We start from the raw sequence: 144,179 nt of genomic DNA on the forward strand, positions 1-144,179 counted from the left end.
TCTGAACGATTCATTTAACGCATTTCTTCATCCCTCATTGCCTTAACAATTTGCGTCCGAATGTATTCCTTAGGATAATTCAATATTCTGTCAATTTTAAGTGAATTCATTTCCGCTTTAGGTTCTTCCTCCAATATTGACAGACACATTCAGCAAATTTTAGCATCAAATTCTTTAAGCAAAGTTCACACACAACTCAAATGACTTCATATTTATTTTCACTCATCATTTTTCATTTCGCTTGATAGTTTCCAAAATGTAAGCCATTTGAAATATGCTTTTTTTTTTTTGGAGAGGGGGTGTTTGTTTTGTCTTTCGGTTTATTTTTCAGTGAAAGTAATAAGGCAATTTATCATAACCATGGTGTGATCTGGATATGTACCACAAATTTTGTAGACCAATTATCGAAATGTTTAGTTTGTCAAATCTTACTGGAATTTATTCAAATTAATTTTTTTCCTCACTTAAATACATTTATTTTTAGTAAATTTTACTTTTTTGTGTTTCTGTTATTTAACAGAAATGAAAATTACTTTGTACATTCGGAGTTTTTTACTTTATAATTCAAGCGGATTCATTCTGTTTTACACGAAGAAGTGTAGCTTACATTTTTTTTTTTCTGAATAAATGTATTAAATTTGTAATCAATGAGATTAGTGTATTGACAAGGAAAATATCCTAAGAACTAACAAAAGAATTTATAGGTTCAATCTTCAAAAAAATGTCTAACTGTTTCACGTGCTTAAGTTTAAACTTTTTTCGATTTGACTATTCTTTTATTCCATATGCATGTAGGTGCGTAATAAAGTTGCTATTACTACATCGACTTCAACAATAAGTCAACCTTTTTTGCTGACATTTTACGAAATATTTACAAACTAAGATCTCAAGCGATTAACCCTTAACATGGTGCGGTGGGGAGTCTTGTACCCTAGAATTGGACTTTTGCATTCAAAGGTTTTCTTAATGCTTACATGGCTTTACAAGTAATTGGGCAAAGTCACCCAATCCATGTTCCCCATCCCATGGAGCATCTCTATTTTTAACACGCTTTTATTAGCTTCACCTGTATGTATGTATGTATGTATGTATGTATGTATCTTGTAACGGAATCTTGCAGCTCAAACTTCGTCCACTTCCTGCGATCGGATTCTTTTGAAATTTGGCACGCGACCTCAGACCCGATGACAATGCAACATTCTATAATCAAAATAATTAATTAAATCTTTTAACTGTTAGTTTCCTCCAGTTTTAATCAATATTTTGGCATAAATCCAACAATGTGAAAAAGGAAAAAAATTTAAAAATACATTAAAAAATGCTCGCAAAAATTATTTAAAAATATCTACAAAAACTTTTAATTTTTCTGCATCAGACAAAATTTGTTCCAATGTTCCAAGGTGATTAGAACACGAAACATAATTGTTTTTAATTAATTTCATGCCAAAATTTAGGTGAGCCTTCAATTGGAAATTCATTGCTGATCAAACCATTGTTGAACAAAACTTTTATTCAAATGCATCTCAAATTTTCAAAGTAATATAAATATGATTTCCGCAAACACAACTCACAGTAGTTGCAATTTTACCTGATAATTCTCCAACATAAGACTAAAAAACAGAAAAATAAAATAATAGTTTAAAAAACTAAAAACACACGCTTTCGTAGCAAAATGAACTAAAAAGTGAAAAATAATCTTTGGATGATAGTAGTTGACCAATCACTTAATTTTAATGTAATACAAAAAAGCGTTTGGGGCTTCTTATCAGTTGTCTTGAATTTCTTCCATTCGTTGTCCAAGCAAAAATGTAAATAGACAGCACCCCACGCTTTTTGTATAACATTAAAATTAAGTGATTGGTCAACTACTATCATCCAAAGATTACTTTTCACTTTTTAGTTCATTTTGCTACGAAAGCGTGTTTTTTTAGTTTTTTAAACTATTATTTTATTTTCAGTACATTCATCCGACTTTTACGAAGATTATCAGAACTATTTGTATAAGAGTTGGTGTTTTGTGTTGTGATTGATCAGAAATAGTGGTCTTATGGAGATTGTAGTTATATGGTGGATGCATTTATGGAAATTGTAGTTATATGATGGATGCAGTTATGGGGAGATTATAGTTATATGGTGGATGCAGTTATGGAGAGATTGTAGTTATATGGTGGATGCAGTTATGGGGAGATTGTAGTTCTATGGTGGATGCAGTTATGGGGAGATTGTAGGTGTTTACTTCTTTAATAGTTTGGAAATTTTTTAATGGCTTCAGTAATCAGGGCGCACTGCTCTCTTGCTTTGAAAATTATAACTTTATAAGTCATAAATTTTCGATATTAAATAAGTACTATTTAAGTATATTCAGTAAATTACCGCCCATTAGCCAGGGCTAAAGCAGACGGTCACTCGTCTGGTCTGCTAATTCTATATTAGCTACCAGTTTGTTTCGCACTCTTGGCTTCCTTAAGAGGTTTTCCATCTCCAGCTCAGTCACTTTCCTATGCCGGGCTGGTGAGTGCTAATAAGCACGAAACTGCAGTCCTCGGCTGGAAATGACTGAGCTGGCGGTGTATTTCACGTTTTTTACTATTTAAGTATTTGTTCTTTTTCAAGAAGAGTTAACGCATATGATTAAGAATGAAAAAGAGGGAGGAGAAGCGTTTAGAGTCAAACGATCTTAGTCCGAGAATCCTGAATTTTATTGCACACTCAATACCATTATTATTTTTCTTTCTTAATCATGTTAGGTATAAGTGACAAAAAAGAAAAAAAAAGGATACCCATATCCGGTTTTTTCACTCTACGTGTGTCATTTACGGTAATGTTTCAGTTGAATTTATACAAGCAATGCAAAAAACATGGCATATTTTCTTACTTGCACTAGAACTATAGTGTAGGGGGTTACATACACTTGATTTCACTTCTAACGAAACAAAAAGAATAACATTACCAGTTAAGATTTAAGTTCAGCTCAAAACGGTAACTAATTTTATAGATTTAGTTTCCTACTTTTAATTTACTAAACTTTATGGACTGCACCAGAACTATGGTGTGGGGGGCTAGATATATCTCATTTTAATTGCATAATAAAAAGAACCACCTTAGCAGTTACGGATTAAGCTTAGCTCATAACGGTAACTAATGTTGTAGCTTTAGTTTCCTACTTTTACGTTGCTAAATTTTGTGGACTGCCTAGAAATATAGTGTGTGTATGTGTGTGTGCGGGGGTGGGGGGTGTTACATGCACCTCATTTCACTGTTTAAGTAACAAAAAGAATCACCTCAGCAGTTACGGCTTAAATTCATCTCAAAACGGTAATTGATTTTATAGCTTTGGTTTATCATATAACAAGAAAACTGTCATCCTTTGGAATCAATATCAAATCTAATGAAGATAAATGAACAAACATTAACAGTAGAATAAACGAGCTGATGTGTGCATCACATGACTTCCTTTTACTCCAATTTAATGTCATTTTCCCATTATTGGCAATTTTAATGTGATTCAATAGTTTACTCTCTAAATATCACCAACAGTGGCCAAATCGAAACCAGATTGAAAAAAAAAATCGCCAAATTTGTCACCAAGTTGGTGATATAACTTGGCGTCCAAAAGACTGGCGATATATTGCCAAGTGTCCGACAAATTATAACACCACTTGAGTTTAAATCGAAATTAACAATGATTTCCCCCCAAAAAGGTGTAAAAGACCCCCTTTGGAACATCCGAATGCAACCAAAAAATAAGGTGCGCAACTGGACCCCACTTGGAGTCTATGTGCCAAATTTCAATTTTCTAGGACATACTGTTCTTGAGTTATGCGAGATACATACACACATGCGCACATACATACGTACATATAGACGTCACGAGAAAACTCGTTGTAATTAACTCGGGGATCGTCAAAATGGATATTTCAGGTGTCTGTACGTTCCTAGGCATATATCCACGTGTGGTCGAGTCGAAAAAAAAACAACATTCATTCGGGGTTGAGCAAAATAGAATTAAGGCCGATTTTTGAGTGAAAGTTTTTTGCGAATACAATACTTCCTTTTTTGTAAAAGGAAGTAAAAACGTGTCTTTCAGCACTGGTTTTCATCAAAAATAAAATTGTTCGTTACCGTTTTACGTCAACATGAAATTAAAAATATTAATATAAGTCGACTCCCAATAACTCGAAACCCCAAGGAACTGGCTAAAGCCTACGAACTACTGGCAACTCGAGTTCTGGAAATTTTCCGCAATCTTCTGATAAGTTTGAGACCCAATGAAAACTTCGAAATAAAGAAATTATCGAGGGTTGAAAAAGATGTTTATGAGAAAAACTTAAAAATTTAAGGCATTTTAAGGTTCTAAAATTAAGATTCGATTTTTTTTTTAAATTTTAAAACCACCTACGGACTTTTCAGGGGAGCGAAATGCCTTGGAGCCAAATTTTGTAAAGACCTGACGTAATCTGTTGACTTGTGCAAGAAATAAACAAGCAAACATACATATACATCTTCCTTATTCATATAGATTACTAGCAGTACCTGCACAGAGATGCCTGTGCTAAAAATTAAAAAAAAATCCGTTGAATTAAAAAAAAAAAATTACATTTGCAGTAACTTTCAAATGTAAAAAACTCCATAATTCATCATCGCCAAATTCGTCAAGCGACTTTCTAATTAAAAAGAAAATCAATTAACATACGCACAATGAATTTAAAATAACGTAATAACAGTAAAATATTCATAAGCAACAAAGACAACTTCCTCCAAAATGTTTAAAAAGAAAGTGAAAAATTGTCTGGAAAATGGACCTAGTGTTATAGTTGAAAATTGTCTAAAAAGTGGACCTAGTGTTATAGTAATTTCTCGAAAGAGAAACCTTGAAAATTGGCTCAATTAGAATCGCTTATATCTCCTGTTCTAATTAATTGAGAAAAATGGAACAAACATCATCTTGTTTGGGAAGGAAAACCCTTTTCAACGATACATAATGTTTGGGGGTGGGGGGATTTTTTACCCCTAATTATTCAAAATTTAGCATTTTTAGTTAATTAGAAAAAAACTAATTCGAAATTTAGAATTTCGGCTTCGAGGTGCACGGGCCCGGAGTGCGTTCGAATTTTTGTGCCAAGTTTCAGGGCTGTAGGTGCTATGGGGTCTTCTGGCCATCGGGTACAAACAAAGAAACAAAGAAACACCGTCACCTTTATATATATATATAGATTGAATTTTGCTTTTCCTTTTTTCTTTTTCCTTCAATTATAATCCAAGAAAATGGGCTAAAAAGGATCTTGCATTATTCAGGTTTTCGTCTATGAAGTGCAACTTCTTTTATTTCTGTGAATCTAACGATATTTTGTACGATGAAACTTTAACGTAGCGAAACAAATTTACGCAAAAAACTTCAAAACGCGAATACAAGAAGCCTACAAAAATACATCGTTCATTTCTGCTTTCTGAGCATAAGCTTCTGCGCATAATACTTTCATCAAAGAGTTATTTTTAGGCTGCAATAAACAATCTGTGCGGCATAAAATATTTTCACCCCAAAAAAAATCTTGTTGCGCTGCAGATAAATACGGTGCTAGCATTCGATGCGTTTAAACTGAAAAATATTATTTTCTGAATTTCTTCTTATCCTTATCGCTTTTGAGCAAAAAATGTGGTGTTGCTTCTTAATGAATGCTTACAGGTTTCTTTAAAGAACTTGTTTTCTTAAGTTTGGTTGTTCTTTTATAAACACAGATTGAGGTTTGAAAAGAATATATTGCCCTTTTTAAAATTTTTAAATCAGTATTTTAGATAGTAACATACATTGTTGGGGTTTAAATGATGACAATGATGATTATAATATTTCTACATTAACTGCAACGGGATTTTTATGATGAAGCTAACGCTTTCAATATAGTAAAAAAGAGATAATTTTCATAATTTTGTAGTGTTTTATGTACAGCAAGTTACATAATACGAAGTAGCTCCAATGTAAGCGTTAAAAAGAAACTGAGGAGTTTTTCGCAAACGCAACCCAAGCGAATAACTTCCCGATAAGTTAATGGGTCAGAAAAGCGTATTTATTAATACAACGCGCTTTATAGCAATGTTCAAACCTTCCGAGCTAGATGAAAATAGCCGATTTCTAATTTCTTGTTCCTTTATCGTCATTCATTTAATGTAATTATTATTTTTATTTATATATTTGTTTATTTATTAAAAATATTGCACACGACAGAGAAAATATAATTACAGTGGCAAATAACATAAAAATAGCATTTAAAACAAATTATAAATTTAAAATATTAAAACATCTAGACTTAAAATTATAAAATAACATGCTGAAAATATCTACATCACAACGATAAATGTTAAAAAATTTGTAAAATTTTTAAAGCCAAAAATTATTAACATAGTTAAATTTAATGAACATATTTTTAAAACATAAAGGACTCCTAAGAGTCCTATCTGGGACAGCAAATTGCATCGAATAAACAATACCAGAGCAGTTAATTAAATTATTTAGTCCCTTATCGAAAAAAAGAAGAGACAAAAGTTCACGGCGTGATTTAAGACTGGGAACATTATAAAAATTGCACAAATAAGAGTAAGAATAAATAAAAAAATCGGGATCATCAGTTCTATACCACAAATAATAAATAAATCTGGATTGAATCTGCTCAAGAGTTTCAGCTTTATTATTATACTAAACATCCCAATAAGAATACAGTACTTAAGTTTGGAGCGCACAAGACAAAAATTAAGCGTTTTAAGCACTTGCCTATCAGAAAAACCCTTAGTCTTACATTTAAGAAAACCTAGAACTTTATATACCCTTAAAACGATGTTGTGAATATTTTCCGTAAAATCGAGCTTAGTACTAAAAGTGATAACCAAATCTTAAACAAAGCCAGAAAGCGATAAACACTGTTTGTCAATTTTATAAGGATGAAATTGAATGAATGGTTCAGATCTATAATTTATTTTGCATATCATTTTTGACGTAGTCCAAAGTTACTCTAAATACTAAGATAGCTAAAAATCAGACTAATACTAATTAATTTTTAACGGATTTAATAATTATTAGTTCTCAACTATGATAACTATACACTGGTTGAGGAGTGTTTCTTCCTTTTCATGCAAAAAAAAAAAAAAAAACTGTTATAATATGAATGGAGCAATTTAAAATACAGAAAGTGTGTCTAAACGGTATACTAAATGACTGTAGTAAAATTAAACTCATTTATGTTCACGAAATAGTTTGTCATTAAGATATGTGGAAATCTTAGAAGCAGTATTTATCAATTCTAAAGCAACTTACTATTTTTGACTTTTTTTTTTTGGTTGAAAACAGAAAATTATTTATCACTAAAAGTTGCGCAGTGTTATAAAGATGAATTAATGCGGTTTATTCGCAGTTTCGCCGACATCCGACATTTCAAATTTCCTCCTCCCTTTATATATTAAAAGATATGATTGAAACTGAAAAACAGGGGGAGGAGGGCGAAATTCGTGTCGGCGAAACTGGGGGGGGGGGGGAGCATCATTAATACAGACCAATTAAAAAAGGATCGGTAACAGCATTGAAGAAATGTTAATACCTTATGTTCTTTTGCGACCAATTATAGTAATGAGAGAAACGACATCGTCTCAAAAAGCGTACTTTTTGAAAAGAGGTATTACCGGGATGTAGCAGGGAGAAAAGAATCATTCTTTTATTGTTTGTTTCAAAAAGTTTTTTGATGATTTAGGCTTAAAAATTTATGAAGCAAATTTTTGTCTTATTGATTGAAACTTTTTGGAATGATTTGCCAAAACTCACTTGAGGTGCTTGATTCTTCAGGTATATGGTAAAACAACACGTGAGAAGTTCTCATTGTTATTTTCCAGGTAATTAAATCATAGACCTCGACATGAATATGTAAAAATCACACGTGAGAGGAGCTTGGCGTATTTCAAGTATTTCCTGCCAAATAGATTTTTCTGACTACTTGAGGTTCATAAAAACACTCTAAATTAGTAAAGTAAGAGCCGTGAACTGCAGTGATACCGCACTTCACGACATAATACAGGGTGTTTCAAAATGAATGGCGGGGTTTTAACATGTTATAATATTTATTATACCAAACTTACAGCCACAAGTGATATATCAAATGAAAGAGAAACTCAAACAGTTTTACATAATAGCCCACAAGTGTTCAATGTGAGCACCATTCGTCACTCGGCACACGTCAAGACGATATGCGAGTTCTTCCCAAACTTTGATGAGTGTGTCACACGGTCTTTAATAAACCCTCAAAGATAGAAATCACACGACGTTAGGTCGGGTGACCATGGAGGCCATGGGAAACAAGACCTGTCATTAGGCCCCTTACGGCCAATCCAGCTGTCGGGAACAGTTAGGTTAAGCCAATCGCGTACCTCATTATGCCAGTGAGGCGGCGCACCATCTTGCTGAAAGATGAAGTTTTCTGTAAAACACAAAACGCTTTCTGTTCCTTAGTCGCCGTCTTTGCTACAAGCGCTTTCTAGCGGATTGCAGCAGAAACATTCCACGCGTATGCACACTGATGCCAACAAACAAAACTGTTTGAGTTTCTCTTTCATTTGATATATCACTTGTGGCTGTAAGTTTGGTGTAATAAATATTATAATATGTTAAAACCCCCGCTATTCATTTTGAAACACCCTGTAGTATTCTTACTCTTTCCCTCACGTTTTCTTGAAATAAATTGCTTCAAAATTTAAATTTAGTATAAAAAGTGTATTGAACTAAAATAAGAAATTTCACCTTTATACTTGATCGTAAATCTGTCTTGTGTTCTTTTATCAGACAAATCAGGTAACATATGAAATACGCCTATCGATCTCTGAGTGACCGACAGCAAAGTGGGCTCCGAACCCGTATGCTGCTGCCCTAACCTAAAAGGCAATGTCTCCAATTTTTTGCATTTGTAATTAACTCAATTTCTAGGTTTAGTATGAAAATATATGTTATCCTACAACTCTAGAAAGCCAGTTAGAGTATCAAAACAACAAGAAACTACGTAGGTACCCAGTACGGTGGTTCGAAAAAAATCGATTTTTTTTAAATTTCGGAATCACGTTACCTCTCAAAAGTTGTAGTTTAGTATCCTCAATTGGGAGAAAATTAAGAAAAATTCTAAGTTGGCGTCTTCAGTTCGCGCATGAGGCTGAAAGTTTGAAAAAATACGTTAAAAAATGAAATTTTCAGGAAATAATAAAATGAGTTTTTTTTTGGATTTTTTCATAACGCATCAGCCATAAATTGTCAGTACATAGCGTAGTTCGAACTAAAAAAATATTTTATAGCTTCTACATAAGATCTTTAGCTCGCGCATACGCTTTAAATTGGGCTTCAAATTACGGGAGATTTTAGTCGAACATAAGCATTAAGGCTTATGTGCAAACGAAAGATCTTATGTAAAAGCCATAAAATATTTTTTTAGGTTCAAACTTCACCATATACTGACAATTTATGGCTGTTGCCTTACAAAAATATAAAAAAAACTAATTTTATTATTTTTTGAAAAATTCAATTTTAGCATATTTTTTCGAACTTTCAGCCTCATGCGCGAACTGAAGATGTCAGCTCAGATTTTTTTTCCAATTGAGGATACTAAACTACAACTTTTAAGAGGTAATTCGTTTCCGAAATAAAAAAAATCGATTTTTTTCGAACCACCCTAGTACCCAGTCTTTCTACGTGGTAGTGGCTCAGCTAACTCAAATGCTCTTTTTTTTTTTCGAAAATAACAATCAGGCAACAACTGCTTTCTTAATTTGAACGGCAGTATGATGTGTTCGGAAGTAGTGTGATACCGATCCATGCACTGAAAAGGATTCGAGCCAATGGCCCTCTACCTCCTATTATACATGGCACCTTGTGCTTCACTGCCTATGCTAATCTTAGATTACTGAGACATAGATGAAGCAAGTGGGAGTGGTTGTTGATAAAGCCCTGGATCCGTCGGACGGACTGGAGAGACGGATCGAGGGCTTTAGTTGTTGAGGCAGGAATCTTCGCGGGGGAAAGTGAGGAGAAACCACGTGACTGCGACCTTTCACGGAAGACGTTTCTCCAGAGCTACACTAATTCTCGTAGGGATTTGAATAGTCGTCAATTTTAATTTTTTACCTTCTGCTGTAAATGTTTTGGCACATTTTTTTCTGTCACACGCAAGCGCATAGTTTACTGATTCATGGATAAGTTGTTTTTTTTTTTCAATTTCTACAGTAAGTTTTTGAGTTATGCCGATTTAAAAATGGCTCTAAAAGTTGCGCTCATTGAGAAATAGAGTTTGTATTTCACACACGTTTTCGAAACAAAGTAAAAGCAGCGAAGTAGAGTTCTTTAGGATGAATGGAAATTTATTTATTCTTTTTCTCTTTCCTTAAAAAATGCAAGATATTTTTTTTTACTAATTCATTTACTATTTCATGCCTACTGGAAATAAATAAAATATTAAATTTGTGAAAATGATGGTAAACATTTTAAATGGTAATGTATTTCAAACTATTTTTTAGCCTATCTTCCCCGTAAAAGGTTTTTTTTTCTTTAAGAAAATTAATGAAATGAATAAAGATTTCATCTGTTGCAAACCCCCCCCCCCCCAAAAAAAAAAAACACAAAGAAAATTTTCGAAAATAAATAAATTGAATGATGAAAAAAAAAAAAAAATCTTTCAAAAGAGAACTGCAATTTTTCCTCCCAAATTTGGTGTTTGAACCTTGTTTATAGTTTTACTTTTCAGCAAAGGTTTTTTTTTCCTTTTTTTTTTAATTTGATCGCTGAATAATAGAGAAAATTTTAGAAAATCTAAACATTTTTTAATACTTTGTTTTCAGAATTCGAAAAAAGTTCTTTGAAATCCGAAATGCAATTTTCCATAGACTTCACAAGTTAGAAATTGGCTGATTTTAGAGAAGTGCTTTCATTGCGCACATGATTTTATTGCGTGTAAAAGTGGTTGGTGCAATGAAAAAAGTGTTAATATTGTTTTATAGGACAGAGAGAGAGAGAGAGAGAAAAGGTTTTGATAAAATAATTCTCATTATTTTATCAAATAATAAAATTGTTAGTATTTGATAAAATAATTCTCATTTTTTTACCTCGCCCATATTAATGAAATTTTAGTTTAAGAAAACAGAATATTTTTCAGGAACTTTGTAGCCTGATATTCTTTTTTACCTTTACCCCTTGTGAGTGAATGCTATGAACAGGAAAAACACGCATACTGAAACAACAATAGTGGCCTGCGAAAATTTTGACTCAATTAGTTCTTAATAACGTAAAATCTTACATTAATATTCTGAAATAACTTAACAGAAGTTTCTGAAGTTTGATCTTATAACTATTAAAAGGTCTCACCGAGAAACTTCCACGCGTTGCGTGACAAATTATGGTAATAAAAAGAATTGCATAACTTCAAAAATTAACATCAGAGTGAAGAGGGAAAATCGCGTCATAATATTTCCGACAAAGCATCAGAAGTTATTAGAGTCACTTTTAGGGAGAGCTAAGAGATTAGTTGTTACCGTTGCCCAATTTATGAAAGAAAAATTCCAAATGTGTCGTAATTTAGAAGAAGGAATCTTTGCCATTTTCAGCGCAGTACGATAAATTCAATGCGGAGTACTGAATTGCTCCTGCTTCATGTTGTTCTTAGTGGTAAAGAGTAATTAAAGGAATATATTGATGCATTATAGCCCCTCCATTTAAGCAATAATAATGTTTATAGTTCGAGTATTTCTTTTTTTGACGTTTTGATGGAATGTCAAGGCACAAAAGCAATATATCAAAGATCTTAAAAATTATCCTTATCTTTACTAATAATAAAGCTGAAAGTCTCTCTGTCTGGATGTCCGGAGGATGTCTGTAGGATCTCTGTGACGCGCATAGCGCCTAGTCCGTTCGGCCTATTTTCATGAAATTTGGCACAAAGTTAGTTTGTAGCATGGGGGTGTTGTGCACCTCAAAGCGATTTTTCGAAAATTCGATGTGGTTCTTTTTCTATTCCAATTTTAAGAACAAAATTATCATAAGATATACGAGTAAATTACGAAATTATCATATCGTGGAACCGTAACATGGGCACAAGCCAATTGGCGAGATACGAAATTATCATAACGTGGAACCGTAACATGGGTACAAGCCAATTGGCGAGAAAATTCACCATACATTATTTGTAAATATACAGGCGAACCAAAGACCTTTTAATTTTTCTATTACGGGCAAAGCCGTGCGGGTACCACTAGTGAAACATAAAAGTATAAACGCATTTGCTGTTTGGAGTTCAAAGAGTTTGCATAAGAATATCAGGGCTCCTTCGTGACGCATACTTAAACATCGAATTACAAGCTCAAGATCATAGTAGGAAATTTCTAAAGCCGTTAAGTAATAAGAGTTAAGATTTTAAGCTTCATTGTAGTTTTGTTTTCCAAAGGCATCATCTGCCACTGCACCATATTATTAACCGTAGCATTTAACTACCAATTTGTTTATTTTACTTTGTGAAGTTGAATTAGTTTCAATATGCATCTGAACACAAAGTGTACATTCAAGGGAGGATACAAGGGTGAGGTTATGAGGGTCATGCTCTCCCCCACAACCAAACCTCTGGTAATTTGTATGGGGGAAAAAATTCTGTAGTGTAAGTGACATCACATTTGAGCTGCTAATTGGATTATAAACGATTATTTAAAAAACAAAACTTATGGAAACTAGTAAAGAAATATTTTTTCTCAAACTATATATTCTGCATGGCTATCCTTTTTTTTTTTTTTTGATGCAGATTGCCAAGCAGAAACTTTTTTTTTTTTTTAATTACAGTGATCTCTCACTTATACGCGACCAAACGGGACAACGAAGTTTTCGCGCACAAGTGAAATTCGCGTATGAGTGAAAACCCCCAAAAATTAGCTCAAATGCAATAAGTTAACATCAGTTATAGTAATACTAATAGTATACTACTAATACTAATGAATAAATTCGCACATAACTTCCATTTATACATTGTGATTTAATAAAAAAGCCAAATTTGAAGTTGTACGTTTTGTCATTTTTTATGCACTGTACAGTACGTAAGCGATTTCCCCAAAACCTAAAAAAAATGTCGCGTGATCAGTGCTATAGTCTACGAGGATGCAAAAGATTTTCGATAGGCTATGTCAACGTGTACCACTTGAGCACGATTTTTAGTCACGTCAACCTTTTTGTATGTAACCTGTTCTCCCCTCTCGAAGTCAATCACAAGACTAATTCCACCCCCTATTGCACACTTGTGCAAAAAAAAATAAAATAAAACACGTTTTTTAAAGAATCCGAACAATGGAATAACGTCGTGTGAATGTATTTCAAGAGAAAGAACAAGAAGGGTACAATTCCTCCGATAAGCAAAGCGTGAATTAGGCGATTTAACTAAAATTTAAAAAAAATTATCGCGCATAAGTGAAAAGTACATTTTAGGTTTCGCGTATAAATGAACAAGAGTTAACATTGTTTTCCTATATCGCTGGCCGGGCCCGTGAGAAAAATGCGCATAAGTGAAAAACGCGTATAACAGAGGTCGCGTATAAGCGAGAGATCACTGTACGTTTAAAAAAATTAATTTGATTGTGGCTTCAAAGCAGAAAGTAAGAATCGCTTCTTGACAGCTGACCTATTAATTGATTTTTTGAATTTCGATATCGCAAGTTTCCATTGCGGAAAAATAAGTTTTAAAACATTGTTTTGCTAGAAGTGAAGCGAAAGAAAACCAAGTGTTGGGCATCTGTCCAACATATGATGTGGGATTTAAGTCCTATCTCCACCACTCAGAGCAGTTTAGAACTTTACTTGTTGGAGTGGATGTCGGTGAAGCCCCCAGGTGTTCATTGTTATTTTTATTTGTTTGTTTAAGTTACTTAGGGTTTTTATTATTACCAAGCAATATTTTTAAAAAAAAAGAGACACGAAAATTCGACAAGTATTTATTTTGATAGTGCAGATATTTTTATCCATTTAATTTAGGTACATTTTTACCTGATATTTCTTGCTGAATGAGGCGAAAAAGGCCTGTAGCTGGGAGGAAAGTTTAAAAAAAAAGTATAAAAAAATTAATTTGAATTTTGACCTCTTGAATTCAAATTATGTTTTTCGCAATCACGAGTGTGTGAGTGTATGTAGGCGTGTGTGTGGGGGTATGTGTGTTTGAGTGTGGGGGGTATGTATGTGTGTGTAGGCTTGTGTGTTTGTGTCTGTGTGCAGTTATGAGTGTGTGGGTAGTTGTGTGTATGAGTGTTTGTGTGTGGGGGGATGTGTATGTGTGTAGGCATATGTGTTTGGGTCTGTGTGCAGGCATGAGTGTGTGTAGGTGTGTGTATGTGTATGTGTTTGTGTATGTGTGTGTATGTGTTTGTGTGTATGCGCGCGTGTGTAGGATATGGACGCAACCTGGAGACGGTTTTCGCTAAAGGAGCAGCATCGTGAGGCGGCCAGTCGACGGTGGTGCTGCAGGGTGGTGCTGGTGGGAAAATAAAATGATAGCACGCCAAAAACAGTCAAATAAAAGCAATAAGCAATCGTGATTGCTCAAAAAAAAAAAAAAAGTTTTGCTAGGAAGACCGATGCATAGGATGGGGTCGGAGTATATAAAATAACAGCAGTCGGAGTTAATTACTACTCATCATAAAAATGCCATAATTGTTTTAAAAATGCAACAAATAATGTAACTTTTTTTGTAGATTAAAAAAAATGATTTGACTTCCGTAAGTATGGAAAGTTTAATACATATAGAGTAAAAATATGTATGCTTTGAAGTTTTCGTTAATTTTTAGTTTGTGGGTTAAGCTTTACATGTGTGAATAAGCTGTTTTTAAACGATGATATTAAAAGTACCACAGAAATGTCATTTCCAGAAATTTGAAAAAAAAAACGGAAAAGCGAGGGAAAAAAAATCTCCTGAGCTAGTTATCATTCCAAAGATCCTTCTTAAGATGTATGAGAGCGCATTTTACGAAATTTCTTATACAAGCTAGAGCTTGGATGCTACAAACGCGATAAAATATGGCCTAGACATCCTTCTCAACATTCCCTCACTGCTGCCACATCCTGCTCTGAAAATAAAACTCGTCATTCGTCACATTGCTCCACCCAAGAGACATCTCGCTACAGAAATGAAGATTTTTATCAGTACTTTCGAAGGGAATGGAAAATTTCGTAGTAGTACATCGTAAATTTAGTTTTCGTTTTGTCTCTGTGTGACAACATAGTTGGCCCGGATTTTTTAAATAAAGAGAAACCTTTCCAACGCAGCTGACAGTAGTTTGGAGACAAACAACGGCTTTAAGCCCCAAATTAACTTAGTTGACAAAAAAAAAAAAAAAAACAGACATTTTGCGATGAATTGTAAACGATTGCGCTTTAAAGTTGTAATTCTCGGTGGAAAACTACATCAAAGCTTTCAAACTAAATATGTACTCGAGTTTTGGAGTTCTAATGAGCTCTTTCTTCACCTCACTGAAATGGATGGAATGAAGTACTACTAAAATTCTAAAATTGAACTGCTTTTGTTGAAATTTTAGATGTTTTTTTTTTATAATTATTTTTTTTTCATCATTTTCTCTGATATGAGAGGGGGGGGGGACCTTACGGGCTTTCCACAAATGATGACACGATTTGGGGGGGGGGGATGTGAAATTTCGAGTTTGTGACAAGGGGTAGGAGGAGGTTACAAGAAGTATGCCATCACTCAATTTTAATATGAATATGTTTATGAAAATAACTTGACATGTGACAAGGGGGGAAGGGGGGAAGGTGAAGTGTGACCACAGGGAGAGAGGTGGAGAGACGTCAAAACGTTGAAAAAACACGTCAACATTTATAGACAGTTACTAATTCAATGAGTAATGCAAGGTTCTAGAAAGAAGAGGGACGGGTCACATACGAGCGTCAAAGAAATAAAATAAATTTAAAAAAATCTAAGTGAAAATAACTGTGTAGGCAGTCGAATCAGATAAAAGAAACACAGGTCTTTGAACAGAAAGTAAATATTTGCATTAATCATTTACAAAAGCTGGTGGGCTAAGTTTATATATCATCAGTTTTTTGCACATCTACTGCTGTATTAAACTGAAACTTGTTGTAAATTGAATTTGTAGTTAATTCCTAATGCTGATAATGTATTAGTTCTGTGAACAAAAGACCTTACGTTCGTCCTTGTTTCCTGAATTTTTAAAACAATGCGCCAAAATCGACTGAAACATCTATTATACTATTCGAAAAATCTATCTAAAAATTTGACAGAGCACACATCGTTACTAATACTTCGATTGAACCGGATTTCTTACCTACAAAATTGATGAAATCTGAAATTAATTAAGAAAGTTTTGGAGGCTACGTGTAACTATTTACCACGAACTAGACTGCTATATTGCCATGGCAATCTGTTTTTTGTTTTCTTTTATATCCAAATAAAAATTCATAATTAAAATTTTTATACCTAGAATTAAACTGGCCGCATACGTTGTATTCTTTGAAGATCATTGAATAAAGGAGAACTGCCTTTGCATCGATAAATTTTCGAAACCACACGTAACGCTTTGCACAGTTTATACATGCCGTTTTTCCAGTCTCTTTTGGACCGGTGGGATAAGAGTTTTTAAGCACCGTTAGATTAAACATTAAATAGTTCTACCTATGAAAATAATTCAAAACAAGCGCTAAGTCCTACTATCACATCTCTACATAGTATAGAATGAAGTCTCCAAAAAGCATCTGTGTGTTTGAACTCGCAAAGTTCGAGAACTACCCGGTCGATTTTGCTGAAATTTTTACAGTTTGTTCCTTTAAGTCCTGAGAAGGTTTGCAGACCAGTTCGAAAACAATTCGATAAATAGTTCGTTTTTTTATTCCAATTTAGGCTCAATTTTCAGATAAATTCCCGAATGTGGGGGTGAAAAATTACTCGCAAATAGTAATATTATATATCGTTGGAAAGGGTAGAACTTTCCGCGTTCTACGCGATTTGTTCCAATGCTCTAACTTAATTGCGGCGGGATTTTTTTACATTTTTAGCTCGATTTTTTTTAGGCTTAGCTGAAATTTAGGCACTACTTTCTTCATTAAATCCATCAATAAAAAGTGAAGGAATTGTCCCACAGTTTTCTTTTTGACAGCATTGGAAAGAGCTGCTTTTTTTACTTCAGATCTAACTCGACCTAGGGTCGAAAGTTTAACCCTCTATCTCCATTAGAAAAAAAAGTTACAAGAGAATTAAATGAAGTTTAAAAATCTGTTCTCTATTCAAGTTTTTAACCATTTTATTTTGCGTTTCCACGGTAACGCTTTTTAAATCCATTGTTTATTTCCATCTTTCTCATTTTCAATTCTTAAGTTTATTTTCTTTTGTGTTTCATGGTTACGTTTTTAAATGCATCTTTCTCATTTTTATTTTAATTTCTTAAAAGTATTTTAGTATCTGTCATCATTGTTTGGCGAGAAAATTTTGAATGATGTTTTTTTTTCTTTTATTTAAGCCTGATTGTTGAATAAATGTCACTTGACACAATTTTTATTTTCAATGAAGACCGGGCAAAGCCGGGCAACGCAGCTAGTCCTCATTAAACCATCCATTTTTACTTTCCGTTTGCGAAGAGTAAACAAAGTTAAATTACCTCTTTTCCATTCTTCATGAAAAGTATTTCCTGGAGTATTTTCATTCTTTATGATACATCCATAGATAATACAAAAATGCACATAGAATGGTAGCCGATTGGCTAAATACTCACTCTTATGTAAACGACATTGGTAAAACTTAAAAGAGCAGCGGAGGTAGGAATGACGATAAAATAAAAATAATAAATGAAATTATAGTTAAGTAACGTATTTTAGTGTCTAAGAAGCAACGTTAATGAACAAGCAAAGAGAAAAACATAATATTTGATGCGACATTTAACATTATGGGACCCATACTCCAAGGTACGTCCTTGATGTTGGATTTGCCGCAGTTACGTGATTAATCGCCTAATTTGTATATTTCGTGAGCTAATTCATAAGCATAAGTAAAAATTTATTTTTACTTTTTATGTTATTAACATACATAATTACAACATTGAACATAAATCAAACTTAAAAAGCTATCATCTTTTTTGAGATTAATATCCAAGATTAATTTTTAAGCTAGACGAGTAGAGCAAAAAAGATATGAAGCTGACGAAAAAAAATGGCATAGAAATATAATGACAAATTTAAATTGAAAGGTTTTTGAAAACATGAAAAGCTTTCTAAAAGCCCAATATCAGTCGTAATTGGATTAGTTTTGTTATTTTTTTCCATTGTCTATTTCTATGATAATAAATTAGGGTGTCCATCCACCCTAAAAGTGGACCAATAGCTAATTCCTAAACCGTTCGAGATAAGTGCATAGTTCCATTTAGAAGAAATCTTTAAATTGCGCAAGGACTCAAAATTCATGAAATTTCTGTCAAAAAAAAAAAAAAAAAAAAAAAAAATCAAAATTTGGAGATGTTACAAAATTTAACTTTTTAAACAGTCCCCCGGCCCAGATCCTAGCAACGATGTTTAGTAAAACGTTCTGGACACACAAACATTTACAACTAAAAAAAAATCCCATTTCTACAACCAAAATTGACCGAGTTATGAAGTTTGAAAAATCACCATTTTTGAAGATATATGACGTCTCTCTCTTAAGGACACGTATGAGAATTGACAAATATGTTTATCGGTTTAAACCTATTTTGGGCCTTGTTATCGGGGGCAATATTAACAGTTGAAAAGACTTAGCAAGTGCTATTTATAAGCTCAAAGTCTATTAATGGTTAAAAGGGCGGGGGGGGGGGGGGTATCGAAATGGTTTGTCGTTTTGTTTTAAGAACCTCTAATTTCCATCCCCCGAGTATCATTAAGTAAATGGACATTTTTTTCAAAATTTCAAACCAAATATTATTTTTTAAACAATTATATTATCTACGTTTGTTTTTAATATTTATTTAGGGAGTAAAATTTTCCTTGTCATAGTTACAAATCATCTGTGGTTAACTTTATTCGGAACTCCAGCGCTCGAATACGCTACCTTGCGGTGATTTACAAAACTGCAAATGAAACTAAAACATTGCCACGTTGCGTTCCACGTGTGTCTGTTGACGTAAACACAGGCAGTTTGTTCTGAGTATTTATTAACGCATTCGATGTGTCTTAGTTTGCTTTCAGCTACAGAAATTAATTCGTCCCTTAGTAGTATTCTCGAGCTTCTCAAAATAATGTTAGTTTTCATTATTTCCTTAATAATTGGTGAAAGCGAAAATTGTGGATTAACAAACTTGGATAACGTTATACAAGGTAAACATTTTTATTGTTTTGTATGAATTTGTAAGAATATGGGGTTTTTTTTTAATCTTAAATGAATTAAACTTACCATATTTTACAGCAGCATTTAGTTGGAATGGACAGTATGCAAAATATTTTCTTGAATATATTTCGTAGAACAAAATGAATAACCGAGAAAGAATTTACTTTATTCCTTTTATTCTCAGCTGAAAGGTTTCGCCAAATTTGTTTAGGGTTATAGTTTTAGTATAGTGCGAGCAAAGTAGCCTTGGCGAGATTTCGCGTTTTTAGTTAAACCATTTTTAATTTTTATCATGAGTGGAATAAAATGGTAGTAAGATTACAGAATTCGATAAGTGAAAAGAAATAATGGTCAATCAACGGAAAAGAAAACTACCACCATATATCCGTGAGAATTTTGTTGATGATTTGCATAACATGACACAATTAAATCGTAACTCAGAAATTAGAAAAATCGAAACAGAAAATTTTTAAATTAACCGATTCGGGAATTCGAGAGAAATAACTCAGCTACAAATGGAAAACAATAAGCGCTTGCCAAGCAAGGCAAAAAAGTATCATCTTCTTTCGATAACAATTTGTAATGTCATATTGAATTTTCTAGCATTAATTGTTGTTCTTGTCAGGCCACAATTATTATTTAGTTTTATCAAGAATTGATAAATATCGAATTCAACATCGTGGAAATAGCTCCTTAGAACTACGAACTACGTAGTTTGCATTAATCTTTGACGTTTAGTAATGCTTCTTGAATTCTCATTTCTTTCTACGTGGGCCAGAATATCCACAAGACTTTGAAAATTAATTTAAAAAGAATAAAGAGAAAAAATCATACGTACGAACAAAAATCACAACACTTTTAGCATTTTCTTCGTTACCATGTGCGTTTGTTTTAGTTTTTAAGTCCGCCGTTAGGCAGTGACTTCAGTGCCCCCTATAGTTCGTTGGAGTTGCGAATTCATTTTTTTCAGATCTTAACTTAAGCAGACGTTATTAAAAATAATAATAAATAAATAAATAAATAAATAAATAAAAGTTTCTGTGTGTGAAATTACGCTTTTTCAGAAGAAACACCTGTATAGATGAATATAAACAGAAAAACTTCATCTTCATACAAAATTTCGAGATTACTAATTCTCATCATTTAAGATTGATCAGAAATCAAAATACATGACGGTATACTCTGGAAATAATCTTTATGATAAGTGTGCTTTTCTCCGCACACACCCCATCACTTAGCTGTAAGCCTTAGGTTCCACCGTCTGGGGGGTCCGCGTTGTGGTGGATATCGGCAATAAAATTTTTATCTTTACTACGGCATCCTAATCACCATTTCTTTTTTTCTTTATGGATAAGCCTCGTATTACCTATTCTAGAAAATGAAATCATAATATTATGACAAGTGCAAATTTCTTAGTCATTTCTATTCTATTCTATTTGTGGAAACAAATAGACTTTCGCAATTCGTGACTGCAAAAATTTAAATTCAAGATTATTTAAATTCAATTGTTTTTAAAATCTTAAATTCAAATTATATTCATCGTCACCACGAATTGCGACAGGACCCTACTCGTTGAGTTTTTGTTCTACAAATGAAATGGTTCGGAAACGAGAAACAAATTCGTATCCATCAATTGATTTATGAAACATGGCAAGCAATCAAATCAATTTTATAAGATGATAAGGAAAATAAACCTAACGAGAATATTTAACTTAAAGAGCATCTAAAGTCTAGCATTGTTTCAGAAAAAGAATTGATGTTGTTACGAAAGATTCAAGCCACCTCTTATATCGTCTGCACAATATATATTTTTTTCTTTTTTGGCCGGATACTTTCATTACAACCATAAAATGAAATGCGTAGATAGAAAAATAACATTTTATAAACATTTTTTCAGCATTACAAAATTATCGTCTGTCCTCGGAAATACCTTGACAAAAGTTCCAAATAATTCAAACCTTTACGGTTTTCCTTTTCTTTTAAATATAATATTTTTCCCTTTATCAGTACTCTGTAAATTTAAATACAGTGATAACCTTTTACATAAATTGTAATACAAAATATGTTTTCCAATCAAATTCACGTATGGAAGTTAGATATTCTTGAAACAAATAAGATTTAAAAAAAACTTTTAATAAAAAAAAAACCTTTGAGTTTATAAATAGTACTTGCAGAGTCTTTTCCACCATTAATATTGCCTCCTGATGACAAGAACCCAAAATAAATTTAAACCTTTTAAACACACTTTGTCAATTCGCATACGTGCCCTTAAGAGCTATCTCGCTGACGTCATAAAATTTTCGAGAATAGTGATTTTTCAAAACTTCATAACTCGGTCAATTTTGGTCGTAGAAAAGTGATTTTTTTTCAGTTGTGAATGTTAGTGTGCCCGGAATGTTTTACTAAATATCATTGCTAAGACTAGGAAACTATATAAAAAAGTTAAATTTTGTAACTTTTTCAAAATATGAGTTTTTGACAAAAATTTCATGAATTTCGAGCCCTTGCGCAATTTAAAGATTTTTTTTCAAAATGGAACTATACGCTTATCTCTAACGGTTTAGGAATTAGCTATTGGTCCACTTTTAGGGTGGACACCCTGTATAGACTCAAATCTGTCGGTATATTGCAATAGACTCATTATTTGAAGGAAAAAAAAGCCGTTGATATTAACAGTTTTTTCCTATACGGTGCACGCCGGTTGATTGACTCAGTGGTTACTTGAATAATCACTTTAGTGAATCAAATTGTCAAAAACAGAATAAAATCCAGCATTATTGAATTATCCGCTTTATTAAATCAGCCGTTTTATGGAACCAAAGCTGTTTAGAACAAACTTGATTCATATAAGCGGCAGCCACTGTAGTTTGAATATTAGCTAAAAGTTTCAAACAGACAACTAGGTCTGTTTTCAAATAAAATTAAGTAGAAAATCTTGCTTTGTTTAAGGTTCCCTCTCAATCGTTTGGTTTCTGAGTTTTGTACAGAACTCTGATAAACAAAGAATGGAAAACGCTGATACGTACTTTAGAATTAGCTGAAACTTTTTGTTCAGTGCAGAGAAAGGGATCCGTATTGAAAGGAATCTTCAAAAAACAAAGTCTTTTTTATTAATCCTTATGTACATTCGATGATGAATAAAAATTAGAGCTCAAATGTATTGACCTGGCACTTAGCTCAGATTGTTTATTTGAACAGCTGGTATTTATGACAATGGAAATAACATAGACACAGCTAACCCAAGCTTTGTTTTCAATTTACTAGTTGAACCGAACCATGTCTGCAGACCCTCGCTGGTGAGATAAATTTACTTTTTCTACCAGTTCGTTGGCATTCTCAGCTTTAATGAGATTACATCTGCCTCCCAGTTAGGTTATTCCCTATTTCAGACTGATGAGTCAATAACAAGGACGAAACTGCTGTCTCTGGATGCCTGGGCCAACCGGGCAGCCTGTATATTGCAGGTATTTGGCACATAAATACGTAGAGTTTCGTGTAGTAATTTAACTAATTTCTGAGCAGCAGTTTAGGGTAACTTTGAGTTATGTCAGTGAACTTTGCTTTTGCGCTACTTCATTTTTTTTAGAATATCTGTCTTAAGGAAGAATAAGAAGGCTCAGTGCTGCAGTCTCCTGGCAAGGTTATGAAATAAGTTTTCTCACTCTTTATTCTACAAAAAAAAAAAAAAGAGAGAGAGAGAGAGAAAAGAGAAAAGAAAAGAAAATCATTGGCAATATTGTACACAGCTCGTTGAATCCTCCAATAATTCCGAAGTCCCTAATTAAAAGCTATTTTTGAAGTTACAGAAAGTGCTTTTTCTGAATTTTAATATTCCATGCAATATTATCAATGATAAAAATCTTGTGATATTTTGAAATAGAAAAGGGGAGTTTTAAAGCATTTGTAAATTTTATTTTTTGGCTCTAAAGTTGCACAACTTTTATTAAAATAATTGTCCGATATGACTCAAAGTTACCCCAAATCGCATGATGAGTTCGAACCAGGCTAAAAATTCGTTCATTAGATGGATTTAAGAAATTTTAGTATTTAATTTTTGATAACTATAATACTTTAGGAGTGTTTCTTCCGTTTTATACCAGAAAATCCAATCTTACATAATCATAGCGTATCTATATATGTACTTACCTATGTATCTATGTCCGAGTTACTTCTCCCGAACGCCAGTGAACTGACCATCGAACCAGGTATCAACACATTCGTAATTTTCCCGTCTTTATGTTTGGCTATTTAACATAATCCACCGATAATAATTAGTGGAGATATTAATTAAAAACTATTAATTATGATACTTAAAGTTTGGCATAAAATCCCTATTCTTCGACGGCTTTCCTGCATTCAAATTATTATTTAGTGCTTCATCTAAACTTGCCGCAACAAAGCTTTTATTAAAATAAGTAGCGTGAAGAAAATCATTGAAAAGAAAGATCTGTTGCCTTTTTTTTTTCTCGAACATGAACAAATAAAATTCTGGCTTTTGTTTTAAGGCCTTTCCTGTGTGTGTTAAGGTCCCTTTTGTAATGGGGGATTCAAAATGTTTCCTTTTTGGCTATTTTTCCGCAATCTGCCGCAAACTTTTACTTTTTTTTTGTTCAAGCCTCATTGTTGAACACGTGTTCCTTGACATAACTTTTATTTTCGAGGTACACCGTGCAAGGTCGGGCGACGCAGCTAGTAAAACTATTAAAATATGAGTTGGGCAGTTAAAAATAGAGAAATTTTGGCATAAAGCTACCTTGAATGATTGTACTGATTTGATGGATATTCTTGAATGTGATTTTTATGTCTAAAACATTCGTTTGATTCTCAACATGCACATTTTAAGGGTTAGAGAAAGGTATTTATGAAAAGATGGGGATAGTTCCTGGATCCGGAATGAGTCACTCGTCAAGCACCTTCCCTCCTCTTCAGCAGAATTCGTTGCTGGAGTGCTTGGAAACCTTCACATTCCAATCTCTCTCTCTCTCTGCAGTGCGGGTTGTCACTTTGCGGTATTTCTAAAATGCTGCTCTTACTTTACAGGGGCCTGAGTGTCATGGAACAGGGAGGCAAGCGGCCCTGCCTCCGCTTGGCCAACGGACGCGTCAACAGCGGGACGGAAGAGCAAGGGGCGGAGGTGATGGTTCCGCCCCTGTGTCGCCACGACTCTATAAAGATATCCATCGACAACACCAACACATGCACAGACTCGGTGGTGACGGCGCTCGGCGACCCTGTCAACGACTACATCACTCCGGAGATCAACTTCAGGAAGGTGAGTGCACCTCACAGGTGCTGTCTTGAGTTATTTCCTTTCCACTCTCTCGCAAGGGAGTCAGTGCCAAAGAGGAGAGAGGACTCCGACGTTTCTCTTTGAGTGTCGCTTCCGACTTTCTATCAAACGTGTCACCCCCTAGCAATAGATGTGACGCATCTCAAAAATTAGAAAGAACATGCTGATTATTAATTTGAATTTAATGCTCTTTTGTGCCACAAAACTCGCACAGAGTTTAAAATACCAGTACTGGCCACTTCAAGGTTTAAAACACACTAGTAGTAGCCACAGTGAAGTATATTTTTAAACTGGGGGTCTACAATATTAATTACTTCTCTTGAAACTCAATGAGCGTATTAAGGCCAACTCTTTCTTAATCGTCCCATTTTTTAAAAACGCCAGAATTACATTTGTTCATTTTTTTATCATTTTTTTCTCCAGACTCCAAAATTGATGCAGTAGTGGCCACTCCAAAATCTGAACATTTCAGTGGAAGCCATCTGACAGTCTCCCATCCGAAGAATTGAAATTTCTTAATTTAAGTTCAAATAACTGAAGAATAAAATTCATTTAATATGATAGTTACATTAAGTACCAACAAAAAAAAAAAAAAAAAAAAAAACATTATTATTGTTGATTTTTTTCCTCAAAGTATATGAGTAAACTTGAAGTGGCCACTACTGATGCACTGGCCACTACTAGTGTTTTATCTTAGTGTGGTGGCGTTTGACGTATATGCAATATAATCAATTGTGTCACATCATGGAAATTTCATCGAACTTTACGTGGACACTATTAATTCAGACTATAAAACATAGTAATATAAATGTTTTTCACGTGTTGTAGAAGTTGGGAATAAATCAGTAAAGAGTAGTATTGGTTAAAACTTCTTTTTCTCCAGAGCTGTTTGTTGAGTGGTGTTAGTTCAGTTGCCGGGGTGCGATTTAATAACTTCAAAAGGTATTATCAGTTTTGTGTGCGATTGATAAAAAAGGAAAGAGTCTTTAAAAGAGCATCGAATTAAAAAAAAACTATCATTCATTCAACTATAAATTGTTTTAAAAAGAAAAGATTTAAATTCACTCTTCAAACAGCATAAATACAACTTCATAACATTTTTTTTTGATGTCAAAGTAAACTGAAATTAATAAAATCATTTGTAACTGTGAATCAATTACAAATATAAATTCAAATAGATCCAGGCTCAGTTGAGAACAGTATTAACACACATTACTTTCTGACAAGACATGAGTAACAGTTATTGAGTACATATTATATCATATTTCTAAAAAAATAGAAAAAAAGTATAGGTAATTAAGGAATTGCTGCTAACTTCGGTTAAATTTAAATTTATATTTGTAATTAATTCATAGTAACCGTTTTTGCGCCAACTTCAAGAATTATATGTTTCAATGTCATCGACGTTATTTAAAGAGTAAATCGATTTTTATTTTAGTGAAATTATCAATGGCAGTTTGATTCAAAGATGTCGGTTCCAGGGTTTTTTTTTTATATTTTGCTTATTTTATTTTATTTCAATTTTTCGTTGTACATTAGTAAAGGGGTAAGTTTTCTGATAGAACTATCAGAAAACTTACTTTTGTATTTTTTATGTACAAATATTAAAAAATAGTTAATGTCAAAGCTTCCAATCTCTTTCAGTGAATCGCACTAAAATTACATCATCACCTTCTTCTTTTTGCAATTCCAATATACTATAGGAAGCAGTGTAGTCTCTAGATAATGACGGTTGAAAAAGGTAAAGAAAGCAAATGCCGTAACTTATCTTGTTTTCAGCTTAGTGAATGACAATAATTTTCACCGTGTTTATAGGGCTTTTTCTTTTCTATTCTTTTGAAATTATATTGCACCATAAAATGTCTGAAGCCTACATTTTACTATAAGGGGTCATTCTACAAAAAACGCGGTTTTTAAAGTCCAGTGTAGTTAGTTTCAAAAATATTTATTTTTAAGCACTTTTTTATGAGATTTAGAAAAGTATAACAAATTTTGAAAATGATCAATACAAATTAAAGATGTTATAAAAATTTTTAAGTGTTTTTTTTTCACTGAACGGAGGGATACTTGTATGCCTCCGTTACATGTCCCAACACATTTCTTCCCATGTACTTTTTCATTTATTCACTCAATACAAAAAAATATAACAGATTTAATAGTGAAATTTAAATCATTTAATGCTTTTTTAATAAGTTAAAAGAATAATGTTGTAAAATAAAAAATATATAGCATTCATAATCTTTTGAATCACTGTCACAGTATTTCTTGTATCCTCCTATCAGGATTTAATTATGTAATAGAATTTCTTATAGACGGCAGTACTGGCAGCTCATTACAGAGGTTTAGAATCACAAGTTAGCCCTTTTCAACTCTGGGTCTTCATAGTGAAGATAAAGAACTTAGTGTGAAAGAATTTCAGGATTATTCTCTTTGAATTCAAATAGATCCTTAACTTTGTATATCCTCCGTTCTTGAGTTAAAACGGAAAGAATTGTTTGTGCACAAAAACATTTTTCATAGTTAAAATTGAATCACTTTTTTAAAAGTAATTTCTTAATAACATGTAGCGTTAACCCTAAATCAACACAATGATCATTGCAAAACATAAGTATTTGTATCCTCCGTTTCTGTATCTTTCGTTACAGTACAGATGTAAATGGAGGATATACAATCAGAAATGGAGCATACAACTTTCTTTAAAAATCCATTTTATGAAATATGTGTACATTTTAATCAGTTCAAATCGTGTTCCTCATACAAGATGCAATGTTTATTTAAATGAAAAGTTTAAAAATAACATTTAAAATATATATTTACTCTCTATCTGTTACCCTCCGTTCACATCCAAAATTTTAACTACAAAAGAAAGTTACAAAATAACCAATAAAGAATGTGACTAACTATGTGAGAGTAAAAAGGTGCCTAAAAGGAACAATATAAAATAACTTTTGAAAAAATTGAAGATTTTTTTTTTTCATGACTTCCAACTTCAACTTTTCATGAATTCCAAATTTTTGTATAATGATCTATAAAGGTAAACCTGTTTAACCTTTTTCGATAGTTTTTTTAATTGCTGCAAGGTGGCGTATTCAAGTTCTTATTGTGAATGCAAGATTTGTTTGATGCGAGCTTAAATGACACCTATCGTTTAAATAGTACTTAATATCTTCAAAACATAATTAAATAGTGCCAACCACTATTGGTCGTCTGCTTATAGTCAATTATTGTTTTATTTATTGCCTTCTATTTTGCTTCAATTTATTTTGCGCTTAAATATTTTGAGTGGCAGCAGCTCTATTTCAATTTATCGTTTGGAACACTGATTGAACGTAGATGACGTTTACTTTAGACAGAAAAACAAAGCTGCTGCCTGCTTCTACACACAGTGCCTTGTTGTTTTGTTCCAAATAATTTGTTTCTTAGTGTTATTCTCAAGCTAATATGTTTTTCATAACAATACAAGCTTTTCGGGATAAAAAATCTTATGTTTCCATTCTTAACCCCGTAAGTAGATCATAGGTTTTCAGCAACTCTTTTTATGATTGACCTAGATTTATTGCAATTAATTGCTTGTTTATGAATTTTATGAAACATTACTTTCTCTAAATATTCTTCTTTAGTTACGCTTAGTCCAGTAAGTTAAAATTAAAATTAATTTTATTTTTTCTAGATAAATTTCTAATTTTTGAAGCATGCATTTTACTTTTGGTTTCTCTTAATTTTATATGTTTTAAAATGTAATTTATAATGGAATAAAAAATAGGTTTTTATTTACATTTTGGAAAACAATTAAATACCTGCAATTTACACCCGAACATTCAATAATGATTTTAACGAAAAAAAACTTAGCGTCACTTAAGAGTTTTTCCGATATTCTACTTTCAAAATCGGTGCCAGAATACCTTCGTAACTTTCGACACCGATACCATTAGTGTCAAATCAAAAGTATGAATACTTAACTGGTATCGATGGTATAAAAATTTCGTGATTGAATCATTTTTAACTACATCTTAATCTTCTAGTCAAGCTGTTGTGAAAAGCCTAAAATGTTTTACTTAAAACCTAATTAGGGCAGTGTCTGTTCAGCACTTTTAGAATAGTAGTAATATTTAGAATAGTCTGTTTAGTACTGTTATATCTAGTAAAAAGTCAAAAATTTTAAACATGGTTTTATATTATCATTTGTTAATTGGCTCTTCATCTTCGTCTTTATTTGTTATAATGAAATTTTTTTCTCTCATTAATATGTTGAGTGATAACAGAAAGTGCAAGCGTTTTAAATTTTTAAGTTTACACTATTTTATTTCATATCCCGCTACACATTTAAAACTAACTATTCTATTTTTAACGTATCGATTCTATGCAGTTGTTTCACATAACTGCTCACATCTGTGAATTAAGTTGGATTTTCTCTTTCAAGTTATTTAAACGGATTTTCTGGTACATGAATTTGTTGCTCTACAGTTTCTAGTTTTTAAAATTTATTAACTACCCTGAAGTGAAGCAGCAACTGTGTCAAACGGTGCCAAGATGAGTTTGTTCATTTTTATTTTCAGAGGACGTACGATGAATGTTGCTATATTTCTTGTGAGTTCTTGAAAGAATTACCCAACTTATTTTCCATTTTTTAGAAAACCGAACTAAAAAGAAATCGCATTAAAACAAGCCCTTTTCTTTTTATTACTGCTTTAAATACTTGAAGTAACGTTTTTCTCCCTTTTTTAAAGCTAGTGCGGCCTTTCCTGGAGCATTCTACTTCTTCTAATGATGTATATGCAATACTTCATTTTGTTTGAAACAATACAAAAAAGGCATTGAAAAGCGAAGCCATGTCGACATTAAACATAGCTTCTATAAACGCTTTTCTCTTGGTAATTCTGAATGTTTAGTGCATTTTTCGCTTTATTAAAAGTGTCTTATTTTTCTAAACACGAAGGAAAAAGTTCTTCGGAACGTTGCTTCTAGATCGCTAGCGAATCTTATCTTATAAGAGTACGTGAAACTGGCAATGAGAAGAAGCTGTTAGTTACCCCGACGAAAATGTTCATTCTGGCAACTTAGCCTTTTAATCTACCAAAAGATGGAGATCCAGTTTCTGGTTTTGGAGGGGGGTCATTATCAAAAAAGAGGGTTTAAGGTACAATTTTCGGGCACAAAGGCGGAGGGGGGGGGGATGGGCCTGGAGTGATTTTTTTAAAATTATGTCTAAAATGCAGTTTTGGGCTATATTTGGTCACTCGAGGGGGTCAAATCCCCCTCCGTCTTCTTCCGTGCTTGAATTTACCACTGTTATTACTTTTAACACCTGTAATTGCAATGGAAGTGATTTTTCAAGGTCGATTCCGATGCGTTTAAGATATGTTTCTACAAATTCGTAATATATTGCTTTCTCCACTACGTAGTTCTCCCCCAGACAGGCAACTATGTGAGAAGTTCTCTTTTGCGACCACGTGCAAAATATAGGGCAAATAATGATGTTCGTGCTTTATCACGATCATACGACATTATAAAACCAGCTGAATATCTTGGACTTAAAGACTCTGTTTCATTCAATTTCGTAGATTTTTATGCAATTCTTCAGTCTTACTGTTTTTGCAGTTTTTCTTTTTTCTCTCTCTTGGATGCTGCTTTATTATTAACTAGCAGTACATGCACTGCCTTGCGCGTGGTAGAAGATTAAAAAGCCATTTGGTTCGCCTTTATGTTTACAAGTAACATCTGTTATAAGTTAAGTAATAATGTTTCTCCAAATCTCTACTTATATTCGGCAGATTTGAAAATTTGTCACCCACGACTACCAGATGATTAAGCTTCTATTTCTTCAACAATTGTAATTTTTGCACGAAAAATGCAAAAGCAAAATCATGATTGCATATACGCAAGTACGCTTGTCACTAAATTTTGAGGCATTATTTTATATTTCAAATTTTTAGAGATATCTCTTAGTTGTCATCAAATGCTCAACATTTACGATGTCACCTCCCATTACTTCCGAGAATTAAATACTAATGAAAATAGAAGATTTACTTCGTTGGGCCAAAGTTAATATAACTTTTGGATTCGTATGTTTAAAAAACGTTTTTTTTTGCGTAGTGAATTTAAATACATTAGAACAACTCGGTTATAAAGAAATGTAATGTTTGATATTAATTCATTTCAATTAACATTAAATCAAGCAGCAAACCATAAACTATAAGAAATATTAACATTTTAAATCAGAAACAGCAGTAATAATCCGATTCCACGCAATTGAAGAATTTTCAAAAAAATTCAGCTATTATATTTAATTAAATGTATAAAAGTAAGTAAAAAGAAAAAAAACAAAACAAATTTTTTTGCTTACAGAACTCAGCAGAAATTTCGCAGAAGTTTTCATTCTTCTATAGTTTAAAAAGCAAAATAATACATTATTCCAAAATTTAACATTTTAGAATGAACATTGCAAATTCATACGATATACTATATTTTAATGATTTACTAAACATAACTAAACCATTAAAATTGATGATGAAAAAAAGCAGATGACTTTTTTTTCCGTAAAAATATTTCATTCATTTTAATTTTTAATTTTATTCTTGAGCTAAATAATTTAAAATCGTTTGGCTAGCTTGAAGTAAGCCTCGGATTCCGGTTTTCTACGAACAATTCTCGTAGCTCTCCTAATGATCGTAGAAACTTTAAGTCAACTTCAACTTAAGCACAAAATTCCAAGCTTTCGATTGACCTAAAACTAAAAAAAAAAAAAAAAAAAATGTACATAAAATATTTCTTCCCCGTGTTATCAAATTTATCTGAAAAATGAGCTTAAAATTGGAATAGAAAAAGAACAAAATCGAATATTTGAAAAACGCTTGGAGGTGCACACGCTAATTTTGTGCCAACTTTCATGAAAATCGACTCAACGGTCTTGGCCCTATACGCGTAACAGACCGAAAGATAGACATATTTTCAGCTTTATTAATAGTAGAGAAGTCCAAAAGCGTTCTTTGGACACTTATGCATGACTTTGCCAAGCAGATAGCAAGCTACACGCGAGGTTGCGATAAAACTTGCTCGAAGAGCAGAAGCGACTTACATTAAGAAACGGTAAACAATTAAGTAAAAGTCGCTATATTATGCTGTTTGTTGTAGTGAGAACTTGGCAATGTTTTACTCAGATAAGTGTAACAAAATGAAAATAGATTTTTTTAGCATTGTTTTCTCTACAATTATATTGTCATAACTATCACAATCAGAACTTTTGCAAATTCTTTGAAAACGGATGTTGCTGTCTAAGATTTTATTGTATCATAGCATAGGGTAACGGCACCGGTAACAGACATGCTTAAGACATCGCTCTCAGGTTAACTCAATTTTCTGAGCTTTTTAATGCATTTAGGCTTTTAAAACTATTTTTCTCTCAAGCGACTACTTCTCATCTAAGGCGTGACTGCTTCTGGATCCTCTGAATGAGTTAATTCTATTTTTATTGGCTCAATTTCGAAAAAAGTTCCGACCCCCAGTAACAGACACCGACAATTCTGATGATACGCAGCAACAGATAGGACGAGGAAAGGATGAGTAATGGACAATACTCCCCTGCTCTCTTCCAAATGTGCAAAATTTTTTATTTTTAGATCTAAAACCTTATTAAATTCAAATGAACATGAAACACCGGCAGACCTCGTGGTGGCTGTTAAAAATCTTCCACTACTGCCTTGTAAATACCAACTGGCTCATAAAATTCACTCTAACACTAAATGGTTGCACCGTATTCATGGGTCGCAGCGCCATCAATTTTACCAGCGCAAAATTCTTATTATTTAAATCCAAACTTACGACCGTTAGTTACTGGATCCCTGTCTGTTGCTGGTGCCGTTACCCTATATTGATAATTTTCTGTTCTGCAATTCATCTATGATTCGCATAATTACAGTGCAAAACAGAACTCTGTGATTCACGTAAAACATACACGAAGTAACATGGGAGAACATTTATTTCAAATGTTAAATTAAAATACTTTTTCTATAAATTCATAAAGTCGTTACGGTACACATTATTCTATAATATTTCCTATTGTATTAATTTTAACATTAGTATTTATCTCCGAGTTTAACAAAATCTAAGCTGAATTCGTTAATAAGAATTGTCTTCAATCTTAAAAACTTGAGTGAATCTAACTTAAAAATAGAAACTCATTCATTCTCAAAAAAGTTTATTTGAATTGTCTGATTTAACAAAAAAGTTTTTCAAGTTTCTCCATTCCATTATACACCGAATGCATTTATTTTCAATAAAACATTTTTATGCTATTAGAAAAGGCAAAACAAGTGGAAGAATTTGTTTACAAAGCGATGTTTATGTCTCGTGTCACATCTATTTTAATCTCATAACATGGAATAATTCATTTTATGTTCAACAAGTTGGCTTCTATCCAGATGCTTTTATGGGCCAGGATACAACACGACTAACAAATCCGTATCAAATAGTGAAAAGGATTTAGAATAGCTGCTCGTGCCAAAACTTGTGTAAAGTACGATTTTTCAAAAATAAATGACATTTATTTTTTAAACAGTGGTCTGTTTCAAATGAGTTACGTTTTTGGGAATAAAATATGTGTTAAAAATATTTTTATAACACATATTGCTTGTAATTGAAGACTTCTTTTTTCCAAAAAAAATTACCTTTACTTTTCGACTAATTGAGGGAAACGAGCTGTTACAACAATAATGCAAGGCAAATTTCAAAAATCGAGAGGACAGTGCTGTTTTTTTAGAAACCTTGCGAAAATGATGCAAATCGTGTCCGAGATTTTTGTAAGTCAATTTTTATAATTACCATCAATTGAAATCATTTATTCAATTGATTCTCTGTTTAAGTGTGTGTAATCAAGTATCAATTGCTTGTACACGAAGGGTTAAGAAATATTTTTCTCTAGAATAAGAATGAGAATACTATTTGTCCCAGTTTCAATCCATTAGGAGTTAAAATGTGATTTAAGATTGTGCTAAAATGCAAGAACAATATAAATTATCGTTTATATTGTGTCTATTAAGTAAAAAATAAATAACCATGACTTCCTTTTTTCCCTGATTTTTTTAAAAATTAATATCCTTTTTTTTCTTTCTGTGTTTCGAATTTTCCACTCATTTCAAAAATAAAATAAACAATTACATTGAGTCTGGTAATATTTTTGAGAAGAGAAAACAGGTTAAATTTCGTGTTTAGTTAAGTAATTCTACAATCAACAAACAAAATGAGTCTAATTCTCTCTCTCTCTCTCTTTGACAGTTTATTTGAGCTGCTGAATGTCCACTTTATTATATCTGTATTGATAATGAAAAAGTCTTTTTCTCTAATGCAGAGAGAAAAAGTTTAGGATATTTTTTTTTATTTTATGCTTTTTCTGCAACCATAAGTTTTCTTTTTGATTGGAACTATTTTTAAAAGGATTATTTTTCCACTCCAGTTATAATATTCCAAAATACTTCATTAATTACTCTTAATAATTCTTAAAGATTTGAACTATTTGTTTCACTGCTTATGAGATTAATTTGCAACGTTTATCCCCAAATAGGTACCTTATTTCTGGCCGATTTGGTACTTTTTATTGACCCCCCCCAAGCAGTTTTAGAAATATTTCGTATCCAAAACCATAGATTCGTTCATTAGGAGGGGTCATTCTTCAGCATGACCCTTAAAATGATTTCTTTTGTATCCGCCCCTGCAATCAGTTGTATTCAGGTTGTTGTGCAAAATATCGTAGTGGCCTGATGAGTAAGGCATTACCTCGTGACTGGAGAGTCGCGGATTCGATACCTGACGATCGAAGATCCTCCGTGTATGCTAATGGTGACTGGTGCAAGTTAAATATGTAATGGTCACAAAGTATTCTAAGTTCCTAGGTCAAACCAATTTCTGTGAGCGTGCTGGATCAGTGGTTGCTCGACTCTTGGTGTGGATTGAAAAAAGAGTTGTCTTCAGGGCCCCATCCAACCGGTTATGGCACGCGTATCGGTGGGTAAGGGGATCCCTGGTGTTAAGTGTTCCAAAAAGGGCATTGAGATAGTATCAGTTATTTAAAAATGTCTATTAAGTTTTATGACGTTAAAAATTTTTGTTTTAAAAAGCTTTACGAGGTTTTTAGCAATATTCTTGGACATTTTCAACGCATCTTTATTGGTATAAAAACTTGATGTTTGTACTTGTGAAACTTAAAAAAAAAAATCTTGTTACTTTGACTTTTATTTTATCTCAGTCTTCTGCCACTGAGACTGGTTTTTCCTGTAATGGGCAGTTTTTCTTTAAAGATAAATATAACAAACTGAACCTGTTGTGTGTTTGTGCGCAGGAGGAAGCGGAAGGTGATTCCTTGTACGGGACCCCGAAAGAGGAATTGGGCCCCGTGATCGGCGAGGCGAAGGCCTCCTTCATGCGGAGTCAGCTGGAGGCCCTCTTTCAACCCTCCGACAACAAGTTGGCCATGAAACTGTTCGGCAGCAAGAAGGCCCTTATGAAGGAGAGGATACGACAGAAGGCGGCCGGCCACTTCGTCATACATCCCTGCAGCAAGTTCAGGTGAGCCATAATCCCAATGCAGAACACCCTCGATTTAACGATTGTCAAGGGTCTGATAGAAGCAATCGTTAAATCAAGGATATTGTTAAATCGAGGAGTATAGGCGGTTAATACAGTCAGTACCGGACCAGTCAAATGTATCAGTTGAGGAAATCATATGTTGAGGAATTCGTTAAATCGGGTATCGTTAAATCGAAGTTATACTGTATGTCTGTTTCAATTTTGATGTCTCTGACACGCTAAAAAAATCCGAAACGTCATCGATTACTTCCGGGTAACGTTTCCTCATTTCAACAGTTTACACCAGTTTCCTGAGGAAAACAATTTTTTTTGACAAAAAGGTTTCCTGAATCGCAAAAAGTTCTTGAATGCTGATTTTATACTATGGTGAAAAATATAGTTAGCTACAAGTGTAAAAATATATTATGCTTCTTTATTAGCTGTTTCTCCTTCAGTTTAGTTACAGCTCCTCTGGATTGACTGTGCCCTAATCAAGGGCGAAGAGCAGACTCCGGATATTGCAGCTTTGAAGGAATTGCTTGCAATTCCGTCTTAGCTTAGGCTATTTGCGTTAGGAGCTTTCCTGACAAATCAGGAAGGTGTCGAGCTATAACTACATACATATATAAGTTTTCACTGAAGGTTCCTGAGTTAATCCAGAAATATGACCGGCTTTGATTGGAATTGTTTCTGAAATTTTCAGATAGATTCCAGGTTAACTTCAGGAAGGTTACAGACTTTTAGCGGGTAACTTTCCTGGTCTTTTCCAGACATGTTATTGGCAGATTTTAGGCACATAAGCCCCCCATTATTTTCCAGGAGCGTTTTGAAATTTTTTTACAGGGTAGAACAAAATTTACAAGCACTACTTCCGATGGCTAGTTCACGGAAAATCAGTTGAATAAGAAATAAAATATTTTACCTTTGGGGCTGTTCACAAATGATGTTACGCTTTGAGGGGAGGGGGGGGGTCTTCATGAAATTGTGACAGTTTGTGACAAGAGGGAGGGAGGGCGTAACAAGAAGCGTGGCATAAATTTCATTACAAGAATATACTTATGAAAAACAGCGTGAGATGTGACAAAAGAGGGGGGAGGGGAAAAATGAAGTGTGACACTTTGTGGCAAAGGGAAGAGTGGTATTGAAAATACCGGGAAAAAATGCGACGTCACTTACGGACAGCCTCTTTGTATGTACCAATGGGACAATTGTGACATTGAGAGACTGCAGTTTGAACCTTTTTGGGGATGATGTGTTTGGAACAGCCATAATCAAGCTGGAGGCAGATGTTCTCTCATTATAACGGAGATTGGGTTTCAACCCAATTAGGTCTCTGGATGTCGTAATAGGGTGAAAGTACTTGCATATAGTTTTGCCTGGCTTGGGGTGGTAACTTCAGTATTAAAAATTGAGGAAACTTTTACGGTAAATATTACTGTAAAATGGAGTATTTACAGTACAGAAAAAAAAGTACAGTTAATTGTGCTGAAAAAAATATACTATTGCAGCGCCAATTGATCCACCACGGGACTTACAGTGAGAAGCAGTAACAACCGTATTTCCTCTCACTAGATGTGTCCCAGGGGCCTGTTCACATATCGGCCGTCCGTTCCGTCCATCACGTTTGTTTCCTCCCGAAACAGGTTTTCTTTGCTGGTTGCCATGACAGCACGCCGTCTTGGACGGGACCGGTTTCGATCAGAAGAACTTTGATATCTGACTGCCGTCGAAAGTAGAACAGAATTTCATTGGTTCCCGCCAAGCAGTGCGCTATTTTCTCTGGTGGGTGAGTTCAGCCACGTGATTGATGTGCGGGGACCGTATGTGAATGCTACTCTGCTCCGTCGGCAGTCCGTCACGTCAAAAAACGGGATGGACGGGACGGATGGCCGATAAGTGAACTGCCCTGGCGGTCAGCGAAAAGGCCAGCTGAAACGAAGGTCTCGAGATCGAATGTCCACGTTTTTGGTGATTTTTACTCTCTTTTATTGTACTGTAAAATAGGATTTTGCGGTACTAGTTCCTGGCAAAATTTATAGTAGTAACTTTTGCCTTAAATTTTCAGGATTTTTTTAAACAGTGTTATCGCTCAGTACCCTACTAATAATTTTCAGTTATGGCAAAAAGCGGATTGGCTGGCCAAATCGCGAACTGGTTTAAAATCTGATTTTGGCCTTAAGATGTTTGGGTACAACCCAGAACCAGCCTAAAACTAATTATTATTCACACTAGAACAACCAGAATTATTTCCTGCCAAGAGGTTGCTCGTAACAAGACCAGAATGTTCTCTTGGATACTGAGGGGGGTGGGATGTGGTCCTTATTGTCATCATCTCCCTACCTTTTAGCATGATACAAGATTGCCATTAATTCTCCCTCCCCGAGAGAACAGGTGGGTTCCTCCCATGACCCACATGAGGGATCGGGCAGAAGGATCTGAAATGAGTTTAAAAAAAATAGTAATAATTTGAATTTTGACATCTGGAATTCAAATTATGTTTTTCGCAATCACGAGTGTGTGTGTGAGAGAGTGTTTGTGTCTGTGTGCAGGCATGAGTGTGTGTATGTGTATTTGTGTGTGTGTGTAGGTAGGAGTGTGTGTATTTGTGTGTGTAGGTGTGTGTGTAGGTGTGCGTATGTAGGAGTGTGTGTGTATAGTTGTGTGTGTAGGTGTATGTGTGCGTGTGTGTATGTATGCGCGTGTGTGTAGGATATTAACGCAACCTGGAGATGACTTTCGCTAGAGGAGCAGCATCGGGAGGGGCCGGTCGACGGTGGTGCTGCAGAGGAAGGCGGGGGGAAAATAAAATCATAGGAATTCAAAACAGTCAAATGAGAACAATAAGCAATGTGATTGCTCAAACAAAAAAAAGCAGGAAAAATTGAAAGGATGATAAATCCTGGGAATTTTGGGTGGAAAGGCAGGAACTTCGGAGAAATAAGAAATTTTATTGGAAACGAACTATTACTTAGTTTTAAGCACGATTGCTATACTTAAACCACAGAAAAGTTTTTTATGTTGGGGAAAAATTAATTTCGAATTTAATGGTAGATGCCGAAAGGAATTTTGCCCCATTAAGGGCCTGAAATTCCTAACTCTTTATCAAGAATCACTAATAATTTATGAGAATTATGTGCGGTTAAGTTTGCATTTTGCTAAATGCATTACATTTAAGTAAAAACTGTAGTAAACGATTCGAAATTAAGTACCAAGATAACGCTAATCACAATCAATGTAAAGATATTTCTATCTTTCTCTACTATTAAAGCTAAAAAAAATCATAAACACTAAAATAAAACTAATATTAAAAATTTTCGTTCCGCTTAAAATATTTTCAAACCAAATACATAAGGAATACGATGCCTGGAAAACATTTTTAATGTTTTTTTTTTTGGTTAAGTCAGTGTAAAAAGGAAAAAGTACAGGTTGAGACAGAAATGGCTTCTATGTTTCAAATTCAAATGTGAACAACAAAGTACTAAAAAAAAACTAAGATTTTTTTTTACAATTTCAAGCAATAATGTTTACATATTATGCTGCATACCCTAAATTATTTTGTTTTTAAAATGATATCATCTAAATGCTGACCTTCATATCCTTTTCACTTATGAGCCTATCCTACGCATTATGCTGTTTCCAGTGCATCGAATATATCAAAAAGTCATTTTAATTTGTAGGATTTAAAATAAAAGTGATTGTGGAGATGACGATTAACTGAGTATAATGTCTATGATAACTAAATTTATTTGTTATCATCGATATCAAACTTAAGAGTTTTAATCACTTAGCATATGAGGGAAAAGAATTGATGTAACAAGAAGGGAAGAGGAGGGGAATAAAAGCCCCAAAAGCGTTCATTTTGAGAAATATTTAGCCTAGTAATATTTATAAATGTAAGACCTCACCTTACCCCAAGGAAAGAATCCTATCAAACCATGAGCACCCCTCCCCCTGAGAAAATTCTAGCCGAGATCGTGGTAAAAAGCGTTATTTTTGAAAATAATATGTAAGAAATTATGTATTTTCTTGTTGATAAATTTAAATTTACCTTGTAAATTTCCAAAAAATAATAAGGAGTGTATTTAACATTATTTTTAATGCCTAACATATTGTGTCCATTACATTTTGTGACCATATTTATATACCTTTTCAAATACACTAGAAAAAATATGGCATGTTTTTCTCCCATTTATGACTACGAAAAAACTCATAAAACAAAAATAAATTCCCCGAGATCGATAATATGAGAACGAAATAAATAAAACCTCTTAAAATGGCTCATTTGATACATATAATGTTCCGTAACTTGCATTACACACATTATACATCGTAAAAAATGATCGGAAAGGAAGATTGTCTGAGTGGGAAAAAGAGTAATCTTTTTTTTTTTTTTTTTTGAAATGAAGCTATAACTCTGAATTTTGAAGCCGGGAACGTAAGAATGGACAAGCGAAAAAGGAACTTAAAAATCCGAAAAATCTACCCTTTCTCTATATAATATTCCAACCGTGCTATTACAAACGTGTCAAAAGTTTTGAAAAACTTTACATTTTAGTCAATAGCTGTGTGGAATACATAATACTTGAAGCTATTGTTATTACTACTGATACAATTTATGAAGTACAGTTATGTACATACGTGTTTTGTTGATTACGAGTAATTTTGCTCACTGTCAGAAATAAAGGTTCATTAAGTAGTTGAATATTTAAGTCGTTGTAGAGCGCAAATGGGAGACGCAGTATTCGCCGCATAATGTTATTTCGTCTAACGTCTTGCAGGAATTCTACTTCATAGCTTTTTTTTTTCTTATATGGAAAATTTGATTAATATCGGCCTTTCGTGCTGAGATAAACCCCGGAAAGAAGGATTATTCTTGAGCTACGTTTTAAAGAAACGTGGTTTATCCTTTCACCATGAAATTACCAAAAACTTTCACTAAATATCATGGTATTTGTAAAAGCACCACTAAATTGCTGAAACTGATCACTAATAGGATGATTGTAACTAAAGGTTTGCTAGGTTTAACCGATTTCTTGGTGCTGAATTTTCGTTTGGAAAAAGAAAAGTTCTTGAGAAAACCATCGTTTTACTGAACTGTAAAACTGTACAGATCAATGTTACGTTGAAGTGCGATTCTCATTGTACTGTGCGCAAATTCGATGGAACTTCCAAGCTATGTAAATAAAGTAACGTTATAAAGGTATTTATCGTTGTATCAGTATTTTCACACCGGGATAACTATAATCAAAATGCAGTTTGACGCATGGAGACTACTGCTTTCAAATAACGCAAACGAAATAAAGCATGGAACTTTTGATCTTAGTTGATAAATTTAGTTTTTCTAAATTGCTCAAATATTTATTATTTGGGTATGCGAGTATTCTTAAGAAGCAAAGGTAACTCGTGACGTGCTTCGTCCTTTTAAATGTTTGATTGTTTCAAACAGTTTGAAAATACTTTTCTATTATCCACTGTAAATGTCTGCAATTGTTTATAATCACGTAGTCTCAATGTTCAAACAGATTTTGATAAGACTTTTTCGTCTTGCTTGACCATGATGCTACATTTAAAGATATTCAAACCAGATTTTTAAAAACATGATGTTTCGTGAATAACCGTAGGAACATGACTGGCTTTAATAGGGTAGACCGGGGCACGTTTACGCCGTGCCATTTTTTCAAAACGAATTATAGCTGGAGCGCCAACAGTCATAACAGATTGAAGCTGCTCTCTAGCAAATATTATCATAAGTTTTTGAGCAACAATCGAGCTTCGGTCAAGCATACGGGAAACATAATCTGTTTTTTACCAAGTTGAGTAAGTTTTGTGCTGAACGTTTTGAAGCTTATTCTAAATAAATAATTCTTATATAAGAAAGAAGAAATATATAAAAATTAGCAGAACTTTATCCTTTTTTGAGAATTGTATTTGTATGAACTGAAATGTTATTAATTTTTTTTACACGTTAAAAATAAATTCAAACTTGGCGACGTGGCAAGTTTACTCGTTGGCGTCGAAGCACCTTTACGCACGTTCTTACTGCGTCTAACTTAAACGTACCCCTGACAGTTTTTTCCGCTCCTAGCTGTCTAAAACCTTTTTAGTATTTTCCGGAAATTTAGTTTTGAAAATTACCATTTAATTTTTAATTAAGTTACACACTCGTATCTTGTAGCTTACAATCATATAGTGCTGTTTTCATGCCCCTTCAGCATTAACTTTATGCACTATTCAGTCTGTAATACATTTGCTTTATTTTAACGATGGTAATACATTATGCTCAAAACACTAGCCGAACCACGTTAGGTGTCATAATAAATATGCGTAACCGTGCCCCATATCCGGATCAAGTTGAAGCAACCGACTTGGACTTAAAAATATTTTTTTTTTTAACGGTTAAAAACACAAACTGAGCAATAACTGAATTTCCGAATTTTGACTCCATTAACTGCTTTATAAAGCAGCAATGTTTAAAATTTCCTAAGTTAAAACATAAAAACTAGAAAATTCATTGAAAAAAATCCTCGTAAACGTGCCCCGGGCTACCCTATAACAAATTACGGAACAATATGCAAAATTGCATCATACTTCAATAGTCTACTGAAACAATGTTATCCGTGAGTTAATGTATTTATTCCATTCATTTGTTCATTTTTGGGGATTATTGCCCGAAGATGTTTCGCCGCGATAAATATGTTGGTCCAAAAACAGAATATTAGAGCCGTAATATACGTGTAAGTGAGTTAAAATAGAATAAAATATTGCCTGTAGTTTTGCATGTGCAAGAGATGTCTTGATTTACGAGACACCTGGTGTTATCTTGCCTCAAGACAAGGTTTACACAGGGAGTCGTGGAGTGAGAGGCGGACTGATTTCGGGTAAAGGAGTTGAAGTCGGGTATCAAAGGCTTTTAAATTCCAAGAGTCAAAAGTCGGTCATTTTCCCTCCTAACCCATTTCAGCCAAGGCAACGGAATCAGAGTTGGAGTCGGGCTGATTTTAGGACATTGGAATCGGAGTTGTCGAAGGTCCTAAAATTCTAGGATTCTGAGTCATACATCGTTGCCCTCGTACAAATATTTGCGTTTTGAATTCATTTCATTTTGATTCAGTCATATTTATCTGTAACTTGTGTCAATGATGAGTCTATGAGATTTGGTATTTCGATTTAACTGTTTTCCTACTTCTTACAACTAAAAAATAAGAACATATTCAGAATCTGCACAATTTTTCAACATTTTGGTATCTTCTCCGGCAAACGTTAATGTTAAAAAAATAAATACCCTTAAAATAGCTAAATCAAGAACATATTTGTATGTATCTTTTTAAATCAAGAGCTTTTTCCAGCAAAGTTTGCTTGAAGCAAATTCGTCTTAAGTTCAGGATCTATGTTTGAAGTAGTCGCTTTTCTTTTCAACTATTCGAAATTGAACAAAAAGTTGTGTACATCAAAAAGTAAAATATGGGAATGAGATGTTCAAGCTGAGATATTTCAAACCAAAAAAAAAAAAAAAGTTTGTTCGAATCGCACTATTCAATCAACATTTATTAGAGAAGGAGGGGGGAGGTTCACAGACCGACACTCACACACTTTCCTCAACTTGAAACCCTACTTTTAAACATTTATTGATTATTTCATTAATTTTGAATTTTTCTTTCGATTTTAGCGATCTTTTTGGAATGCATTAAGCCTTTTCTCGTGCTTCTTTTTTTCCTTCTTTATCTTTGCGGGAAAGAAGGTTAAAAAGGAAGGAATAAACTGCTGTCACAGTAGCGAATTTATGCACTTTTAAATCAATTAACGGGTACATAAAACTAATCCCCACGCAATGCAGGTTATGAATGCATTCTTCCTTCCTAATGCATTTTCGGTTATTTGAAGACAACTTGCAAATAGTGCTTGTAAAGATGACATCCATTTTGACCCACGGCTCTGGGCCGGCTACATATGATACGACCGGAGAAGCGAGAAAACTGTATCATTTTCCGGAGCCGAGCCGGACGACTTGGAAGACCTCTGGCAAGGTGCCAAGCACTTTCCCCCCATCCCTTTCTCCTCCGTATCACGCTGATGGACTAAAATAGAGCCACGCTCGGAGGAGAAACGATTGAGGGCGGTAGCTAGGTGGAGGAGAGAGGTTATCTCTTTTGAAAACCGCGATACACGAGTCTGCAAGCAGAGAGGAGGAGGTCTGCTGTCCGGGTTCTTGAAAATGCTCGCCTTGGCCTACAAATCCAAGTCTAGACTCGTGCGCAGGACTCAAGAGCGTGATAATGATTTTATTCTTGGTGTGAAGCGTCTTCTAGGGTGCTCTCTACATTAGGGTTTTTTACCGTATTAAAAGAAAAAAATGCGCATTCTAACAATAAAGTAACGATTAGAAAAGGAGAGGGCGATTGATTCATCCGTCTGTACTTGCGATTAAGTTCTTTGTTTCTTTCACTGTCTCGTTTTAGTTTTCAACAGTAAAATTGAAATAAAATTAGGTTGTAGAACCGTGTGCCTATTGTGAAAAACTAAATGGTATTATAAGAGTTTTAGCATCGACCGTTTTAACGCATTTGAGAGAATTTAGTTCTTGAAATAATCAAAAATACTTTTAGTGCACTAATTTTTTTCTCCTTCCAGTTCTGTATTCCTGTAAAATTAAGAATTTAGAGAAAAAAGACAGAAGTGAAACACTTTTTATTGATAAATCTGAGTTGATGTAACGATGTAACTCATATATAATGAATAAATACTACCCATCTCTTTTTTTTTATCTTACTCCCCCCCTCCTTTTTTTTCCTTTTTGTGGACAGAAAAAAGACTCAGCTCATTTACAAATAAGAGTTTGTCTTTTTCATTTCCTTTCTTTTCGTTTCCTGTTCCTTCTGCTATTGAGCTGAAGGCAAAAAGCGGGAAATAAGTAAGAAAAGGTCCACCTGAATATGATTTGCAACCGCTCATGAAGGAGGATTTAGAAATATAAATTTTTTCATAATATTGAATTTTTGGTAATAATATTACTACACAAACGGGTAGATAGCTTAAAAAAGCAACAGGGGGGAGGTCACTGTGACCTCAAACGGATTTCCTTACCCGGAAGCATTTCTCTGACCACTTCTTAAGAAATATTATTATTTTTATCATTGATGCCTGATGCTTCCTTTCATTAGATTTAGGCTCGTGTGTTTGCTCAAGTTTTATCCTACGGTGAAATTCGGAGTTTTATCGGTAAATTGAGAATTTCCCCCCACCAAAAATGCAAGTTCGGGGGGCCTCTCAGTTGAGGTTTAGTTTAAGACTCAATCTTTATTTTCCCATTAATATCCGCATAAAATTCGTAGGAAACATGAATCCTCAGTTGATTGTTTTAATTAAAAAAAACACAACCATTATCATTTTCTGTGCAATTATTTTCTCGATAAAAAAAAATTTAGTTTTTAGCTCAGTGTATTTCTCCAGAGAATTTTAAAAAAACAATCGCCAAATTTTCCGGTTAATTCCTTCTGTAGATATTCTAAGAAAAGAAGTGTTGCAAATAATTGAATTGGTGAGAGCAAAAACCACTTCAGTCACAAAAATTCGAAACTTTGTTTTTCATGGAAACAAGCTCTGGGAGGCAAGACGCGTTTTCAGTGCAAAAACCACGACACTCAGATTAGTAGCTCGAAAGATACGAGGCCTCTCTTTTGAACATACAGAACGTTTTGAACGCTTTTGGTACATATTTAGCTACCTTCACACAAGTTTTGTAAAATTCTTCCATTGTCGTTGTTAGCGTTTATTCCTGCCTAATGTTAAGTTTTTTAAATTTCTGATTTATAGTGAGTTTGTAGTTTTTAATAATTAAGTATGGTTATTGTAAGAGCTTGATTTTTTTTTTTTTTTTGAATTCCTGTATGTTATGATGGCAAAGTAACTGTTACTTCATTTCTGATGAAATCATGAATAAATATAAACTTTGAATGCATGATAACTTTTTTATCCAAGTCTAAAAACTAGTTGAGTGCAAAAACAGCGTAAGTCTAAATTACATTTTAAATTTTCCTGAGCCCGATTTTTATCGAAACTACCTAGTGTTTGCAAAACAGCAACACAAATGCATGTTGCGACGGAGGAAACAACGTTGTCTAATCATTTGAAAATGTGGAGGAGTTATGACGTTTTTTCTCTCTCCTGAAACTTTTCAAATTCTTGACTGACGTATTTTTTGCACTCATCGATTTAGTTTCTTATATCAGTTTAATGCTCAAAACCATTCAACTAACCTCAGAATCAACTTACAAGAATCATTCTAAAATTTGCTTACATTAAGTATGAGTTTATGCTCACCGCGTCGTTACACCCGTTACCTATTGTGAGGAGTGAAACGATGCCGGGCATGGAATCGATCGACGGAGGTGAGTGGCCGAGTGGAGCCTCAAACTGTCTGGAGAAACCAAAAACAGAAGCATTACTCTTAGAAATATACAGCCACGTCCGACTCGATCGAGGTACGGATGCTTAACAAAGCATTATTTTAAAGATTAATGAATTTTCATGCAATTAGTGATTTGAATTCGGAATAAAGAAAACTCAATGCAGTGAATTTGGGGATACATATTGTAACCTCTGTATCTCTAGATCATTGGACTTAGATCTCAGCTGAAAGACAAGCAGCAGAATTTTTTTTTTCAGCTGTCTGAGACACAGATTTAAAAAATTCAAAAATAGTCTTGAAACGGAATCGACTTTCGAGCATTCGTAAAATTTAAATCAACAGATAAAAATGCTGAATTTAAATCCAGCAAGTACAGGCTATCTGTGCGTTATATCCCAGAAAATGAGGTACAAATCTTCATTTGCTCAAAATTTAAGATTACTTTTTCTTTAAAATTTTTCAGTTCTTATCCCAAAGCCAAGAAGTAGTCTGCAGATTTTCTCAAGAATATGCGTCGTACTTCGTAGCGTCGCGCTCTTTCTGCTCCCAGAATTGCGAGTAACTAAATGCGAAAACTTACTGGCTTTGTTGAAATATGAAAGGGTGTGAAGTAAGCAGTGTTACGCATCAACATGAATGTATGAATATAGGGTTTAGAAGAAATAAACTTTGTTTAGAGAGGAATATTTTTTGATATTAATAAAATCTGAATAATAGCGTATAACTGCTTCAAAATGAAAAAGGACTTTTTTCGTTATTATTTGTTCCAAACTAGCCTAAAATAATTAAGAATGTATCTTCATACATTTTCTCACTTTGTATGTTTGCCTGTATCAATGCATATCTGCTTTAAATGTCTAGAGAACCCCATAGAACTTACGGCAAAGAAATTTGTGACAATACTAGTTCGAAAAATGGAAGGATTTCGAAAAAAAAAAAACATTTTCTACTCGATTTTTTTTTCTTTCCTCTTTTTTTTTTTTTTTAATATATTTCAAGCAATTAACATAAATTTACTAATGTATAATTTTTTTCAAAGTTGTAGTTTTTACATTTTAAAAAACGCCAATTTTTCTTGTTAAGGTAAATTTATATGAACCTTCTGATCGAATGGTAGCAGACAATGTAATTGCTTTTAAGACGAATTTCTATTGCTCTGAACAACTGAACGATATTTAAATCCAATATTTTTTCCAATACTCAATCCTTTTGCATCTCACTTTTTTTTTCAAACGTTGCAACGATTATTAGAAAGTTTACTGTCATGGCCTTCAGCTAACTTTTCTTTTTAAATTTCATTTTACTCAAATGCCTATTTTATCCAATAAATTGGTAACTATTTCGCTTTGCTAGCTTTTTTTAACACGCTTTTATTAGCTTCACTTGTATGTTTGTGAGTAACTCTCCTTTCGACTAAGAGCTAGTGGCTTATTACTGTTAGTACATTCCTCCACTTTATGAGCGTTCGTGGTCGAGCGGTCTAAGGCGCGGGTCTTCGCTGACGTCCACCTCCGGCAATCATTGGGCGTGCGTTCTAATCCCGTCTACGCCGAAATTAATTTTATAATCTTGCAACTCAATTTTCGCCCACTTTTTGTGATCGGATTCTTTTAAAATTTGGAATGCAGCCTCAGACCCGATGACAATGCAATATTCTATAATCAAATTCATTTATTAACGATAAGTTATTAGTTTATTCTAATTAACACGCTTTTATTAGCTTAACTTGCATGTTTGTGAGTCCAACTTTCCTTTGTACAAATAGCCAGTGGCTTGTTAGAATTACTTACAACGTACTAATCAGAGCTGCGGAGTGTAACAATGTTTGTACATGAATTTACCAGAAAGCATTCGAAATGTCTGATGCAAATAATGCAATAGAATACTAAGATACATTCCATTATAAAAATCGATCACACGCACAAAGATTCCATTTGAAAGTTACAAGTGTTAGCAATATTTAGTATCTAAATCTTATTTGAAATAAAATAATTGTTTAAAATACTAAATAAACACGCTTTGGTATCAAAATGAACTAAAAAGTTAAAAATAATCTTTGGATGTATATAAAGTAACTGACCAAACATTTAATTTCACTGTAATAAACAAAAAAGTGTGGTGGGCTGCCTATTTACATTCTTGCATGGAGAGCAAGTGGAAGAAATTTAAGACAACTGATAAGAAGCCCCCAACGTTTTTTTTTCTATTACAGTAAAATTAAGTGCTTGATTAATTACTTTATATACTTGTCATCCAAAGATTATTTTTAACATTTAAGTTCATTTTGCTACTAAGCGTAGTTTTTTCGTTTTTTAAACTATTATTTTATTTTATTGGATACTTTTAGTTCCTGATGGTTATAATTGTTATAATGATATTGGCATTAAACGCGCATTTTGATTTTATAAATTAAATGCAGGGCGTTTTTTTTTACATGTAATAATTTTATAATCTTTCTTCTGCAGTAGTTTAAATTCGTTTAGACGAGACAGCTTTTCGCCATAGGTATCTTCCTTTCAATTTTCACTGCGAAAAACACTGTAATGAGAAAGCTTTTATACAAATAGGAAATAATTTAAAAACGCACTTATTTGGCTGAACTTGGGCATTTCTAGATCGCCGTGGGCTCTTTTGATTTTTTACAGCGGACAAGATGCCGTGACAAGAATGCTTTTTCAGCGTATGTAAGCAAAAATCAAACCAACTGTCAAACCATTTGCAAGGCAGTATCAGTGCTGCTGGAATGGTACGGTATTGCATGATATGGTATGGGCCGCCGCAATGGTCTAATTTTAAATTATGCCAGAAAGTCACTGTAGCTACCTCTTTTAAATTTTACAATATGCAAGCCTGTGTGTGAAGCGCTTGCTATCAGTACAAGGGAGGGTGATATTTGCTATTAAAACCATCATATGCAGATGATGAAGGGCAATTCCACGGGTAACTGACTGACATTTTTAAAGCAAAACAGTATTTTGTAACATTCAACTCGAAATATACATTGTACAAAAGATCTTTGGCCCAGTGGCGTACATATCACCCCCGCAACTCCCGCGTTGCGGTGGGCGCAAGAATCTGAAAAAAAAATAACACTGCATTAAAATTATTTTAAAAAATCTTACGGGGAGACTGACCTTATAAATCTTGCAGGGTGAAGGGGGGCGCATCGAAGTCTATCTACGCTACTGGTTTACCCCTTGATTATTGTATGTTTAAGCTGATCTTACTGGTATTTTTCAATTCTCAATATACATTTTGGATGACTTATTTAAAAAGAAATTAAAACATGTTTGCTGACTGACAATAATGAAAGCAGCATGTCAGTCAGTTACCATGTTTTTAAAATTAAAAAAAAATATATAAAATTATTTAAAAAAATCTTACGGGGAGGCTGACCTTATAAATCTTGCGGGGTGAAGGGGGGCGCATCGAAGTCTATCTACGCTACTGGTTTAGCCCTTGATTATTGTATGTTTAAGCTGATCTTACTGGTATTTTTCAATTCTCAATATACATTTTGGATGACTTATTTAAAAAGAAATTAAAACATGTTTGCTGACTGACAATAATGAAAGCAGCATGTCAGTCAGTTACCATGTTTTTAAAATTAAAAAAAATATATCCAAAATGTATTTTGGAAATTCAACGAAACCATTAAATCCAAATTAAAACCGGGGATTACTCGACTTCTGGTGTGGATCAAAAAATCAGAGCTGACATGAGGACCACATCCAATCGGCGAAGCCATAAATAGTGGTAGTTACGGGAGACCGCGGAGAGTGATATGATATGGTAGGTGCTGCTATAACAGCGTGCTTTCGTCAAACTTCTCAATGAAAGCACACCCGGGGTTTGAACTTGGCATGCGTTTGATTCAAAACTTTAAAATGTTTACTTACACCAATTTCTTCCCACTGTCCCAAAATAGGATTTTTTTTTTGACTAATTGAATGAATTCAATGCAATGTTTAAAATTCTAAATGTCAATCAATTTTAATTGTTCATACGTGTACCGTATGCAAACGAGCGTTTTGTGCAGGACTTACCGAAGCTCCAATAACCTTAACACAATGATAATTTTGTAAGCATTCTAACTATACATTCAACCTTATTATTTAAAAATCAACTCTTAAAATCATACCTTTAAAGTCAACCTTTTTTTCGGACTAATTAAATAAAATTAACACAGTATTAAAAATTATAAATGTTAATCAATTTTAATTGTTCGTACGTGTACTGTAAACAAATGAGCGTTTTGTGCAGGATTTACCAAAACTCCAATAATCATCACACGATGATGATTTTGTAAGCATTCTAACTACCTGTATATACAATTAGAATCAACCTCTTTATGTTAATCATACGAAACATCGTCTTGTTACAATTTCAAACGTTATCCAATCAATTTTAGCGGCATCTTTTTATAGGATGGTAATGAAGTAAAAATTGAATTAAGACGCATCATTTCATTCCTGATAATTGTCTTTCGAGGTTTCCCATTATCAAAAAAGAACTTGAATGCCTTTGAGATGCATTACGTGACACGAACAGAAAACTATTTAGTGAAACAGATAATCAAAAATTAATGGAAACGAGAGGTAAAAATAAAACAGCTTTAACGTCAAATGAGGAGCTTAAATGACTAATTAAAGATTTACGAGGGAGATGGGTTGCCATGTTTCTAACACTGTAAGTGTGAAAACGTTTTTCATGAATATTTTACTAATATAATTAACAAATCCGCGAGAAACCTCCCCCGATAGGTTTCTCTTATTTTATGTTCCTTAAATCTCCGATTTTTAGCTTTGTTACTTTGTTTTGTATTTGAGGACGCCTGCTTCTTCTAAGTCACAAAAGAGTAAGTGACTAATTATAGGCTTAAGAGTTAAGGTTTTTTTTTTCCAATTTGGATTGTTGTTGAACTACGCTGTTGCATTTTCCGTTCGTGAATAAAACTATACCCATTGGCCAAAGAATTATAAACCTTTGAGAGAATTTTCTTGCCTTACTCGCACTGCAAGAGTCTGGGGGGAGTATCATTATATGGAGCATGTTCTGCTGGCATAGAAGTGGTGCACTGGTGTTCCTTGAGGGTAAACAAACAGCCATGCTGCGCCTAGATATGCTGGCAGATCAAGCGCACCCAGCAATGTTGCATTTCTGTCCTAATGACAGCGTATACTTTATGGGCGTATACATAATGCAGCCATACATCGGGCCAGAAGTGCTGAAAATTGGTTCGCTGAGCATCAGTCCTACTTCCAACGCCTTCCCTGGACACTGTATAACCTGGATTTTAAAACCTTTTCAGACGTGGCGTCCGGTATACCGGACATGAACTTTAAACAGCTGCTAATCATTTATTAATTGAATAAATTACGCGATTTTTTTTTTTTTTGCGGTTAACTCTTTACAGTCTGCTTATTATTATCTGTGCAACATTTTTTTTTTATTTTGGGATTGACAACATTAAGAAATAGGGATTGGGAGAAAAGTACTGGCTCATTTTCCCAACCACGGATTCTCGTCGCAAAAACGAGGGTTTTTTTTTCTGATTTTTAAAAATATATGAGGCAGTGGGGGGATGCAAGTGGCAAAATTAAAAATTCGGAGATAACCAGTACACGTGGTAGGTAAACTTCTCCTCTGTCTTGGGGCAAGAGATGGTACTAGTAGCCCTGGTAGTTGCTGCTATACAGCATGATTTCGAAAAAAAATTCAATGAAAGCCTACCTAGGAGCTAATCTTTAAACGCGTTTTACTCAAAACGTGAAAATGTCCACTTGCATCCCTTTGCTTCTCGCTGCCTCAGAGAATCTTTTATTAATCATTTCAAATGCTTGTATTATGTTTTGTTATTGCTTAGAGAATATTTTACAAAGAAGTTTGTTTGATATTTCAGCATTTTTTTAATCTGAAATATGTATTTCAATAACAAATGTCCGGAACATTGGACGCGTCATTTTTTTTTTTTTTTTAGTTTTTCACCTATAAACTTGAACTTTTGTCTATAAGATACTCTTTACCATAGTACTCTGTCTACCAAATAAAAACATTTTTGGTTGAGTTATTTCAAAATTCCGTTTGAAAGGGTTTTAACCCCATAGAAAATGTGTGGGATATGGTGGAAAAAAAGACGCCCTCTCCCATCTCATTTGCAAGATATAAAAAAGCTGCATAGCCAATGCATGGAATTCTCTGAAGCCCTCCAGAAGCTTGTAGACTCGATGCTCAAACGAATCAGAGCAGTTATCCGTATAACAGGTGGTCCAATAAAATATTGATCTTGGGTTTCTAATTCATTGTCCAGTGAGTGTAATTCTCACGGTGTTAGAATTTAGAAATTGCATTTTTATAGCTGTGAAATGTTCATTAATTTTTTAGTCATAAATTGAAATACATTGGTTTGACCAGATATGGTCATACTCGCTTAGTTATGCAGCCGTGCTAATTGCAAAAGTCGTATCTGCAACTGAGTTCAAAATGAGAAATTTCCGTGTAAAATTTGGTGCTTCCATGTATTTGATTCGGATGCAACTTTTTCAGATTTTTTAAAAAAATTAGTTCCTATTGACAAATGACCACAAAATATTGTATTTAGGTGAAATATATGACAAGGAAGCACCTGGTGATCATAACTCAATTTTGATGAAAAGTGCAGATACCACTTTTGTGTTTAGCACGGCAGTATGGGTATACCAAACACTAGTAATGATCATGCTAGATTAATTAAAAATAACTGAATTTAATACCCCAAAAAGGTGTGCAACAATATTAAAACACATATTTTTCTTACAATATAATGAATTTTCAACTTACCAACTCAAGTAACATTAAAATTAAACTAGTATGTTGTGGACATTACAAAACTTTCTTCTATATCTAAGTTATGAATTCTTGGATCTAACGTATAATCGTTACCACGAAATTCTGCTATACGGAAAAGCGAGGAGATAACTGGGAAATTGGTGATATTTATTTATTGCCGTTAAACTTTCTTCACCAATCCCTGTGCGAGGAATGCTTTTCCTTTGAATGAGGAACAAGGAATAGGGAGATATCTATTTGCATGGGGTTACTATAAAATAAGAGAGTTACCAGAATAAAATTACTCACGCAAAATATTGGCAACCTTGTCCATTTCCGAATAATCGAAATATCCCAACAGAAAAAGAATCAAAAAAATAAAATTGAAAATTATTTGAACAAGCTTGCTTCAAACAATCTCGAATATTTTATTTGTTAACAACTGGAAGTTGGGAACACATAAAACTTTTATATTATTGCAATTTTTCCGATCATTTGCAAAAAAATTAAATCACGTGGTAGGTTTTCTCGAACAGACGATATTTCAATATGATTTATCTTTCAAATTGTTGCATTAATTAAGCCATTTTTATTCGAGTTTTTAGTTAACAGCTTATTTACTACTTTTAGCTTGTAAACGTTAATGTAACAACAAACTAATCGGTTGTAAGTTTTCAGCTGCTTCTATCGGTTATGTCTTCAATTATTCTTTTGCCCGCATATTTCTGTTATGTTTGTAAATGTTAATGCAACTTAGTTAACAAATTGAACGAACGCTATACTATAATATGACAGTTCTGAAATCATATCTTCATCAGCTACGTCTTGTTCTCCAATCTTTTTAATTCCTGTCATATTTGAAAATATTCCTATATCTTGTTAAACATTGTTTGGAAGCTGCTGGTCACAGGGGTGGCTTATGCTGCCTTTCTAAGCAAGAGAGGCATAGGGGAAGGTTGCCGTCAATGAACCGGTTCCATGACTGGACTTCGAAGATATTTTTCTCACCAGAGTTTTCTCAAGCACGAAATCAGTTTTGCTGTCTTCTTTTGTCTCAAAGCAGTCCAACGCAAAATCGTCAAGGAGCTTGAGTGAATGCATCACATTGTTAAACGTCCAAATAAGATTTATACTGTTCACTTACTAATGACTGACATTTACATTTTGTTTTTACATGCTTTGAATATTACTGAACAACTAAATGGGAACATTAACTTGAAAGAGTGCATTTTCAAGTTCAGTTCCCTATATTTAAAGTTTCATCATGACTCGTCAAAGCAGTGACAACTATGAGAACATTCAAAGTGACGCAATTGCTATCATTGAACCGCTATGTGTTTCTATGAATGAATTAGCTAACAAAGTGGTTCAGTCATGGAATCTTGCAAATATTATTAAAGTGTTAGCTCAATTATCTTTAATAATTGATCAATCTTTTAAAATAAGTGTGATAATGGTTTAACAATATTTTTAAAATAGGTTTTGGAAACTCCCCTCAGTTCTTATATTTTCAACGTAAAAACTTGAGTAGTCAATTCAGTATTTGTTCAAGTAAATTTTAATACAATTTCAAGTAAGGAGACGTATATTGAGTAATTATTCCTATCGTCAATATAAAGTTTGAGTCTGAACTACTTCTTAAAAAGGTCAAAAGTGTTATGTGGTTCATTGACGGCAACCTTCCCCTATAGTGTTAAAAAGTTAAATTTTGTTCATTAACCTCTTCATGCATATATTATTCTGCATTCGTTTAATAATTACATATCGCATCTGTTATGATTTTCAATTTTTTAGCTAATTTGTTTAATATGATTAAACCTATATCGTAAATCTCGTAGAGGATACTTAGTGGAAAAGTAATGTTGCAAGAAAAAGGACTCCCTTCTTAGGAGAGAAATATAATACTCGCATTAAAATCTAACTTATTTGTGGTCACTCCTTGCGTTTGTTATGACTTATTGTTTATTTTTCTTTTTTGATGCTTAAACTGCTTCTGAAGTAAAAGATAAACAATAATGATGCAACGTTAAAAAGCTCAAATTTGCAGGAAACTACAGACATGCGCTTCGTGGTGACAAGGAATCTTCTTTTCAATGAAAATGTAATGAGCTTATGAATGAAAAGACATTCAATCAAAGTTCTTTTCATCCATAAGTTCACTTCTTTTGCATTGAAAAAAAGAGTTAATTATAATCCATGAAATACACATCAGTAGTTTTTTTTGAAAATTTGTGCTTTTTAAGGCTGTACTGTTATTCTTTGCTTTTCAGTACAAAGTATTTGTTTATTAACTATCTGCTCTTGAAGTTTGTCTCTAGGCTCCCTTACTACTCTGCCCTTTCAACATGTTTGTTATTTATAAATTGCATTCTAATCTGAAAAGGAAGAAATAATTCTAAATTTGAAATTAATCCTTTACGCGCAGATTATACTGGGATTTGTGTATGCTGTTCTTCTTGGTCGCCAATCTGATCGTTCTGCCTGTAGCAATCTCCTTTTTCAACGACGATCTGTCCATCCGGTGGATTGCCTTCAATTGCCTCTCGGACACCGTCTTCCTGCTGGACATTCTCGTCAATTTCCGAACGGGTGAGTTGTTTTTGCCCCCACTGTATTTAAAGTATGTGTTTCAATTTACGAAATTTGATGTAACATAAATATTAATGTGGAAAAAAACATAACCTTCAACAGACATATCGTTTCTTTAAAGCTCTTAGGTAGGATCTCGTATATTATACTGCTACTGCTGGGATTAGATATCTTACTGCTATTCTGAACTGACGATATATTGAATCAAAACTTCTCACAAAAAGGGTGTCACGGTTATTTTACACTGAAAATATTTCCTATGCTATAATTCTAATTTTAAAATAAATGAAAGTTGAAGCGTTATTTTTCCGGGAAACGCAATTTTATATATTAGGAAACAATCCGAAATAAATCGGCATGAATTTAAGTTAATTAAATAAACTAAGACACATAAAAATATGCATTATGTATTTATTGTTCAACAAAAAATGATTTAGTCAATTCTAGATAACTCAAGGTCTCAAGGGACTGACTAAAACCCCTTAGTTATTGGTAGTTTGAGTAATGGGAGGTTCCCATAGCCTTCTCAAGTGTTTCGAACCCAATGAAAACTTCGAGATAAAGAAATAATCGAGTTATAAGGCTTCAAATTATCGAGAGATGATTGTATATTAATTAAATAAATGAATCGCATACAGGTAGTTCGTATACATACACATATGTAAGTATTGAAATGGGTAAGTAGTGCCGTGTTCGCTTGATTTGAATAAGATGAGCAGATCAAATCTGAGTTTAAATTCGTTAGCAACAATATCCGCCTTGCATGAGTTAGTGGATGATCCAAGTTTATCTCTTTGCGTTCGATCTTTAATTAGATACGTTTGCTGACGTAAGGATCGCCGATAAAATGCGAGCTTGCTTAACCTTTCGCTTGCTTCCTAACAAAGTACTCTTGCTAGAAGGGGAATACTATCGATTGGAACAAGATTGGGAGTAGAAAAATGGAAAGCGGCATCCAACGCAATAATGAAATTTCTAAAAATAATGTAGAAGAAATTTCTAAGTTTCTACTTTACTGTTTCAGCCTTGCTAAAACTTTTCTTCTCTCAAAGGGAAAGTTACTTATTTGTTCATAGCTTTTTAAATGATTCCTGAACGTTTTAAGCAAGTTAAGGGGTTTACTTTTTGCACGGAAAGCAGGGAGGCAAGTCATTGTTTTAACCAAGCTATTCAAACCCCAGGCTAACCTGGAAATTAGAGGAAATTACAACTTTATTAGGGTTGTAGGAACTTGGAACAGCTTACCGGAAGAAACTAATGAGCAAGGGGGTACATAGCTTTAAGAGGGCCATTGATCTTCATTGGGATCAAACAAATTGACTAAGATCAGCCTAGCTGGGTTCAGTGCCTGTTGTTGATCATCACATTTGAATTTATGAAACAAAATAGGAAAAAATTTAAAAGAAGCGGTAGAATAAGTCAAGTTCACATCCGAATGACTGCAGACATAATATAAAATTATCCTCTATTCTCGGAAGTGCTGAAGTAGATTTAAAAACTCTTCCGAGGCGTTGGTGGTAGCGGTACTGTACTTAAAAAATGAGGCCGAAGTTGTGTGTGTATGGGACCGAAGTTTAATGTTGTGAGTTACTCCAAAATCAGAGGGTGACCCCCCCCCCCCCCTCCCTCGTCGTTTCAAGCATTTTTTAAATATTTAGCGATTATTTATTTTGCTCTAGAAATGTCATCTTGCGTATTTCTCATACTTGCTTCACCTATACATTTCGTAATGCGTCATCTTTTTTGAATCATTTATAGCGATCAATTTTTTTGTATTGTAACTATTTTTATGTATTTTTATAGAATCAATGAATAAGTTATTTTTGTTTTCATCATATTTTTAATAATATGTTATAGAAAAGTTTCAAGGATTTTCTATTATGCAATTTTTTAATTTCAAAAAATTATTGTTAAATTGAAAAATTTAACTTGAACTTGTTTGTAGTGCTTCATAAAAGGTTTAATAAACAAATTTTTCAATATTATGTGTACAAACATCAGATCAAGTAGTATATTGTAACGGATTCGGTGCGACTTCCACTTTCTTGAAATGAAGACACAGTTCTTGATAAAACACAGGAAATTTATTTACACTATGTACAGGAAAGATCTTCAACAACTGCTAAATTATTCATCAGCAATTAAGCAATTATCACACAACACCGTAAACTCAACGTTTACACACGTATTTACTTCCAAATACGAAAACAACACAGCGAAATGCCTCGCTATAAACAGAGCAAAAATGCACTCAGTTCGAAATCTGAATCGAAACTAACTGTTTATCCATCGCTAACGGCTTAAATACACCGAAAAGAATTTTCTACAACATTCTTACCTCTTCGCGAAATGCGTAGACCGTTATCAAATTTCGATCAATGAAAAGGAAAAAAGAATAGGGGTTGTATACTTTAGCCATATGTTAAGGGGTTGTATATTCATTACGGGAAACTATTTACAGGTTACGTTACTACAATAATTACTATTTACAGGATTTGTAACATTGCCCCCTTCCTAAGGACTGCACGTCCCGGGCAGTACAATCCCCAGAAAGGGTGTCGAACTTCTATCACAAGTTTACAAATATTCACATTAATTAATAACTAACAGATACATAGGAAACACAATAATAACAAGAAATATTACTAAACATTAAAAGGAAAAATTATCTACACTTTTATGTTATCAACCATGGTTGTTTACGTAATACTCATGAACTATGGCCATAGTATGGGGCTAACCGATCATAATGTACAACCCTAGGTTTTGCATTAGGTGATTTTTGGATCCTCACTACGACGTCATTTAGTCGGTTAACGACTTTGTAGGGTCCATCCCAATGCGACTGCAATTTGGGTGAAAGACCTTTCCGTCGGATGGGATTCCATAACCAAACCTTGTCGCCTTCGTTGAATTCATGTCCAGTAGACCTTGTGTCGTATCGGGTCTTCATCTTCTCCGCCGCGATGTTGATTCGCTCTCGTGCGAAGTTATGAACGTCTTCCAACCGGGCCTGGAGATCCTGGATGTACTCCTCAGGCGATGAAGGCGCATCCGGAGGACGACCGAAGACGAGATCACAAGGTAGCCGAAGCTCTCGTCCGAAGAGCATCTGAGATGGGGCAAATCCGGTAGTCTCGTGGACAGCACTGCGGTAGGCCAGCAGGAACAAAGGTAGCTTCTTGTCCCAATCCTGTTGATTTCTGGATACCATAAGTGAGAGATTATTCAGGATTGTGCGGTTAAATCTCTCCACCATGCCGTCCGATTGTGGGTGTAGTGGTGTTGTCCTAGTTTTCTCAATTCCGAAAATTTGACATAGGCCCTTAAACACAGCAGAGATGAAATTTCTCCCTTGATCGGAATGAATCTGCAAAGGTGTTCCATATCTCGAGATCCAATGTTGGACTAGAGTCTCTGCTACGGTGGTAGCCTCTTGATCTGGAATGGGATATGCTTCCGGCCATTTGGTGAAGTAGTCGATGGAAACAAGAATGTATTTGTTCCCATCAGCAGTTCTTGGTAGAGGACCCAGGATGTCGATCCCAACTCGTTCGAAAGGAGCTCCAACGTTGTACAGATGTAGCTTCCCTCTGCTTCTCTTCTTCGGTCCTTTACGAGCAGCACAGGCGTCACAAGAATGGCACCACTTCTCCACGTCATCCTTCGCCTTGCTCCAGAAGAAGCGCTCCCGAACTTTATGGAGGGTTTTCAAGACACCAAAATGTCCTCCAGTCGCACTACTATGTATTTCTTTCAGAACATCTGAAATCCTTGATCGGGGAAGTAGTAACTGCCACCTAGATGTTTTGCCGTCGTCAGATTCCCATTTCCGGTGTAGCACGCCGTTCCGTAAATGGAGTGAGTTCCATAAAGCCCAGTATCTTTTTGTTGCAGGACTGAAGATGGAAACGTCCTGCCAGCTAGGTCGCCGACTGTCACTTTCCATGAACTCCAAAATTGGTTTTATGTCGGGGTCTTCAAGTTGATCTTTTCGAACTTGGTCGTCACTCCATGGATCAGGTTCTGATGATATTGGAGTCACTGTCACCTGATAGGCGGTAGGGCTAGTCGTTCCATACTGTTTCTCGATTCGGGAACAATAGTGGCAGTTCTCAGGACAGGGTCTCCTTGATAAAGCGTCAGCATTACCGTGAGATAACCCTTTTCGATGCTTGATCTCCATGTCATATTCCTGGAGCCGCTGTATCCATCTGGCTATCTGACCTTCCGGATTTTTGAAGTTCAAAAGCCAAGTTAATGAGGCATGATCTGTCCGAAGCAGAAATTTTCGGCCGTAAAGGTAATGATGGAAGTGTTCTACAGCTTTCACTATGGCCAGTAACTCCTTTCTGGTGACGCAGTAGTTTCGCTCCGACTTTGATAAGCATTTGCTCCAGTAAGCGATGACATGTTCATTTCCGTCAATTTCTTGGGATAAAACAGCTCCGATGCCCTCGTTGCTCGCATCAGTGTCCAGGATGAAGGATTTTTCAGGCTGAGGATAGGCGAGGATAGGCGTTGATGTTAAAGCCTCCTTCAGTCGTAGAAATGCATCTTCGCATTCTTTGGACCATTCAAACTTTTGCTTGCTCTCCGTCAGCTTATGCAAAGGTCGTGCAATGTTGGAAAAACCCTTCACAAACTTCCTGTAGTACGTGCAGAGCCCCAGGAAACTTCGCAGCTGATGGATGTTTTCGGGACGACTCCAACCCTTGACCGCAGATACCTTCTCTGGATCGGTTTGTACACCCTCGGAAGAGATGATGTGACCAAGGTAGTTCACTTCCCGGCGGAACAAATTACATTTGGACGGGCTTAACTTCAGATTGGCTTCCTTAAGCTTTTGCAGCACCTTCCTAAGATTTGCCAGATGTTCTTCGAAGCTGCGTCCCACGATGATGATATCGTCTAAGTAGACCAGACAGGATTCGTAAGAGAGTCCTCTTAACACTGTCTCCATAAGACGCTCGAACGTAGCTGGTGCATTGCAGAGGCCGAAGGGCATCACTTTAAACTGCCATAAGCCTTGTCCAGTTGTAAACGCTGTCTTCTCTCGGTCCTCAGGGTGTATCTCAACCTGCCAGTAGCCGCTCTTCAAGTCCAGGGTCGAAAACCACTTGTGTCCGGAAAGAGTGTCCAAGGTATCGTCTATCCGTGGAAGAGGGTAACTGTCTTTCTTGGTGATTTCATTCAGTCGTCGGTAATCGACACAAAATCTGGTGGAGCCATCTTTCTTTCGGACCAAGACGATGGGAGAGGCCCAAGGACTGGATGAAGGTTCGATTACATCATTCTCCTTCATCTCTTTCAGGAGGGTTTCAACCTCTTCCTTCTTAGCGAACGGTAGTCGTCTTGGATGCTGTTTAATAGGGGGGTGTTCTCCAGTGTAAATCCTATGCTGCGTTAAATTCGTACGGCCAACATCCTCCGATGTAGATGAAAACAGATGCTTGAAGTCGTCCACCAATTGTTCCGCAGCAGTTCTTTGATCTTTCGATAATGGCGCACTCCCAATTAACCTCGACGTCAAGGACTCAGAAGACACAGTCTCAGGGGAATTGATTTTTCTAATGATGCAGTTTACTGGAGTACAAGTTGCCAACACTTCACCTTTTCGGATATTCCTTGGCCTTTCACTCACGTTGGCGACTCTCACAGGAATTACATCCTTAGAAAGGTCCACAAGCGTAGATGCTACCAGTACTCCTTTTAGGCTATTGCTTAGGTTAGGGTATTCAATGAGTCCAAATCGAAAACTATTGCTTTCTTCAAGGGAGCCAGGTATTAATGATTCTGACCTTGAGGGAATCGATAAATCTGTTTGAGCTATTATTTGATGAGCGGATTTTACATCACTTTCTGCAGGGAAAACGGCTATGTCTTCTCTCATCGAGTGCAGCTCATTAGTCTTGAAGTCGAGAGTGAAGTCATATTTCTTCAAAAAGTCCAATCCGAGAATGAAGGGGTCCGTGATATTAGCGACGAATGCCGTATGATGGTAGGTGGCATTCCCAAACACTATTTCCAAGTCCACTTTACCGTCAATCTCAATTTTGTCACCTGTCACAGTCTGGAGACTTACGCGTGGCGATGTCCACAGCAGTTTCAATCCAAATTCACGAGCCACATCTGTCCTAATGATTGTCACATTGGCTCCAGTGTCAACAATCAGTCTGCAGGGGTTCCCATTCACATGTGCGTAAATGAAAAGTCCATCACTGCCACTACTAGAAGAGGAAATCTGCAGAGCTTTAGTGGTGGTGATTTCCTTCCCTCGCGTAGCTTGGCGAGCCGGACAACTCCTTCGCAGGTGTCCTTCACTACCGCATTTCCAGCACTTCTGCTCTTGTTTCTTTTGGGCTGTTATGCTGCTCAAATGTCTTGTCAAGTCACCGAGTTGTCTCTCAAGTTCAGCGAGGTGGGACGACCTGGAATCAGACTCATCAGCTTCCTGAGTCCGGATTAGATGGCGATCCACACGGGTTGCTTCTTGGGCGGCCTCGTATCTCATCGCATACACAACGGCAGAATTCAGGTCTTTGACATCCGCCATCCGTAGAGCTTTCTGGATTTCCGGATCTCGAACCCCGTCGATGTAGTAGTTGAGTGCCAGGTTGTCTCGAACATCCGCAGGACAGTCACAAAAAGCAAGATGAGACAATCTCTCGACGTCCGCCGCTAGCTCTTGCAGGGTTTCCCCGGTTTTCTGGAAACGGGATTTCAACTGGAGTCGGCTGAAATCTTTCTGGCACTTCTCACCGAAGCGAAGCTCCAACGCAGATGTGAGGGCGGCGAAATCCAGGCGCTGGCTGTCCGGAAGGGTCTGGAGAATGTCCGCTGCGTCACCTCTCAGGGATGCTGCAAGATGGCAGGCCTTGGTAGCAGAGTCCCATCCGTTCGCTTCCGCCACTATCATGAATTGAGTTTTGTAAACCTGCCACGAAGTTTTCCCATCAAATGTGGCAAGTTTAATGGACGGTCGAGCAACCGATGTGGGAGCGCCAAACTGTACAGAGCTGCTTTCCGCGGTCGCCAGTCTCCTTTCCACGTCCTTAAAGATCTCTTCTTTAAGTAGAGTAAATTTCTTGTCTTCTTCTTCCAACTTATTTTCCACATTGGCGATACGCTCTTCCACAGTATCAAATTTTTCTTCCAGAGCCTCAACTTTATCTCCCATTGCGGTTAGTTGATTCTCCATCATGGTTTTCATCGACGTTAGGTCCCTTTTTATTTCATCTTGACTTGTAGTAATTTTAGCAGTTAAATCACTATTTAACTGTTCTTGGTTAGTCGCCAATTCATTTTTCAATTGTTCTTGGTTAGTCGCCAAACTTTCGGTCAAGTCACTTTTCACGGCATTAATTGCTGCCAGAAGTTGTTTTAATTGGTCATCCATTGCGCGAGTAATCACCATAAAAACAAAGTCTAGAAATTCAAACAGTCTTTATGAAAAAAAAATGTCCAAAGTCACACTTACTCCAAGAAAGTCCAGAAGAAGCCCCACGTTGGGCGCCAAATTGTAACGGATTCGGTGCGACTTCCACTTTCTTGAAATGAAGACACAGTTCTTGATAAAACACAGGAAATTTATTTACACTATGTACAGGAAAGATCTTCAACAACTGCTAAATTATTCATCAGCAATTAAGCAATTATCACACAACACCGTAAACTCAACGTTTACACACGTATTTACTTCCAAATACGAAAACAACACAGCGAAATGCCTCGCTATAAACAGAGCAAAAATGCACTCAGTTCGAAATCTGAATCGAAACTAACTGTTTATCCATCGCTAACGGCTTAAATACACCGAAAAGAATTTTCTACAACATTCTTACCTCTTCGCGAAATGCGTAGACCGTTATCAAATTTCGATCAATGAAAAGGAAAAAAGAATAGGGGTTGTATACTTTAGCCATATGTTAAGGGGTTGTATATTCATTACGGGAAACTATTTACAGGTTACGTTACTACAATAATTACTATTTACAGGATTTGTAACAATATGTAATCAGTTATTATTAACTTGGTATAAATATCGAGTATGTTTATTATAGCTGCGTTTTATGAACCTCGCTCTTTTTATGGCTATTTCTTTTTTCAGCAAAATTTATGTCACTGTTATTGTTTTCATGAAAAATGAAACTTTTCTATTCATAAATTTTAAAGTATAAAAATATTCCTATTATGATTTAATATTGTAATTTATCTGTTACCTTTTTTGTTTAATTTGATGGCTAAAAAATGTCTACGTGCAATCTTTCCCAGTCTTTCCGTTTTAATTGCGTAAGTTGTTGACGGTTTCATATTTTTATTCTTAAATTTTTTTTGATTGATTAAACAACATAATTTAATGTTTTTAATTATGTATATTGTACCTAAATCCATACATTATTACAATATTGCTGAAATCTTAGTTATATGTTCAATTAAAAAAAAACAATTCAATTGGTTATTAAATTTCTTCCCTTTTTTTACTTCTTTCTTTCTTTTCTTTATTTTATTTTATTTTTTTGGCTGTTTTTCTTTTTCTTTCATCATACAGCAGATAAAAAGGGAGAAGCATAAATACACCCAATACAGATTGTACGTAGTATGATCCAAAAATTCGGGACAAGTTGTATAAAACGTTACTCAGAAGAGTTCACATTACCAAAGCACACCCACCTTCAAAGGAACCTTGAGGGACTATGTACTTCTGCCAGTGTTCATATAACTCTTGGAAACACTCCTGGAACCATTTTTCGCAACCTTCTATGATGCAGCTTTATCTTCTCCTGACGGAAGAAAGCGACGTCCATGCAATTTTTTTTTCTTCTGGGAACAGGTAAAAGTCACGCGGAACTCAGTCCGACGAAACTTTACGTTATTTGTTTGTCATATCAGAGTATTAACTAATCGAACAGTGCATCCTCAACATGAAAGTCGCATTCTTCCCCTCGATTGAGTTAAAACAGCAGCGCGAGAGGCCTTACAGGAGGTTGTGAAAATGGCTGCTAGGAGTGCTTCTAAAATCTATAGGAACGTTGGCAGAAGTGCATAATCGTTCAAGGTGACTATTTTGTAGATAGATGTGCTTCGGTAATGTGAACTATTCGGGGTAAGGTTTTATACAGCTTGTCCTCGAAGTTTTAGAATACACTACGTACGTATGAGTTTTCAACTTACTATTTCATTACGTTTTCGAGCGACGCAAGTTTACGCGCATGAAAACATCACAAGAGAACTTGCGATAATTAGCTGAGGAGGCGTTCAAAATGGATCGTTCGGTCATGTTCTTAGGTACATATGCATGTGCAGATGTGCCGAGAAAACTTGTGAAGTTTAAATTGGGTGATCATAAAATAGAAATTTAGGTCGAAATCTGATTTTTTTTTTGTGATTACAATTCCTTATTCAAAGAAAGGAGGTAAAGTGAAATGAATAAATGATCCTTTAACTCCCTGACAATCTTATCAATTCATTTCCTTTAGATTTTTTTTTTTTTTTTTTTTGGCCATCGGCCATTTGGAGAAAAACAATCGGCCATCGGCCATCTTTTAATAATCTGCCAACACTCGGCATCGACCCATCGGCCAAAAAATGGCATCGGTCGAGCCCTACAGCGGACCATATCTTCAGTGTTCAAACAAGATTACGAAGTCCACAAAAACCATTCACCGGGCTTCTATAGTCAGTTGAGCGTGTCAATTAATTATTTTATTCGAAGCACCAACTGCACAGTTATCAAGTTAAACCAGAAAAATACTATGAAACCAACAAGTTTAAAATAATTTTCACTGCTTTTTGTAGCAAATAAAATTTTAAACCAATTTCTTGTCAAAACTAGGGCTTTGAGCTTTGTTATTTACTTTTACTTTATAAGCAACTATAGTTGGGGTAACCTAACCTGGCAGCGTTTAAAATAGCGTGATTAGGATCTGCGATCCACAAAGATGCCAGGTTAGGTTTTTCTTGACTGTAGTTTCATTACTTGCATTTTGTCTGATCTATGAGTTTTAATTTCATTTGACTTTTTTGAAATTTACTGCCGTTATACAATAGTTAATTTATGGTTCAAAAAATTGACTATACATATTTGTCTTAAGTTGACATAGTTGAAAACAACTTAATTTGTTATTTCTGGTTGAAGAGTGGGTTTCTCAAAGCTCACATATTTTGAAAAGAGTTTTTAGTACAATTAGCTGCATAGCTAATTTAAAACAGATGTTACTGATGTAGCTTTCTCGGTGGTTCAAATAACAACACAAATGTAAAAACTAACTTTTATTAAAACTTAAAAGAGAATGAAGATAACGAGGCAGTTGCTCGTTCTTGCTAGTATTATGAGGGCTGGCGGCTCCCTTCAACTGATATAACGTAACAAAGTAACACAACAACCAAAAAATACAAGACAACTTGTTTAAATAGCAGGTGAGGAACACGCCCTCTTACGGCAATTCGTAACAAGTTGAACTGTTATCGGTAGGGCTTTGGAGTCAGAGTCGTGGAGTTGGAGTCTGACCGATTTTAGGGTATGGAGTCGGAGTCGAAGGCTTTAAAATTCCAGGAGTCAGACTTGGTCATTTTCCCTCCGACTCTGTAGCCCTGGTTATAAATCTTCGAATTAACATCGGAATCTTCCATCCGCGAAAGAGTATATTTTGCCAATTTGTCTCACGGGTGTCATAGCATCACGCATGACATTGCGCTTTGCCCGTTGAGCACACTACTGAACTGAAGTTTAAAACCAAGTAATTTTTACTGAAACTGGTTATAGTAATCAAATCTTAAATTCAACTCAGCTCTTTACCGATATTATGGCACTTACACACACATGAAAAAATGGCAATTTTTTGAACCCCTGACTGTATCATTAGCAAGATAGCTGGAGTTTGATCGTTTGCCATACAGTTAATCTCATTTAACATTATCAAGCTTTAGTGCCCATCTAAAGATAAACAATGAGAATTATTTCATCTTTACCTTTCAGCTTGACGAGTTTTTAAAATGTGTTCAGTTTTTCGTCCTTAACTTTCATACCTAAAACTTTGAAAAATAATGCAGCCGTGAAGCTGCCCGAAAACGATGGCGTCTATTTTAATTCTGTTTTCCTCCTTCGCCACTACCATACGGTTTCATTTTTATCAACTTTATACTTATAATAATGTATACTATATGTTTGATTAAGATCAATTATTCCTGAGTTCAGAAACATCAGAGAAAAAGTTTTTTTTAAATACAATTGAATCGGTTATTTTGAAAAGGCAGCATCTCTTTAGAGACAAATAATAATAATAATAACAATAAAAGACTTCTGAAAGTTTGGAAACCTTGCCGGTCATATTTTTTGCTGTTTTGTTACGGTAGGTAATTACAATAATATTGTACTGAATTAAAAAGATTCTTGATTGATTATGCGAGAGGTATTCAACCTTTTACATTTTGGGGAACCCTTTGTGCTTACGTTTTCATGGAGAAACCTCTTCGACTAAGAACAAAAAATTAGATACAAACGCTTTTACTCAAATTTACAAAATTTTGCTTATGACAACACACAACTTAATATGATGATGAAACGTAATGTTGCTAATGAGATTGTTTACTGGTTTTCTAAAACAATTTATATAAGCAATAAATAAAACAACAAACAAAATATTTATTTATGGTTATTTTTACAATAAAATTGCCTTTAAGAATTCGATCTTTTATAAAAATTAAGCTTTTACTAAAACTTGGTTGTTTGGATTAAGCAAATAGTGATCATTTGCTGAATACTTGTTAAAGTTCTAGGGAATCTTATAGTTTCACGGAACCAAGACCTCCAAACTCTACTATAAAAAATTAATTAGAACTTAATGATCGGATAAGGATTTTTCCCTTTGCAAAAGAGGAAGTTGAAACCAAAAATAGAGATTTTATTTTTTCGAAATAAACGATTCAATAATACTATGCATTTTGTTCAATCGTAACATTCTAAAACGTTCGTGAAAGAGTATAACATCTAGTTTTTTCAGTATTTCAATTCTGGTTTTAAGAAACCCCACAACAGAGCTTTTTTTGAAAAGATCTACAAAATATGCTCTGTATCAACAAGATTGCAGTCATTGAGTTGGAAACTAACGTGGAATCGATCCATGAGCTTTTAATCGATGACCGCTAAAGAAGCCCTTTCGAACCGATCCACTCTTCAGAAAGGATTGATTCGGTTCATTGAACAGATGCGAGGATTGCTTCTGGTGTCAACATTTGCCACAAAATGGAATTGTGTTCACTTTAAAACTCGTGAAATAGGTCCGGTTTTCAAGCACTTGCACAAGAAGTTCATCCTGTTAAAATCCTAAGAATTGCAACATTATGTTCAAACGTAACTTAGTTTTTATAAAATAATGTGGTTTTTGAGTTCAACTCTTACCAAAAGTTAAGACTTGTGATTGCAACCCATACATTGTTGCCTTTAATACTCAGTAGAATCTGGTTTATCTGGATCAAATTTGCTGCATTAATTTTTTCATTTGTTACTTTTACATAGATGATTTCAAACTATGATGGAAGGAACGTAATTATAAGTACGCTGAACATTTTTTTTTCGCTTTTTATCACTACTAATAATAAAGCTGAAAGACTGGATCTCTGTTACTTGCATAGCGCCTAGACCGTTCGACCGATTTTCATGAAATTTGATACAGACTTAGTACGTAGCATAGAAGGAGCACCTCGAAGTGATTTTTCGAAAATTCGATTCCGTTCTTTTTCTGATCCAATTTTAAGCCCATTTAACCGAGCGAAGTACTATAACATGGAGAGGTAAATTACCATAACATGAACGACCAAATTACCAAAACAAACCGAGCAAATTAACATAGCATATTGGCGAGAAATTCTTCATCCATTATTTGTAATATACACGCGAATTAAATGACCTTTTAATTTTCTTCTACGGGCAAAGCCATGCGGGTACCCCTAGTTGTAAATAAATGTACAGCTCCTGCATACATTGCACAGTCAATTATGGTAATCTAACAAACCCCACTGCAGCTGAACTACTGTGTTAAAGCGTGAAAATGATCGTGCATTATTTAAACTACTCTCTTGTTTGAACCTGAAGACAGTGGACTATTTCTTTGTTAAGAAATTACGCGAAAAGCTGTTTTAATATTTCTTATTGTCTTTTAACTAATTCTATGTAGTTTTTTTTTTTTTTAATATGGTATTTTGTCGTAAATAACGGCAAGTTTGAGTATTTAAGGATTTACCTGCTTCTTACCCATATACGGATTATTGCTTGCAAGCAGAAAAGCGCGGGTTCAATTCCCGCCTACTGCCCTGGGTGTTCTTCTGATTACCTTGTATTATAATAAATCTGATTTGTGCTATCTGTCTTACGTGTCTGAGCAAAAAGTCGTACTTCCACCAAAATGGGGCTCAGTCAAACAGACAGAAGCCGCTCATATTAGCTTCAAAAATAGATTAACGCCTTCGTTATTCATCACCTTGGGTGCTCCAAGGGGCATCAGAAACAACAACATACCAAAAAACAGCAAAAACCGCTATCACTTACATGAAAATAAATTCATTTCCCAAAACACGTGCAATTGACCGCCCTGAATGAAGGACGAACCTCGTACGAATCTTTTTTTCCCTGTCATCCTCCATTTCTTCCGTAGAAAGTTAGTTTATTAATGTACTATTCACCATTATGGTCTTAGTTGTTTTCGTATATTTCACTCATCTAAACAATGTCAAGGAGCATTTTTATGCCATGAAAAAATAATTAACTATATCTCTCTCTTCTTATATCTATTTGAGCAACCACCACACGAAGTTTCTCCAGAAAGACCTTGATGGAATTCTTCTAAAGGAGAGATAGTATTGGCATGGTTGATCTAAATATTTTAAAAATATTATTAGGAATACTATCGAATACAGGATATTATTCCAGATGATTTTGTAATGTTACTAAAAATGAACGTAAGCTTACATTATTGAAAATGAACGTCTGTAGAAAAATGTAGGTTTTCTGCCATTTGTTATTCACTCCACCAGATATTTCTGTCAAAGTGCTGAATTTTTTGAAATTTGAGAAAGCAAAGACACACCCTTTCTCAGTTTTCATGACGCGGTGAAAAAGGGGAAGATGAAACAAACAGAGATTCTTTGAAAAGAGCTACGGAAATACAAGGGGCTCCATTTTTCAGAAACGAAGTTATAAAATTTGGAGGTGACCACTCGACAACATGTCGAGAAGAAAAGCACCGCACGATTGCGGTACAGACGATGCCCGGATCTGAGTGGGAGACGACCTTTTCCGACCATTTGCTCTCGCGTCAGCTGATAGCCATGACGTTGCTGTTACGTCACAGAGCGATTGTGATTACGTAGGTATCAGATAGATGCAGAACTTGGTGCCGCCATTTTGGAGACTGTCCAAAAGACTGTCGCAGTCAGTTGTTTCAAAACCAGTGGTCGGAAAAACTATTTTTTTTTTTTTGTAACGAACCAAAACTACAACTACTTTATTACAAATGTAGTTTACTACAACTACTTTTTTCGAAATGTAGCAACTACAAACTACTTTTGAAAAGAAGTCACTACTTCGATACTTTTTGAAAAATAAATGAATAAAAAGTATACATATACCCACCGTTCTAGGATTGAACGAAAAAATTCAAAAAGTTAAATTAGCTAAATTAATAAATTAGCTCATTTGAACATGGGATATTACTAAGAATTATTTGCTCTTTCTTTCCTCTACTGAGTCAATTTGTCATTTGAAACATAGTTTACGATTTTTAAGAATATTTGCTGCAAGTAAGGATTTAAAAGTTGAGGAATTTCACCTTCAAATTTTTAACCCTTTCCTGACAATAAAGAATAAATATTTCATTCAAGAAGTGCAACCAGGCTACTTGAAAATGTACAGATGAAATCATATTTTGATTCAAACCTTATATAGACATACATATACATAAAATTGATTTAGATGATGAAAAAGTCCTCTAAACGAAAGAGAAAAATCATATTCATCATAAATGTCATTATAAGATTGACTTTATAGGAACTTATATTTTGTAGGAACTAATTAGTTGATTTTGAGCTTCAAGCTAGGGATCTGGAGCTGAATACCATCTCCTTTCTTACGCCACTGATAAAATAAAATAAAAGCATTTTTCAATTTTACTAAAGGAACCTCAAAAATTTACAAGTTAATAATTGGCTTTTATTATATTAATATATCAACGCTCAATCAGTAAAAGAAAATAAAGAGAAAGGAAAAATATCCCAAACGATACTGGTATTAAAATCAAATATTAATAAATATCCGAAATATGAAACATAGCTAAGAATGCTTACTTTACTTCAATGTGCAATTTTAAACTACAGTGGACTCGCGATACAACGCGATTCGATTTACGCGAAATGGCTACATAGCGAGCTTTTCTCGAATAACGAATTTTGGTGCTAACCCGAATTCCTCACCCCGCAACACGAAATTTTTCGAAAGGGAATCGTAGGACTTAATTATCACCTTCTATATTGTGTACTGAATATTAGTTTCGTAAATGGACTTTTCCATTAGCATCACTGAAAGCGGAGGTTCCAACACCATACTAGTCGAAACATCGCTATGTTAATCGACAAATCGTCACTCCGCATCTTTTTCATTCTAAATATGAAGTTGATACAACCTAATTTCACATAACGGAGCTGTTTATCTTAAGTTTGAAAATGGAAGGAAAAATAGAAATTTTGTAACAACTAAAGAAATGTAACAATTTTCGATAAGCTTGAGCAACTAAAAAGTGCGTCGAATATAACTACTGTATCTACTGTACAGTACTATTGTAGGGCTGCAATTTATTATTGCTACATACTATGCGTACCGTACTGTTTCATTATATGCCATTCTCTCCCGTTGATTTTGTGCATCCTAACGATATTTTTATTCAATAACACAGCTTTTTTTTTTAAATACTGTAAAAATTTCAGTTTTCTACGTTGAAATTCGGTGATAGGAAGTTAAGAAATGGGTTAAAACAGTTTGAGGGATGTTTTCAAATGTCTAAAATAATTAGTATGTTCATAAAAAATCGCATAGAAACCCTTTTCCGCAACGAGAAATTTCTACCTACGCGAGGAGTCTCGGAACGCATCCCTCACGTTAGTTGAGATTCGACTGTATTATGCGGATGGCATTGACACCGAAAGTTTTTTGCTTAACGTTCAAGTTTGCATGAAACGGAAAAATTTCCGTTATCATACATTTTTATAACACTGTAATAGTTTTGTTAGCCGGTCAAAAGGCAGTTCAATATTATCCTTTTCCATAACATTTACAGTAGCTTACATATTAAGTGGATAATATATATATGGCACAGTATTCTCATTGACATCTAAAATGTTCATCCGCGGGACATTCTCTGCTGCCAGAAAATATAAACTTGGTACTACATTGGCAGTTATAGCTTATTCTTTTCATTCTAAGTCATTCTCTATTCATGGCAAATATTGGGCAAATGTCAAAATTTCGATGCTGACAAACTAATGGCGTCAAACAGATAGAGCGTATGGCGTCAAGATAATATGTCTGAGGGCAGATTGTATTTTACAGAGGCTTACGAATATGATTGGCGCAAGTTTTACTCGTGTAAAATTTGCACGAGTCAGATTCGTTTGAAACCTCATTTCTTTCTTTCTTTATTTTTTTTAACTTTATTTAAAAGTAGTTTTCAAAAATCGCTACAAACTACTTTCTTTTGTAGCAAACTACTCGCTACTCTACTTTTTTTCTAAAAGTAGTGCGCTAAACTACAAACTACTAAAAAATGTAACTACTACAGTAGCGGCGCTACTTGTAGCTCGCTACTTCCAACCACTGTTCAAAATATTGATAACATTTTATATTTGTTGGTATAACTTTACCTAAACTTATTTATTATCAAATTTAAAAGTGATTCATTGCATTGCATTCAAAGTTGGAAAATTTTCCCTTTCCAATTTTGGATACATCTATAAATAAATGAGCAAATAATAATAATAATAATAATAATAATAATCATAATAATAATGAAAATGAAGCATGATAAATCTTCCATTTATATTGAAAAGTCAGTCTTGCATTAACAACAGTACATTAAAAAACTAAGTAATAACTATTTACGTTTACATGCGTAAGTAAAACTGTAGAACTGAATTACGACTAAAGTGTTCTCAAATAAAAATTAAAAACTGAAAAAATACTCAAAGAACAGTTTTTATGTAATACTTTGTGACAACTTACTTACAAGAATGGCAAACGATATAGCGATAATAATTATTAATTTTATAAGAAGAAAATTGTTTTACTTTTCAGACATTGCCAAGTAAAATATTATTGCTTGGAAAATGTTGTGTATTGTCAACGCATTTTGGCAAAATATCGAGCTTCCAATACGTTCTCCATTAAATTCTGAATATAACCACAACTATAATGCACTTAGTGATGAAATCACTATAATTAGAACTTTAAGAGCTTTAATGGTCCCTAAAGTAGTTTGTCGACGATTTAAGCCGAAAATAATGCACTCGTATTGAGCAGATAGTATGCTTTTAGGAACGAATAACTACTTGGTTGTGCTTTCTCAAGATACTTCTGCAGACAAATACTTAATAATATATAGACAACATCCTTCTTTTATACAATTAATAACTTATTTGATGTTTTATTTATTCGCATACAATTTAAGAGGCTCCAAGTTGACCTTGTTTTGAAATTTAGGAATAGTTTTGAAAGGAATTATGAGGCAAATTTGTGTTGCCGCAGAAGCTTTGAATAAATGTCATCAGTAGCAGTTTTTTACTAGCTTTAAATTGTTGCAATATTCGAAAGGATACAGAAATTTTAAGTTTCTTCTCTCAGATACTAACACACTAAACTTCTTAATAAATTCTCTTAAAAGCTCTGTTTTTTATATAAATTTTTAAAAATCAAATAAAGTAAGTAATTGCTTTGACTTTATCCGGGGAGGGAGGCCCTATGGCTCAAATTGTGTGGTTCATGGTCTCTCCGCTTGACGGTTCACACTTACACATACTCTTCGTTTACTACTGTAGAACTAAGAGAATAAAAATCCAGAGGTCACTTTTTTTTTCTTCTCTTGAATATTTATCTCTTTTTATATGGAAGTGGCAACTGCAATTTGTTCACAAAACAAAACAAAATTGAATTACTTTCCTTGATAAGGTACTTTGTTTCCCTTTCAAATTTAACAGAATGTCCGTTATTTATCTCGGTTTGTGTACTGACATAAAGCACAATTTGTACATAACATTTCATATAATATAAATGTCACTAGCAACTTCAAAATTGTGAAGTTTTGGGGAACAAAATGGCGGACGAATGAACGTGTACAAATTTAAAACAGAAGATTACGTGATGAGTTCGAAGAAAAGGGATTTTGTTCTGAAGTACTAGATTTCATCTTATGTTGTCGTATGATTCGCTGTTCAGAAAATTGTAAAATAATGGAAAATATTCTATTTTAGACGCAAACAGTGATTCCAGGAATCATTTCTGAAAAATACTTTGCTTAAGAGATGTACTCCAATGTTTTTTGTTCAACACTGAATTGAAATGAATCCATTGCTTTTATTGTATCAATAAAGAGTAGGTTATATTATTTATTATACTATCCAATTTTTCCTTTGCTCGGTAAACAACGCTTCAAAATATTTTATTGATCATTTTGAATGTTTTATTTCTGTAATTTTATTCCGTGTAGAAACAGAAGCTGTATCTATACTATTAAAACGTGCGCGTCCTGTGTGCGTCTGTAACCCTATTTCCTTCCAACTGTCAATGTCTGCCATTTCGATACTGGTAACGTTGGATACAGAATACCAAGAGAAAGCGATTTCATTCTGTCTCACCCCTCTAAACCTTAAGGGACCCGACATCTACTTTTGAGGACATCCTCACTTTTTGGATGTCTTGAGGATGTTCAGTAGAAGAATTCAAATTATCAATTGAGCCGCCACAGAAAGCTGACGGGGGTTGGCTAATTAAACAAGCAGGGGATGGACCCCCTGCTGAATTCAAAACTGAACTTTCAAAATAAAGAAAACAACTGGTTTGAAATACATTTTTTTTGTTGTTATTTTAATTATTCTTATCAAACGATATCTTTGTACTAGCTTTTAACATGAAATCGTAACATCAACTCATTGAAGCAAAACGTTAAAAAAAAAAAAGAATCTTTAGCTCAAATTGGTGTTTTAAGATTGCAACACTTGGACCACTTTTTCAATGCGAAAGTTTTGAGATTCCGGACAGCTTCGTTGTGACAGCTGTCCATTTACTTTCATATAAGTTTTACCACATGTATTCCAAAACACAAATAAATAAAGAAAGAAGGGAACGTATTGAAAAATGTATAATGAAATTAAATAATTTGTTTAGTAACTTTCTGAAATTGCAAACCTGAAAATCAACTCGACGAGAAGGATTTATTGAGCATAAATATTTTTGGAAACATTTAACTACTTTCAAGAAAAGACACTGGATCTAAAACACGTTAACAAATTTTAACATTCACTCAAATAAAGTCTAAATCACATTACACTTTCGAAACTTGATTGAATCATTCAGTTAAATATGTTTGACCCTATAAAATAGTAAAATTCGTACTAAGAACTCACAAAATACTCATAAAAAAGGTTTACCAGGAAAGAGACTCGTAACTCAGTTTTCATTGCAAATCTCTACCACTCGTGGAAAACACCTTTGGAACACTGTAGTTCAGAAAAAGTGTTCTAGTTGCCTGAATGCGTACTAAAGTGTTCCCCGTTGTAAAGGAAGTGTACTAAAATGTATTACGAATCTGTTCTGCGATTAAAAAAAGTGTTCTGAAAGTGGACCGTATGATTTGTGAAATGGATATTTGTTAAATTGAAACGGGAGCACATTTGGAAACAGATTGGGGACACATTTGAGAACCAATGAGGAATACAACTGTGAAGGACCACTTGTGAAATCATCGCTTTTTCTATTGCAACTGCGGGTGGAGAAGCATCAAGATAGGAAAAAAGTTTCTCACCACATTCCAATACTGACCGCGTTGAAAGTACAGCAACATCAGAAATTGGCATAGTTAAGTAGGGAAATATTAGATCAAGTGTCCCCCTATCATGTTTCTATTTTTTATTGAAAAATTCGGTAAACAAGTTGCATTCAACGCCTTTTCATTTTTGATGACTATGTATGCAAAAAAAGAACTCCTATTGTTAAACGTACAAAAATATTTAACAGTTTTTTTATTAACCTGTAGAACAGGGCTGCCCAACTGGCGGCTCGCGGGCCGCACGGCTCGCCAACTTCTTACTCAGCATATTTCTTTTTTAGACATTTTATGGTATTAAGAAGCAGCTGAGACTGCCACTCTTGGTCAAGCCGGGGTCCCCGAAATTTCCTCTTGATCGCACTTTTACTCCTTCCATTGTATTGGGAGAAAAAGGTACAGGACATCTACAGGTCAAGGTCAAACAGTCCTACCCTGTACGCTGGTGTTCAAACGAATTTCTAGAAATAGTATTGCCTCGCATTGGCGGAGGGAGGCAGGGAGGGAAGAGAAACATTTCAGTTAAGCAAAATCTGCCTGCAATTGGTTAAAAATAAAGACGCCCCTCACTGACTCTGCGGCCTTTGTTAATATCGAAAAAGAAATTGAGATTTTGCTCTTGTCACTTCCATGTTTGGGAGCATATATTTATGCGAAAATGCTTTTTCGGCGATGAACTTTATCAAGAACCGTCATAGGAGCTCTCTCTCTGACAGTTGATAGATAGACCTTCTTAACAACAAACATCGATGTTGACACTCCTGCCCTAGTAAAGAAGGCGGATCGGCCTCAGTTTTCCCATTAAAATTTAAGCAAATTGTTTTATAATCCTTCTTTCTGTTTCATTGTTTCATAATTAATAATTCAACTATTAATTTTTACTAGCTGCATCGCCCGGCTTTGCACGGTCTACTTCGAAGATAAAAGTTATGTCAAGTGATGCGTGTTCAACACCACGCTTGAATCACCAAAAAAATTTAAAAAAAAATAATCAGTGAAATTTTGCGGCAGATCTTCAGGTCGAGCCACCGTGGCTACGCATATCCTGCGTTCCTAGCATTTTATATTATAATTAAATTTACCCCGTTACGCGCATTATGTCACAAATCGGTTTACCCTCCCATAAGAAGTTATCATTTCAAAAAAAAAAGAAAAGGAAAGAAAAGAACAACAAGCCTCAAAGTGTTTTTAGAAAGGGGACACGCGTCACTGTTTTAAAAGACTTTCAAAAAGTCTTCAAAAAAGGTGCTGGCTAAATAGGAGAGCTGAAAACGGTTCCAAAAAGTGTGCTTCAAAGTGTTTAACAAAAGGAGACAAGTGTTCATGTTCAAAAAATGTTTTATGATTTACAGTGCTGTTATTGTTCACTGAAAATGACTCGTAAATCAGATGCTTGTGTTAACCGTATTTCTCGTCTGCAGGTATCATGAACCAAGACAACTCGGAGCAGGTGATATTGGATCCGAGCCTGATCGCTCGGCACTACCTTCGCACGTGGTTCTTTCTGGACCTAATCAGCTCCATCCCGCTGGATTACATCTTCCTCATCTTCAATCAGGACTATCAGGAGAACGTCCAGTTGCTGCACGCAGGACGGGCGCTGCGCATCCTCCGACTCGCGAAGATGCTGTCCTTGCTCAGGCTGCTCAGGCTCTCCCGACTTGTCCGATACGTCAGTCAGTGGGAAGAAGTATACGTAAGTCGTCTCATTCATATCATTTCTCATGCCATGTTGTTTCAGAAAATACGTTTTATTTCAAACATGTTTCCCATCTTTAGTTCAATTAAGTTAAAATAGGCTTTACTATCTTACTAATCTTACAGTGCAAGCAGTAAAATTAAAAAAAAAAATTGTTTTCACTCTTTCCAAAAGTAAATTTACATATCAAGGGTTTTCACGTAATCAAGCAATTTTTAAAATAGTAAGTAAAACAATAACTTTGTACTGAGAATAAACAGAGAAGTAACACTAATGAATTATAAAAAGTGCAAAGTATTGAATACACTCTTTTGAATACTTTAAAACTAATAAATATTAAACTAAAACGCGATGCATGCATTTACTAATCTTTATACGCTCAGCATAATATGTATATAAAAATATAAAAGCTAAAGTTCAAAATTAACAGCATCTAATATCATCTGTAAAAAATCCTTTTCGAATAGCTTCCGCCAAAAAAATTTATTTTTCCTTCTTAAACTTTTACCATTTACTGAAAATAAGAAACTAATCATTATATCGTTGCTAATTAACATATAAAAACTGCAATATTTTATAGGCTTGAAGAACAGATCTATTTCGTGGGTTAAATTTCTTCGAGTAAATAGTGCTCACTTAGCTCAGAAAAGAGAAGCGAATATAGAATATATAATTAGTTATATCTTATTATTATTATCGAATTCAAGGTCGTTCTTTTATTAAATTTTTTAAATGTCAAACTAGAAATCACATCATAAATGCATTACTTTCACTTGTACAGTATTCTGTAGGAAAACATTATTAGCGGGAAGAGTTTTAAGGAACAAAATCTTTTTTTTGCGCATCGTCTCGAGTTTATGATTTTGATTGAGGTTTGCCATTTGCGGATAAATGTACCAAATGTGCGGAAAAATGTGTGCAAATATGCCTCGAGAAGAGTGAAGTGCGACAGATACACTATGAATGCGAACTTAAGGATCATTGTAACATAAAAAATAATAGAACAAAGCGCACGTTAGGCGATTTAAAACTTGTGACATGCATAGGGAATTTTCGTATGCAACTTCGCAACGTCTTTCGTCGTTCAGGAATGAATACAACAATTTTAGTAACTCCAAATGCTTTTTACCATGTACCGTTTTTATTAATGGGTATCGTGGATACATACCAGGGGGGTACAACGCAAATATGTTACTTTTTAATTTCAAAAACTCTTCAGATTAAAACCCTCTAAGATTTACCAATATTATTTACCCACAACATTAGACAGGTCCCTTAAAAAATTTCTCAAAATGTCTAGACGCCGCGTTATTAGTTCCAAAGGAACTCACAGGTAACTGCAAAATGAACAAAGATAATTTTCTCTTGGGGCGTTTTTCAATGGGCGACCCGCCATTGCTTGTCTACCCATTACTTTCGTTGAAAATGCCGTTTTATTAAACTGAAATTTGTTGTGTTCAATTAAAATCAGCTTACATATGAATTTAAATTTGTTTTATGTTTATATATAGATTTTTTTTTATTTACGAGTCTCGGTAGTTAATCTAGATAGTTATGTTACGTGAAATTAGTTCATTCAATTATTTTCAATCATTGAAACTAATGTTTTCTAGTTTAAGGAAGGACGGTTGAAAAAAAAAATTCGTTGACTGCCTAAAAAAATTTATATGATTTCAAATAAACCAAGCAGACATAATTTCTTTGCGCTACGGCGAAAAATCCAGCGCACTTTTGATTGCAAGAAAATGCCGTTTGTGAACTGGGAAATTTATTATATAGACAAACATAAAAGAAATAATTGTGTTGAATCTTCAATTCCAGTGTTTAAGTTAAAAAATTACATAGCTATATGGAATTAAAAATCTGATCTTTGTACTTGAGGAGATAGGGAGAGCTTTGAGTAACTGAGCCACAAAAAAAGCATAGCTTCGGACTTCTTTTGTGAACAGTTAGAAAGTACGGTGATAAGTACCGTTACTTTGTTTTAATTTGAACTCAGGTATGTTATTACAGTGACAACATTCCTGCCCGTTTTAGTTGGCAACTGGAGTGATTCGCATAAAGATCGTAAGTTCAAGGCATCTGAATTGAAAAAATAAATGCAAAAGTAAATTTGAAATATAGTTTTTTTCCCCCATATATTTTTTCTCATTTACTTTCAAAACATAAACGCCAAAAGTTAAGTTGAAAACGAGCTGTGTTTCATAATAAATTAAAACATCCAGTGGTGTATTAGTATCATATGACTCCAAATTTAAAAAATAACAAAACTTTAAATGTATTCATTAAAAAAAAATTAAAAACGTATAAGACTGAAGATGACTAAATAGTTTCTGTTAATAATGCACCAACCTTTAAATTTAGTGAAATATATATTTCACTTACTTCTTGGTATCACATTCAATAAGCGTAAGCCCTCCCCACTCGATGCGTAAACTTGCTCTGTGTCTGGGGCAAGTTTACGCAACGGACTTGGACTCAAAAATAATGTCTTTGCGGTTCAAAACAACTGAGCAACAAATGAATATACAAATTTTGACTCCATTAACTTTGTCATAAAACCACGAAGTCTAAAGTTTCCTAATTTAAAACATAAAAACTAGAAAATTCATTGAAAAAAATTCGCGTAAACATGCCCTGATCTACTCTATTCTTGTTTTCATATGCCAAAATCAATAATTATATCACCAATACGATTTTCCCTCTCGCTTTTAAAAGTCTCTATTTAATTCTGAGATAAGCAATATTACAACAATGCAATATGCGAGATGCATTGGTAACAGCTCATTAAATCCGGTTATAGGATTTACCGGAGAAAAGAAATCAGGCAAGAGCGTGTTTCCACTGTATTAAAACACACACACACACACTACCGCAGTAATACATATCTTCAAATGTGTTTTGACACAAAATGTATAACATTGAACATAGCTTAATGTGTATAACTTACGCAATTTTTGTTGGCCTCTTAAAAACGTAAACTTTTTAGCATTTTTACTTTATACCGAATACTCTTTTCAAACAGTATATAAAGTAATTACTATCAATCAGTGTACCTAAGTATTCTTAAGGAAAGCACCATGTCAGAATTACTTGTTTTCTTTATGTTTATCATTTAAAGATTTTTTTTCGTTCTCGTTAAAAATAACATACTATATGTCGAAATAAGATGATTAGTTTTTAACTCTTTGAACCACTAGATTTGAAAGGATTAAGAATCCAACTTGGAATTGTTAGTTGACTAATTGAGGCAGGGAGGAGGTCAAAGGGACAAAATTAAAAATTTGAAGGTGTCTAGTCCATATGATAGGTGAACCTCCCCTCTGTCTTGGTGCAAACTTAGACCATGGGTGCAAGAGATGGTATTATAAACTCTGGTAGGTGCTGCTATACAGCATGATTTTAAAAAACTTTATAATGGATCATATTCAAACGCTTGTTACTCAAAACTTGAAAATACCCACTTACATCCCTTTGCTTCTCCCTGCCCTAATTGTAATTGCAACAAGGAGAAAATGTTTGACTATGAAACTGTATGGCTAATGTATTTCATAAATTAAAAGGTATCCCATCATGCATAAAAATCCAAACAAAAGATGGAGTTTTAGCTCATAAATTCAAAGATTTAAAACATATTTTAAATAAAAACTTTAAAAGCTAATACTAGTTTATAAAAAATAGAAAAATATTAATGTACTCATCAGTTGCGTCTATGTTTTCTGACTTAAGTGTAATTAAATGTACTTTGACGTATAGTCAATGCTTCATTCATAGATAAGGCATAATACGGGGAATTTGAAATAAAAGAAAGATATAAAACATGTCTGCGTGGGATTGGGCGTAAGACAAAAGACTTTTGAAAAGGACCCCTTTGATTTCTCCAGATTAAATTCTTGTTCCTGCGAAATTAGTTGGAATTACAATAAATGAATAAGAAAACAGAAATCAGAAAACTAAATTGGGTTTATTAAAAAAAAAATTAATGTTTTTTTATTTGAAAGCAAAACGTAATAACGATATTTTAACTCGCATGATTCGATTCGTTTATTATTAACTTTAGATTGTAAATATTTGTTTGATATTTTGAAGTAAACTTGTATGTATGCATATGAGGAAAACATATACTGTGATATAAGAATTCTGTTTACTTTTGCACTTTTTAATGAAATCGAAAGCAAAAAATTTCGAAAGCATTCCTTTAACTATTCTGGGGGTAATATCGATTCGAATTTCTCCTCATGGGATGCCTCTCTGTACTCGCGAGTTATATTTTCAGTTAAACATTAATCAGTTATACATTTTCCCTGTCCCGGCTTTTATGTATGGATATTACTATAGTTTAGCGTATGTACATTGTACATAGTCAGGAATCCTATTGTTTAGAAATAATCGCATATTTTTATCGTTTTAAAATTCTCCCAGACTTTTATCGTTTACATATTGCCCCAGGATTCTACCATGTAATGATCACCAAATTCTGTTGCTAATAAGTAGGACTACATGTTTAAAAGCAGTACCCCATTCTTATTGCTTAAAAAGTATAAGTGACCACCGAATTATGTCGTTAATAAGCAGGACAACGTGTTTAAAAAAAGTACCCCATTCCTACTGTTTAAAAAAGTATAAATGAGCACCAAACTCTGTCGTTAATGAATAGGACAACGTGTTTAGACGAAGTGCCCCAATCCTATTGCTTAAGAAGTATAAATGACCACTAAATTCTGTTGTTAATAAGCAGGACATCGTGTTTAAAAGAAGTATCCCATTCCTATTGCTTAAAAAAAGTGCCCAATTCATAAATAAAGGATCTACGTTCTTCAGACTCTTTTATTTCACCATTAGATGAGTGGAATTTTTGAAAAATAAAAGCCCGATCTTTTCTTTGGAGTACAAAATGAAACTTGACGAGTCTCGACTGCATAAAGAACGAATCTTCAGACGAAAATCAGCATGAAATTGATTCAGTATTGACTGTAGCCGAAGAGTCATCTGGCTCATGCAACTTGGTTAAATGGAATCTGTTCCACTAACCCGAATGCATTCGTGGATTAGAAATGCAAAAAGGCATCTCCGTTGGGAAATGAGATTGGATCGGGAAAGGTCTGTTTTGTTGCCCTGTCAAGACGCGGGAAGAAATTTCAATTTATGACGGTTGTTCGTTTTCAGAGAGAACTTTCTCAGTTAAATGCCACATCCATACAAGTTATAATTTTCAAACATAATATTTTTTTAATGCAAAAATATGTTTTAAAAAAAGAACCTTAAAATTTGCTTATTGTATATTATCCTTCGTTTTTTATATCTTTAAAAAATTAGTTCTGAACTTTAAAAAAAAAAAATGTATGTGTACGGAACGGGAAACTACGTGATACAATTTATGCGCTTTATGTTTAGATTTTTATTTAGAAGAACAAGAATTCTGATTACTTACAACCTGAAATAATTCATTCTCATTCGGTTTAGGCATTCAATAACTCTTTCCTAGATCAATTTAAAAAACCCTTCTTCGTTTCGAACCCCCCGCCCCCCTTTTATCAGTTATTTCTTCCAGGCACAATGATTAGGCATTTTATTTTTTGAGTAATATTTAGACGGAGTTATCATTGACATTGAACAAAAGAAAAGGGCCTACTCAATTCCATTGCAATCATAATAGTAGTAAATAGGTAAAACAAAATATTTTTACATGAAATCTGGAGGTATTTTTAAAAAATGTTTAACAATCTGCCCATTTTTAATGCTTTGCATGTCATAAATAAAACAGTAAAAAATACTGTACGTTACATTAGCAAAACAATTAGAATAGCATTCTGAAACAAATTGTAGGTAGTTTAGAATAACTCACTCACTTTAGTAACTCATTCCCTGTCGTATCTGTATTTACTTAAACATCATTCTAGCTTACTAGCTGCTTGTTTCTTTGCGCATATCTTTCTTTAGACTTTTGGCATGCATGTGACTATCGGATCTTTCTTCCTCCGCATGCTAAAACTTTTCAACATTATATGCAAAGTAATTGAAAAACTCTGAGCAAAAGAAATGTGGACTCTTCTCAACCGTGTATGAGAACTGGAAGGGCTCCGCCCCCTGCCGGCTTTGCTCGCCAACCCCCATTCACCACCTGTGGCGGGTGACAATTGATGGTTTTATTGCCCTTGATGTCCAGGGGACAAAAAAGGGTGAAGAGCCCCCAGGACATCCTCAGGGCTGGAAGTTTGGCCACTTAAGTTTTAGAGAGGTGAGACGAGGCGGAATGGCTTCCCCTGGAGGTCCTGTATCTATCGGTACCAGTATTGATTTGGTAGACATGGCTAGTTCAGAGGAGATGCGATTGCAGACAGACGCACTGATGTTCTATGACGTGTAGATACATAAATTGTGGAAAATTAACTAGGGAGTTTTTTTCATGAGTATGTTTTTCTCTCATTATACGGGATGATCTTTTCCTCCTATTTTTTTGGTAAGTATGTTTGCTTCGACTTCTTTGCAAGCACTTTCCTACTATACTGCTTACATATTAGTGTTTGTAAAAATGATTTCGTAAATTGTTCACTGGCCAGCAAACAAAAATAAGAAACACATTTCCCAATTACTTTTGGCACAATAGTTTATAGCTTGTAGAATTTCATAAAATTTATCAATAAACCATCACCATTTTTGAAATATTTTTTTGCGTGATCATTGCTTTCTTCAAATGTGTACTATTTTTTTTTTTCTTTCCTTTTTCAAAAAAAAAAAAAAGGATCTTTTTTTTGGTGAGATATGAAGTATAAATGTGTGACGATATACATATGAGGCAGTGAGAAGCAAAGGTATGCAAGTGGCAAAACTAAAAATTTAGAGATAACCAGTACAAAAGGTAGGTGAACCTCTCCTCTGTCTTGGGACAAGAGATTGTACTAGTAGCCCTGGTGGTGCTGCTGTGTAGCATAATTTAGAAAAAAAAATTCAATAAAAGCCTACTTAGGATCTGATCTCTAAACGCGTTTTACCCGAAACTTAAAATAGTCCACTTGCATCCCTTTGCTTCTCACTGCCTCGTATATTGTTGAAAAAGCATAGAACCATTTCAAAGATGCAGCCATGTCTTCGTGAACTTTAAAATAAAAGCATATGAAAAGAGCATGATTTTTAAAAATACTGTTCCAGTGAGTTAAGTACATTAAAGCATAGTTTATACGTGTATTTTCCAAATTGAATTCTTTTTAAATATCATGAAAAATACATGTTACTGAATCCGACAACACTCAAATAAGATAGTCTTGCCTTATACAAGTAATAAATACTATGATTTATTTATAACTTGTTAAACGTTCTCTTTATTAAAAATATTTCCTTCATACAACTTCTTCAAAAATTCTAATGTTTCACTTCATCTGCATAAAAATTATTTCTTTAAAGAATTTAAAAGTGAACTAATTAAATAATAGTTAAAAGAGAAGTAATGAAAAATGTACGTACAGTCCGCTTATTATGTTTGTACTTTTGTGAAAAACAATCAAAAAATCGTTATTTAAAATAACGAATCAATTTTTAAAACATTTTAAAATTGAAATGAGTTGGAAAAACTGTAATCTAAGTGAAGTTTGCTGGCCATCTATGTTATTATTATTATATTGTGATTGTGAGAAAAACCATCGCCCAACCAGAGGCTTATCTCCTTGCTCGCATCTTCGACACTCTATCTATCTTGCACTCTTTCTTATCCTTTCACATAGCGAAACAATCCAGCTAATGCCCTGCACTATGTATCGAAAGCAGCGCATGTGTACTCTAGTCCAAAAGTATCACCCCCTCCGTTTTGTCTTCGCCTAGCGTTCACAGTAAACATTGGTTTCCTCTCTGCATGCTTTAAATCCCGAGTTTTGTCCTGTGATATTGTTGCACATAAAAGTATTGTGAGTACGGAACTACGTTACCACCGAGATTATCATAAGTTTAGAAATGTTTTTTTTTAATGAGTTTAATGTTATGAATACAAAATAAAATTTTTATTTGTTTCATTTATTTGTTATTACTTTACCTTTTAATGTATGTATCATTGTCCAAGAGCCCATGAGTACCAGACCTACGTCGTAGTATAAAGGCCAAAAGTTTTTCTGCGTAAGCACATCACAGCATACCTGCTGTGATGTCCTGAAAGGTTCGATATGAGAAGGAATGAAGAAAGCTTCGATATTATTTAAACTGAACCGTGCTGGCTTTGGCAGGAAACAGGTAGCAAAAGTGCGTAGAATTGCTGCAAAAGCTAAACATAAATTCATTCCATGTCAAGTGACCTGCTGGTCCCTATCCAATTATCTCTGATCTGGAGGACATTCCTTTGAAACTAATCTGTGCAAATTTACAGCTTCCAAGACACAAACCATGAGGATCTAGGAAACCTCAAAAAGAAAAAAAAAGTGAACTCCAAAATGACCTACAATGGGGGGAAATCGTGCTAAACATGGCAATTCGTTTCACAAAGCTGATTCGCCATTTTGAAGCTCTTTTTGACTTCCTTCTACAAAGTAAAGTAAGTATTGTATTCGCAAAAAAAAAAAAAAAAAAAAAAGACCCAAAAATCAGCCTTAATTTCCATTTTCCTCGCTCCTGAATGAACATTTGAGTTTTCTTTTCCAACCCGATCACACGCGGATGTATGTCTAAGAACGTATAGACACCCGAAATATCCATTTTAACAATCCCCGAATTAATTACAACGAGTTTGCTAGGGATGTCCGTATGTACGAATGTATGTGCGCATGTGCGTATGTATCTCGCATAACTCAAAAACGGTATGTAGTAGAAAGTTGAAATTTGGTACGTAGACTTCTAGTGAGGTAAAGTTGTGCACCTCCCTTTTTGGCTGCATTCGGATGTTCCAAATGGGGTCTTTTACACCTCTTTGAAAGAAAATCATTGTTAATTTCAATGCAAGCTCAACTGGTGTTATAATTTGGCAAACACTTGGTGATATATCGCCAAGCTTTTGGTCGGCAAGTTTTTTCGCCATCTCGGCGCCAAATTTGGCGTTTTTTTCTTTTTTTTTCAACTCTGATTTTATTTCGGCCACTATTGGCGATATTTAGAGAGTCAACCATTGAATCACATTAAAATGTCGATATAATCTGTATAAAACTTTTTTTTTCTTTGCTTCAGCTCGCAACAACTTTGGGGTTAAAATATTTAAAGTTTCTTTGCTTACTCCAAGGAACTATTATCATTAAATTGGCGTAAAAGGAACTCATGTGATACACACATCAGCTCGTTTTTTTATCGGTCCCAGATCCTCAAGATTTGGGTCTTGGAAGCTGAAAACTTGTATAGGTGAGTTTCAAAGGCATGTCTGTGCACCTCAATAAAGTTTCGTTCATATCGAAGATGGTCGGGTGGAGACAACAAGGTCACTTAACACGGATTGACTCAGTTTTTGACGCAACTTTTGCTACTTGTTTCCTGCCAAAGTCAGAGCCACTCAGCTTAAATAAGAGCGAATCTTTCTTACCTACTGTGATGTGCTTATGCAAAAAAATTTTGGGCCTTTATACTTTGAAGTAGGTCTGGCGCTCATGGGCTCTTGCTCTATTAAATTCGTTGTCAGTTTTGATTCTGATGAAGGTAAAAAAAAAAATCCACAATTATTAAAAGAATACATGCTTTACTTGTGCGATTTGTTTCCTTTTTATATCCAAGAACATGAACGTGAGCCAATAAATTTTTCTTTCACTTAACTAAATAATCTCATTGGTTTTATTAATTTTTACTAAGCAAAAATATTTCAAATAAAACAAAATGCTATATTGTCCAAAGCAACAAAACTGGCCTACTTTTTGAAACTCTTTTTTGAGAAATTAAGACAAGGAAGAAATAGAAAATTGTTCGAAATTTTTCTGAAAAAATAAAGGTTTAAAAACTGTGCGTTAATTTTTATTGCTATTCACCCTAATAAGTTAATATATAATAACCGAGCTTTCAACGTATCGTATATTGTAACTATAACATTAAAACCAAAAACATAAAGTTTTTTTTTTTTTTTTTTTGACTTTAAGGAAAAAAATGCATAAAAATGATCGACATATTTGCTTTCAAATTTTAATGTTTCAGTTTGTAGAAGAATGCATTTTTATGCATTTATATTTTAAAAATCATTCTTATGAGTTTTTCATGTTATTCCTTCCGTTAAAATGGTTTTACTGGGTTAAAACTGAAAAACTTTTTGGACAAGAAATGGATATTTTTAAATTTTTACCAATCAAGATGAAGTAGTACTTTAACAAAGAGTTCATTAATAATTAATTACAAAGTAAGCATCATCGGAGGACGAATGGCCCTCGGTAAAAAAAGATTTATTCTTCATTTCTTCGGTAAAACAAACTTATGTTTTGAATATGTCGAAGAACATTTCTGCCGTGGACTGCTAAAAGGCAGTAACTGCATTAATTTTTTTTTTTTCATTTTTGTCATCTTTTTTTGCGTTAGCTTTACTGTACAAGCTTGCTTCTTTGGCTTCCACTGAAAAAGAAGCGCGAAAAAAATGTCTAATTCCAGCATTTTTGTTATATTAATATTGAATCCAAAACGCGTTTCTTCACATAGCCCGAAAACTCATTTATGCAGATACTGCTGTTTACTTTCCCACGGAAGATGTATAGGTGTTTGATAATAAGGATTTTTCATAATTTTTTAAACCGCGATTAGGTGTGAGTATTTCTTAGTATATTTTACATTTCTTCTCTCTCTCTCTCTTTGTAAATATAAGTGAACATGATGTACTTGATCTTTTTTTGAAAAGGACTTGGAAAAACACTAATATTTGTTTTAAAATATGTTTTGTAGTTTTGAATTAATTATTTTTTCGTAATAATTAAGAAAGCTAAAATAAAAAACAAACATTAATTATATATAGTTTTCAATTCGACATAGAAATGGATTTAGTTTCTTATTTGATTTTCTTAAAATGGTTATAACACTGTCTCTCAAGTGAGAAATTAATTTGCGATCGAGATGAATTCAATTAAAATAAAAATCAAGACAGCAAGAAAAATATTTTTTCAATCATCTTTTTTTTTTAGTTTTATTTTCGATAAGATTAAACGATTCGATAAGATTTTGATAAGACTGACAACTTTTCACATCATTTGATGCAGCAAAAAAATTAATACTTCATATTCCAAGTCTTGAACCCGTTTTTTTTCCTATTTTCTTAGTACAATTATTACACAAAAATATTGAGAGCAATCCTTATGCGACAACTATGATCCTCCAATCAAACTATGTAAGTAAATTCTTCTCAAAACCTTGGAATGCGTGCTCTTTTAATATTAAAAATTCTACATCATTTTTGAAAATAAATATAAGTCGATGTTACGATAAACAGAAACATCACAGCTAATTAAAAATAATTATGAACAGTTTGTTTTCCTTTATGCATTCAAATCTATGTGAGAAATTTTTGTAACAACATGATGTGTTAGGAATTTCTATTGTTTATTCTTCGTATCCTTATCATTCACCATTTCAATTTATAATTTTTATAAGCAAGTATTTGTTGAAAAAGAAATCTTTTCTTTTACAGCTGTTGTTTCATGTTTAATCGCGCAAAACCCAAAACGAGGCTAATCTTATTTGAACTATAGTAGTCAAATGGTTATGATATTATTGAAACGAAATTTTTTTACAAAGTTTTGAAAAGTGCAGATTATTTAAGTGTATTAGAGTCATAGTAAGTATAGTATAATAGTTTAGTTAAACGATAACAATAAAAGGTTTTTTTTTTAAATATTAAAAGGCTCCTTTCTTCATTTAAATATGAAGTATTATTTTCAAACTCTTTTTCCACTTCATAAAGAAAATCAATTTTGGCGAAGTGATAAAGCAAAAACTTATCCAATAAGACGTTAAAACATTAATACGGAAGAAAAATCTGTTACTAGACGGATATTAAATTAAATCAAAATTCGTAAAGATACCTTAGTTAAAATTATCATTTTTTTTTAGCATACGTTTTTCTATTTAATTTGATTGTTCTGTGTTCTACTGCTGAAAAAATGTTTGTTGAATTCTTTGATTTACATGAATTTTAATCCTCACTATTCGTTGACTTTTAATCTGAAATCAGAAATTAATTGAGTTTTCTTTTTACCATTAGCTCCGTTTAGTATTTACATCTCTACTTGGCTATTAATCTATGTATTTCAGAGCAAGAAATTTTACTAGAAGATAGATTAATTTTTATTGATTTAATCCTCAAAAAATTAAAAAATAATATTAATAATTTTTATTTGTAGAAGGTCTTTATACTCGATTATTAAAACAGCGATAAAGAAAAGTTACTGGATCATCTGTAATCAATTTTGGTAATACTATACAAGAATGGGTAATATTTTGCTTTCCAGCCAAAAGAAAAACAAAAACAAAAACACTTCTCCAACAGAGGATGTTGCGCTGTGTTTAATTTTTAAACGGAATAAGACTCAAAGACATTCGTTTAAAACTTTTAATCGTACCTGAAACGAAATATTTGTAAGGTTAAACACATGGGTAATTTGGTAATGTTTTGCTACAAGAAAAATGCATTTGGGTTATGGAAGCATGCCTTACATATCATTTGATTTTAATCGGTAAAACTCGGAGTCATCGAAGTTTAACAAAGTTACAAAGCAACGTTGTCTGTAGTCAACAACAAAATATTATTATTATACTGTATAAAAAACTTTATTTGGCGCACCAACCTTATTACGCACGCTTACATTACTTAAACCCATTCAAAAGTAATTGTTTTTTCCTTTTTCACTGGAGGTAATAGTGTTAAATGTTTGTGCGAAGGCAGATATATTTTATGATATTAACCACTTTTTGCAGAAATTGAAAAGGTTAACTTTAGTATACTTCACATGGAAAAAGTTTTCAGAGCGTGTTTTTAAAACTTATGAGTACCTAAAGCTATTATTATTTCTGCAGATGACTATAAAATACAAGGTACATGTTAGTACACTTTCATTTACATATTATGCAAGTTTTTCAGATTTTGCACTTCATTGTGAATATCCTAATTCGAGTTTTAGTGTTGTAAATAATGTAACTTGTGTGATATAGAACAAACTATGCAGATTTATGATATGCATTTCCCAATACTTCTCTCTTGAAAACATTACGTACGATGTCTTATCAATTGATACAAATTAATTGTGTCATTTTATTGTTAAAAAATAAAATTTATTAATCAAGTGGTACATGTTTGAAATATTAGACATCACAATTTGTACAATAAAAAACGTCCAGAGTATATTTTCTTAGTAAGTAAGCAACGGTTAACATTTCTGAGAATTTTTTAGAGCCTTTATGAATTTTGGAGAAAAACAATAATGTATCAATGTCCCAAGGTTATCTAACTGAAACAGAAATTAAAAAGAAATATTTGCTATACAGTATTGTAAATTTTCTGTGGAGGTAACAAAGAGTTAATAATAATGCGTATTTTTAAGAACCATTGATTTTTTAAACATATTTTTCAGTCAATAAGTTTAAATTTTATACATTGTCAAATTTATTTTATAAACAGAATGCTAATTTTTGCATCCAAGAGCAAAGACCCTGTAGAATCTAAACAATTTTGTATTGTTGAGGCTGTGTTAAATGATTTGTTTATTTATGCGAGAAATCATTTCTGAAGATTTGATTCGAAAGCAGTACACTTATAAGACTATCAATTCCTATAAAGATCAATTATTGGTGTGGATATATTATTTATTTCTGAAGAATATCTCTAATCTCTGTTTCTTGACCCTTTTGCGTGAACTTTAAGTAATTCTCTGTACGGAACTCAACCACAATTAATTGGGCACCTGTACTAGGAGCCCAACCAAGACTAACACATTTTAAAGAAACATACGTCAATCATTTATTTTACTATCTTCCAGATAAGTAAGAATAAATCATAAAAAATATAAAGGAATTCAAAATACAACTAAAAATTTTATTTTTTACATCCCGTCCTAAATATGAATAGCCTGGAATATGCTGTATAGTTCAACTAACCTAAATTTGAGAGAATTGTTCTATTAATAACTGCTTGAAACATTTAAAAAATGAGCCTAATAACTTCATTGAGTACACAGTTGTATTTATAACGAGCTTATAATAAGTAAATAGATACAGCATAATAAGGAAGATTACTTATACTTATAGTGTAATGAATTATATATTCAATTTGAATGGGAAAAAACTCTGCCTAGCAACTTAAAATAGAGTTCTTAAAAAGAAAGAAGAAATAAAATAAAAACTAAATCCACGTTATTTGTGAACACATTACAACATTTGTAACAAAAAAAAAAATCTAGATGATTTTTCAGTTGAAATATCAAATTTGGATTAATTTTGAGCGCAAAAGTAAGTTCAAAAATCAGAATACGTTTTTCTTTCTTTTTTACATTGTAAGTAAACTGATGGGAAAACCCATTTAAAATCGTTCCATGATTGAATGATAGGACACATATTAGTGAAAATTTTTGTTTACTAAGTAAAGAATGTAGATTTTCGAATAGTTTTCTCGAAGGATTTTTTTTCTCAAACCATTAAAAGAGTAATTTTTAGTTTTTCGCAACATAATTTTTCTCTGACTTGAAATTGTACTAAGCTTAATCTGTATTGAAAATATTTTAAGAGTTGTTAGTCGATTTGAAATGTGGGCATTTCTTCGCCTTAACTTGTGAGCAAGAGAGATAAGCCCTGGTCAACGTATCGTTAAAAGGCTCATCTGGTACTTTGGCCTTACACTAAATCTTCATTTCGTAAAAAATAATTGAAAGAAGAATCCATTGAACTGACTGTTTATAGTTTACGTGAACTTTACTTTGAATGCTCATAAGAATCATTGATTCAAAATTTGCATTATTAACGAGTGTTTGAAAATAAATCAGCATTTGAGGAACACAGAAGCAGCTTTGGAAAGTCTTATTGCATTTCACATTATGATCTACTAGTAACTTTTTAAAATATTTCATTACGTTATTCTGAAAGTGAACATGATATGAAACTTAGATTTTCTAAAAAATATAAGGTTTATTTCAACGGCCTTATACGTGTTTATGTTATTTTCGCATTTCTCTTTAAAATTTTCTTCTTTCCATTTCTGAAAAGAATTCGTAAACAGCAAGATTTTCTTCATTTTTGAAATGTAGTTCAAACATTTTTCTTAAATGCATACTAGCAGTCCCTTTTAAACTTCATAGTGTTCAAACTTAAATCTTCCTTGAAAATGTGCTTTTAAATTTGTGATTTGATGGTCTTGAATGCTAATTGTTTCTCTTCTATTTCGATTTCTTTTCGATCACTTCCTTTTAATTCTCTTCAAGTATTAAAAAGAAATTTCAAAATAACAATAACATTAATATCATAACAATTACAATAAATAGAGGAATATATAATCTTCCAGAATTTTTGCAACCCTCAATATAGGATTTTACACCTTATAAATTAGTTTACTAATAATAGTATCTATACATGTCAAAAAAAAAAGCTTTTCCTATGCTTTCTTTGAAAGTAATACTTAAAATATCGTTACTTTAGTGATGGCTTTCAATTAGTATGTGATATTTAACATCAACCTTAGCCTTCATCTTCAATTGCCCATTTTAAAATGTGTTACATTTACTTTTTTGCAGTAATATTGACAGCATTTATCTACCTTTTCGACGAATACTTTAATAACAATTTTATATTATGTTTAAATCACTTCTATTGTATTTCTTCAAAATTTCATACAAATAATAGTAGCAGTTACAGCACGTAGAGAAACGCAAACTCTTCTAGAAATGTTTGAACCTTATCAATGGGTTTTGAATCGCACAGATTAATTTACTAATTTTAATGCCTGCAAATGTATTTAAAAGATAACCCTCTTCGAAGCTCATATTAATAACCGTCGATTGATTTTTTTCTGCAACATCTAGCATCAAGTGATCTTGATCCTACAATTGTATATTGAGGAACGTGTTGCTGCTTCCAGTTCAACTTCTTGCAATAGTACGAAGTGGATTTGTCAATATTTTATGACCAATTTTCACAAAGTAGTTGCAATACTACTTTAACTTGAACCGTTTCACTGGAATATTTTACCTGTAATGCAATGCTTTTAATTGGAGTTCAAAGCTTTTTAAAGCTTGATTCAGACTAAAGATTTGATTAATGTAATACTTCTTTTGATGAAGTTAATCAGTTTTGGTTTTTGCTTCATGAAATTCCAAAGGCTCTTTTAGGATTTTTTGTTAAAAACATTGAACATTTTGTGTCATATATCTTTGAGCAGACGCCAAATAATGCTTTTAACTTCTGCATTCGAATGAAGAAAAGTATTTCAGTAGCAATATAATTCAGTGTCGTTCTCTCGCTAGTAAGCTATAATCAACCAACGAATAGCTGTATAAAATAGTGCTGGCTAGGGAGTTGACTTTGCGTCATAAATTGAATTAAGAATTCAGGATCCTCATAACTAATTTGTGAACACAATTTAATTTTTAATATGCCGGGCATAATTTATTTATATAAACATTATTTCCTTCAAACAGAGCCGTATATTTCAAATTGCATGTCCGATTATAAACACGCAAACATAATTTTAAGAACATATTATGAATTGAATAATAATACATCTTAAAAACAAATTTTGTTAGAATGAATTATCATTACGTTCATAGGTTTTAAATCTGATACCATGCGCGCTTTACTTTGTAAAAAACCTCTTATAAGTGCTATAGCGCTGCCTTTTCATTATACAAAATCTTGTGCATGGAAAAAAAAACACTTGCTATATAAAGTGATGCAACTTGAGATTACAGAAATGAATATTTAAATTTATGCCCAGTTCAAACAATTTTCAACATTTAGGAATTATTTATGTTTTCTGTCTTCAATTGGTGCTTTTGCTCTAATTGAGGTAAAAGAGTTATTTTTCTACCAAAAAAGAAATCCGCAAGCAGGAGCTTAGCGTCAAGACAAGGGAATCTGATGGAAGCATCCCATCAAATGTTACGAAGTGACCCCTATCTCTTCAAGATCAAGACCCCACAAATAATTAGGTCCAAACCCCCTAAAATTATCCCCGCCTTTGGAATTTCAATGGCGCAGCCCAAGCCATGAACTCTCTCTCCCCCTCGCCGGTACCCCTGATATAAGTTCTTGCAACATCTGTAACATTATCTCGTCAAATTATTGACACTTTTTTCTTTAGTTTACGAGTAATATACCCATTTGTGTCTCAAACTATCGTACTTCAATGAACAAATTGAAGATAATTAAACAAGCTCTTGAAAATCGTTAATAAAATATTGTAAGGAGTAATTAGAGTTGAAAGACGTTTAGAAATATTAAAATAACATCTTTCTTTAACTTACACATTTGCTATGTAAACCTGTTGATTGCAAAAGTTGCTTGCCCCTTTCCGTACAACAATTTCAATCCGTTTTCTATTGGTGGTTTTGCACATGCTGATTACTGTACGTATCAGCTGTTTTGAGGAGAAATACTTCCACCCTTATGAGTATTGGGAATTAAGGCAGAACATATTTAACTCGTGCGGTGAAAGGAAAGGGAAGTAAGTCCCTTACATGTGTCGAACGAGCAAGGATAGCCCAGGGGCGATGGTCTAAATAATATCGCCCGCATTTACTAAGCAGTGAAGTGTTTCCCCTTAGATGGACGGCATAGCTACTTTTACCCACACCGTCGGACTCTACAGGTATCTCATCGGTAACTGTGGAGAACCCTGTGCCTCCAAGGTGAGTATCCTATCTCCCGTCCAGGAGCTGTAGAAGTAGAAAATATTACTCCTTTCAGCTATTTCTTAGTTTTACGCGGGATTTCAAGAGTCATATTGACTCCAAAGAGCATAAAGAACAGTGAAAAATGTTAATTTGTTAGTTCATGGGCTAGTAAGGAAAAAATCAAACTAATGTTGTTTAAGGTACCGAAAGATAAACGGATGCAACATTATCCAAACAAATCGAAATACAGTGAAATCCTGCTGCAATGAACTTCAAGGGGGTCACATATTTTGTTCGTTGTAACGGAAATTACGTTATAGCGGAATTCAAGCATTGTAATGGAAATTAAATCGGGACTGAAAGTTTAATTCGTTGAAACGGATATTTCCTTGTGTCGGTATTCGGTGTTACAGGATTTCACTGTGTATGCATAAATGATAAAATAAATCATGGCAAGTCTACTTTAAATTGAGATTTGAAATGGAAAAAGTGTAACAATTATAAATTAGGGACTTTCTGCAATTATTACAGAAGTATGAAAGTTATTAGTTTCGGTTGCTTATTTTCAATATTCCCGCGTGTCTGCCGTTCCTTTTCAGTATTTGTGTATTATTGTTTCAAACCACTGTTTTAAGTTTAAGTTTTTTTTTTCTTGGTTATATCTTTAAGTTTAAAAATAAAGCTTGTCTAAAAATTTTCTGAAATTACTTTGAGTTAAAGAAACTTCGAAAAATTTGGTAAACACTGGACTCTGCCTAAGCTTTGGGTAAAAATATTTTGTCTTAAATATGCTCTGACTGTGTCAATTCTAGTAGTTAATTATGGATAGTTTACAAGTGGGAAATATTACGCTGTAGTTTATGCCTTTGTCCGTAGTGTATAATTAGCTTATCAAATTGCACGACAAAGCTTTGAATGCCTAAAAATCCTTTAAAAAATGGAAGGGAAAATATTTAGTTATGTTTTCATACTCTTAATAATTGCAGATTCTGTACATTAAACTTTTATTCTTGCTGTCTTGTGATCGTGTAATATGTTGTACTTGAGGATTTTCTAATTTTTAAAATAATTTAAGATTTTTTTTTTTTAATATTCATAAACCATTGAAGCTTAACTTAAATTTTGAGAAGTACATTAAGTTTTTGATTTAAATTTAAATTTTGCGTTAGCCTAATTGAGTACAAGCTGTGTCTGATACCGAAAGCATATTAAGTATCCAAACGCATGTTTGTCTTTTATGTACTATATATAAACATGAAGGGAAATACTAATTAGCAATTCATCGGAAATTAAATTCCCAGTAAATATGATGTGCTACCTTGTTTCCTCTTTTTAGTTCCTGAACATGGCAAGCGTGTTCATGAAGATATTCAACTTAATCTGCATGATGTTGCTGATTGGTCACTGGAGTGGATGCCTTCAGTTCCTGGTGCCAATGTTACAAGGATTCCCGCCCAACTCTTGGGTCGCCATCAACGAACTACAGGTTTATTCATCAATACTAGAAGCGTTTTAATTGTCAGTTAGATTCAATTTGTTTCATATATGCAACATTTTTCATTTATTTCCTGTTTAATTTCTTTTAAATAAAAACTTAGAAGCTGTAGGTATCAAATAAGTGAATGCTTGGAAAACATTAAAGCTTTATTTTTTTCAATGAAGATTTATTTTTCCCCCAGGAAAAAGGAAAATATTAGTATTCAATAAGTTTATCTTTCGTGTGAATGCAAATAGTGCATTTACTATGAGTTACAAATGCCATAAAGAACAGTTTCTTACAATACTTATTTCCGAGCATGAAAATTTTGTGTAGGTAACTCAGTACATTGCAAATGTAAAATATGAATCATTTCTAAAAGTAAAAATTTTTAATTTTGTTCTGTATCATATTTTTGCTATCGAATGCTGTTATCTGTATTTAAGCGTGACATTGACTTTCTGAGGTTGAAAAGAAGAAACCTGCAGTACTCTCTTTAATTGCTAAGCCCAATTGTTTTCTGAAAGCGAAAAACACGCCAAAAACTTTTGAAAGTTGATGGGGAAGATCAATCATAGTAAACAACGCACAAATTTTTGTCTTTTTCCATGTTAATCCAGTTCCTGTGGTATGGTGTGGTATGGTTTCATTTATTTGGCATCTACAAATATCTGTTTCATACACATTTTTCCACTTATTGTTTTTCTCTAAATGAGATTAACAAACTTAAAACACACCTAAATTGATTCCCTCTTTAAAAAAAACAACCACGATCAGATTCGATTTCTTTCAACAAGTGATTCTCACCTGTGCTGTTTCTTTTCCAGCATGCCTTCTGGCTTGAGCAGTATTCTTGGGCTCTTTTCAAAGCAATGTCTCACATGCTGTGCATCGGCTATGGGAGGTTTCCGCCACAGAGTATTACCGACATGTGGCTCACCTTACTCAGCATGATCAGCGGCGCCACTTGTTACGCTCTTTTCCTTGGTCACACCACCAACCTCATACAATCGCTCGACTCCTCCAGGAGGCAATACAGAGAAAAGGTTCAACCACTTTATTCTCTATTTTTTTATATCTATATTGTTATATCGCTGCGGATAATAATGAGCTTTAGTTAATCCACCAAAGCATGATCAACGCTTCTGCAGACCAATCAACCAGGAGATAATTTAACAAACTAAACCTGTACCACAGTTCAGCATTTCTACTTGTTTATATACATTTTTAACGTGTAATCTCTAAATATTAGTTATTATTATTATTATTATTATTATTATTATTATTATTATTATTATTATTATTATGTGTGTGTTAGATAGACATTTTAAAATATAACTCGCCTTCCTCGGTGAAAAAAGCGATAAAAACCTCTTTTATAGGTGTCAGAAATTTTCCATACTATAAAAAATGTTTTAAAAGCATAAAACCGTGGAATGCACTTGAAAAGTATCAAACTTCTCTTTTTAGAATTACAATAGAACCTCGTTTATCCCGCCTCCATTCATCCATACCAAATTTGTTGGTTTCAAAACGTTTTATATTCACACAAATACTAGTTTTGAACTATGATAGCTGAACTATCATTTGTTCTTTATTTTGATTAAATCTACATGTCCTGCAGAGATCGCGTAACAAATCATAGCAATCTATCAAGCATCATGTCGTTTTTTGAACGTCAGTCCGTCACCCCTGCAGTTGAACTAGAAATGTTTAAGTTAGGCGAACATCCTAAATAGTTTTTTCTTCAATATTCAATGCACCTTTCTAAAATTTTATACGATTATAAAGTATGACATAAATAACACATTTTGACTACTTATTTGTTGAAAAACAAAATTCAATAGGTTTTTTTTTAATAAAAAAGATATATTTTTAGCAAAAAAATACAATTACCTTAACACACTGGAAGTGTGTTAAGGTAATGTATTTCCACTTTTCATTATTTTTAAAACTTTTTGTGTCTATCTCTTCGTGATATACCAAAGAGGGACATGACCCTCCACTTTGGAAATAATTAACTAAAACCATTTTTTATGGGGGAAATGTTTGAAAATTTCAGCCGAAAAACGTGTTTTTTGCCGTCAAAGTAAATTGATCATCATTTCAAAACCACATATTGCATGCACATTACCTTTTTGAGGTTTATATCACAGCAATGTGTTCAATTAAAATGTTTGCAAAGTTTCAAATATTTAGAGTTGTTAAATTTAAATTCAAAAGCTGTAGAAGAATAAGAAGTAACAACGTCAAACAGCACTAATTACAAATTACTGCATGTATAAGCTCATTCCTTTTGCATTGAAACGGGTGTTCCCTGTAGCGCCAAAACACGTGTCTGCAGTAATTTGAAATTAGTGCTATTTGATGTTGTTATTTCTAATTTTACTTTTTATGCACAAATATATTTATTTAACAAGAGTTTTAGTTTTGTTGCCACGAGGTGATTTGATATTAAGTTAAGTAAACAGAAACACTCGTATGGGCTGCGATCATCTGCATCATGAGTTCTTTTTGAGTAGAAGATCTCTATATCTTTTCCTGTATTCAAACTGAAATTTAAATTTTATCGCTTTAAATCTTTCACAAACTTTAAGATAAAATAACTTATACTTGAGTAACTATCTTTTTGAATGTATTTCGTGAGTGAGAAATATTTTTTTAAAAACATTCCGAAAAGGTGCGTTCTGAATCGAGAACATGAAGACGTAGAATTTTAAAAAGCAATTTTTCATTTTGAAGTCAGCTGCAGGTAAAGCTTCCGTGCTTAACAATGCAGCTCAAAGCTTGCGTAGCAAAAGCTTTAAAATAAGAAGCTCATTGAAATCGTTTAAGGTTGATTAGAATGCAAGGTGTTATTTTTCGGTATGATACTGTTACACAAAAGAGATGTTTTTCTCTTATATTGTTAGCCTTTGACCAAGATTGTTTTCCCGCAATCTATAGTACTTTGGTTGAGCCCGAACGACCGAACATCTTATGCTTTTATGTTTGGCTACACAAATCGAGCACTAAATGTCTGTCTGAGCCCATGAAAAATCTGCAAAATGGAGTGGGATCCGAGCTCCGGATACATACCGATCAATCACATCCATGCTTTCGTCGGGGTTCAAACTCGTGCCTTTGGAGTGAAAGTCTCCAATTTCACTGACTACGCCAATGGCCGGCACTTGCACTTCTTCTGTGGGGCTCCATTGAGTACTTTTTAAATTGAAAATTCCATTTTACTTTGAAAAAATTAAATTTCTGACTCCTGTTCTACTCGGAAATAATTTTACGACAAAACACAAGTTTCAGAAGTAGCATAATGTTCAAAAATCGAAATGCATCTTACGTAATGCAACAGATTTCCACGCAGTGTAAGGCAGGATATCTTCTTTGATTCAAACGAAACTACGTTTGGTATTTTGATACATAATCCTGCGGTCATTTAGTGCTTTGTCCTATAGCTTTCTGTAGTCATAATTAACGCTTTCCTTCTTTTTTGCAGCTAAAACAAGTAGAAGAGTATATGGCTTATAGAAAGTTACCCAGGCAACTTCGACATCGAATCACAACTTATTTCGAGCACAGGTATCAGGGGAAATTCTTCGATGAAGAAGAAATACTAAACGAACTGTCCGAAAGGCTAAGAGAGGTACAATTGCCATCTTGTATTTCTTTAATGTATGTAATAACTTTCAGAAACTAACTCTCCTTTCAATGGAAAAAAAAACTTCATTCAAAATTTAAATTTGAATTGATATCATGGCCAGTTTTATGAAGAAAAAGACAGTTTGTGAATGTAATTAATTCTGTTTGGCTCTTCTTTGTGCAAAATTAGTTCAGGGAAAATCTGTATCACATGAAAAAGAGTCCCAATACTTCTAGAAATTTTATGACATATTTAAAACTTGCAAACTCTCTGAAGTCCTTTTCCATTTATAGTTTTTTTTTCTTAGTTAAGGGGTCCCGGGACACATTAAAAAAAAATTTTGTTAAACAGTTTAGAGTTTAGAAATTTTTGCAGTGATTCACCATCCATTTAATAAGCAAAATAATAACATAAATATTTAAAAAAAGTTTTTGTATGAATTAAATTTTCTTTAATGAGGTTTCTTTAAATCGCTAAAACTCAAAATATTGCTGGTTAATTTTAATTTTTTTTTTTCAAAAAACTGTGCACAAATATCTAAGCTTTAATTTTCATTCGGCGATTTACAAAATATTAATTTAATAAAAAATAGAAAATATTTGAAGAAAAATTTCGAAGAAGATTAAAATTCGAAAATACTTTTTAAAAAAAATCACATATGTTGCAGTAAATGTTTTATTATTATTTTTCAAATTTGCAGAGTAAAAATTAAAGTTAACTGTTTGAAAGAGATTTGCTTCAAATTTGATTACTTTACCTTTATCAATTCTTGACTTATAAAAATTTGAATGCAAAAAATTGGGAAAAACTGCATTAGAGAGAAAAACGCGTTTAAAGTTTTAAAGTTAAATATAATATTAGTTAAAGGCATGCAACAAAAATTATTACCTCTTTCATTCTTATTAAGATAGAAACAAGATTCAAATGTCCTTTTAAACAGAAGAAAATGGAGAATTTTTTTAAATGGTATAAAAAAAAACTCATAATTTGACGATTTTTATATCTCAAACCCCCTTAAACAATATTTGATCCGTTTATTTTGAAAATGGGGCAAGTTCATTACTTTTTATTGCAAGATATTTAAGGTAAGGTGTTTCAGTAATCAGTTTTATTAATGAAGGCTAAAACTTTCGTTTTCCAAGCATTAGAATTCTGCATGTTTTTTTTTTTCTGAGAGCTCTGTATTGTTACAGATAACAAAACATACTAATAACTTCTTTTTTAATGAACGTAAAAGTACTTTCAAAATAAACGGCTCATTTAATATAGTGCTGATAAATTTTTGAAGCAAAATTAGCTTTGTTGATGAAAAAAATAATTAATTGTTTGCAAGTTTTGTTTTACTTGATGGGAACTTGCAATATTCGCAATTTTTTTTTTTTTTTAAATATGTTAACAGCTCAATTTCTGTGAAGAAAAGTAGTAAATTTTCTCTTCTAGAAAATCAATTATAACTGCATATCAAAGTATATTGCATTTCATATCATTCAAAAACGCTTAGAATTGTTTCAATAGCTATCTAAAAACAATTTTAAAAACTATTTAGGCATTTTATGAATGTTCAATTGAAAACACTAATTGTTTGTGACTCTACTTCAACGAAATAATGTTGAATTATCTGAAAGTCTAAATATTCAATTAATAAATATTTATACTGAAAGAAAAGCGAAATTAAATATGTGTAAAAATGCACTAAAAATTACTTATATTTTACGACAAAGCCAAGTTAGAAAGCAAACTATTTTTGAGAGCAATCAAATGTTTAAATTTTCGTGCAAAAAACGTTTTGGTAAAAATTTATCAAAAGTGGTTTGGATAAAAATGAAAAATTTAAGGTAAAGCAAAAGGATGTATTTCTTTTTATGAATTACTGTTATGAGCTACCACTTTCTGTATATATATAAATAACCATATCTCTTCCTTTTATATCTTCAATTATAATTTTGTCAAGTTATAAATATTTTACATCATCCATGAATTAAATATTAAAGAAACTATAACTTAATAAAAAGTACCACGAACATTTTACAAAATTTATAAATATTACAAGTCCAAAAACAACAGCTATTGCATAAGCTGTTATCGACATACTAACATCAAATATGCGATTTTATGCAGTTTTGTACTGATTTGAAATGGCAAAAATGTGAAAAATTAGAAGACTGTTTTCCCATCCACATCAGTGAGTATATGTTTAAATTTTGCTTAAATTGAAGGGAAAAAAAGAAAACGAAAAAAAAAAGATTTTATTGAAATGCAGTTATTGTGTTTAAAAGTATTTTCGTATCCAATTCGGGAAATTCTGTTGAATAATCTTGAAACTGCACAAACAGAGGATGGAACACATTTTTAAATTTATTGATAATATGGAAATAATTTTATAAGCTTTGGCAAATAACGTGATTCTACATCTTATAACGAGTCCGACAAACTCTACTCTAAGCATTAAATAATGTAAATTCTAACGACATTTAATAGTGAAAGACAACCTGTAAACTCTAACTCAGATATTTTATAAATTGTCATGTTTCATCGTCAGCGAAGGTTTCTCAACTTGTTTCAGCAAGTAAAGAGAACTTCCCTGTCTCAATATGACGCGCAAGGCAAAACCCAATTTACAGTTCAAACAAACTGATTCGACAGAAACCAATAATTCATATTTTAAGATGCTGCAGTGAGTTATATTATTGAAAACGTATGGAAAGGACAAATTTATGTACTGGCCGACCATGGATTGTATGGAAAGACAAACATCCGGTTTACTGGTGGAAATGGACGTATCTATTAGTTTTTAGGGATGTCAGCTTTTGCAGATATATGTTAGCCTCTAAATTAAGCTGGGTCTATGAGCGGAACACGCGCATCAAATTTTTACTTTTCCCCCTCATTCAGTCAGACTCATCTGAATTGGACGTTTGCCAAATTCCATAGAATCCGTGGTTGAGCAGTAATTCTTTACCTATCTTGAGCTAAAAGTTAGTGTTTCAATAAAATTTATCAAAGCCTTTCGAGTTTATTTACGTTGAGATAGAAAAATAATAACACATTTTTTGCAATGTATTACAGTAAACTCCCTATTCCCCGCGATTCGATCAACAATTAGGAAGCTGTATTTTCGCAGTAAAAAGCAACTACCAATGGCTGTTTTTTGTCGAATTTGTTATTTGTTTTTGTTTCATTTATTTATTTTTTGTGCTTTCTGCATCGTATAGTATACACTTGTTCTTTATCAATGTTAAATTCTGTCGGGTAAAAATACAAACATTTTTACTGTATTGTATATGTTTTTTCAAAAAATGTCTTATTTCATCTTAAATAGTTTCTAAAGATTAAAATATCCTATCAACATCTACAGAATCTCTTTGAAGAAAATAAAAATCTTTTGAGAAACGCAGTTATATGAATTTATTTTTTTTAATTGCCTTTTTTATGCATTTATGTGTGAACTAACATCCAAAGAGGCTAAAATATATAATTGCATTTGCATCTAATCTGAGCTCTAATTATAACTTTACAAATTATTATTTCTCTTGTATTAACGTTAAATATGCTTTTTCTGGTATTTATTGGATTTCTTGCATGATTAATGCTTGAGATTAAGAAGGAAAATCCCATTGGACAGCAAAATATGGTGCGCACAATCTGAGGCAAAGCAGCTTTCTTTTTCTTCAGAAAAGGAAGAGTAGAGATGGGAAAGTGAAGAACAAAATGGTTCTGTGCATGTGCTTGCGAAACGCCATTTTCAAATGCTGAAGGGAGTGAACTGTGGGTTCGGTGTCCAAAATGCCTCAAGTAGGTTCGGATAGATCGTTCTAGTAATCTAAAAAATATATATCATTATATATTTTTTGGATGAATCCAAATCTAAATTTGGAAAAAAATCTAATCCAATTCATTGTTTGAAGCGTAAAAAATTGATTTTTGAAATGTATACAGATGTTTTCCCCCATACTGAGTGCTTTTACCGTAATTTTTACTAATAATAAAGTTGAATGTCTGGATATGTGTCGGGATCTCTGTCTGGATCTCTGACGCGCATAGCGCCTAGACCGTTCAGCCGATTTTCATGAAATTTGGTACAAAATTAGTTTAGGAGTATGCACCTCGAAGCGTTTTCTTCGAAAAATTGGTTTTGTTTTTTCAAGTTTTGGATCATTCAAAAGCTTGGAATTTCCTGCATAAGATGATGCTTGTTGAAAGTTTCTACAAGCATTAGGAGAGCTGTAGTAATCGTTTAATTAAAACCAAAATCCAAGGCTTACCTCAAGCAAGGCAAACGATTCTAAATGATTAAGCTCGAGAATAAAATCATGGAATTTATTTTCGAAACGGAAATTTAGTTTTGTATGTTACCATAGTTACGTCTTTCACTCCCTTTGATCGTTTAATTACCCTTTTTTTTTTTTTAATTTTGTTTTGAAAATTTTTTAAAACGTTCTTTTTTGCGATCCAAATCTTTTTTTTTTTACGTTAGAAAAGATTTAAATTGAAAACTTTTAACTGTTAAGAAAAAGTAGTATGCTCTTATTTTCTTAGTTTTTATGGAATTATTTTCAGCAAATTATTAAAATATTGCTATTGCAACGTACTTTCTACAGTGTTTAATTTCGGATAAATGCCTTATTTTGCGATTCAAGCAATGAAGGGAAACATTCTTCCTCTTTAAAAAAAATTCTAAAACTTGCTGATTTCTGTTAAGCGACATGCTGAGTTTTCAAATCTGCCAAAAATATGAAGAGATCTTGAGGAAAAAAAAAACAATACGTAACGCATAGTAGACGTTAACTGTAAATATAACGCCGAACCAATTAACCTTTTATTCTTCTATTACGGGGAAAGCCGTGCTAATACATAATGTAATTCAGGAATCACATTTGCACAGAGTACCCTACAATTCGACCAGAAAGTTTTTTTTTTGGAAACGCTCAACCTATGTACATTACGTAAATTTATATTGCATAATGAAAACTTCACCAGTTCGCCCACCTGTATCGTCCACCCAAAGCCAAAGTAAAATTACGAGAGTTTAGGCAAAAAAAAAAAAAAGTGAGAAAAAAGCGATACGTATCTTCTGTATGTTATGACTTATCGAAAGGTGCAATTAGTTTATTTATTTCATAATTGTTTCGCATTTTCTTTTCAGGATGTGATAAATTATAATTGCCGGTCTTTGGTAGCATCGGTTCCTTTCTTCGCAAACGCAGATCAAAACTTTGTGAATGATGTGGTGACGAAGCTGAAATACGAAGTGGTCCAACCGGGTGACGTCATCATCAAGGAGGGAACGCTCGGCACCAAAATGTACTTCATCCAAGAAGGCATAGTGGACATCGTTATGAGCAACGGCGACGTCGCAACCAGCCTCTCCGATGGATCTTACTTCGGAGGTGAGGAAAATGTTCTTGATATTCAGAAACATAACAGTCATAATAAACTCCTGTTTGTGAAAATTGCAACAGCATGAAGGAAGCATCATAGTTGAATGAAATTTAATACACAGTTGAGTGGTAATGGTACAAATGAATGGTTACATTTCCAAACCAAACAAACAATAAAAAGCGATAGAAATTAGTATTTTGTGTGGTCACCACGCGCCGCAGTATGACTGCTACACGACTCGGCATGGAGTGAAACAAAGTTTAAATATCTGCCTGCGGAAGAGTATTCCATATTGTTTGTATGCGCAACCAAAGTTCGTCTGTCAAAGCAACAGGGCGAGGATCACGAGCGAGACGCCGCCCAACGAAATCCCACACATGTTCAATCGGTGATATATCCGGGGAATATGCAGGCCAAGGAAGAAGCTGTACCTGCTGCGAATCAAGGTAGGATTTGACAGTCCTAGCGACATGTGGAAGGGCATTATCCTGCTGGAATACAGCCCTTGGCAATCCTTGCAGGAAAGGAATAGCTTGGGGCTGTAAAACTCCGTTTATGTATCGGGTACTGTCCAAATTGCCCACAATTCGTAGCAATTGTGATCTTCTATGATATGCTATGGCACCCCAGACCATAACTCCGGGTGTTCGTCCACTGTGGCTTTCGATAATGCACTCCGGAATGTGCTGTTTACCGGCATAGCGCCTGACACGAATTCAGCCATCATGGTGCCACGAATTGAAGCGGGATTCGTCAGAAAAGACGACCTGCAGCGAATCAGCACGCCAGCTCCTATGCACATTGGTCCATTGTAGCCGCAGGCGGCGATGGTTTTGCGTGAGAAGAATCCTGTATAAAGGAATCCTTGCGCGTAGTCCGCGCTGCAGCAGACGTCTCCGAATTGATGAAGCACACAATGAAACACCTGTAGCTGTTGACCACTGTGCTGCCAATTGTCTAGAAGAAGCTGTGCGGTCCGTAGCGCCATATGCACCAGGTGTCTGTCATCGCGAGCTGACGTCACATTTCGGGGTCCACTTCCGAATTTCCGAGCTGTCCCGACCCTCGTCCGTCCCCTACTTCCAAACACGCATGATTGTGCTTGTTACGCTGCACACGAGCGGCTACTGCACGATAAGACAATCCAGCTTCACGAAGGCCGACGATTCTGCCCCGTTCAAACTCCGAAATTTGCTCAAATTTCGCTTTCTTTCGTCGAAGAGGCATAGTAAAGATTCAGTTAACGTTTACTCTAGCATATAACCACCGATAATCATACACGCCTCGCTGCAGCCGTCTATTTATATTCGGTTCGATCCGCCGTTCAGAGGGCGCTGCTCAGCATACGCATGCGCTACCGGTCTGCAATTCTATTCATTTGCATATCATGCCCTACTTTACATTTCCTGCAATTTTCAGCTCACTCGCGTAAGTCCTTCGTGGTGTTGTAATTTTCACAAACAGGAGTGTACATCTGTGCTTAGACTGAATTTCTGTTCGTTTGTAACAACAACATGTTCTGCTTGAGTCACGGATTATTTGAATTTTTAAATGTATGCAATTACGTTTTCCTGTTTATCGTCTTCAAACTAAACCTTTTTTTTTTTTTTTTTTTGAATATAAGGTTACAGTCTTCCCTCTTCCCTAGGACCATTGGACATATATCTTACTCTAATTCCTTTTAAAGTACAATACTCAAAAAATTCTGAAATTATTCGATTTGCTTATTTAATGGTTAATTTTAGAGCTACCTACTTTTGTCACACAATATACTGTAACTGTTTGTACACAAGTAATTCATGTTCATTTTTAACACTTAGTACCTCTGAGGTCACAAATCATCTGAGAATGTTTTCTGATTAACTACATAATTTTTTTTCCCCATTTATTGTTACTTAGAGCATTGAGGACCAATGAGACCGCAAGAGAGCCTTATCAACTCATCACAGAGTCTATACTCACCATCTTAGATTCTTTTGAAATTTGGAATAGACTGGAAAATTTTACCGAGATACATACGGGTAGTTATCAAAATAATGGAAACACCTGTGAATGAAAGTGACATTTTTAAATGCGCTTTGTAAGTAATAAAAAATAAACCTTTTTTTTTTTTTATAAATAGCAATGTATGTGATCTGGTAGTATTTGGCAGTTTAACGGAAGTTCTGGAAGTCTTGGATTTTTTTCAAGCGCGTGAAATGTCGAACCTCTTAATTTTTTAAAGAGGCCAAATTGTTGGAACGCGTCTATTGCAAAAGTTTGCAGATTAAATGTGTAGATGTGATGTTGCACTGTAGATTTTAAAAGAGTGACTGACTTGTGACTTCGCCAAAGTTTCAGATCATTTTTACAGTTTTAGCGTCATTTGCACCTTATCTTTTGTCGCAGCTAAATATTTTATTTGGAGATGCAGCTGCCATCAACATCTTGAGAAATGATGAGAGAGACTTTGGATCCCGCTGGTGAAAGCTGCGGAAAATGGTATCATATGGATTTGAAAGTTTCCGGTGCTGCCCCGGGTGCATCTGGCTTTAAAGTGTGGTGTAACCAGTGGCCGCTGACTTAAAGCTAATATTCCCAGGACCAATGAAGTGATCTGCTTTGATCGAAACAAACCAAGTTTGAATGTACGGGTCCTTTGACAGGGCGTCCAAGAAATTCCCGGCCCTCAAATTCAGCTAATATTGGCCAGACGATAGAATAGTAAACGCACACTAAATTGGCGGTTTCTGCAACCAGCGTTTCTGAACAGGGAATTTATTATTTATTCTTTCACAAAATATTCCGGTTTATTTTCCTCTCGTTTGCTATAAACCACATCTTTATGTTCAAATAGTTTTCTTATTATTTGTTTTTAAATTTTTCCTGAACTTTGAATTAGTCTGCTCATCAATTTTTACGATGGGAGGAATCGTATTTCTTGACGACCTATTTGCATAGAACTTTTCTCAAACTGTAAATGTTTTCAGTAATAACTTATTGAAAACATTCAAAAGAGCCAGTGTATCAAAAACAACTGAAAACATTTTCTGGGTTTTTGTGAGAGATCTCATTGTGCTGTAGAAAATCTCTTTTTACAGAGTTTTTAATTTTCCATGACGTACTAGAGAAATTAACTGGATAATTTTAAAACGGAAGCACAAAGTTTACGGAAAAAATAAAGCGCCTAGAAACAAATAGGTAACTGGCAATAATGGAAGTAGAAACTCTCACCTGATTTGGTGCAGCTTCTGGTTTACAGCAGGAGTTAGAAAAAATTTTCAATGAAAGCCTCCTTAAGGTAGAACTTTACAAGCATTTTACTCAAAACTGTAAAAAGTCAACTTGAAAATGTTTACCTCTATTTCGGGTAATAAGGAAGGGTAATTAGAGCTGTGTTCAGTCGGGTTACTTTCGTCGTTGTTTTGCAAAACACATTCCTTCTCAAAGCTACGCCAATAACACGGTTTTTTTCCTCACTGAATTCCCCAAAATCAGGTGAACGTTGTCAAGATCACAGCTCAACTAAAGAAAGCCACGCACTATACTTACTTTTGCTTGTCACTCAGTCAAATGAAGCAGTGAGAAGCAAAGGGATGTAAGTGCCAAAATTAAAAATTTGGAGGTAACCAGTACTTTTCCGATGCAATTCCTCCAGTGATTTTTTGTTTAAATTCAATGTGTGAGGTCAATCTAGAAATTCTTTCCCAAACCACACTCGTCATGAAAAAAACACGTTACGCTGATGTTTTATATCTATCATCATAATGGAAGCTTTATAATTCAAGAGTTACGTGAATACGGGCCTCAGTTTCCCTTTTCTACGAAAAGCCAGCCATGTGGCTTTCGTAATAGCCGAATTCTATCGACAGCCGGACGTTTGTTGTGCACATAAACTTTCTCTATTCGGTGCGAGATGATGTCTGTGACACTATAGCGAACATTTTTCAGTCCACTGTCATCGCTGTTCGAAATCCCAAACAGCGCGGAAAAGCGTAACTTGCGAAGAGTGTCATCACACCGCCGGTCTGGTTTAAACATTAGCAAGCTCCCCCACCGAAGGGATCTCGTATATAAGGGAAATTAAGTAGGTCAAACGAGGAGAGAGATTATGGATCGAAGATTGTGAAGAGCTCGGAGATGCAGTTCAATATTATCTTGCATTTTAAATAATTGTAAAAACAGCGGTAAATATTAGATATATATAAAACGTCTCTTAAAGACTATGCATTCTCTTGTTGTCTGTTACACGAGAGGTAGAAACGTTACAGTAAAAATGGTAGGTGAGCCTTCTCCTCTGTTTTGGGACTAGGGATAGTACTAGTAGCTCTCGTAAGTTCTGCTATACAACATGATTTTAAAAAAAAACGTTTCAATGAAAGTATTCCAGGGACCGGAACTTTAAACGCGTTGTAAATGTGTACTCGCTGCCTCAAATGATCTGGTGTCCTCGTTTCAGAGATCTGCCTGCTGACGAACGCCAAGCGCGTGGCGAGCGTCCGCGCCGAGACGTACTGCAACCTGTTCTCTCTGTCTGTGGAGCACTTCAACGCCGTCCTCAACATGTACCCGCTGATGCGCCGCACCATGGAGTCGATCGCGGCCGAGCGCCTCAACAAGATCGGCAAGAACCCGAGCCTGATCTCGAACCGCGAGGACCTGCAGCACGACCTGAAGGCCGTGAACGCGCTCCTCCTCTCGAGCCACGAGCGGCGCCCGCGCTACTCGGACGACAGCAGCTCGGACGACAGCGTCTACGACCGCCTGCCGCCCGCCTTCCGCGGCAGGAAGCTCAAGAAGCACTCCATCGCCATGGCCGTCTCCAAGACGCTGCGCCACGCCTTGCCGCGCCCCAAGTCCGAGAGCTGCTTCAACCACTGGGAGCAGCAGGGGGCGCCCGGATCCAGCTTCCTTCAGCGCTCGGAGACGTTCTACCAGTCGACGAGCCTGGCGCCGCCCCCGCCGGACACCGCGCAGCCCCGGCCCTGATGATGCGACACAAGACAACCACCGTGCCTCTCTTTACTTCTTCTTCGCCACCACCTGCCCTGATGGTGGACGCGTCTCTCTGCGGATGCGAGTGCCTCACTCGGTCTTTTGCGCCAACACATCATCCACTTGTCAGATTTCCTCGATGAGATCAATCGAGCAACGGGGATAAAAACGGGAAATCTGTATTCATTCTGCGCCACAAGTTTAAAATACATATCCTATGTTCAGGGTCCGACAAAGCCACCAGCTCGCCTGTGCGGCGTAGAAAAACACCTTGGCGACTAGTTTTTCAAAATCAGAATCATTTAGAGGCCACCTTACGTTGAATTCGCCTGTAAGGAATCCTTTGTCTGGCTCCTAAAATGATGCTTCCCCGGGCTCCTAAAAATTTAGTTTTTGTCGGTTTCTGCCTATATTCATTTTGAGGTGACCCATCAGTATGTTAGATATCCAAAACGATGTTTTAAGTAGGTACCTTATTCTTCCATAAAAGAATATACTACCTGGTGATATAGATGTCGAAGAGTGATATACTAACGCTCATTATATTTTTTAATGTTTTCATAGAATTACGAAGGGAATCCTTAATTACATATAGAGTTCATGAGTTACGTAAACGAAATGGTGTATCCCATTTACTGTAAACATTTTACTTTTTTCATTCATCAGTAATTTCAAGAAAGATATAAATGAAATTTATATATGCACAACTATTTTATACACAAAAATACTCTCTCACTTTTTTTTCTTCTCGGTTTCGAACTTATTACATTGAGTACAGTTGTCAACTCCCGAAATGATCACCGGATTACCCATTACATGCGACAGATAAAAGTGATATCTATCCTGCTTGCATAGTATTTCAGAAGTCTTTACTGTTTCGTAGCTTTGCAGTTGAAAGCTGTAGCTAAAAGCGAACAGAGGAAATGCGATGTGAGTTGCCGAGTGGGGCGCGAATCCTTTCGGTGGTGCAAAAACTCTCTTCATAAACCGTCACAGGTTACACAAACCTGTGACACTTGTACATAGATGTAGACGAAAATATAGCCAATTGTATAGGAATCTATTTTTTTCTGTACACGACTTTTACGTATTGCACAATCAACGTAGAAGCCGGTCGTCTCATGTGATGGACTAATGACGGCTCTGTATAAAGAACTTATCTGAATTATAGACAAGAGAAATTTTTTATACTGATAGAAATACGAGTAATATGTTTATTTGTTGTAACATGCTGTGTGCCAGCTCGTTAAAAGGCCTTAGAGATTGCTTCACGCCATTTTTTCTTTCGTGGAATCTCGGTCTTCCTTAAAAATGTATGAAACAGATTATTCACACACTCAAAAGTAGCCCTTAATTGCTCATTTGTAGCTTATACACTCAAAAGTAGCCCTTAATTGCTCATTTCATTATACACTTACTCATGTCTTTTGGTACATTAAGTGTTTTTTTTTTTTTTTTTTTTTTTTTTTTTTGACCCATCTCGAATCTAGTAGCATTGTGAATCCGAAATTATCTAAAAAAGAAAAGAAAAAATATTATTGAAACATTTTTTAAGGTTTAGACTGAATACCCCTACTGTTATCTGTTTTTTTTTTCCTTTTAAATAGCTGAAAACGTATGATAAGAGAATGCAACAACTACACATATTAACATCCTCTCGACACTATAATGAAGAATGAAAGGTTATAACAAAATGCAAGCTCAGATCTTTCCAATCATAATTATTAAGAAAACATTTACACATTTAATGCAATAAGTTAAGTTTTCATAAAGCTTAGATTTTTTTCGGAAAGTGTTAATGCATCGACATATTAATGTGTTTTAGTGAGACGTTTCCAAAATCTCTTAGAACTTATCACCCCCCCCCCCCCTTCCCGTATCTCCTTTTTATTATATTTTTTTGTCTACTTCTTATATATATAAACAAATAACCGGTACGCATAGAAAATCTAACCTCTATCACAATCACATAAACTACTATCAATTAAAGTATTTTGCTCGATTGCATAAAATTCATCCTAAATGTAATGCTTTGCTATAATTTAAAGCAGTAATTGTTTAATAACACAAATGATTATTGATTTTTTTTCATTTATTAAATTTTTGCATTCGCATTTCTACAATTTTTTTTATCAATAGAAGCGTGCTGAATTACTACTAGAAACAAGAAATTAAGTTCTTAAGTAAATAAATCCGTACGACGAAACATTTTTACGTCATGTGTTGAAACTGCGTTCAAATTGTAATAAACTAAGTTCCGACTATACCTAATATAATTCATGCAAGAGTTGTATTGCTTGAAAAAAATTGACTTAAAATATTTAATGTTTTACATTTCCGTCATTATTAATGTAATAAGAACTAATTATCCAGCTGGAGAAAATTTAGTTCATTTTTACTGGCACAAGAAGTTGTAAATGATAAGTCTATTCAAACATTAAAAAACAAGTTATACAAAAATAGTTCTTCACCCTTCTAATACATTTTATTGCAGTCTAGTTGAAAGTAAAAGTCTATGTTCAAATTCATTTCGAATCGAGGTGAAGAGATAACATACCCTCCAGCTGCTACGAAATTTCCATAGTTGCTATGGAAATTGATCAACTTCAAACTCAAAAAAAATGAATTTTTTTAAAAAGTTGTGAACGTCTACAACAAAAGGATTTGAAATTTCATGATGTCTACATTTGCAAAAGTATTTTTTATTTTTTACCTTAATTTTTTTAGACGTCGGCAGCATTTATGTTACATTGATCCCAGTGCAGAAGTGCTAGATGACGGGGGGGGACGTTGCAGGGTATGGGTTAGGGCTGAATCTCTCTTTTCATCTTTAATACCAATTGAAAAATTGTTACTTTCGACAATGCTATTTCATATTTTTGAAAATTGTCAACATCAATTAACATTGATGTGAACAATTAATTTCCCTTTTAACTCAAAAAGCGGAAACTGAATTACATGTGGAGCAAAAAATGGCGTGATTGCGAAGATAATTGTTAGGGAGCTGTAGTGTAGCAATTATTTTAGGTACTGCGTAGTACTTAGCTCTTTAGCATGGATTCCAGTGTAATGAGCTTAGCATTTTTCAGCCATCGATGTGACACTTATTTTTGTAGAGCTTCTTGATTTCAATGAGGGTTACCTGGTCTGCTAAAACATGGGGAATCACGTTCGATCATGAAGATACGCTCAAGAAAGATCCCTGGTCTTCATACCGATGACATTTTCTTTAATTGTCTTTCTTAGAGAAACTTGGTTGACCAAACTAACGAAATGCAATAATAAAGAATTCAAAAAAGAAAAGAAAAAAAAATCTAGCTATAGCAATACTATTCAGTTGGAACTCTCTCTCATGCATGTAGTGTCGTGATTAATCTCAAGTGCCATTCCTTTAAACAAACTACGCATTGACGGGACATCTTGATAAGTGTTTTGTGCTTCGAGATGAGAGACAGGATCCGGTGCGAGGAAGAGATTTAGGCCGATTTAACCTAACTTGTTGAACTTAGCAGCACAGAAATCTCTTAGCATGTCTATGGAGTTTGTGACTTTTTTGTGGACATTTTTCATCTTTGTGTATCGCTCAGTAATGTGCATTGTTTCGAAAAAATCCCTTTTCTCGTTGTCCAATTCCGATAGATGTCGCAGTGGGTCAGAACAGTAGTGGTCTAAGCTCAAATCTGTGGGTTTTGCTTATATGTGATCATACATTTATGCATAGGGAAGTCTAAACTATGGTTTAGATGTCACAATATCAATTTTGTCATTAAAGATAATATAGTGTATGTTATTATATAAACATTTTTATAATGTTTTTATTTATTTATTTATTTTTTATTTTTTTTTTGGAGAAAATTTCCAGCTGACCACAATAACGAAAAAATTCTTTTATTTTTCGACAATCTTGACCCCCAAGACTTTTAATAATTCTGGTGTTGTAAATCATTAGGACTGAACTAGGACTGCTATTGCTCTGACATCTTCATCTGTTAGCCAGCAGAAGTTTACTTTGCAACAAAACTCGGTATGCGATTTCTACACAAAATAACTGTAAGCGAAAAAACCTTTCTTTATTTTAACCAGAACATTAATCAGAATATCGCTTATAAATACTGGGAACAAGGCAAAAAAAAAAAAAAAAAGAACCTATTCATTGGACAAAAGATTTTGAGATTGAACCGGAACGTACGCTGTTCTCGACGTTAAACAATTTTTTCCTATTTTCATATTATTAACTCATATAATTTTTTTGACGTTATCTTAGGATTTTTTTTTACTGAGACAACCAAGAAGCAATATATATATATATATATATATATATATATATATATATATATATATATATATATATATATATATATATATATATATATATATATATATATATATATATATATATATATATATATATATATATATATATATATATATATATATATATATATATATATATACAATACAGAGAGAGGGAGAAATTTCGCCTCGCTGACGTATTTGTCTGCCTGAAGTCTTGGAAAGAATCAGACGTAAATTCCCAAGACAATGTTTTTTTTTTTTTTTTTTTTCAATTTGCACCATAACCCAATAATTAGCAAAGACCTGAATTAAAAGAAAGCAATTACTTTAAATGGGCTTTCTTACAGTAAAATTATGCATTAAAATATGCAATTATAAGTTACTTGATGTGCGTGTATGTGCATGTTTCTTTTTTTTTCCTACAGTTTCCCATAATATATTTTACTTCTCCGAATTCTAAGCAGATTAATTCTACATAATTTATTTCCTTACAAACAAGAATTAATGAATAAGCACTTATTTATTAAGCTAAATATTAGACCCTGTTTATGATGAAACTCATCATCATGAAACCAAATACATCTTTTTGTTTTAGTGTGAATAAAAATTATTAGTTACTTATTGATAAGAAATTATTAAAATATTTCACACTTTGTACATAAAGATTACATTTTAGTTAACACAATTACTTAGGTGACAAAAATAAATGTTTTTTATTTAAAAAAGAAGAAATATGTATTAATAATTTAATTTAAATGCATATCTTTAAAACTTTTAAAAAGTATTAATAAGATGCAATAATGCAGTAATAGTCAAATGAACCACATAATCAATATTTCGTTATTTAAAAAAATGGTTTTTTTACTCTCAATTACAATAAATTGACCTTCAAAAATTCAGAGTGCACCTTTAATCATTATATCGCACAGCACACTAAATCATTATATCGTTCAAATCGTGGAACCATTTACAGATATATTGTTTTAAATCCCAACTGTGCTGATGCAATGTGTACTGAGCGATACACAATCCATTTGTTGGAATATTAAATGTTATTTTAATATTTCATATCTTTTTATATATGTGCTTGATTTGGTGGTGATTTGTATTTTTAAATTTTTGTATATTTTTGCTAAACAGAACACATGTGTGTTCATTTGGTCAAAGAAAACATTATATGGGATATTTTAAGTAAATCTGGTCAGTGTCAGTCGGTGACGCCTGTAAAAGTGTATGAGAAATCATAAACATGAAACATTTTCATTCCTAATATTCAGCACAAATGAAACGTCAGCAAACAGGCAATCATGAAATGGAATGCGGACATATTTTGTGAATGCATCTTCGGTGTTTCCAACCAGCAGGTGCCGTGTGCGGATATCTCTACCAGTAGACTAATCAATGCGAAATTCTCCCTTTTCGCGGATTGTACATTGATTTGTTTTGTCGGCGCAATATGCGAAAAAGGAAGGATTGTGTATTAATATGTCTGAGCAATCTGCGAAAAGGGGGGATTATATATTGATACGTCTGAGGAATCCGCGAAAAGGAAGGATTTTGCATCGATTTGTCTCCTCAGTCAGCGAAAGGGAGGGATTATGTATTGATTTGACTGCGCAATTTGAAAAAGAGGGATTGTGAATTGATATGTCTGAGAAATCTGCGAAAAGGAAGGATTGTGTAGTGAGTGATACGGTCTGGGGAATCCGCGAAAAGCAAGGATTGTAAATTGATAATTGTGCAATATAACCAAGGATTGGTTATATTGCACAATCTGCAAAAAGGAAGGATTATACATATACTGATAGAGATACCAGCACACAGCCCCAGATCTCCTTTGGTTGTCACTGTCGCGCTTCATTCCTATAAGAAACATTTTGAAACCAACGATGAGTTAAAAGTTTCACTATCATTTTGATTTTGTAAAGGAGATTCTTTTGCTATTCGAATGTTATTGCTCGCTAGAAATAGAGGTAAATTCTCGGAGCTGTTTACATCCATTTTGAACGATATAACAAAAGTAAAAATCCTGTGTTTTATAAAGAATTCAATGACAGTAATACAAAATCCATGGACACTGGATCTTTGAAAAACCATACCTTTGCTATGTTTCATGACGGTAATAAGATCACAATTTACCGTTTTTACGATCTGTGGTCTACAAAATTTTGTTTACAAGCAGAAAATTTGTTCCTAAATTTTCTTGTTGTAATCATTTTTATAATTCAAAATTAGCAAATTTTTTTCGTTGTGCTCACTTCTATTATTTGCATCAACTTCAGAGAATTTTACTTCAATAGAATGACTCGCTAGTCTATAATTTTCTTTTGTATTTTTTAATTCTGCACCTTTCATCTTTTCTTTATTGCAGACAAATTATTAACTTTAACTTTTCAAAATCAAAGTATTTTCATTTGTTCCCAATAAATTTGCTGAAATGGGCTTATTATGCTTTTTTTCTCTTTTTTTTCTGTTTTCACTGATATTGTCCATATGATACAAATATCCGGATTTGATTTTTTTTTTAAATTAGTTTTACTAAAAAGATTTAGGCGTTGTAAAGAACATTGTGAAGCAAATTTTCAATTCAAAGACGTGCTTTGATACGTTGTTCTACACAAAACCGATCCCGAAAATGAAATATTTTCCTTTTGTAATAGCTGGTGTATGAATGGATTCTTAAAATGTGATGTTATCCAAGTAATGCTTAAGTGTGTAGTTAATTAATTTCTTAAATTCTTGCTAGGTGATTGAAAATTCAAACTATTTCTTTTAGTTGTAATGGAAACCATAAAGACCACATTTTAGTTTTTTTAATGAAAAAAAATACTGACTTGTTTCCAGAAAATATTTCTGTACTTGAATGATTTTTTAAAATCAGCAAACGGCATTCTTTCAAACGAAGGAAAACTCTTAGCAACGAGCGATCATTTTATTCAAAAATTTAACCAGTATTATACAAAAATGGAACTGTGCTTTAGAAGTTAAAAGAGTGCTTTTTAGAAGTTATGCTTCTAATCATTTTTAAACTTTTAATTTTTTCAAAAAGTGAACGAACTGCTTCCCTTTTATTTGAAAAATTCTGAAATTCACATGTACTGTATTTTTTAACGATATACCTCTGATGTAATTAATGGAATTCAAAAACATTATTTCGTGATATGATAGCTATCAATGCTCAACTTAAGTATCAAAACCCCGCTTTTCGTTTCTATTTTCATTTAATACGCATACGAAGCAATGGTCAACCGCTGCAAAAGGGACTTGGCGACATCAAATTTTTATTCGAATTCTTCATCTCTCTCTTCCTTATTTACCTATTAATTCTATAGACGTTAGAACATGCTGATTTTTTTTCTTTTTTTTTAATAATGAATTCAAAAAATACTTCTGAACATGATATCTTAAAAAAACTAAATGAATAAATGAGAAAATATAAATCACATTTGGAAAATACAAAGCCTATTCTTAGCAATTAGTACTATTTACTTAATTTAACTTAACAAAAATATATACGTAGTAACACGTTTGATACCACAGAAAAGGGGGATAAGTCAACTAGCCAGAATTTGAATTCACACATTCCGCGATTCTTTGCTCCAGACAACTCCTCATTAGACTTATTACGCAATAATAAAGAATCTTTCGTCTTTCTCCGTGGTTGAAACAAATAATTCAAAATTAGCCTTAAATGAAAAGAAGATTTACGCGTTAATGTAGATAGGTCTAAGAAAGAAGTGATGAAAATTTCTTTAATTTATTTACTAAGAAAATTCTTTTAAGACCCCTTTCCTTTTGTCGCTAATAATTTTACCATGAATAATTTTAGAAAACTGATGTACAAATGCTTGAAAATCAAAAAAAAAAATTTTTTTTGTTAAATACCTTTATTTTTAAAGTTTTTCATGAACTTTGAATCATAATGAATAAAAGTAAATTCTAGCTACTGCAGATAACATCAGCCTTTTTCTTTTCTCACTCAATTAACAATTGAAGTTTGATGCTGTATTTTGCAAATATTTTTGTTATTTATTGGTCTTTAAAATATTTGAGTCTTCTGGAACAATTTTGCACAGTTGAAAAGTGGACATGATTTTGTATAGTTTCAGTTTCGACACTTCGTTTATCAAAGATTCTGTAAGAAGACATTTTCGGGGATTCCTTTTAAGCATCTCACTTAAGTATTTTCTTTGGAAATACTTTGACCAATTTGTAGGAAATACCTTTACATTTTATGCATACTGCTCATGTATGATTACTTTTTACTTTTTTATTATTTTGATATGAAATGAGAGACAATGCTTCTTGTTTTTCGAACTGACCAACGAAACAATCATAATTACTACATCACCATGGAACATTTTAACTCATAAACTCGAGAAGAATATGTATGTAAGTGTTGAATGATTATATCTATTTTAGATTGAAGAAACTTCTTTACAAAAAAATTTGTTGAGATGATTATCAAAAGAACATTATAACTCATATGTTTCGCTCAAAAATAGGTGCCATTTCTTAAATCTTTTAGTGTTACCGTTGAATTCTTTTTTAGAAAAATGTGTTGATCAATTTTGTTTAATATATTTTTTCCAAGTTTATTGTCTTCTGCTGTTGATCGCTGTTTTCTTTGCTTGATATAAATATTGTTTAATAAAAAAACTTAAATATGATTGAAGTGTGATTTTTAATACAAATGTACAAAAAGTACATTTCAACACAATGTCATTTTGAACGCATTTATGCCACTTCCACCTGGCTATCGTTCTATCCAACTCATTAGGTAAAATTCAAATAGTATATTGAAGTTATCTGTGAAGACCTGGATCTGTGTACCCGAAGACCGGCAGATCCCACACTGCGAGGAGGGGCGCTCTTAAGGGTGCCCATTGGTCCAAGAAATAGAAAAAAAAAAACTAGCACTAGGACATTAACGTTGCAAATATACACTGTTGGCCTCTGGGGAGGAGCCCTACAGATTTTGTTGCAGCGGGGACCAAAATTTATAGATCCGGGCCTGCATCTGTGCAATATTGAATTAAGTCCATAAGATTAAACCTTACTAATATTATGAATGCGAAAGTAAGTTTGTTTGTTTTTTTGTTCGCCTTAACTATTGTGAGGCTCTGAGAAGTTGAACTCCGACTCTGACAATGTTAACCTCTGTTTCGAAAAATAGGAGGGATAATTGGCCCTAAGTTGAGTGGAGAAACTTTTTTAGTAGTTTTTCAAAAATATTCCAATTAAAATCCGAGCCAATAACGCGTCTATTTTTCACTAAGCTTCCCTAAAACAGATAAACATAGTCAAGGTCACAGCTCAACTAACTAGAGCTCCATTATACTCAACCGATCATCGTGAAATTTTGTGTACACGTTATCAGGGAGGGCAGAATCGAACATAGGGCACCTTTCATCCAGAAAAAAAGTATTCCAAGATTTTTATTCCAATTTCAAAGAAAATCATAAATTTGCGAGTATTTCATCGAAAAAAAATAAACCTTTTTTTTTTTGCCTCTCAAAACACACACAGTTTGAAATGATTGTTCAATGCTCTTTCTTTTTACTTTTCTTCACAAGAAATTCAGGGGATGACATAAAATCTTAACCCATTACCCGCTGGTGTTGCGTTGACGCAACGGTTATAATAAATATCCATAGAAACTAAACTAGAAATCTAATTTTTTTATCGATTGCTAATTTGAATTTAAGAATATTAGTAAAAATATGTTAAATTAAAAAATTGCTTTAAATTTCTTTTTTTATGTATGATAAAAATTGTTTCTCTCACATGGTTTTTTTTTTTTTTTTTTTTGGCTAAATTTGTGTTCCAGTTTTCTGTCAGAAAAAATAAAAATAAAAAAAAGTTTTGGTTTAGATATGAAATACTTTTAGTCAAGGTCACTTTTTATCAGATTATTCCTCAAAGAAACTGCTTCTGCTGGGGAGGAGGGGGAAGTAAAAACTGGCGTTGCGTTGACGCAACGTCAGCGAAAAAGGGGTAGACCGACTGTCTGTCTCAATTGCTTTAGGGTAGAACTATATTTAATTTTTATTCTGCGCGTTTTGACTGTGGAAGCTTTTTTTTTCGTCTCTGCCTTTCAAAATGCCCAGAACAAGATATCTAACTTTGGAAGAAGCATTGGAACCGATTTTCGAACAAAACTCAGATGATGATGATAATGAAAATGAAGAAACAGATATTGTTGTTGTACCACCAGAAATAACAGAAGCTAGTGATGAAGAAGGCAATTATAAAATTTTAAATAATGATAATGAAGTTTTAGCGGGCGATACTGCAGGCGAAATTGAAGACCGCGTAAAAAAAAAATTCAATTGTTCCAAATCCCGTAGTAAAAAAACTAAAAAACGAAAAACAGAAGATTGGCGATGGACAAAACAGGAACCAATTGATAGGTATCAACCAAAAAATGAAGAACAGGTCCCCATTTAAGCTGTAAGACACTCTAGAAGGTAAAGCTAGTGTTGATATTTGTAATCTTTTTTTTGATTCCGATGTTTTATCGCATCCTGTAGAACAAACAAATTTGTATGCCCAGCACAAACGATGGAATGACAACGTTGTTGTGACTATGGGTTCAACCTATGGAAAATTGAGCCTGTCAAAAACGTTTCTCGCTATTCCAGAAACCAGAGGAAGAAGATTTCTGTTCCTCAACCTTGTATAATTGAGCAATACAACATGAAAATGGGGGGTGTTGATTTGTGTGACAATTTAGTTTCAAATTACAGAAGTAGAGTCCGAGGGAAAAAATGGTGGTGGCCAATATTCTCCAATTATATTGATGTTGCATTAACTAATGCTTGGAAACTTTCAAGACTATCGAAAGAAGAAAAGAGAAAGTCACTATTGGATTTTAGGCGAGAGGTTGCACTTCGTCTTTTACACACCCCTTATGATAGTGACATGAAAAAGAAAAATCCAGCTACAGGACGGCCAAGCAAATTCAGCTTACTAATGCCTGTATCTGGGGGATATTTTATCGTAAGGTCGACAGACAATAAAAGACTACGCTGCAAGAATTGCCACAGCCAAACTATTTATCGCTGCAATGTGTGTAAGGTTGCACTTCATCACGATTGCAGCGAAGCTTTTCATGTGTTACTATAAAAAATCGATGTTTCCTCAAAATTTAAATTTTCTAAAATGCATTTATGTGCTTATTTTATATAAATTTCAGTTTCTTCTAAAGTGCTCGGCATGATTAAGAACCATAACTAAGATTACAAAAATTTCCTGTGTATAAACAGCATTGAAACTGCTGAAGAATTTCTGATAAAACTACTTAGCATTAATACTCCTTTTCCGCTGACGTTGCGTCAATGCAACACCCTATATTTGTAAAAGTAAGTGCATTTTTGTTCTTTTTTAAGCATATTACTATTATATAGGTTCAGAATGATAACTTTTATGATTTTTATCCAAAAAAAATAACGATTTCGAGTTTCGGCGGTTAATGGGTTAAATACAAAAGTAGTACTAGCATTTTGTACTCAAAAGATGACAAAAATCATCGTAAAATGATTTTTTTATAACTGAAATACATACAGGTATGGAATGAATCAAAACAAATTTCCTGGTATTTGTGATAATTTGAGCAATCGTTGAAACAATAGTCGTTCATAATTAGTATGAAACATTCTTTTGAGCACAGCGGGGGGGGGGGAGGAGCAACTGCCGCTCCCTAGAGCAGAACCTCTGACATTCGCGCTCCTGCCCCTAAAGATAATTTAAAGTTGCATTTTTAAGACTGATTTCAAAACATTTCTAGAGGAGAGGCACAACTGTCCCATATGACCAAAAATTGCATGAATTGCATTTTGAGACTTTAATCTCAAGTTATTTTTTGGGTCGGACACCCCATCCCCCGCTTCCCTTTTGTAACGTTGCCAAAGATCGCTTAAAAATAGCAACTTTTTATCTCAGAAAAACCGAATCGCTAAACCCTTCTTCTTACATCACTAACGATCCACTCCTCTAACGTCATCAAAACTCTCCTAAAATGTGTTTTCAGAACTCAAAACAACTTCAGAACTTGAATTTCTCCAATCTCTTAACGTCATCAATCACCAAAAAATAGCATAAATTGCATTTCAAGTTTACAGTTTTGGAAAATTTCTCTGGAGAGAGGACACGGCTCTTTGACATTCCCAACGAGAACGAGAACCTTAAGTTCTCTTCGATTTGGAATAAACATTGGGAAGGAAAAACTCCAATCTCCCTTTCCTTTAACTATACTAAAATTCCCAAAAATTGTGAATTTTGACTTGCCTTTTAAAAACGTATTTGCCCAAGTAACATAAATCACGTTACATCACGTTGCTCTGAATCGTTGACATCACGTTACTGGTGACGTTGATAGAGCGAAAATATGTCTCGTTGCAAAACGCAAAAGCAACGGTTTCAGTAACGTTACATCAACCTTTATTTATCACGTTACATCACGTTGCTTTTAAACGTTGTATTAAGTTTTTTTTTTTTTTTTTTTTTTTTTTCAAAGCTTGAATAAAGTTTTTTTTTCTTGGTAAGAATGGAGGTGGGTTCATTGAAACCTTAATTTTTGATACAATAAGTATTCTGTATTTTTTGTTAATGCAATTACTGTTAATATACTTTTATAAAATCTTTGTTTTTTTCTTCTTTTTTTATAATTTATAAAATGTCTCATTCCGTTTAAAGGCGTTCGAGTATTCTCACACTGTTGCTTCATTCACAATATTTTATAAGAGCATTCCTGACATTTAAAAATAAACAGAGCATAACATAGCATAGCCGAATTTACATCAATTAGAATTCTATTAATAGTCAAAATTAACGATATTACTGCAAATTAAATAAAAACTTTTTTCATAAATAAATCCTTGAAAAAATAATTATTATTATTACTAAAGAACTCCAAAAATATTTTTCGAAAGGCATGAAAGTTTTGAAAAAATCCTCTTACATCAGAGCTTTAACAAAAATTTGAAGTATTATTACTAAAGATAATTTCAGTTATATGAAGAAAAAATTTTCAAAAAATTGCTACAGTTATTTCGTCAAAATCATTCTGCAAAAAGCCGATTAAATGAGCAAAAAATGGTATCATTTATCGCTTTTATAGCTTATTAATGGAACATATCCCCAAGCTTCAGCATCTTTTTAAGAAATCAATGAATAAATACTCAAATAAAAACATCTAACATTATTCTTTCAAACAATATTAAAAATAAAAGTACGGTGGGAAAAATACTCAAACTCCGACCAACGGCGGTTCATTAACTTCATAAAAATATGTAATAACACTTTTTTACTTTCTTCTATATCTAATATATAGAAGAAAGTATTGGATTCGTGCAAATTTTCGAATTTTGACGGATTCGAACGTTTTGAGGTGTGCTGAGTCCATTTCGACCATTTTTGGAAAATGTCTGTGTGTGTGTGTGTGTGTGTGTGTGTGTGTGTGTGTGTGTGTGTGTATGTGTGTGTGTATGTGTGTCACGTCTGTGTGTGACCAGTTTTTTGTGGCCGCTCTACAACAAAAACTACCGCATGAAATCGAACGAAATTTAGTACACATATGTGCCCCTATGTGAACTTGTACCCATTAGTTTTTGGCGCGAATTCCTCCAAGGGGGGTGGAGCAATGGGACGTTTTTCGAGTTACGCGTGCTTGCTATTCCTCAGGAAGAAACTGGCGGAATCAAACAAAATTTGGTCCATATGTTGGTATTAACAGGAACAGGTGCTGATTCAATTTTGGTGTCAATAACTCAAACGGGGGTTGAGCTATAGAACGTTTTTTGTCGTCAATTGTGACTGCTGTATCTCAAGAAATAATGAACGGAATGAAAGAAAAATTTATCGGCAAGTAGCCTTTAGTGGGTATAAGAACTGATTTTATTTTTGTGTCAACAGCTAAAAAGGGGGGGTAGCGCAATCACCCGTTCTTTTTTTCCATTTTGAGTGCCCTATCTCAAGAAGTAATGCTACGTTCTGGTTGAAATTTGGAATATATGTGAATCCATATGTAAACAGGCTTTGGTTCAATTTTGACGCCGATCGCTCCAAGAGGTGTTGATTTTTTTTTTTTTTTTTTTTTTTTTGCGAATAAAAACATTTTTATTAATGCAACAATAAGAAAGATAAATCGTAATAGTTTGTCGTCTGCGTATTTCTCGTGATTTTAATTGTATGGAAATGATAGGAAATATTATCTCAATGATTTAAAATTTTTAACTGTTGCCATCTTATGTTTGTTAACAAATAAAATATTTGTAATTAATTCAAGCAAGGCTTTTAAAATAACTTTCAATTTTCGCTCTTTGCTTTGCTTTTGCAATAATTCAGACATTGGGATAGTCGTCAAGTTTTTGCATGTGTAATTTTGTTTTTGTTGGGAATATTGCTTCCTCGTCAAGCATGGGGAGGGATCAGAAAAAAAGAAAAATATAGAAGAAAGTTTCGTGATGGCCACAACATACTAGTTTTAAATTAAATAAGTATATCAACAATAATGCACTAACAATAATACAAAGTACTTACCGCTAAAAGTGATGAGAGATCGCGATTGCGAAGTTGCAAACAATGGCGGCATAGCAAGCCAGACGTTGTTTACTGAAAATGGCCACTAGGATTCGGAGGTTGCCGAAGACGAGGCAAGGTGCAACGAAAAGTAACGATAAGTAACGTTTCTTTTGCAACTGTTTGTCAACGTTACAAATTTAAGAAATTTGCAACGTGATGTAACGTTTTAAAATTACGCTTTTTGTAACGAATCGGTAAAGCAACGTGATATCACGTTGTGTGGGAAACGGTAACGATGTTTCAACTAATTGCAACGTGATGTAACGATGACGTAACGTTTCAGTGTTACTTGGGTGAAGGTGGACTGTGAAACCTTTTCCTCTACTATGTCTAATGCCACCAAAAATCAGCTAAAATTGCGTTTATAAGACTTCAATTTGTAAAATTACCGGGGGACCCCTTCCCTCAATTCCGTTCTTCTTTGATACTATGTAAGAGCGAAAGCCTAAAACTTTTTAGGATTTTTGGTATTTATGTTTCCTTTAGAGCAATAGATTGTAAATAGTTTCTCACGATTACACATGCATTTTATAATTCACAATCAAAGAAATAATAATAAAGCTTAATACTGGAACTTGAAGGAAGATGGGTAATTCATCGAAAAGGCAGTGAAAAACAAATTCAGGCTGTGCCGGATTCACAGTTTTTTCAGAGTAGGGGAAAACTTTGAAAGTGTCGCCCTTATCCACCTTTCTTTACGTTTTTATATCGCGGATGCTCTCTCTGGGCTGTGGCCTTACAGTAATGCAGAGTAGATATAAAAACATTATAAAATACAGAAAAAAATATCTTAATTATATTTTACAGTCCCTGCTTTTCCTCTTCAAAATTTTAAAGCTGGATATTTGCAAAAAAAAAATCCTTAGGTGATTGGATAAAATGAGGGGTCCTATCCTCCTTCTGAACATTCAACTTTAAAATTATATAATAGTATTCAAATACAATTTAAAAAAAAAAAAAACATGCATCAAACGTTTTCCTAAACTACAGCTAGGTGGCGCTACATACTGAGAGAAAAGGCGAAAATCAAAATATATATATCTCTTTGACGATTTTCGTATGAATTAGGAAATAAAAATTGGCAACCGGATGTTCACTCTTCACCGGAAACGTACTTTGAGCAGACGTTAAAGTTGTTTTTGAAAACCAAATGAAATCTTTGGAATTCTTTTCATTGCGTATTTATACTGGTATATTTGTTTTCTGTTGAAGGAGTTAACATTCAATAGCATGAATTGATTGCGTTGTCACTACTGTGCTTTTGCACAAGCAAATTTAATTGTGGTACATTTCCACAGGACGTTTTTAATATATTTATCTTGTGTTGTCTTGAGTTTTCTGAAACCCAAAAGAGCAAAAATGGTAAGTTGTTTTATTTTCGATGTTCGATTCAGAATTTAATTTTGACATCTTTTCCCACAGTGCATTTATAATTTAAGTCGCTCAATAATTCATGTGTATTTTTGTTTTTGTTTTATTCTTATTTGTTACAAATACTCAAAAGTCAACGAGCTTTGGGCCCCATATATTATGCTTTCTAAAGAAAATAAGTGCGGTACCTTCAGACAGTGATCTTTAGATCTTTGAAATTTTCGTGGGGGAACAAGCAAGACATTAAAATTTTTTAGATGTATTAATTTAATTAAGCTATAGAGGACTTTTAAGACCATCAATTCTACACTTTTGAAGGAAAGTAACAAAGGACTTATATTTCAGATGCCTTTTATGAGAGATGGTAAGGGTAATTACTCCTTCCAAAGCTTTTTAAATGGCTGACTCTATTTTATCCTCTAGTGTTCAATATTACTTTTCGAAATATTTCTTAACTAATCTTATATAATTAAAAACTGAGCATATGTACCTACGTATGTATGTCCAAGTTACTTCTCCCGAACGAAAGTGAACTAACTATCGAACCAGGTATTGATGGATTCGTAATCTTCCTGTCTTTATGTTTAGCTATTTAACATAATCTTCTGATTATAAGATTATAATTAGCGGAGATATCAATTAAAAACTATTAAGTGTGACACATAGATTTCGACATAAAATCCCTATTTTTCAAAGGATTTCCTCCATTCAAAATATTATTCAGTGAGGCCTCATCTCAACTTTCCGCAACAATGCTTTTATTAAAATTTATAGCAATGAAGAAAATCATTGAGACGAAAGATCTGTTGCCGTTTTTTTTTCTTGAATATTAACAAGTAAAATTCTTGTTTTTGTTTTAAAGGTTTTTCCTGTAATTGGAGGATTTAAAATATTTACTTTTTGGTTATTTTTCCACAATCTGTCGCAAAATTTTACTGTTTTTTCTTTGGTTTAAGCCTGAGTGTTGAATAGGCATCACTTGACATAAATTTTATTTTCAGGGTGAACCGTGCAAAGCCAGGTGACACAGCTAGTGTTTTTATAATTATTGCTATTCATTGTAAAGAAAACTAATGTTCAGTTTCACTAATTATTTACCACATTTCATTTTTCTTGCGTGCTAAGAATTAAATTTAATTAAAATATTTTTCCTTTTGTGTTTATAGTAACTACGTGTATACATTTTTTCATTTACTTCATAAATTTTTTCATTTATTTGACTAAATTCTAATCACAGAGCAAGCTCAAACATCAAAGGCGGATCAAGGAATATGTTAAGGGAAGGGCTATTGATTTTTACACTGTGGCCACTACCTGGAAACCCGAGAATTCTCAGGGAATTTCGAAATACTACTGGAAAATGGGAAAAACTTGAAATTTCATTGCAAGCCTGGTCACTCACGGAACTTTCCACTAATGAGGTCTTTGAGTGCAACATTGGGAGAGAAAAAATTAATACTTTTTATTAGATTAGTTAGGAAAAAATCGGAAATTAGAGTGGATCCACTCTAAACTTTTGAGAGAAATGGGAAATTTTTTGTTGATGTTTTTTAAAATTAAATGTTATAAAATGAAGGAAAATAAAATTAAATAAATATTCACAACAGAGGAATTTAAAAAAAAAAAAAACTTTTAATCAGCTCTTGTGTAGGTCATGTTTCTGAGATCAAGAATTTTTACAAATTTCTTGTGTTTACAATTAGAACTTTTATTTATTACTTCCTAATTCTGAATTAATTTCAATAAATATTTGTTTTATAACATTTTTTACCCATTATTGTGTACCCATTTTGTACCCCTAGTTCTAAAACAAACGCTTATCTCCATGCAATCAATGTATGAAAGATTTGCAAATCCGGCGTTTTCCACTTTTTGTATAAGCTGTCGACAATCGCTCATTGTAATTAGTTTTTAATTAACACTCTTGCAGTACAAAGTTAACATGTTAGTGAACAAGTTAAGGCAATATCAACAAGTTAAGTTTATTTCTTGGTCTAAAATGGGAAATGTATGCTTTTGAGAGAGAGTTTGACTTTGTTCTTTAATATTTTGCCTTGCAAATATTGTTGTTGAATTTTCATAAAATTGAATAAATTGTTAACAAGGACAAAATTTTATATGTAGGAGAAATAAATATTTTTTTTTCTGTAACCATGCTCACATTGAAAGTGAGTAAGATCACCACAGATAGCTTAGAATTTAGTTTTTAGAAAATTCCTCTGGATAGCCCTCTACTCTTCCTTCCTTAAAGATAATCTAAAATTGATGCCAGTTTTGAAAAATTCTTTAGAGACAATAACTTTCTTCTGTTGTTATCAAGATAGCCTAAAATTTCGTTTTTAACACTCTACTATTGAAAAATTTTCAGAGGGTCATACTTCTTGTCACCAAAATTAGCTTAAATTTGACTTCAGTTTTGAAAATAGTTCAATCAGGAATTCCTACACATTTTCCCTTAATTTTACAAAAAAATGCCTAAAATTCAGATTTTGGGGTCAGTTTTGACAATTCTCTTTCCGGATAAGCCTTTGAACCTTTCTTCCTTCCCAAACCTTTTCTTCTAATTAAAGCTGCATTTTTAAGCATTATTTTCTACATTTCCTGGAGGAGGGTGGGAGGCGACCTCCCTCTTTTGTCCTACTGCTGAAATAACTAAAGACAGCCTAAGATTTTGTTTTAAATTCTTACAGCATTAGATATATATCATTTTGCTGGAAAAACACTAAATTATACATATAAAATTTATCAGCATTAAGCTTGTCTCACATTTTTTTAAATTCACTCTAATTCTGTTTTGTGTCTGAAGTTAAATGCAATCATTCCGTAAAAGGACCCTGCCAGAGTTCTCCAATCAGGCCCCACATTGGCTAAGGCCGGCAATGACTAAGCTGGCAGTATGATGCTTAAAGTTCAGCCCTAACCCTGACTTCAGGGTGATAATTTACTGCTTATTATCTAGGGTTGGCTTTCTGCCGGCAGAAACTAGTTTTTGCCGTGCCAGTGGCAGAAACTGGTTATAACCGGTAAAAACCGGCAGAAACTGGCAAAAACTTAAAAAAGTCTTTAATAACTCAAGTATTTAGTAAATGATATTTGTTTAAGTAAACTAAAAAAATAAACATTATTTCATCATTTAAAAAAATAAAATCCCATGCTAGTGCCCTTGATTTAGTTCAGAAAGGGAATTTTCCAATTACAGTGGCTCGTAGTATTTGTATTAATTTAACAAGGGATAAAAAATCATACAAGGGTGCTTAGGAAATAGGAGTGACATACAGAATTAAACAGGTATTACTGATTGTAATTTGCTCACTTATATGCTTCCTCTAAATTGTTTGTGATTAAAATTATCATGTCATGTGCTTGAAGAAGAAAGTGCCAGAATTTTACTTGCCTAAATTTTGTACCTAATGTCACAGCTTTGCAAAACAAACTGGCCCCATTTCTCAAAACTTATTTTTCCAGTCAAAATTTTACCACTACCCCAGTTACTACATGGTGGACCATTTATACAATAGATGAAAGTTTAACTTTTTTAACAATTAATTATTTTTTCCATACATTTTCTGTTGTATATCAAGAATTAATTTTTCATTTTGTGAGTTTTTGCCAGTTTCTGCCACAAAGTGGCAGAAAGTGGTTTTTGCCATGCCGGTTTTAACCGGTTTCTACCAGTGGTTTTAACCACCTCGGCAGAAACTTGCCAACCCTGTATATTATCTGAACTATTTTGTGTTGAACCGTACCATTGTTTTCAGTCTCTTGTTGGTGTGCTAAATTTATTTTAGCTAGCAGTTTGTTGGCACTCTCAGCTTCAATGAGATGACATCAGCTTCCAGCTTGTTCATTGACTATTCCTGACTGATGAGTCAATGACATGGACACCGCAGTCTCGGGATTTCATAACCGGACTGTCAGTGTAATGCTTTATAAATTTTATTATTTGTGAAGAAAATGAAAAACATATCTAGATGATAACCACAGGAGCAAGGGCAAATGCATCTTCTGGGTTTAGAAGAGCTCGTTAATAATGTAACCACATGAATAAGAAGTAATATTTAGACACAAGAGGGGGGTCCACAGGGGTGTACCCCAACAACAAGGGCTCACCCCCTAAATATTGCAAAGAACTCCCCCTCAAAAAAGCAAGAGCTCCCCCAAATGAGAACAAATACCCATCAAATCACCCCTTAAACATTTTAATGGTGCAGTCAGCACCATGAACCCCCCCCCCCCCCAGGTATGCACCTCTGGGGTCCAGCACTGGCAGCTCTTCTATATGTGCACATGAGTACATGTTAATTTTCTAGAAATACCCCCTCACTTTTTTTTTTTTCAACCTGCTAATAGTTAACCAAATGACTTAAGTACTGTGGGCACTAAAACCTCTTTTCTTGGATCGCACTAACTAAAGTGCTGTGGTTTTATTCAATTAATGTTTTTTTTTTTTAAATTTTTTAAAGCTCTTATTCTTGATTGCACCTGCCATCGAAAATTACATATGAAAACATCTTATGGCAACAAAAGCGGAAAAGCCCCACTGTACATATTCACTTTACACATTTGTATTGTGATGACAGGTGATTCTCTCAGACTCCCGTTCCTACCAATATATTCCTAATAACAATTTTAGCTCAATGTATGGTAAAGGAATTTGGTTGAATCATTTCACAGTATTTTGTCCAAATAGTTTCTACAGTAAAATTCATCGATAAATTTGTAATAAAAATTAAAAAGTAACCTGTAAGTAATGTCGTACTGCAAATTTAATTTTTTAAATTTTTTTTGGAAAATTTGCATGATCCTCCAAGCCGCCACTGAAGCCTGGAACTGTTCTTCTCAAAATTTGAGGTGTGGAAAATACAGCTGTTAGCTTGCTTTAAGCGGAAGTCATTTTATCTCTGAAAGAAAAAACTTAAAAACATTACAACTGTTTACCTTTTTTTTTTTTTTTTTTGCTTTCTTCTGGCATTTCAACTACTTCTCAAAGTCAAATCGGGATTTTGATTCACAAGTACAATTATTTCTATTGATATAAAAATTATCGTATTTTGTAAGGTGAATGTACGGTCATGTACATACAGGCACTAGCATCAGGGCGGGCCCCTTGCCAGTTATGTTGCTGGATCCCTCCCACCCCCAAAAAAGAAATAACAAGAAGAAAAAAAAGGAAAGAAAAGGGGTCCAAAACAGAAATTGGGAGAAAGAAGAAAAAAGGGAAAAAGGGGGAGGAGAAAAAAATTAAAACTGCTGACAAGAAAAAATTAACTCTATTTTAATTGCCACAACAGTAAACAGCAAAAGAGTAAATTTTATGTAATCTTTACATTTTCTCTTATTCGGAGTCCACTCCCCCCCCCCCCTTTCTTTTTTCTTTCCTTTTCTTTATTATTTTTTTTTTGCGTTGATGTCGCTGGGCCCCCCAAAGCCGGGTTTTAGGGGGGACCTAGTTTCCCACTAGGCTGACATGGCCTCTCGTCGAGCCTGACTAGCATGCACTATTATTCCCACTATGCCATACAAGAGCTTACACTAGCATCATGAGAATGAGAGCTGTAATAATATTGGGTAAATATTCAATTTCTAAAAAGCTACAAATCTTCAAGAAAAAAAATTTGGCATTGGTTGAATCAATGTGATTCTGGCTTTTTTTTTTTTTAAATGTGTTAAATGTAAATCTATAACTAAGCCTGTAATGTCTGTTTCTGCTTTTGATTATTATTTTCTGTTTGTATGAAAGCTTAGTCACTGAAGGTAGATGGTCATACTTTCACCATTTTTTACCATTATTAAAGTTTGGTCTCTGAAAATAGATGTTCTTACTTGCACCACTTTTTCTCATTATTAAAGTTTAGTCTCTAAAAGTAGATAGTCATACTTGCCCCATTTTTTAACATTATTAAAGTTTAGTCTCTGAAGGTAGATGGTCATACTTGCCCCACCTTTTCCCATTGTTAAAGTTTATTCTCTAAAGTAGATGGTCATACTTTTGCACTTTTTACCAAAATTTGATATTTAAGACAACATGGAAAGTTTCAAATAAGTAAATAAACGAAACACAAGTACACAAACCCCAACCAAGGATTTAAAAAAAAAAAGAAAAAAAAAAGTTGTAACCATAAGGGTATGAAGAAGTAGTAATATAACAGTAAAAGACGTCTTGGAAAAGCTTCTACTGATAGAAAAGATAAGAGCCCAATAAGATTTTTAAAAATTTCAAAAATAAATAAATAAAAATCACAACAAACTCGAAGAATTCGTAAATGAGCAAGTTAAAAGAACATGCATATTTCCAAAATGGGGGCGGGGGGGGGGGCGCTGAGAGAGAGAGAGAGAGAAGATAGCCAGAAGCCCTATATTAAAAAAAGAGTGCAGAGGTTCTGAGATTCTTCATCATCTTCTGCACTTCTGCTCCAGGGATCTGAAATTTATGACACACCAAAAAGTGATGTGAAATTATGAGAGCCAGAAATGTTGATTATCTAACACTATCAGAAAAATTTAAAACGTGGAACTTATAATTTGGTCAAAGGAAGGTTCTTGGAAAACAACCAAAGCATCTGTGGTTGTAATTGCTCCTTCAAAACATGTTCAACAAGTTTTCATTACTCCTCCCACATGTGATCAAAATTTCTCTAAATTTTCGTTTTTGTGATTTTTGGTTGTTTATAACCACCCTTTAAAAAACTTAAGTAAAAAACTTTTTTTTTACTTAAAGAATCAAAAATATTCCCTTTAACCAGTGATGACCAACCATTTTCTACTTGAGGGTCTCACCTCATATTAAAAGGACTTATAAAATTAAACTCGCGAGCCGGAACTCTTATAAACATTCAAAATATTTAAAAGTTTTCTAAGTAACATGGAAAAATGTGGAAAAGGAAAGAAAATTTAAAAAATAGTAACTGTTATCATTACTATGTTTTTATTAAATGCATCTGTTTTTCAGAAACAATTTACTGAATATTTGGCTCTAAATTTGTAACATTAAACAAAAGCATTTGGACCATGGGCGCCCATATGCAAAATTGTAAGGGGGGGGGGGGTGCTCAGAAATTTTAACCATTGTTCAACAGTATATTTTCCCCATGGAAGCAGATTTCAGGACAGATTAGAGTCATTAAAATTTGAAAATTTTTATTATTTATTCATTAATGGCTGAAGAAGAAATATTTTTATATTTTTGCTGCAAAGAAAAAAGTACTAAAAGCAAGGAAGTTCTAATTTCCAAGGGGGGGCTCGAGCCCCCCTTTGCTCCCCTATATGGGCGCTTTTGATCTGGACTCACAGATCAGCTTCGTGGTGCGTAAGTTGGGCACCACTGCCCTGAACCAGGGGCGGCAAATAGGGGGAGCGAGAGGGGGCAGTTGCACCCCCAAATTTTTTGCAGAGAATGATAAGAAATGGGCAAATTTAGTTTACGTAAATTGCAAATCAGCGACCATATCGTCGCCTCAGAGCGACACTAAGACATTTAATCCCAGAAATAACACTAAGATATCCTACTGTTGCTCTGAAGCGACGATATGCCAAAAGTTTTTTTTTGGAAGAAATTCCTTAGTATTTTGCGTACGTTGTTACGCTCATATTTTAAATGTATATTTAGTTAGTGAGAGAACACCGATTCCTTTTGGTAGAAAAACACTTCAGCAACCCAATGCTTTGTATACATTCATAGAAAATTCTTACAAAAGACACACTATTTTTGAAAAAAGTCATTCATCAACAAATGCTTTTTCTGGTTACTCTAACTTTGCCTTTTTTGAGTGACACAAGATATTCTTCAAAAGTTAAATTTATAAAAACCCTCCTTGTTAATTTTGGACTGTTTGAAAGCGACTCTTTCAAGGAAAAGCCGACGTCCTTTTACATGCGTATGACTTAGTTTGAATGTTTATTCGCTTTGTTTGTATTGTGGAGAGTTAAAAAAAAAAAATCTTGTACTTTATCAAAACATCTTCAATCCGCTAACCTTAATTTTCGGACTGTCCATGCTTCAGCTAAATCTACAGTCGAAACAGTTAATAAATTTTGCTTGGATGTATATTTCAACCAAAAGCAAAACTTTAAAAAAATCTTAATTCGCGCCAATTTTAAAAAGGCGGAAAAAAATCCAAATGAGTTTAGAAGGTGACAAAAATCAACATGATGATATAAAGTCACAAAATTGAATTAGTATTTTGTATCAGATAATAGATTGTTTCTAATAAAATTAAAATAAGATTTGATGGTAAAGATTTATCTGTATTGTTGGCCTTAAGCTCAATGTTATATTGATAGGTTATTGAAAAGGAGAAATAAAATGTTTCAACCATAAGTGAAATTTATGGCACTGAGCAAGAAGAATTGTTTTGCAAATAGCCACTACACTATTCAATGATGAAAAACGAAGAATAGCACAATATTCAAAGTTACCTGGGTTATTTTCAAGAGAAAAATCTAAGAGATGTGTTTTCTAACTTTGTAGCTTCAACTGTTTTTCAACCATTCCAATTGGCTCAGCTAGTTGTGAAAGATCATTTTTGTGCATTAGGAGGTTAGAAAATTATCTTCGGAGCACAATGGGACAAAAAAGACTTTCATCTTTAGTTATATTGGCAAAAAAGTACGACATTGCATATTGATGGAATAAAGTAACACGATTTCCAGATTCTAAAAATCGTACATTAAAACTTTCTGAAAGGTAAAAACTAATATCAAAATATTTTCAGGAATAATTTATGATCAAATAAAACTATATTAATTAATATTTAAACTCTCTTAATAGCCTTATTGTTATAAATACTTAATCCATTTTATAATCCTATCTTGTTAACCAATATGTATTCTAATCCAAACTGAGATAACTCACATTTAAAAAACTCGACCCCCCAAATGAAACGTTGAAATGCCGCCCCTGCCCTGAACCATTAAAACATTTATCTTTATTTTTTAAGGAGACATCAAAAAGTTTAAAATAAAAAAAGTAATAAATGCCCAAATACCCCTTTATAGTGTATGTTCACACAATGCAAAAACGAATTAAAAAAAAAAAAACTGGTACCACTAGAAAATGTACAGGAAACTGGGCTTCCAGTTGTTTGTAGTAATGACACAGCCTCTTCTTAAGTAACGTTGGCAACATAAGACAGACGAGAAATGCTTATTGACACAATTATTCGTACAAAAAATGGAATGCACATCATTTGGTTTTACTGCAGTAAATCCCTTTTATCATTTAACCTCTTTACACTTCACCTTTTCTACATTTAAACGAAGCAATTCACTGTTTGGTGATGGTTTGATAGTTGAAATTTTAATCCTAATTCCAGTGGATGAACCCTAAACTCCAGTAGATAGCGTCAGTTGTTGACTACTTTTTCGTTTCTTCATTCCCATGAAATGACAGTCTTACCAGTAAAACAGTTAAGTTACCGGATCCAGTTCAGCCTTGTCACAATAAAGACTTTCCTTACATGTTAAACATTACCAAAACATATTATTATGACTTGGCGCTAGTCGCATTGTTGATGACGTCAGGAGCATTACTCGATAATTGGCTATTATGCATATGAGGATGTCATTTATAAGGATTTTTCTTTGCTCTTTAGCTACCAGAAGGGGGCAGTACATATTTTCCAAAATGGTTTTCCATTGGTCACCCGATTTTTCTTTCTTTGTGAAAAACAAAATGTTTATAAAGTTCTTAAAAGACAAAAATCAAGTTTAAAACGCAGTAATATGCATTTGTTTCAAAAATTTACCCTTTTTATGCATTTATGCGCACTAATGCCAAAAGAAGCAAATCTGCAATATGCACATGTGCGTTTTAGTTTTATCTGGGTTCTATGCTTAATTTCCTTTGTATTAATGTTGCATATTTTCGAATGGAACACAATGGTGTAAAAAAAAATTAACTCCCTGAGCAAAAAAAAAAAAAAAAAAGGTCCAAGCATTAACTTTTACTCTTAGTGATAATGAGCAAACTTGACTGACAGGTTTTCAAATCTGATTTTAGAGCAAGCACTGCTAGAAAAACTCTGGCACGTTCATTTACTTTTTTTCTAAAATTAACTCTAAGAAATACTCTGACTTCCGCATCCTACTTAGGAACTTACGGTCCCTGTTAATCTCAAGTAATGTCAGTTTAGAACTCAAAAAAGCTTTGGAGTTAGAGGTGCAAACTAGTTTATTGTTCCATTTCACTTTTAAACCCAAAACATTGTCGCAGTTAACCCCATTGTGTCAAGACTCGACCGTGACATCCACCGAGAACACGACGTGGGACATCAGAACATAAAAGGCAAATGCTCCTAGCCGCAGGGCAGTGGCTTACTTTTATTTTTTTAGAATGAAAAAATGAGTTAGCGGAAAATGTTCGATGTTAGGTGCTATTTTAATTTAAAAAGCTTATGAAAACCAAAATAGATTTTAATTGTACTAAAAGTTTTAAAAACACTGATCGTTTTCAAATTTTTTAGTACGTAATTGCATTAGTATTTCCCATTAGGGCAGCTTATGAAACTGATTATGTTATAACTTATTCTTAAAAAAAGTTTTAAAATGCAATTTTCACGATAGATTTCTTCTTTAACCCCCGACACACAAAGGAAGGAGGTTATAAGTTTGACGTGTCTGTGTGTGTGTCTGTGGACTCTAGCGCCTAAACGGATGGACCGATTTTGAAAAACTTTTTTTTTGTTCGTAAGAAGAGTTGATTGGGAGTGTTCTTAGCTAGGTAGCGTCTTTGGAGGACATTAACTAACGAAGATATCAATTAAAAACCTCTAAAAGGTTTTTCGTCATTTTTGCTTTGAAAACACAGTTAAAAAATTTTAAATTTAATAACAAAATAAAGATAATTTTTTTCCGCGTCTGATACAATGTGTTTGGAACTTCCATGTTTCATAGAATCCAAATGGGGTCGTTTCCTTTTTTTTTTTTTTTTTTTTTTTCTGAAAAAGCATGCTTAAAAACTTAGGATCTGACCATTTTTAAATAATTCGTTTAAGTTTAATATTTTAAAAAAAATTCTTTAATCGGTGCGCTTTTATTGTTTACGCTTTGCCGATGACATCACAAATGATGAAATGCCATTCACTGTTGCCGTTCACAGAGCAAATTATTTAATTCGCATCTTTACTCACCTGTATTGGCAACGATATGGTTGATAGCAAGCGTAGAGCGCAATTATTTAATTCGCTTCTTGATTATCATAACGTGAAAACACGGTAGAAAGATGCGCAAAGTGCATCATTTGTGACGTAATAAAGACCACGCCTTGTTTGAAAAATCATACATTTAAAGAAATTAATTAAAAATTAACTGTTGGGAAAATAAAATTATGTTTTGGGTCCATGTTATTTTTTTCTTACTTATTCTATTAATGGGGTCCTTCCCAAAATTTAAAAGTATTTTTTTCTGAAAGAGCATGCTTAAAAACATAGGATCTGACCATTTTTTAAATAATTTATTTAAGTTTAATATTTTTAAAAAATTACTTAAATTGGTGCGTTTTCATCGTTTTCTTCTGTCGTGTGACATCACAAATGATGAAATGTCAGTCAATGTTGCCATTCACAAAACAAAATATTTAATTCGCATCTTTACTCACGTGTATTGGCAACGATATGGTAGATAGCAAGCGTAGAGCGCAATTTTAATTAGCTGCTTGATTATTATAACGTCGAAACGTAATAGAAAGATGCGCCAAATTGCATCATTTGTGACATCATAAAGACCACACCTTGTTTGAAAAATCGGACATTTAAAAAAAATAATTAAAAATTAACTGTTGGGAGAATGCAAGTATTTTGTGGGTCCATGTAATATTTTTTGCTCATTCTATCCATTTCAATGACTAAAAGTAGTACTTTTGACTGAAGGAAACTACACCATTTCAGTGAGTAAAAGTTGTACTTTTGACTGAAGGAAACAACCCCATTATAACGCTTTTTTTAAAGCAGATTTTAATAACGGCTGAGCCTTCATTCACGCGATTGATAAACGAATTCATTGTTGGACGACAAGGAAATTAAACGCAATGATTTTTAAAATTTTTATCTGTTGCCAGTTTCTTTTTAATAGCAAATAAAATACTTGACATTGATCTTTAATAATAATAAGGCTTTTAAAAGGATTTTCAATTTTCCCTCTTGATTCAACAGTTGCGACCCTGTCGGATTTTTTTTAAATTTTTATAAAAAAATGTTTTAAATACAAGCAATGGAAATCTTTTATGTGTTCCGGAATGTATTACTCTTAGCATGATTTGCATAACAGCCAGGGGCGTGCATGGGGGGGGGGGGGAGGGACACCTATTGGCTGGAGCCTAAGCCTGAAGGGGACCCAATATGTTTAAAACTGCGCGTGAAATATATTGGTAAACAATGTGGAGGGGGGGGGGGCAGAAAAATAAATTGTGACGGGTCCCAAAATTTTTGTGCACGCCCCTGATAACAACTCATTTTTATCAAGTCTGTTCTTTTCAAATTTTAACAAATGGGGGGGGGGGTCATGGTTATGTACTTAACACATGAAGTATCAAAACAACAAATACATACTTATATGGTGTAAATTCATTGTTAGTAAAAGCCAGATAAACCCACAGTAAATTGTTACCCTTCTCCTTCTTAATTTTTAAACGAAAGGGGGAAAAATTAATAGATTTTGGTTTTAGGAAAACATTTTTAACTTTAACTGTTCGAACTTTATGATTCTTCGTGATATTAGTAGTGATGTGCCGGATCGGTAAAAAGGTAGATCCGCGGATACGGATCCGGATCCGGATCATTAGTGTCAAGATCCGCGGATACGAATACGGATCTCAATTTTTTTTTTTTACCCAATTCAACTATCTAAGTGTAAAATTCGTTACGGATGGTATTCCCGTCAGAATAATGGCAGTTTCTTCAAAAAATGTCAACTGCGGCAAAAATATAATCAAGACTATGATTCACTCTTTAAAGAAATCTCCGTTAAAATTGAGGGAGAGTTGGAAGGAATGGATCAGCGCTAAATTAATGCTTAGATGGAATGTGAAAAATTATTTCTAGCTTACTCGGTAGATGTAGGATACAGGAGCAAGAGTGTAAAGCTGCTACTGGACAGGCTAGAAATAATTTTTCCCATTTTATTTCAGCATAAATGCAGCAGGGTTGGCCAGATTGGACCCAATTGGGTCGGACCCAATGGGTTTTTTTTTGAAAAAACCCATTTAAAAAAACCCATTATTTAGCCCACTTTTGGGTTTTTTAAATTTTCTGAGAAGTTTTTAAAAAAATTAATTTAAATACTTTCACAATTTAAACTTTTTTTTCATTTCTTCTTCACCACAGACATTGGACATAAAAAATGAATTTTTTGAAATAGTATTTCTCAACTCTTAACAGCATTAAAAAATGTTTCAAAGATTTTAAATAAATGTATTTAACTTTTTTCTTTAACTGATAAAAAAATGGAATCAAATTATTTTGACTAAGTCCTGTCACGTCGGATTTTCCCAATATTTGCAGATTGTACAGAGGAAACTACTCTAGCTAAAAGGCTTTCATGTGAATTATTTCCTGCAAACAAACACGTCGCAAATCTCGAATAAACACAAGGTATATTTTTTAGAAATTAACAGGTTTTTCAAACGGTCGGGCAGAAAACAGAACAGGATGTGCAGTATTTTCATTATCTTACGAAAAAGTTTAATATTTCTTAGTTTGTACACAGAAATAGAAAAACTGGCAACATAAAATTGAAAGAAATATCTTGATTAAGCTGGAATTCAGTAAAAAGGGAGTAAAAACTACTTGAGGTTCTACAGTAGTTTTGCATAACAAAATGAAATACAGGAAAGTAAAATGCAAAAAAAAAAAAAGTAGTAGCAATTAAAAACGAACAATAGATTTTCTCACTCGAGAAGTAACTTTGCCTTAACTGTTGGTAATCATGAAAACTAAAAAATCTGAAACTTCACCATTCTTGGGTTTTGTTGTCTTTTATACTTTTCTTCAGAAAACGCCGAATTTTAACTAGTTTTCCAGCTTTTTTTACCCCGAGACAATTTTTGCGCTTTGTCCATATACTTACGCTACAATATGCTACTAGTACCCCACATTTTCCCTAAAAAAAGACAAAAAAAACCCACATTTCTTTTTAAAAACCCAGCTTTAGTTGGTTTTTTTTTTTTTTTTTGGGTTTTATTTAAAAAAAACCCTGGGTCCATGGGCTTTTTTAAAAAAACCCGGGTTTTTGCCAACCTTGAAATGCAGCGCTGACCCAATCCACCGAACTTCTCCGACCGACGAAATACAGAGCCGGGAACACCTTTACAAACAGTAAATAGAGAATTTAGTCTCACTTTTTTTTTGAAGGATGCCGAGGAAAACAAAAATGAAGAATAACAGAAACCTCAAATCAATAAAAAAAACTAATATTAAATTAAAAAGACAAAACATGTCCCAGAGAGGCGACTTCATATATTAAGATGATTTTCGCGGGTCAGAACACGCATTTGTTAACAATTATGACTGACAGCAGGTAAAAATTTTAAATCATTGAGCTTTTTCTCTTTATCTTCCGACTATGAAATCTCAACTAATCACGCATATAAAGGCTTAGAATGGCATTTAAAATTTACTTAACAAGATTATAGCTCCTCCTACTGTAAAGTTGGAAGTTTCAAATAAATATCAAACGGAGAAAACTTCGTTCTTTCAATTAGGGCCAACATTTTTAACGTACGGGTAAATTTTTACTACCATAATTGTGAAAACGTTAAATGGGATTTTAATTAATATTTCCGGTAATTAAAGTTCTACAAAAACGAGGTCAAGCTAAGAACGTTTTCGATCAAGTCACCTTTTGAACGAAAAATGAACTATCAAAATCGATTCTTCTGTTTAGGAGCTACGTTGCCACAAAAAGACACACTGATGCACACTTTTAAAACTTATTTCCCCTTCCTTTTTGCAACGGAAGGAGGGGGGGGGGGGTATAAATTGGCTTCTGAAATGATACCTTATAATTTAAATAGGGAATAAAACCTAATTTAAACGGAATTTAAGAGTCTTTTATTCGAATATTTAAACATTTTTAGAATAGAAATGATCCGTTTAAGATCCGTCAAAAAAGTTACGAATACGGATCTTTATTTTTTCCCCTCGGATATCCACGGATACGGATATCCGGAACATCACTAGATATTAGCCCCACTGAGTATCACAGTATAATAATGATTTTTTCTATTTTACTTCTATGGAAAACGTAAAACAACATGCATCTCCTTACTTCCTCTTGCTTTTCGGGTTAAACTTTTTTTTCGCTAGTACAATAAATTGGAGTAAGTCAGTCCAGCTGTGTTCTAGCCCACTGGTCATGCCTTGAAAAAATGCATGAAGTAAAAAATGTGATACAAACACGATACAAAATGCTACTTTCTAACTCCTCTTGCTCTTGTTTTGGCTGCTAATAAAAGTCGGTTAGGGTTTTTTTGTGAGTTTCTTTCTTTTTTTTTATGAATTTTTAGTTACTTTTTGTTGGAAAAAATGTTCAGTTTTGAATTTTCCAATTTTTTTTTTTTTTTTTGTATGAAAATAGAGAAACAAAAATTAATTACAATCTGATTACTTAAAATACAAGAAAAATATTAATTTATTCAGGAAACTCAGTGTATGTAAATGATGTAAAAAATTTAACCAAGTGAAAAAGTTGTTTAAAATTAATATATTCTAGTAAGTTCTGGAGGTAAAAATAATTTCGTTTGGGATTTTTTTAAGCAATTATTTCAAGCGTTCTAACTGTCACACATTGTTCGAATAAACATCATCTGAGGTTTTTTCCTGGCTTTCCAAGGGTGTCAACGAAACCATTCAATATTTTCTTTGTGTACAAAATAGCTTTTTAAATACAATTTTTTGGATTTTAAATTAAATTTGAACGTTTTAAAACATTTAAACTCATTTTATCGTATCGTCCTGATGTTCAAAGTTTCAAATCTTTCGCTCATCGAAAAGTTAGTTAAAAATTAATCACAAGATTTTGCCCCACACGAAATCGTGTTGATAAAGACATTGTACAGGGTGGCGACAGATCAGGGAAATCAGGGAGTTCAGGGAAAAGTCAGGGAAATATCAGGGAATTTTGAAAAAATAACAAAAAATCAGGGAAAATTTATTTTATGAAGGAATTTTTTTTTCTGCTTTACAAAATTAAGTACTCTAAATTCCCTACGCATTTTCCGGCAATTAACTGCTCAAAAAAAAAGTAAAATTAATGAGGTGCGATTATACACTGCCGCATATTTGTGCATCTTTTTTCCTCAACGTCAAAGTATTGAATCTTACTTATTAGCCACAGGATGAACTTCCTAAGATTGCTTCTGTGTCTGTTAGGTTGTTTATTTTACCTAGCTTGAAATTTACTTTTACTCTTTCAATGCTACGTAAAATATGCAACCATTCAGGCAAAGAGGAAGCCTTCATTAATGCCTTAGCTCCTTTGCCTTTATTCCATTGTCTCGAAGTAATTAAGTACTGTAATCACGATTTCAAGAAAAAATCTTTGATTTTTGAATTAATACTATAAAAGATTAAAAGTTATTACTTCTCCGCGTTTTTAATTTAATTGCTAAAATTGAACTTTGAATAAAAAAAACTTTGTTTTTTGCCGTTATACTATTTGTTGTCACCGCAGATTATAAAGGATTTCTTTTCTTCAGATTTAAGTAATTCTTGAATTTTATAACCAAATTTTTTTATACATATTTTGAAATTAACTAATTGCTTTTTTTTTCTTTTTTTTTTCTTGCATTTCAAAGTTGTTTGTTACAAAAGCAATCTGAATTTTTTTTTTCGTTACATACTGAAATCATTTGAAATAGAGTTAACTTGTGTACTTAAGAAAATATATTTATTTTTTTTATTGTTAAAATGATGTATTCATTCATTAAAACCTATGTTCTTGATTAGAGAAATACTCCCTATGAATGGATGTCAAATGGTTTCATCTGTTTTGCATAAATATGTCAATTAGTTATATAAGAATAACTACATTACTTCTATTCTTTCACTATTACTTGTTATTCTTGCAACAATTATTATACTGTTTGAAAACTTAGTTCAAAATAATTTCAATTACTTTTTAGTTCTATCATAAATACACGTATGTTTTAAGAGTAATTTTAATAGTTTCTTTAAATTATTATGCTAAGTGGTTTCTGGAAGTAAAGTACTTTTTTTTTTTAATTTTCTATAATCTTTCCATGTATAAAAATTTAATGTACTGTTTTGTAGGTCCCCCCCCCAAAAAAAAAATTGTCTCGTTTTTTTCTTTCTTTTTTTTGCCATTTTATTAAAAAAGTAGCATTTTTTCAAAATATATCTTTAGTTCAACAACTTTACACAACTTAAAACGTTTAAAACACTGCATTTTATACAAACATACAATGGATTTCAAGTAGAGCAAAGAAAGAAAACCATTATCATTGGTAACGTAAATCAGGGAAATTTGGTAAACTTAATCAGGGAAATCAGGGAAAAGTCAGGGAATTTTTTTTCACAGTTCCTGTCGCCACCCTGTTGTAATATAATGCTTCGTAATTACGATGTTTTTACCCCACGAAATATTTCAGACACAAATTATTTAAATTTCTCTGTATTTCAACACAACAAGGGAAGAGTCTCTTTGATGCTCTTTTTTCTTTTTTTTTATAGCTCCGTTTATTACCTCTCTGTAAAAGTTATCTTCATTAAATATTCCATATAATTTGAATTTTGGGCAGTTCTCAAAAGGTGGGAACAAAAAAGTTAACTTTGAGCAATTTCAAAAATTTTCGAATTTGATATCAATTTTGCTTTTACTCTATAGTATGCATACCTAGAACACAATATATGAACATGAAAAGACAGCAGGTATTTGTAAAAATTGTTAATTAGCAAATTAAATTAGCAGTCTGTAGGTAACAGATTTTGGACA

General features: G+C 33.6%; 1 protein-coding gene across 1 annotated transcript; it reads left to right on the top strand.

Moving 5' to 3' along the window:
* Positions 1-24,133: 24,133 nt before the first annotated feature.
* On the top strand, positions 24,134-109,979 carry LOC129235236 (potassium/sodium hyperpolarization-activated cyclic nucleotide-gated channel 2-like). Its single transcript, XM_054868945.1, has 11 exons — positions 24,134-24,624; positions 29,579-29,596; positions 34,404-34,424; positions 34,973-35,199; positions 54,837-55,000; positions 76,503-76,777; positions 95,858-96,007; positions 96,826-97,044; positions 99,489-99,635; positions 104,776-105,019; positions 109,450-109,979. Exons 1-11 carry the CDS (start codon positions 24,373-24,375, stop codon positions 109,977-109,979), a joined length of 2,247 nt encoding a protein of 748 aa, XP_054724920.1. The 5' UTR covers positions 24,134-24,372.
* The last annotated feature ends 34,200 nt before the right edge of the window (positions 109,980-144,179 follow it).

This window comes from Uloborus diversus, chromosome 2 (genome assembly GCF_026930045.1).
Source record: "Uloborus diversus isolate 005 chromosome 2, Udiv.v.3.1, whole genome shotgun sequence".
NCBI classification, from domain to species: Eukaryota; Metazoa; Arthropoda; class Arachnida; order Araneae; family Uloboridae; genus Uloborus; species Uloborus diversus.

Bases quoted from the DNA above. Each gene is read 5' to 3' on its own strand.
- LOC129235236 (XM_054868945.1), top strand. From the start codon at position 24,373: ATGCTGCTCTTACTTTACAGGGGCCTGAGTGTCATGGAACAGGGAGGC. The intron at 35,200-54,836 runs GTGAGCCATAAT...CTTTACGCGCAG, and splicing joins CATCCCTGCAGCAAGTTCAG to ATTATACTGGGATTTGTGTA. The intron at 55,001-76,502 runs GTGAGTTGTTTT...TCTCGTCTGCAG, and splicing joins TCTCGTCAATTTCCGAACGG to GTATCATGAACCAAGACAAC.